Source organism: Peromyscus maniculatus, chromosome 17, assembly GCF_049852395.1.
Source record: "Peromyscus maniculatus bairdii isolate BWxNUB_F1_BW_parent chromosome 17, HU_Pman_BW_mat_3.1, whole genome shotgun sequence".
Taxonomy (NCBI): Eukaryota; Metazoa; Chordata; class Mammalia; order Rodentia; family Cricetidae; genus Peromyscus; species Peromyscus maniculatus.
The window spans coordinates 47,442,650-47,585,403 of NC_134868.1; the positions used below are offsets into that span (position 1 = coordinate 47,442,650).

General features: G+C 47.7%; 1 protein-coding gene across 10 annotated transcripts; it reads left to right on the plus strand.

Annotated features, from left to right (window-relative positions):
- Positions 1-8,632: 8,632 nt before the first annotated feature.
- Tacc1 (transforming acidic coiled-coil containing protein 1) lies at positions 8,633-116,091 on the plus strand. 10 transcript variants are annotated; one of them, XM_042262505.2, is made up of 14 exons: positions 8,633-8,851; positions 57,070-57,185; positions 79,444-80,506; positions 83,230-83,265; positions 84,569-84,629; positions 87,465-87,585; positions 90,951-91,003; positions 98,889-99,014; positions 100,266-100,342; positions 104,252-104,295; positions 106,537-106,697; positions 107,472-107,578; positions 109,455-109,575; positions 110,980-116,091. In XM_042262505.2, the coding sequence occupies exons 3-14, from the start codon at positions 79,767-79,769 to the stop codon at positions 111,046-111,048; spliced, it is 1,716 nt and encodes a 571-aa protein (XP_042118439.1). In that variant the 5' UTR covers positions 8,633-8,851; positions 57,070-57,185; positions 79,444-79,766; the 3' UTR covers positions 111,049-116,091. The 10 variants fall into 10 exon arrangements, with proteins under 10 accessions (XP_042118439.1, XP_042118442.1, XP_015857013.1 ...); XM_016001527.3 differs by lacking the exon at positions 8,633-8,851 and adding an exon at positions 19,917-20,024; XM_042262506.2 differs by lacking the exon at positions 8,633-8,851 and adding an exon at positions 20,090-20,275.
- The last annotated feature ends 26,663 nt before the right edge of the window (positions 116,092-142,754 follow it).

The following is a 142,754-nucleotide window of genomic DNA, read 5'->3' on the forward strand; positions in this document are numbered from 1 at the left end:
ATCATAGATGAGCCCTGAGCTTGTAATGCTAAATGAAGAAAGCCAGTCATAAAAAGAACATGTGTGATTTTGTTAATATGAAATGTCCACAATAGGCAAACCTGTAGAGACAGAAAGTATATTAGTGGTTGCTGGGTCTCTCTCTCTCTCTCTCTCTCTCTCTCTCTCTCTCTCTCTCTCTCTCTCTCTCTCTCTCTCTGTCTCTCTCTGTCTCTCTCTCTCTGTCTCTCTCTCTCTCTCTCTGTGTCTGTCTGTGTGTCTGTCTGTCTGTCTCTCTCTCTCTCTCTCTCTCTCTCTCTGTATGTGTTGAAGTTGGGGCTTTGGGAACTGATAAAGGATTTCTTTCAGAGAGATAAAAGCATTTCAAAATTGGTTGTGATCCTGATGGCTGACAATTGGTTTCTCAGGTGGGTACAGCTAGGGGTGGAGCAGTTGGCTGAAGGATACAAGTGTGTTTATTTCCCTGCCTGCTAGATTACAAACATCCCTTGGGCATTCCCTCATCCCCTGGTCCAGTGCTATGTGCACTGATATTCATAAATATTTATTAACTGGAATGAATGGATGGATGATATTTGCAATTCTAACACTGAACATCAGAGAGAGTTGCTGGACTAAACAGGTATCATGAATAACATGAATTTTAAAAAAGAAATGCCTTAGCCAGAGACAACAGGACTTATGTACATATGAATTCACAGGGACCGTGGCAGCATGCACAGGCTCAAGCCAGGTGGTCCCAGCGCTGAGAAGGGGGAGTGGACATAGGCTCCCACCCCCAACCAAAGAACTATCTGCAATTGAAACCTGCTGAAGCCGGGTGGTGGTGGCCCACGCCTTTAATCCCAGCACTCGGGAGGCAGAGCCAGGCGGATCTCTGTGAGTTCGAGGCCAGCCTGGTCTACCAAGTGAGTTCCAGGAAAGGCGCAAAGCTACACAGAGAAACCCTGTCTCGAAAAACCAAAAAAAAAAAAAAAAAAAAGAAAAGAAAAGAAACCTGCTGAAGAAAGGAAAATTAGTCTTTTCCAGTGGAATCTCACTGGGTATATTAGGCACACTTCAGGGTAAACCACATGCCCAGGAATAGCTGGCCAACACAAAATGATCTCAATGGTATTTCTGTAGTGTTGCTGGAGGGCTTCTCTCCAGGTTCCACCAAGCCCCGCAGTCCCACAATTCACGTATAAAATAATCACTCAGACGCTTATATTACTTATAAACTGTATGGCCGTGGCAGGCTTCTTGCTAACTGTTCTTATATCTTAAATTAACCCATTTGTATAAATCTGTACCTTGCCACGTGGCTGGTGGCTTACTGGCATCTTTACATGCTGCTTGTCCTGGCTGTGGCTGCAGTGTCTCTCCCTCCTTCTTCCTGTTTCCCCAATTCTCCTCTCTCCTTGTCCTGCCTATACTTCCTGTCTAGTCACTGGCCATCAGTGTTTTATTTATATAGAGTGGTATCCACAGCACTGTAGATTGTTTTTTGTCTCATTTTGCTTTGTCTGGGTGTCTTAATTTTATTGCTGTGAAGAGACATCAAGACCATGGCAACTCTTATAAAGGAAAACATTTAATTGAGGTGGCAGCTTACAGATTCAGAGGTTCAGTCCATTATCATCATGGCGGGGAGCATGGTGGCGTGCAGGCAGACGTGGTGCTGGAGAAGGAGCTGAGAGTCCTACATCTTTGCAGGCAACAGGAAGTCAACTGAGACATTGGGTGATATCCTGAGCATAGGAAACCTCAAAGCCCGCCCCACAGTGACACACTTCCTCCAACGAAGCCACACCCACTCCAACAAAGCCACACCCACTCCAACAAATCCACACCTCCTAATAGTGCCATTCCCTGTGAGATTATGGGAGCCAATTACATTCACACTACCACACTGAGTATATGTGTCTTACTGGTCTTTTGCTTGTATATTTTAGTTTTTGTTTTTGTGGGGGGAGGCTTTGTGTGTGTTTCTTGTTTTTTGTTTGTTTTTTAAAAGAGACAGAAAAAGGATATGGAGCCAGTGGGTGAAGAATGTGGGGAGGAGCTGGGGGAAAGGAAAAGTATGATCAGAATACATCGGTTGAAAATTTTTTTTCCAAAGGCCCTGCTCACTAGCAATCTTAACACCAACCAAGTATCATTGCAAAATGTACTCAGCCACAGTTCATTTTCTGTAGATTGAGAGTACTCTGCTTGGGGCTGGAGAGATGGCTCTGTGATTTGGAAGTGTGTCCTGCTTGTGTAAAGGACCAGAGTTCAGTTCCCAGCACCTCTAAGAGGGAGCTCAGAACTGTCTGTAATGCCAGCCCCAGGGGATCTATACACTCTTCTGGCTTCTGAGGCATTTGTACATAGATGCACATACACCCCCCCACACACACACGCATAATTAAAATAAAACTATACCTTAAAAAAAAAAAAGTAGTAATACTTGATACAACTGTGGTGCTGAAATTGTTTTCTGAGAAATTTTCAAACAGACCTGGCACACATAGTAGGTTGTCAGCCAAGGCTGAGTCATGGGCCGGAAGAGGGGGTTGAATCCCCCAAAACTGGAAGTACAGACAGTTGTGAGCATCCTGATGCAGGCGAGAGATCAAATTCTGGTCCTCAGCAAGAACAGCGGGTACTCTTAACTTCTGAGTCATCCCTCCAGCCCCACTGTTTTGTTTGTTTGTTTGTTTGTTTGGTTGGTTGGTTGGTTTTTCGAGACAGGGTTTCTCTGCATAGCCCTGGCTGTCCTGGAACTCGCTTTGTAGACCAGGCTGGCCTCAAACTCACAGAGATCTGCCTGCCTCTGCCTCCCTAGTGCTGGAACTAAAGCTGTGTGCTACCACCACCTGACTGAGTCCCATTGCTTTGTTTTGACACTTACTGTATACTCCAGGTTGGCCTCAAACTCGAGAGTCTGCTGTCTTAGTTTTCTGGGTTTCATTAACATGATGACCTCCAGTTCCATCCATTGTCCTGCAAATGACATAATTTCATTCTTTTTTTTATCATTGAATAAAGTTCTGTAGAATGTATATATGTTATTATATATGTATGTTATATATATGTATATATGTGTATATGTGTGTGTGTGTGTGTGTGTGTGTGTGTGTATCACACTCTGGATTCATTATGTTAGGCATTTAAGCTGTCCTGTGTCTTGCCTGTTGTGAAAAACGCAGCAATAAACATGAATGTTGAAGTATCTCTGTGGTGTGCTGACTCCAGTTCCTGTTAGTATACATCCACAGAGTTGGGTTGGGTTGCGGCTTTAACCCCAGCTCTCTTTGCAGGACTCTATTCTAATCTCCACAGTGGCCGCACCAGTTTACAATCCCGTCGTCGCTGAACGAGGGTTCCTCCCTGCACCCTCCATTCTCGTCCGCACTGGTTTTCTTTTCTAAAGGATTCAGTTTTTCTTAAGTGTGTGTGTGTGTGTGTGTGTGTGTGTGTGTGTGCGCGCGCGTGCGCGCGCTCGCGCTTACCTGCACACTTGCATGCAATTGCCTGAAATCCCAGCCCTGAGGGAGGTGGAGTGCCAAGAATGCCTATGGCTTGCTGGCCGGCCAGTCCAGCTGACTCAGTGGGGTTCAGGGAGAGACCCTGTCCCATAAAACAAACTGGAGAGAACCAGTGGACACGTGGGACCAGCCTCTGGTCTGCGCATTCACATGCAGGCTTGTGACACACACACACACACACACACACACACACACACACACACACACACACACCTAGTTTAACAACTGAACAGAAGTGGCCAGTCTAGCAATTCTTGCCCTCAGGATGGGCACTGGAAATACCGACTGCTCTAATTTAGCTTGCCATAGCCCTATGTCCTAATCCTAAAGGCTGTACCCACTGAGCTGAATATTTCTTTTATTCAACTTCTTAAAAAGTTTGTTTCTCCTGCATTGGTGTTCTGCCTGCATATATGTCTGAATGAGGGTGTCAGATTCCCCTAGAACTGGAGTTACAGACAGCTGTGATCTGCTGTAGAAGTAACAGTCTTATTAAATAATAATGCAAAGATGAAAGCCCAAGAGGTCAGAGCTAAGAGCCGTACCCTTCAATGCTGCAGCTGTCCTCTTCAGCCAAGAGACCTACTTCCTGTGTGTTTGTCTTTATATAGACTTTCTGTTCTGCCTTCTTATTGGTTGTAAACCCAACCACATGACCGCCTCGTCACTGTCTGTCTGTACAGACCTCCAGGTCTTCTATGGTTGGCATTGAGATTAAAGGCATGTGTCTCCATGCTGGCTGTATCCTTGAACACACAGAGATCCACCTAGCTCTGCCTCTCAAGGGCTGGGATTAAAGGCATGTGCCACCAACGCCCTGCTCTGCTATGGCTTGCTATTAGCTCTGCTCCCCAGGCAACTTTATTTATTAACATACAAATAAAATCACATTTCAGTACAAATAAAATACCACCATATTTCCCCTTTTCTATATTAATAAAAAGAAAAAAGGAAAAAGGTTATAACTAACATAAGGAAAACTATATACAAAAGTACAATAACTATATACAATATATACAAATAATAAATGCCTAAACAATGTCTAGTCCATTTGTATTTGACAAATTCAAAGAAAATAATTCCATTATCTATCCTATTTTGGTAAGTCCAAAATGTATCTAGCCAGGCAGTGGTGGCACACGCCTTTAATCCCAGCACTCGGGAGGCAGAGGCAGGTGGATCTCTATGAGTTGGAGGCCAGCCTGGGCTTCCAAGCAAATGAGTTCCAGGAAAGGTGCAAAGCTACACGGAGAAACCCTGTCTTGAAAAAACAAAAATCAAAATGTATCTAATTCACTTTCTATCCTAATTAATCTTCAGCTATAACTAACTAATCTTCAACTCCCTCAGAGACCCAAGAAGGAAATAATATTACCTAACAAAAATAAAAACAGGAAGTGCATGCAAGCAACTTCCAAAAAAAAATGTGAGTTGACAGAAACTGGATAGTTTCTGCCTGGATAGTCACCTGAGGTTTCTCTGCAGTGTTGGGGCATCATCTTCAGCCTATAGGCTTAGTGTATCTGACAGACTCATTTGTGAACTAGGATGTACACAAGGTCAACAGTTCAACCTCACATTTGGTGAGAGCAGTCCATGTACCAGAAACACTTGAATTCCACTAGTGTCCTGTCATGATTCAGGATTTTAAATTCTGGAAATTGTTGACGGTTTTTGAATTCAGCTGTCCATTCTTCTTGGCTGTGTATATATGGCTTCATCTCAGCATCCCCTTCTTCTCCACATCCCTCTATTAAATGCCAGTCTACTATCGAGAGGCATGAGCTTTCAGCTGCTGTTCCACTGCACATCAGAAGCCATCGGCCCACTGCCTGTTCAGGTGCCTTCGAATTGCGAAGGTCACTTCAGGGATAGTGCCATATTGTCCTGGCCCCAGAAGATGCCTTTTGATAAAGCCACAACCACACTTGTTTTGGCAAGAATCAGTAGTCCTTTGTTTCCTGTCCTGTCTGTCCATTTTGTCCTGTTGTCAGCAGTTGATTCGAGGATACTTTGTTGTCCAGTGGCTAACTTTTGCCACAATGAAAGTTAACTTCATATACAGTTTCTTCAATGCCCATATTCTCTCTGAAGTAGTTTGGTACTGCCAGGAGCCTACATGTCTCATAGTCATAACAAAAAGAAAAATTTTCTAAGTTATTAAAACATTTTAAATGCCATATCCTATAGATCTCTGAAGGGTTTGAAAATGACCTGTCTATCTAAAATATATCTGCTCAATCTTGAAAACATACCTAATATGACTACAAGTTCTATTGTAATGTCTAACTACTAACTTTCATTTCTTTTTATCCTAATAGTTGGTAATAATAACATTCAAGGATCAGAAAATTGCATTGCATTGTTAAATGAACAGTATAAGTACAATTAGAAATATACATATAGCATTTTCTAACAATATCAATTTCAATATATATAATTTGTATATAATATAAAACAATCCAATCCAATGTAAAGTATTTAAAACTAGTAAATTGTCTTTTTCTTTTTCTTTTCTTTTCTTTTTTTAACAAGAACCTTAAATCTAATCTCCTTTGCTTAGCCTTTTTCCTAACCCTTGACAATAACTTGTAACCAAGCCCCCTAAACAATGAAAATTATCCCAGACCCAAAACCCATTAAAAAGACCAAAAAACCACCTGCCCCACACCACCTCTTTGGGAATGTGGGCATCGTATTCTTAAAATTTCTTCCTGCTGGGTATGGGCGAAGGTATCTTTATCCTGAAAAGAAAAATTTTAGGTTAATTGTCAAATTCTAGGAAAGGTAACTATATCCTTCGTTATCCAGTCTGGGTATAATGCCAAAGTTCAGGGTTTATCTCAAGTCCTTATTCAAGTAGTCTTTGAGACTGGATCATCTCAGCTAGCCCTCTCAAAATTGCTCTGAGCACCTTGTAGTTCAAAGCTGATCTGTAGATGATGTTTCTCAGCTTAGTGATATTATTTTTGTCCACGTGGAATTGTTGTTGTTGTGGAGCCCCATCTTCTTCCTGGAGACTTCAGTTGATGTTAGGCCTGACCGTGATTTCCTGCAGAAAACTGATAAGAGACTCAAACACAAAGACATATATATGCAGCTAATTGAAGCCTTTTTTTTTCTATAATTAGTTAGCACTCTATATGACCATTCATATCTTTTTTTTTTTTTGTTTTTTGTTTTTTGTTTTTTGTTTTTTCGAGACAGGGTTTCTCTGTGTAGCTTTGCGCCTTTCCTGGAACTCGCTTTGGAGACCAGGCTGGCCTCGAACTCACAGAGATCCGCCTGGCTCTGCCTCCCGAGTGCTGGGATTAAAGGCGTGCGCCACCTAGATGATATAATAATAGGCCATTTTACTCTGTTTCCTGGGATGGATGATTTGTCCTTTTTCTTCAGTTGTCTCAGGATCCAGCACTCTTAACAGCCGAGCCAGCTCTCCAGTCCCAAGAGCTACATATTTTTAAGTCTATATAATTAGAATTTTGTCCTTAAATTGCGGCAGAAGCCATCTTCTTGTTTACTTATTTGTGTGTATGTGCTGGGGATTGGACTCGGGGTTGTGGATGTGCCAAGTTTACACCCTATCAGAGCTATACTCGGAAGCCATCTTTTTTTTTTTTTTTTTTTTTTGGTTTTTTCGAGACAGGGTTTCTCTGTGTAGCTTTGCGCCTTTCCTGGAGCTCACTTGGTAGCCCAGGCTGGCCTCGAACTCACAAAGATCCGCCTGGCTCTGCCTCCCGAGTGCTGGGATTAAAGGCGTGCGCCACCACGCCCGGCTCTCGGAAGCCATCTTTTAAATCTTGTCTTGTGTTTGGTATGGATGTTTTGCCTGCATGTATGTCTGTGCACCATGTGTAGGCAGAGCCCCCAGAGGCCAGAAGAGGGCATTATATCCTCTAGATAGATGATTGGAAGCCATCATGTGGAGGCTAGGAGCTAAAACCGGAGTCCTCTGGAAGAGCGGTGAGTGCTCTTAACTACTGAGCCATCTCTCCAGCCCCTAATAAAATATTTTTAATAATGGGTTTAATTTCATTACCGCATATTACAATTTTTTATGGCTTTATGTATCCACTAAAGCTGGGCAGTGGTGGCGCATGCCTTTAATCCCAGCATTCAGGAGGCAGAGGCAGGCAGATCTCTGTGAGTTCGAGGCCAGCCTGGACTACAGAGCGAGATCCAGGAAAGGCGCAAAGCTACACAGTAAAACCCTATCTCGAAAAACCAAAAAAAAAAAAAAAAAAAAAAAAGTATCCGCTAAAATACATTTAACAAAATTTTTTCCTAAAGAAAATCTCCGATGCGATGAAATTGTCAAAAATACCTTTCCTTACAGTCTTGTGTCCATCATTAGTTTATCACCTGCTTTCTGCTAACCCACAGAACAAACAAGATGTTCCATTTCCTGACTGCAAGTGCACCCCTCGTCAGCACTGTGCGAATGGCAGGTTTCCCTGCAGAGTCAAGTGTTGTAAATGTTTCCAGTTTGTGGCTCTGCGGGACCATTCACACAAAGGCTGAAGGTGTTTCCATTCACACAAAGGCTAAAGGTGTTCCCAACACCCGGATCTTCTGATGGGGCCCTCAGCCTGGTGCACCCCTGACCCCATCCCTGGGGACCAGGAGGAAATAGTAAATTGGGAAGGGTACCCAGTTTTGTCCCTAAAGACCCCCCCCAAGGCACCCCATCTCTTACTGCACTCCACTCAGGTATAGGGTGGTCCCACCAATAGGAGAAGGCTCAGCTGGAGGCCCAGAGTTAAAGAACTGTCTGCTACTAGATGGTGTTTTTCCACTGGAAAGAAGACTGGGACCAGTAAGAGGGATGTGGGCGTGCATTTTCTTGGAATCCAGAGGGTCAGGGGAAAAAAAAAAAATCTATCAAAAAATGTTCCCAGTACAAAGTTCAGAGGGAAAAAAAAAAAGCGCTGGATTTTTTTTTTTTCCAAACTAAATTTTGTAACATGAGAAAGTCTCTCACAAGGAGAGTGTTCTAGAGCCAAGTTTACCCAGAGGAAAATGTTTTCAGTACATGACCGAGAGGGACAGAGGGAAAGGAGGGGGGAGGGAGGGGAGAGGAAGAGGGGTGGAGAGGGGTTGGGAGGGGAGGGGAGGGGGGGGGAGAGGGAAATAACCAAATTTCCGAAGCGCTTCCAGGAAGACCCGCGATTGCTCCTTGAGCTCCGTGTCCCAGAGGACATTTCCTGTTCGGCCTCTGGAAGCTCCAGCCAAAAGTTACAAAACATCCTCTTCCCTGTGCCCAAGTGCCGGTGGAGGAGGGAGACCCTGCCAGCCGCCGGTCCTCGCAGCAGGTGGGGTGCAGCGGCTGCTGCGGACAGGTAGGATGGTGGGCATTTCAGTCCACCTTTGCCAAACCTGGTGTGGGACCTTCCGCTTCCCTCGGGATGTTTCTGTTGAAGAGGGTGGCCGGGAGGTCACCTGGGGGAAGGTGGCAACGCTTCAAAATGCTGTTTGAGTGGCAAGTGTGAACGGCCAAAGTCTAGGAAATTAGTTGTGTGAACCGAGATTTTCTTCTCTTGATTCCCGCCCCCCACCCTCTCCGACTTGGCCAACAGCATCGGTGAACAGGGTCAGCGGGAAGTAGATTCGGAGAAGTGACTGGCTAGAAAGGGACCTAATGAACCAGGGCTTGGCTGTTCCCCCAGGGCATGAACCTTAGAGGTTTCTGGCTCATTTTCCTCCCTCCCATGGTCCTGGATCAGCGTGCCCCCCCCCCAGGTGGTCCTTCCAGGAGTGGGGGTGTGGCACCAGGGCTGTGTTTGTGGATAGGTGCTGTGTGAAGTCTCTATGGTTCAATCAGAAGCTCATGTAGCCTTGGCCTTGGTAGTGACTGTCAGCAGGCTGTGGCTATCTATATACCTAGTCTTGGCCATAGCTGCTGACGCTGAACTGGCCCAGAGAACTCGGGGCGCCGTCCCCCAAAGCTGAGGAAGGCAGGAAGCAGGTGTGATGAGCCTTTACGATGCCCTCCTCTGGAGTCCGATGGCTTTTCCCTCTTTATGATACGCTTGCCCTTTAGCTGCATTTCAGCTGCCTTGTGCGCTGACTAAACTAAATGTGGAAGGGAACCAAACTAGACAGTCGGAACTTACCCGTTGGTTATCAGGAAGTACCAACTCACTCTTTTGGGGCATTTGCCGTATGCCAGGAGGTAGACGAAAGCTGGCAGGCACTGTCATCATTTCTGTTTGACAGATGACCATCAGGCTCATGGCTCAGTAAATGACAGAGGAAGGATGCGAGCCACCCGGGTCTCATGCCCAGGCTCCTGAGTTCGGAAGGCGGGGGTTTGAATCTGGGTTCCAACCAGGTTTTACCATCAACAGGCGAACACTGCGAATGTGCTCTTTCTGGGTGTTGCAGTACGCAGGGTTACTGTGGAGGGGGTCCAGCCATCACTCCCAGTGCTGAAGCCTGAGTTCCGTAGGAAGTGTCCCCAAGTGCACTGACCCCAGGTCACTTGCCTGGCAAGTTCACTTGCCCGCAGAGTAGGAATAGAGCTAGGCAATTTACCCCAGGCTCCGGGACAGGCTTCATACCTCATACGCAGTTGCGTCTCTTAGAAAATATCCTCTCTTCCGATGCAAGGACACCGTTCTTTGTAATGATGGGGTCCCCTTTGGGGAGGAGTTCAACCTGGAGGCCCAGGCATCTGGTGCCCCAGTCACCTCCTCTTTTTTTTTAAGTCCCAGCCCAGAAGTTGTGCCTCGATCTGGCTTGACGGTAAGGTTGTCAGTTGGAAGGGAGTTTTAACCGTTTGCAGAACTGTTGACCGGGGCACACGGTGCTCTGCCTGGACTACAAAAGGCTGCTCACCCGAGGCACTGGTTTGCAAAGCTGCAGTCACAGTCACTTCGGGTAGTCCTCATGGAAGCCCTGCGAGGCATGTGCTGCCTCTGCTGGTGAGGAGTCTGCAGGAAGGGTAGACCTTATCTAACTGGCCTAAGCGCACTCAGCACTCAGCCCATCTGGAGCCCCATCCTGCCTCGAGTCTGAGCTGCGAGGCCTTGAATGCTTTGGAAGGCCTGTTTGACAGGGGTAGGAAGGAGACCCTTTGTGTTTTGGTACAGGGTGATGCTGAGAAGCGGCTGGGCTGAGCCGGGCCAAGACAGAATGTTCTATGAAAGGAAGTGTGCTCTGTGCATGCATGGAGTTGGGGGTTTGTTTTGGTTTTGTTTGTTTGTTTTGAATTGTGATCCTGTATGGTAGTCTTTGCAGTGCTTAGAATTGCAGGGGCTAGCACTGCGCCGTTCTGAATGCTGCATCCTGGTAAATATTTATCTACAAATGGTACAGAGGGGCTCTCCCCCCTCCCCACCCGTGTGCATGTGCGTGTGCGTGTGTGTGTGTGTTGAGGATGGAACACAGGGCCTTACCCATGCTCAGTAAGTACTTAACCACTGAGCTCCATGCCCAACCCTAGACACTATTAAGGATATCAGGCTGAGTCTTGCAGTGGGATTTGCTGGTTCACATTTCAGCTCTGCCACACAGCACAGCACAGCACATAACCGGACAATGTGGGGGTTTGTTGTTGTTTTGTTCTGTGTATGTTTGTTTATTTGTTTTCTTTCCTCCCCCCCCCCCCCGGCCGTGAGTAAATGCCACTAGCAAAACCATTTGTATTTCTGGAAGAATGACTTTAGGATTTCAAGTTGAGATACAAAAATTCAAGAGCCATATTTTATTTTAAAATAGCTTATTTTAAAGAAATGAGGCAGCTTATGATTTAAAAAATAATTTTGTTTTTGTTTTTTCCCCCCCAAACCCCAAATTGATCAGCATCTCCTACTTCGGAATTAAGTTTAGAATGATCTTGAAACTAGTATGCCTTGCTTTACCAACTTCCCCGGAAATATAAGTCAATGAAGAAGAAATCTACAACCAGCGTTTGCTGAGTACTTTGTGTGAGCCAGGCCTGTGTGAGGTGCTTCTGTTACAGTCCCAGGGGACGGGTGGGAGGGTGTATATTTCCTCAGTTTGTTGATGAGGACAGCAAGGTTCTGAGAAGGAAATGAGGTACACAAAGACACACAGCATGTAGGTGCTGAAGTTGGGGTTCGAACTCTGTGCTAGTGTGTGGATGCTTCCGTTAGATGTCAGAGTTCTGCTAAGTTCCATCTGATGACCGACTTGAACCCATTTCCATCCATCTGAGGCATATTAGTCATGAAGGCTGAGGGAGAAGGTGCCAGGGGCCAGAGGGTGCCAAGGGCACCTCACAGGAGACTCATGGGGTCATTGCATCTGAACAAGAAAACTACCAGGCGCGCTGGTCGGGGTGTAACTGTGAGGTATGTGGCTGCAGCTGCTGCTACCACATCTGTTTTCTCCTCCTCCTCCTCCTCCTCCTCCTCCTCCTCCTCCTCCTCCTCCTCTTCTTCTTCTTCTTTTTCAAGACAGGGCTTCTCTGGATAGCCTTGGCTGTCCTGGAACTAGTTCTGTAGACCAGGCTGGCCTCAAACTCATAGAGATCCACCTGCCTCTGCCTCTGCCTCCTGAGTGCTGGAATTAAAGATGTATACCACCACCACATGTGGCCTTCTTAATTGTGTCTGTGAGTTCCCAGGGGTTCTCTATTTCCATGGCCTCCCCCTCCTTTTCCCCTCCAAGGATCCTGGTTCCTATATGTGGTGGTTTGAGTGTCCCTCATCGGCTCAGGCATTTGAATGGCTGGTCTCCAGTTGGTGGCATTTGGAGAGGCGATGGGGAGGCAGCCTTGCTGGAGAAAGGTTGTCACTAAGGGCAGATGTTTAGGGTTTAAAGCCTTGCCACACTTCTGGTTTGCCCTCTGCTTCGTGCTTGCTGGGGAAGATATCATCTCCCAGCTTCCCACTCCTGTCACCACGGCCGCTGCCTGCTGCCATGCCTCCCACCATGACGGGCTTTGTCCTTCTGAAAACAGAAGCCCAAACAAACACTTTCTTCTACAAGCTGCCTCGGTGGTGGTGTTCTGTCACAGCAGCAGAAAAGTAACTAATACATTGTGTCACAAAATAAAGAAGGCTCCAGCTGAGCCCTGCCCTATATCTTACACCCTCAGAATCCCAAATCTCAAATTAGTCCTCTTTCAGAACCCTCCTTTGGGGCTGGAGAGGTGGCTCAGAGGTAAGAGCACTGGCTGCTCTTCCAGAGGTTCTGAGTTCAATTCCCAGGAACCACATACATGGTGGCTCACAACCATCTGTAATGACATCTGGCGCCCTCTTCTGGTGGGCACGGATACATGCAGACAGAACACTGTATATATAACTGTAGCTAGAGTTTTCCGGCCTTGCCCACAGTCAGGACAAATCTTTGTCACCTGCCAGTCCCACAGCTGCTCAGATCCAACCAAGCAAACACAGAGACTTATATTGCTTACAAACTGTATGGCCGTGGCAGGCCTCTTGCTAACTGTTCTTATAGCTTAAATTAATCCATTTCCATAAATCTATACCTTGCCACGTGGCTCATGGCTTACCAGCATCTTCACATGCTGCTTGTCCTGGCGGTGGCTGGCAGTGACTCCTTCTGCCTTCCTGTTCTTTCTTTTCTCCTCTCTGTTAGTCCCACCTATACTTCCTGCCTAGCCACTGGCCAATCAGTGTTTTATTTATTGACCAATCAGAGCAATTTGACATACAGACCATCCCACAGCATATAATAAATAAATCTTAAAAAACAACAACAACAAAACCCTCCCTTTTCCTTCCTTCCCTCCCTCCCATGCCAGGGGGTGTTTATAACAAGAATTTTATTTTATTTGTATTTATTTATTTGTTTTTGCTAGAAACATGATGTCAATAGAATCGAGGAATGAGCAATACAGGAAAAGTTGTTGTTTGTTTTTAATCATTGTATTTTTTTGTTGTCGTCATTTTACAATGTTTTTACTTGTTTGTTTTTCTGTGTATGGGTGATTTGCCTGCACATAATTCCATGCACCACAGTCAAGAACGCCGGATCCCCTGGAGCTGGAGTTACAGATGGTTGTGAGCCTCCATGTGGGTGCTGGGAGCAGCCTGTGCTCTTAACCACTGAGCCACCTCTCCAGCCTGGGAAGAGCTTTTAAGAATTTGAGAAGATAGCTCTCTTCGGCGTCCCTCCCTCCTCCAAATCACACAGGATAAAGGAGTGCACATCTGGGACTCATCAGTAATTGGGGGAGGGCCTGGATTGAGGACTGAGAGTGCGTGGATGGAAGAGTGGAATTCTGCTGTTTATTCCAGTCTACTAGAGGTACACGAGATGGGAACTGAGGGGAGACACCACCTTTATGTTTCTTCGTCCTCAGCCCTGAAAATTCCAAGGAAGAGACTTTCTTCCTTAGCCTGGTCCTCTAGTCTTGGAGGCCCCAGAGAAACATAAGCAGACAGAAACAGTGGAAAACCAGTACCAAAGAGAATGTTGCAAGGCAGGAAGGGAACACTCAGTATGTTGTTTGCTGTCAGCAGAGGGCGCCTGGAATTTTCCATAGTTTGACTTTCTGGCTAACCATGACCATCTTCATAATTGCTGGCAGCTGACCCTTTGCTGAGCTGCTGGGCCTGCCAGCCACCTGCTCACCAGCCCGAGGACTGCACCAGCTGCTGCCAGATGCTGAGGCCTTCTCAGTCATCTTTAGGGACAAGTAAGCATGCTGGTTGTCTGCCCACCCAGCTGCCGGATGAATGGTCGTCTCATTCTGTTTCCGGGGCTTTTAGAATGAGCTCTCCAGAGCCTGCATAACTCACAGGAGCATGGCCTGCTCATGCCCTGGAATGGCTCAAGAGCTAGCCACTACTGCCCTGCTAGTGCAGAGGCCAGACATCTCAGGAAGAAAGGCCTGGGTATATTTAGCAAACAAGCAGCTGTCTGCTCTCAAGGCTCACAGGAAAAGGCCTGGAGTGGCTTCTGGAGTCACATGCTCCAGAGCTGAAAGGGGGTCTGAGGGCTGTTTTAAATTTTCCACTTCTCATGAGAGTTGGGAACTGAGCAGGAGGTCTGGAGAGGAAATTAACTGTTTAGGTCCACAGAGCAAGTTCCAGAGCCCCTCTGTGTCTACAAGCCACGCGGATATATGTGGGCTCTCTTGAGAAGAGCTTGACCCTACATCCTTCTGTGTGTCTTCATCTTCTCCCCCAATGTCCAGCCTCCCCCACTGTGTTCTGAACTCAGGATGCTGGCCTCCATGGCTGCCTTGCATCTACTATATGCTCAGACTCAGCTGACAAAGTAGATATAGGAAGCCAGAGAAAGGAAAGGGTGGTAGAAGGGACACATTCCCCTGGCTCTTCTGCTGGGATGCCATGGGACGGTCACGTTCCCTGGCTGATAGTTGTGTCAGGCTGGGCCTCTGTCTTAGTTATGGTCACTGTTGTTGTGACGAGAAACCATGACCATGGAAACTCTTTTTCTGGTTTTTCAAGATAGGGTAACAGCCCTGGCTGTCCTGGATCTCACTCTGCAGACCAGGCTGGCCTCGAACTCACTGAGATCCACCTGCCTGTGCCTCCCGAGTGCTGGGATTAAAGGAGTGCACTACCACTGCCCAGTGACCATGGAAACTCTTATAAAGGAAAGCATTTAGCTGGGGTTTGCTTACAGTTTCACAGGTTAGTCCATTATCATCATGGCAGGAAGCATGGCAGCATGCAGGCAGACATGGTGCTGGAGAAGCAGCTGAGAGTCCTACATCTGGATCTGCAGGCAGCAGGAAGAGAGAGACACTGGGCCTGGCTTGGGCTTTTGAAGCCTCAAAACCCACCCCCAGTGACACATGTCCTCCAACAAGGCCACACCTCCTGATCCTTCTCAAGTAGGATCTATTCCCTAATGACCAAGCATTCAACCACCTGAGCCCATGGGGGCCATTCCTATTCAAACCACCATAGCCTCTGTTGTGGTTTCAAAGAAAATGGCCCCCAGCAGGAGAGGCACTATTAGGAGGTGTGGCCTTGTTGGAGGAGGTGTGGTCTTGTTGGAGACGTGTGTCACTGTGGAGGCGGGCTTTGAGGTCTCATATATGCTCGAAGTCCATCTTCAGGTCAGTCACCCTGTGGGGTTGGTGTGTGTGTTGCTTCTGCAGACGCTTCCACAGATGTTATCAGTGACATCAACTTTGAGTGTCTCAGCCCCCCTGAGGCTTTTGGGTCATTAACCTTCCCATAGTATCGCTTTTTATCATCACTGTGACCAAAATACCTGATGCAAACAGCTTACCGCCCAGAGTTTCAGAAGAAGCGGTTCGCATCATGGCAAGGAGCAGGTTAGGAAGTGGGTGAGGATAAGCCCCCAAGAACCTGGCTCCGGTGAACTTCCATCAGCTAAGCCCGCCTTCTGGGTTCACAGTCTAGCCTCTCACAGTATAGTCACTGGATGGGAGGAAGCATTCAAAACACAGACCTGTGGGGAACGCGTCAACACTGATGGCTTGGGAGTTTTATAGATAGTTTCAGCTGGAGTTGGTGTCAAGTGTCTATAGTCCTTTATCTATGGAGCAGAGTGTAGTGGTTGCTGGCAGGGCTGTAAGGTAATAGTTATTCAAGGTCTTGGGGTTTTTTGGCTGTATAATAATGGAATACTTGTCACCAAATGAATGATCAATATCTTGAATGACTTGCCCAAATCTTACAGACATGCAAAATGACAACGGCTAAATTATATATATAAATTTAATATTTAATAATTATATATAAAGTATTATATATATATCTTTTTCTTTGCACATAAAGGATATTTTTTAGTGGGCAAGCTAGGGGGTTCGTGGTATCAGAGATTCTGGTTGCTTCCCCTCAGCACATGCTTCTACCCCAAGATTAAACATGGATGCTTGCATTCAGCTATTCCATTTTAAGCAGCAGGGGGAAAAAAGAAGAAGACACGATGCACTCATCTCCCTATTTTCATTATGATACAGCCAGGAAATTGAATTTGATACTTTCCTCCTACTTGATATTTTCATCCTACAGACTAAGATAAATGTTGCTAACAAGCCTGCAGAATACAATACACACAAAAATCCATTGTATCTTGCTAGCAACTATCATTTAGAATCTAAAATGATAAAATAACTCCATCTCTAATGGAACAAAATACTTAGGATAAATCTTCCAAATTATGTGCAAGACTTGGAGAGAGGCTCAGTAGTTAAGAGTGCTTGCTGGAGGCTGGAGAGGTGGCTCAGAGGTTAAGAGCACTGCTTGCTCTTCCAGAGGTCCTGAGTTCAGTTCCCAGCAACCACGTGGTGGCTCACAACCATCTGTAATGAGATCTGGTGCCCTCTTCTGGCCTGCAGGGATACATGCAGGCAGAACACTGTATATAAATAAATAAATAGATAGATAGATGATAGATAGATAGATAGATAGATAGATAGATAGATAGATAGATAGATAGATAGATAGATAAAATAAAGCCAGCAGTTAAGAATATTTAAAAAAAAAAGAGTGCTTGCTGCTCTTCCAGAGGACCAGAGTGTGGTTTTCAGTGCCCACATCAGGTGGCTCACAACTACCTATAACTCCAGTTCCAGGAGATCCAGCACCCTTTTTTTTGGCATCCATGGGTACTCATATGCACAATTTGCAGACAGACAGACAGACAGACAGACACACACACACACACACACACACACACACACACACACACACACACACACACACAAATAAAATAAACCCCATAGGCTGAGATTTTTAAAGCATGACAGAGTGCCAGGACATTAAAGAAGGCAGAGAAAATGATAGTGATACACTGTGTTCCCGCCTTGGTGCTTGCCACTGTCAGCCCTTGGAATAATCAACAGTTTAAAACAGTTGACAAGCTTATTTTAAATCTCATATGGGAAGAGCAAGCAACTTCAATAGACCCATTGTTTTGAATGGGGCATGACGGTATTGGAGCACTCACACTGCTTGATTTCAAGAATAATCTGTGGATCTAAAAATGTGAAGAAGTTTTATCCTTCACAAATTGACATGTGAGGGTCTGGAGCCACAGCTCAGCAGTTAAGAGCACTGGCTGCTCTTCTAGAGGACCCGGGCTGGATTCCTAGCACCCGCAGGGCGGCTCACAGCCACCTGTAACTTCAGTTCCAGGGATGCCCTCTTTGGGCCTCCTCTGGCACCAGGCATGAATATTATGCACAGGCATACACACAGGCAAAATATTCTACACATAAAATAATATAATTTTAAATATATATTTTTTAAAAATCAGCATGGAAATGATATCCAAACCAGGTGAAATGGCGCCTCTCTGAGATCACCATGTACTTCTCAAGGTGATTTCCTCTGAAAGCAGATACTCATTTGATGTAATTTCTGGGGCCAAAGACATGTCCTGTTGGAAGTAAGCTTTGTTGGAGAGACAGAGTTGGACTCCCACACTGTCTGCACTGGGGATGCTGATGTTGGGCTCCCACACTGTGTCTGCATTGGGGATGCCGATGTTGGGTTCCCACACTGTGTCTGCACTGGGGATGCTGATGTTTCTTAGTTTTGTTTTTAACTGGAGCATAAAAAGGAGAGGACTTTGAACAAAGGCCCATTAAACAGCGAGGTTGCAGATAATTCCACAGTGTGTTTCTGATCTGAAAATCCTTATCTATGTCTAAATTAGAAAGAAAAAAAAAAAGCCATGAGAACACAAATTACATATCTTGGAGGTTGAGGAGCGTCAGGGATCTCAGTCTGCCTTGGGCATGCCTCCTGATAAGTGTCCTTCCCAAGGACAAGATGAGGACAAGATGTCCCCTTCAGTATTGTCACTCCCGTGACTCTGGAGATCGACCCACAAGCCTTTCCTGTAACTGCCAGGGCAGCCAGACACACAACGGCAAGGCAGCATCATGGACGCCCAGCACCCCGGGAGGGACCTCAGTCTTTCACTTTGTTTTGTAGAGTTGTCTCAATGTCTGCAACACAACAGATTCCCTCTTGCTATTTGTCTGTCGTCATCCCGCTCCTCCTCCCCCCCCTCCTCCCTTCCCTCCTCCTCCCTCTCCAGTGCTGGGAATCAAGGACAGCTTCACCCACACTAGTCAAGTCTTCTAATACTGAGCTCCACTTCTTTCAGCGCCGTCTTTTCCTGTCAAACCGTTTCAGGGACGCTACCCCGTGCCTTTCTGCGCTGACAGAAACGGAAAACGTCCCACAGCCCACAGTCCCCCGTCTTATCTACCCAGAGAAGGAAGCTTTCTGGTGCCTGCCCTCTGCCGGTCCTAGCCCTCCCATTTCCCTGGGAAGACCATCCCAGGAGGAGGAGGAGGGGCTGAGCCTTCCTCCCTAGGCCCCAGACTCTGGGTAGGGCTTGTGTTATTAGTGGTGGTCCAGCTCCACCCCACTGCTCCAGACACCCGGGAAGAATCGGAACTTCTTGTAAGATGGGCTTCTGCCTGCAGAGCCCGCTTCTCTAGCTATTTGAAGTCCTTCCTACAGAAATCCCAGTTCCAGCGTCATTATGCTTTCCTTAATTAATTTTATCTTCCCGCTCCACGTCCTTAGATCAACAACAGGTCGTCAAAACTTTGACACACAAGAGAGACGTTGTAAATGTGAAGGATCGTGGCCATCCTATTCTTTGTAGAAAAATAAAAGCGTAGCCACGCACATCTTTATTTCCCTATAGCTTCCGGTCAAGAGAAAGTTACTGTGGGGCCCAGTTCTGTGCGCCCAGCAACTAACTCTTTTGTTCAACTAGTGCATATTCATTGCTGGTAAACCAGGAGACAAAACACTAAACTAGGAGACCGGGGTGTGAGAATCTTCTAGTCATTATGCAAGTTAGATTATAAACGTAGCATGGGCTACTGAAAATCTGAAGCCACGGTTCAAGACCAGCCTTTGCAATCTTTGCAAGACTTTTTCTGAGAGAGAGAGAGAGAGAGAGAGAGAGAGAGAGAGAGAGAGAGAGAGAGAGAGAGAGAGAGAGAGAGAGAGAGAGAGAGAGAGAGAAAGAGAATAGCTGGTACACACCTGCACTTGGAGAAGGAAGATTAGGATTTCAAGATCATTCAGGGCCGCAGGCTACAAGAAACAAACAGGGTCTCAGTATGTAGCCCTGGCTGTCCTGGAACTCACAGAGATCCACCTGCCTCTGTCTCCTGAGCTCTGGGATTTAATGGGGTGTGCCACTACGCCCCGTCTGTCTGCTTTTTTTTTTTTTCTTAAGAGTTTGGGAAAAGATTTCCTTCTTCGTTCGGCAGAGGCAACGTGCACATTTAGCGGTGAACACACTCCCTTGTTTTTAAGCAAGACTCAGAAAGGGTGCAATACCTTGTCCCAAGTCACCCAGCTGGTTGGGGGTGAACGTGGTGGTAGCAGGAGTAGGGTTCGCCCAGCTTCGCTTGCAGCCGGGGCGGGCGGGCAGGGCGGGAGGTGGCTGGCGGCCCCGCCCCGCGAGTGTCAGGCCCTTCCTCCCGGCGCCTCCCGCCGAGGTCACCCGTGGGCTGGCTGGGATGGGCGGCTCGCACTCCCAGGGTCGCGGCCCGGGGCCCGCGTGGGAGACGCCCCCGATAGCCGCGGACGCCGCGTGAGTCAGCGCAGGGCGCGGGGCGGGGGACCCCGGGGGCAGGGACGGACACCGGGCGGGCAGGGTGGGGGTGCTCGACGAGACCCGCGCGGGCCTGCGGGGTCCAGGGCTTGGGGAGGTGGCGCTTGTGGCTCCCAAGAATTCCCTCTTGTTTGCGGCGATGTGCACGGTGACCTCAGAGAAGGGCAGCATTGTAGCCGCAGCAGGCGAGCTTTGTTCCGGGACAGCGACAGCTGGGGACGCCAAGCACCGTAAGAGGGAACTCAGTGCCGGGGGACGTGGTGAAAGTTGGGGAGAATGTGGGGATTGCCGATAAAGACTTGAGAGACTGGTCGGAGCCGTCCAAACTGTGCTAGGGAGTTAGTTGTGTGTGCGCTGGAGGTGACTCTTCAGGGCGATAGACGCCGTGGCATGGCACAGCTTTTTTTTTTTTTTTTTTTTTTTTTTTTTTTTTTTTTCTTTCCTTTTTTTAAAAATAATCTTTTCAATGCAAAACAGCCTCCTGGTATCCAAACACTAAATACGTCATTTTTACCTCCTATTACTTAAAAAACTTTATTACTATTATTATTTGTTTGTTTATTTATTTGTGTCAGGGCACACGTACGGAGGCCAGCTCTTTTTCTTCTATCTGGGTCCCAGGAGTGGAACTCAAGGTTGTCAGGCTTGGTAATAAATACCTTTCTGTACCTGTTGAACCACATGTCACCAGCTCTGTACCTCCTAATATTTACATGTGATGGCAACATGATTATCTAAACGTAGTTTGAGCAACTTGTGAATAACAGGATAGCTGAGATTTACCGAGCGTGTGAGATTTGATTTAAAAAAAACAACTTAATAATTGCTTTGTGCAATTTAATCTCCAAGAACACTGAATTAGTTTCTTATATTTTCATTCTACCCGTAAATAAACCGAAGCACAGACCAATCAAGTTAGTTGTCTAAGGTCACCCAGCTACAAAGTATCGGACCCCAGGGTGTCTAACTTGAGAGTTTAAGTTGCAGCTGCCTCTCACCTAAGAAAAGTGGGAAGAACCATCAGATTTTGAGTTCACTTAACAGAATACACACCTCCTTTCCTTTCCTTTTCCTTGAATAAGGGAATCTGAATTGGCATTGCTTAATACAAAAATATAAAATGGTAGAGTTGACGTAACTTTTAAGAACCATTCGGGTCTGTGGAGGTGGCTCAGCAGTTAAGAGCACTTGCTCTTACCCAGGACCTGAGTTCAGTTCCCAACACCCACATGGTGGCTCAGAAACATCCCACAACTCCAGTTCCAGGGGATCTGGCATGCTCTTCCGACTTCTTTGAGCACCAGGCACACATGTGGCGCACATACATGCATGCTGGCAAAACAGTCATACACATAAAATAAAAATAATTAGCTGGGAGGTGGCGCATGCCTTTAATCCCAGCACTCGGGAGGCAGAGGCAGGTGGATCTCTGTGAGTTCCAGGCCAGCCTGATCCACAGAGGGAGTTCCAGGACAGCCAGTTCCACACAGAGAAATCCTGTCTTGAAAAACCAAAAAATAAAATAAAAGTCAGGGTTGTGTGGGAAGTTGGGGAATCTTTTATTTATTTCTTAACTTCTCTATATCTCCATTTCATCATGTTTTTAATGGTAGAAATGGTAGAAACAGCTTCATGGGTTGTTCTGAGGTCGATAGAAGGTTGTGTGCATGTGAATCACAACCACTTTATCTGTGAACACACACCATTGATTCTCTCGGCCAAGGATGAAAACTAACCGATCTTTGTGGATTGTGACTGTAAAGGTTTACTGCATAGTTTGAAGGTAGAGTGTAGATTATTCACTGGCAGCGTTTGGAAAAGTGAAGGTGCATGTGAGTTCAGTTGCTGGGGTTTTAAGTCATCAATTGTTCAATTGTCTGGTGTCTTGGTGTTTCTCTCTCTCTCTCTCTCTCTCTCTCTCTCTCTCTCTCTCTCTCTCTCTGTCTCTCTCTCTCTCTCTCTCATCCCCTCCCCTGGAGGTTCTTCATGTACCTTCTCTGTTTGGCAAAGCTTGCCCAAAATTAACCAATACAGACATCCTTGGTCTCTGCTTAGGTAAGCACATGGGTTGTCATTCAGTGGTGCAGTGCCTGCCTAGGCTCTAGGCTTGGTTCTCAGGACTGTGATTTTGATCTCATCAGGCTCTGCTCAGTGAGGCAGCCTTAGCAGACACACGGCATGCCAGTTAAAGACCTTAGGAAGCAGGGTGTGGTGGTGCGTGCCGTCAGCACCAGAGCTCAGAGGCAGGCGGATTTCTGAGTTGGAGGCCAGCCTGGTCTACAGAGCAAGTTCCAGAGCTACACACACAGAAAAACTCTCTCTCTCTCTCTCTCTCTCTCTCTCTCTCTCTCTCTCTCTCTCTCTCTCTCTCTCTGTGTGTGTGTGTGTGTGTGTGTGTGTGTGTGTGTGTGTGTAATGACTTTAGAAAGATGAAATTCCATTCCTGTAAAAGCAAAAAATTTGCTTTTTACCCAAGCGCTACTAATCGGAGGCACATACCACAAGTCTCCCCAGAGTCCAAGAGAGCAAGGACTCATTGTTCACATGGGTCCCTGCAGACTTCCTGTCAGACATGTGTCTGCCCTGGATAACGTTGACCTCAGGGAAGTGCCCCCTTGGACAGTGGCATTTTTGAAGTCTATTGTTCCTTTAAAAAAAAAAAAACATATGAAAGTCACATGACTAATGCACTCCCAGGCATTTTCTTTTGAGGGAGAAATTGTCTTTGAGAATGCTCACAGTCTGTATTTCAGAAGAACTTAACTAGTAGGTACTCAAAGGAGCCAGAGAAGGCCTTTATAAGAACTCCGCTGAGGAATACCAAGAGGCGTCCAAGTGCATGGAAATAAATGTGTGATTTCAGTCAAACTCATCAGTGTTTAAAAGTTTAGCCTTCTCTGAGCCCAAGGAAACAAATGGCTGATGGGTAAAAGCCGAAGTAGTTCATTCATTCATTCATTCATTTATTCGTTCGTTCATTCATTCATTCATTCCACGAGGCTTTGAGGATTAAGAAAGCGCGGCTGTGGGGGCAGGCAGACTTGGGTTAGAATTCCTGTTATGCTGCATCTCCCCTCCCCAGCCCCTCGCTTAGTTTAGGACAAAGTGGGAAATGGCCGCCCCACCACCCCCACCACCACCAGCCCACCCCCCCACCACCAGTGCTGGGATTACAGATGTTCCCTGCCATGCCCGGTTTTACACAGTGCTGGAGACTGAACACGGAGCCTGGCATTTACACTCTCTCAGCTGAGCTGTTTGGCCAGTCCAGCAACCTCTTCATTTTTTCTTCAGCTCATTTCCAAGTTTTTCAGGAAGGAACACTACCAAGAAGACAGGCCTGCGTTGGGTATGTGGTAGTCTGGCGCACTGTTTGAAATCACTGCTTCCCTGGTCGATTGCTTTTGGCGATACAACTGACCCACCCACTGACCTACCGTGGTAGCTTTTCTAGGAACATGGGTGATTTGGGGTGGGGTGGGGTTGGAGAATGAGATAAAGCAGAGCCCATGATTTATAAATAACCACCTCGTTCTTATTTAGCTTGTCTGTCTGAAATATATGCTATGCACAGGTTAAATTTCTGAACCAACCTTTGCATTCTGGATTTAGTGAATAATGGACTGGGTCAGTGGCCGTGTGTGTGTGTGTGTGTGTGTGTGTGTGTGTGTGTGTGTGTGTGTGTAGACAGTGCTCAGAGGTCTTGAGTGATTTTGCCTATATCTTTCTGATCATGTCAGCAAGATGCAGCAGGTTTAATATTCTCTTGACTGTAAAGTCTCCAACAATTAAGCTGAAGGGCCGTCTCCTCTTCCTCCTCTTCCCCTTCCTCCCCTTCCTTCTCCCCCTCCTTCCCCCTTCCTATCCTTCCCCCCTCCCCCTTCTCGTCCTCCTCTTTTTTTGTGGTGGCTCCGGGAATTAAATTTAGAGCCCTGTACATGACAGGCAAGCACTCTGACTGCGCCTCATCCCCTTGAATATGTGATCTTTCTGCTCCAACCTTCCAAGTACCTGGGATTTTAGGAGCGTGCTCAAGGCCAGTGCCTGAAGTGTCTCTTGATAGAAAAGTCATTGTGGAGCAGGTAGATGCTTCTGACAGGAAGAGGGGGTGTTGGCCTTGAACTTTTGAACTCAGAAGCTTGGTTCACAATGTGCACACTTATTCTGAATCCCACTGGTTTCAAACTCATAGTATTGACCATCATCTGCTCACTAGATAATTTGTATTGACATTAAAAACCTGCTGGTTCAGCCAGGCGTGGTGACGCACACCTTTGATCCCAGCACTCAGGAGGGAGAGGCCCGTGGATCTTTGTGAGGTCTAGGCCAGTCTGGCTTACATAGCAATTCCAGGCCAGCCGGAGCTATGTGATGGGATCCTGTCTCAAATAACAAACAAAAAAACAACTATAATTAAAAACATGTTAATTCCAAGCCAGGCATGTGTGCACACTATAATCCTAACACTTGGAAGGAAAGGCTGGGATTCAGAGTGAGGTCTTGTCTCAAAATAAATAAATAAATAAAAAGCCTCATCAGTTTTCATTTACTACAGAAGTTTTAAAAATGCCTATGTAAAGTGGTTTAGTGTAGAATTAAAGAGAGATTTAGAGAAGTTGTAGGAAAAGGCACAGAAAAATTAGCTACATAAAGACGAGTTAAAAGAATTATAGTGTCTAACTTGGAGAAATGGCCTGAGAAATGTAGAAATATATAGTTTTAGGAGATGTTGGCTTGTTCTATCTCTAGCAAAGCTCACTGTAAGGGAAATGGCCTGAAGTTCAGGACAAGGGAACTACTGGTATGTGTATGTGTGCATGCATGTGGTATAAGAGTGTGTGTGTGTGTGTGTGTGTGTGTGTGTGTGTGTGTGTGTAATGGGGATATCTCTTCTGTGTGAGTGTGTGGGTATGAAAGAGAGAGAGAGAGAGAGAGTGTGTGTGTGTGTGTGTGTGTGTGTGTGTGTAGTGGGGATATCTCTTCTGTGTGTGTGTGTGTGTGTGTGTGTGTGTGTGTGTGTGTAGTGGGGATATCTCTTGTGTGTGTGTGTGTGTGTGTGTGTGTGTGTGTGTGTGTGTGTAGTGGGGATATCTCTTCTGTGTGTGTGTGTGTGTAGTGGGGATATCTCTTCTGTGTGTGTGTGTGTGTAGTGGGGATATCTCTTCTGTGTGTGTGTGTGTGTGTGTGTGTGTGTAGTGGGGATATCTCTTCTGTGTGTGTGTGTGTGTGTGTGTAGTGGGGATATCTCTTCTGTGTGTGTGTGTGTGTGTGAGTGTGTGTATGTGTAGTGGGGATATCTCTTCTGTGTGTGAGGGACGGAAATAGTCCTATTCATAAGGAAGAAGGCGCTGTCTGCTAGTCTTTACAAGATAAGATGCACACTCTCAAGCCGGCTCCTGAGAAGGAGTGCGGGTCAGCTCAGTCCCGCTAACTCTTCCCCTTCGGGGCTGGTGGACAGCAGCACCCACCTTCCCCTCATCCCACGCCCTTTCCTAGCTGCCACGTGCTTCAAGATCAAACACCCAGAAACACCAGAAAGAAGATGATAATAAACAGGGCACAGCTGCCGGATTGTCCGAGCTGATGAGGTGCCGGAGTGGGCTGTGGGGTGAGAAAGTCATTAACGGAGGCTGGACACGAACTGGCACCATCCGTGTGGGTCTGCCTTGTGAGGAAGTTCCTTCTGGCTAGGCGGTGGGGTGTGCTTTTTTATTTTTTCTGGTTTTCACACTACGATCGGGATGGATACTAAAATTCACACTTTTAACCATCCGTGTGTATGTGTGTGGGTGTGTGGTGTACGTATGTGTGCATGCTGGTATGTACACATGGACACTTGTACTGCACTCATTGAGTGATGATTCCCCAGAGCAGTGACTGCTTCTGCTCAACTCAGTTTCTCCTTTTTCTTCAACCCAGGACCACCCCCATGGGTCACTCATCGCACTCAACCTAACCTAGATAATATCTCACAGACCTGCCCAGAGATTTGTTCCCGTGGTGCTTCTAAATGCCACCAAATTAATGATAATCAGGATTACCCATCACAGGGACCGGAGAGCTGGCTCAGCAGTTCAGAGCACGTGTTGCTCTTCCAGAGGACCTGGGTTCGGTTCCCAAGTACCAAATGATGGCTCACAACCATCATTCCAGTTCTAGAAGATCTCACACAATCACACACTCTCCTACCCCTGTGGGCACCAGATGTCATACATGCAAGTATAACACTCATACACATAAAACATAATTAAAATAAATCTAAAAAAGTATTACCGTGGGGGCTGGAGAGATGGCTCAAAGGTTAAGAGCACTGGCTGTTCCTCCAGAGGTCCTGAGTTCAGTTCCCAGCACCCATATGGTGGCTCACAACCATCTGTAATGAGAACTGGCGCCCTCTTCTGGCCTGCAGGCGTACATGCAACCAGAACACTGTATACATAATAAATAAATCTTTAAAAAAAAATTACCCTTCCTTCCCTCCCTCCCTCCCTCCCTCCCTCCCTCCCTCCCTCCCTCCCTCCCTCCCTTCCTTCCTTCCTTCCTTCCTTCCTTCCTTTAAAGACAGAATTTCTCTGTGTAACAGCTCTGGCTGTCCTGGAACTTGCTTTGTAGCCAGGCTGGCCTCGAACTCACAGAGATCCGCTTGGCTCTGGAATTAAAGGCACGTGCTGCCAGCTGCCCGGAGGGGAGATATTTCTTAAAGTATACTTTGTGTTACTTTACAGAAAAGTTGATATAGAGAGCTAGAGCTCCCTTGTGTACCACACGGCTTTCCCTGTTAGTAATGTACACATAATGTGTGTTTTAGTGTGGTCCATTTGTGACACTAATGAGTCAGTATTGATACATTGTAATTAACCAAAACTCATACTTTAGTCAGATTTCTGTAGTTTTTACTATCCAGAACACCACAATACAAATGCAGTAGTCATGATATTTATTTATTTATTTATTTATTTATTTATTTATTTATGAGGGCTGGAGAAGATGGCTCAGCGGTTAAGAGCACTGGCTGATCTTCCAGAAGACCCGGGTTCAATGCCCAGCACCTACATGGTGGCTCACACCTACCTGTCTGTAACTCTAGTTCCAGGGAATCTGACACCCTCACACAGACATACATGTAGGCAAAACACAAATGAACATAAAATAAAAATAAAATATTTATTTATTTATTCACCTATCTATTATATTAGACAGGGTCTCATTATGTAGCTGTTTATGGCCTGGAACTAGCTCTGTAGACCAAGCTCAGACTCACAGATATCTACTTCCTTCTGCCTAGAGAGGGCTGGGGTCAAAGGCGTCCACCACTTACAGCTATGATTATTACTTTTTTTAAAATGTGCATTGGTGTTTTGCCTGCATGTATGCCTGTGTGAGGGTGTTGGATCCTGGAGTTACAGACAGTTGTGAGCTGCCATGTGGGTGCTGGGAACTGAACCCAGGTCCTCTGGAAGAGCAGCCAGTGCTCCTAACTTCTGAGCCATCTCTCCAGGCCAGCAGTGATTATTTTCAATATAAATCAATCTGTGATGTGTTTTATAATTCTTTCTTCGGCTTTTCTGTTCTTTGCTATAGGATGAGATAGCTTGTTTTTCTTCTCATTGTTGTATGGCTCTTTCTTCCTCATAATGAACCATTTATTCTATCTGAGACTCCCGAGTCAATGGGAAATAAGACTCTAACAAATCCCCCCCGCTGCTGCCCCCAGATAGCTAATCAGGTCCAGTGTGGTGACTGCGATCCCAACCCTTGAGAAATGGAGGCAGGCACTGGGGGTAGTCTCACACACTGTTAATTCCAGGACTGGGAAGGCAGAGGCAGGCAGATCTCTGTGAATTCCAGGACAGTTAAAGCTACATAATGAGACCCTAGGTTGAAACCCTCCCCAACCCCCCTCCCAAAAAAAAAGGAAAAGAAAAAAATAATAGAATTAGGAGGATATCATGTAGCTAGCCTGGGCTTGATGAAATCATTTCTATGCGTCTAACAGAAAACAAATCCGTTTCTCTAGTATAGTATTGAGGTGGTTTGAAAGAAAATGGCCCCCTTAGGCCCATAGGGAGTGGCCCTGTTAGGAGGTGTGGCCTTGTTGGGGGAAGTGTGTCACTGGCAGTGAGCTTTGAGGTGTCAGATGCTCAAGCCAGGCCCAGTGTCTCTCTCTCTTCCTGCTGCCTGCGGATCCAGATGTAGAGCTCTCAGCTCCTTCTCCAGCACCATGTCTGCCTGCATGCTGCCATGCTTCCTGCCATGACAAAAATAAACTAAACCTCTCTGAACTGTAAGCCAGCCCCAGTTAAATCTTTCCTTTATAAGAGTTGCCGTGGTCGTGGTGTCTCTTCACAGCAATAGAAACCCTAAGAGAAGTATAGAGTGTTAAATGACCCTTTCTCTTCCCACTTTCCAGCCCACCTTTTTTTTTTTTTTGACAGTGTCTTGCTACACAACCTGGGTTAGTTTTGAACTCAGGATCCTCTTGCATCCATCTCCCACGTGCTGGCGATCACAGGTGTGTGCTACTGTACCAGCCTATAATACCACTATAAAGTTCATAGATAGACCCGTCTTTCCTTTTCTTTTTCCCTTTATGGCTTTCTCTTCCTTCCTCCTGCACTGAGGATGAGAACACATTTATTGTTTGGTCTTCAGTCCGCAAATGTTAATTGGCCACTCTCTTCTGGCCGAGCACTGTGCACATTACAATGTTCCTCGCGTGGGAATCCGCACGCACCCGGGGAAGCCTTTCTCAGTATACAGTCTGACTGTTCCTCTGTACTATCGAGGTGGGAGTGAGAACGGGGGAGGTGACCTTGAGGATGGGAGAGGACAGGGCACCTAAAAGAGTGGGACGTTCACCGTGGGAGCTTTCTTGTGGATACTACACCAACCCGATCCATCTTAAAGGATGTAGCTCCCTCTTCAGCAATGGCGCGGCTCCCGCTGCTCTCCGCTCACCCACGGGCTTTGTCGACCAGCACCTTTTCCATAGACTAGGCTTGCTTTTTCAGATACAAGGTGCAGCAGGTCCCCATAAGGAAAGGCAAACAGTAAATCGTCATGCGCTCTCCCTTCATCTTCTTCTCTTTTGCGCACAAGACTTGGTATCTACAGAGACGTCTACCAGTGAGAGTCCTCGCCCTTGACATTTACTCAGTGGTCTCGCTGGTAAGGGTCCCGTGAACATGATTTCTAAAGGTGTTTTTGGTTTATCTATAGTCCAGTTTCCCCTTGATCAGTCTTATGTTAGATCTGCTGTAAGTGCTACCAGTAACGATTATAGACAAAGACATGACATTTAGCTCGCTGAAACCTGGGAATTGTCTTAGTCTGTTTTCTGTCGCCATAACACGGCATCTGAGGCTGGCTAATTGCCGGGGCCCGGGGAAGGACGTATTCAGCTCACGGTTCTAAAGAGTGGGAAGTTCAAGATTAAGCTGTGCCCACTCAGGTCTTTCTTAGGCACTCTGCCAAGTCCCGGTGAGCACAGGAAAGCTGACATCACAGGGCACAAGGAGTGCGGACCAGAGACAGACCCAAACCAGCTCTGGTAATAGGCTCATTCCCAAGAAGACTCAGTAGCACATGGATCCAGGAATGGCTCTGTTCTCGTGACCCAATCCCACCATCCATCACCCCCACCGAGTGCTGCTTCACAGTAGAGATTAAACGCCAACGTGTGTTTTGCTGGGAGCAGTCAAACCATAGCAGGAGTGTTTTGGAGAAGCCATAGAGTCGTGTCTATTTTCTGAGTGCAGGATGGTCCTGTATCTGAAAAGACTGGTCCATCCATTCTCTACTGCACATTCCTGGAAAAGTCTGATAGTGCCTAGCACAGGTCAGGGTGAGAGTTCCCAGGACTCTGGCAAAGGCACTGTCGTTTACAATAGCTCTGAAGACTTATTTGGGTTAAACAGTTCTTTATGCTCCAATAACATTCTTACAGGCATTTCCACACGAAAATGTACATGCACATATACATATATAAAAGGGGTGTCAGAGGCCCAGAGACATTATCTCATGTAATCTTTTTGCAGTGAAGCAAATACAATTGTCTCCATTTTACACACAAAGAAACTGAGGCTTGGAGAAAGTTCATCACCTAGGTCACAGAGTCATCAGCGGGGAACCTGGGATTCAGGTGTGGAGAACCTGACTGAACCGGAGGCTGAACCAGACACAAATGACCAGGTGTCTGTAGTGGTGGCTCATTTAACCAACTGAGGTCCTGGGTATCTCCTAGGAAGATGTGTTTATGGCTTTCCCCCGACTGCTAATGTAGTGTCGGGAAAGGAAATCTTTGAGAAAATGTTGTCCAACCTGTTCTATAGATAAGCCCCAAATTGCATCACATTCACACAGCAGAGAGAATGCCTCTTGGGGGTTTCTTTGCAAAAAAAAAAAAAAAAATTGTTTGTGAGTCTTGCTTTTCTAACAAGTGCAAAACGTTACGTTTCTATGACTACGTGAAAATTGTTCTTAAACGGAGGTTTGAGGAAGCCAAGTGAGAGAGGTCTGGGCAAGATAGGAAAGTGAGAGGCGGTTGCCGTCTTTCTAAGTATAGATACGCTGCTATCCACTGACCGCAGAAGACTCGAGTCCTTCCAACTTCCATTTATTTTGAGACAGTCTGACTACATAACCCTGGCTCTCCTGAAACTTGCTCTGCAGACCAAGCTGGCTTCAAACTCACAGAGATCCACCTGCCTCTGCCTCCCAAAGTGCTGGGACTAAAGGTGTGCGCCACCATGACTGACAGTGAGCCCTTCTTTTTATCAGATTCAACCGTTTACTAAAACTGGTTGTGATGGTGCATTCCTTTAATCCCAGCACCTGGGAACCAGAGACAGGTGGGATCTCTGTGAGTTTGAGGCCAGCCTGGTCTACATAGCAAAGGCCAGCCAAGGGTAAATACACAGAGATATTTGGGGAGAGAGAGAGAGAAAGGGAGAGGGAGAGGGAGAGGGAGACTATTTCAGAACAACAATAACGGAGTAGATCCCCAACAACACACCATCACGAAAACCAAAACAAATACATATTTTTTTTCTCAAGTTGTGGTACTTCATGTATGCAAAGCCATGCATGTTGGCCTCTGTCACAATAATAAAATTACTTGAGACAATCCATTTATAAAGAGACAAGGCTTATTCTCACAGTTTGAGGTTCTAGCCCATAGCTTTGGGCTGGTAGAGAGGTATTGCATCATGGCGCCAGAGTGTAGCAGAACAGAAGAGTTTTGAAAAAGCTGGGATTTACATACCACAAATTCCCACCAAGCCCCACCCATTGAAGACTCCAGGACTTTCCAGGGGTGTCTTCTTGTTGGCCAAGTCCTGTAGCCCACTGACCTTTTAGGGGACAGTCAGCATCCAAGATTAGTAGTATAGGAACCTAAGAAATCTCCAGTGGCCCAGAGCAATAACACCAGGGAACACACGTTCTAATTATCAGGGGCCACATGGACAAGTTGATACCCGAAATGGAGGCTGGTGTGTTCGCTTGAGGACAAGATTAGAACTAGGAGATGTGCCCACATTTTGGGAACATATAGCAGTTAACAGGGAAGCGAGTGAGCATGTCTGCGTGTGGGCTGTGAGACCCTGTGCAGTCTGGAGTGGGTCCCTCATCCTGTCTACCTCCTGGCAGAGAAGGCGCTGTTCTCCAGTCCCGCCACCAGGGGGAGCCAGCCACCATTCACTTAGTGTTGGCCTGGGGTGAGCTGACTGGATGGCTATCTGCGTTGCTGGGTGAGATAAAAGGGAAACGCATTCAGACACCAAGATGTAGTCCACGAAAGACAAAAGAAAACAGGGCGAGGAACTGAAGGTTTTGATGCTTCCTTTCCTTCTGACCAGGATCCTGCATCTCTTTTGTTTAGCCCCAGATCTCACGGTTCAGAGAGATTTTGTTGTTGTTTCTGGGAGTCAGAACTCTTTCTTTGTGTTCCTCACGACTTGTGCAGTGCTATTCTGTTCATTCACTGCCCGAAGTGCGGTGTGAACACCTTTGTCGGAGGCAGAAGGGATTCGTGGAGGCTTGTGTGTATTTCTAGATGTGCAAGTTTAAAGACGTTCTAGTGGAAATTGGATTGACAGTATGACAGCAGTTTGGGGTGCCCCCTGTTCTCAGCGACTCCGTCTAGCCTGTGAAGGTTTCATTCACAGAGGTGGAGAGAGTGTTGCTTCCCCACCCGGGAGCATGCCGAGCCTTCACCAAGAAGGAGGAGTGTGTTCCCCACATCCCAGGTACCCCGGGTTGAAGAAGCAGGATAGCCTAGGGATTCAAGACCAGCACGGGCAACATACTAAGACCCCACCTAAAAGAAAGAGATTGTTGGTTTTCAGATCTGTGACATCCTCTTGGCTGGCTCATCCAACATTTTTAAAATACATTTTTTTTTAAGTTTATCCTTTTCTTTGTGTAGCCCTGGCTATCCTGGAACTCTCTCTGTAGACCACACTGACTTCGAACTCAGAGATCTGCCTGCCTCTCTGCCTCCTGAGTGCTGGTTAAAAGTGTGCGCCACGACCACTGCCCACCCAGCTCCTTGAGTTTTTCTTTTGGCCTGGTTTGTAGGTGTTTGTTTTCTTCTTTTAAGTAAATGTTATTTTCTTGCCCTTGGTAATTGTCTACTTTCAGTCCATGCTCCTCCGCCAGGTCCAGTGTGCTTGAGGAGTGTGTTTATGGTGTGTGTGTGTGTGTGTGTGTGTGTGTGTGTGTGTGTGTGTGTGTGGTACTTGGGGTGTTGGGGAGTGTCCTGTGTGTGACTTTGTGGGGATGTTTATTCGAATAAGAGATTGGAAAACATGTGACTCTATGGTGTGTGTGTGTGTGTGTGTATGACACTGAGTGGGAGAGATATGTGTATATGTGTGACTGTGTGTAATTGTGGTACGTGTAACTCTGTGGTGTTATGTGTACATGAGACTGTTCATGTAATTGTATGCAGTGCGTTTAAGGTATATTGTGTGTCTGTGATTCTGCGATACTATATGAGGAGGGTGTGTGTGTGTGTGTGTCCACATGCCCTGACTTTCTCATAAAGCCTCCAGAGAGCGGTGACAATTTCATAAGTAGAGTTGTCAGACCTGTCAAGCTGCAGAGCCCTGCTGGGTCTGTCTGGCTGCCGTGTGAATACTTGAGGTGACGGTATCCACGCGAGTACTTTACAGTCACAGAGGGATTTTTCTGAAGTCCCTCCCCAAGGGCAAAAGCTCCCCTGCCTTCTGAAGGTGGTAAGGATTTCAGCTCACATTTCTCCTGTTGCCGCCACGGGATCCCCCCTCTCCACCCCACCCCATCCCCGCCACCCCCTTCCTCCCCCCCTCCCCCCCAGCTAGGCTGTTCCTCTCACACACTGGCAACCCCCCTGTGGAAGCTGAATCATGGTGCTTCCTTTTTTGGTCATAGCCGAGTTCCTTCTACTTTTGGAGCCTTGAGTTATGTGAAATGAATCAGTCCGCTGTCTGAATGTCTGCCTCCCACGTCAGCTTCGGAACAAATAAGCAGCTCCCCCGGGGTGCCCTGTCCACCCTGAAAGCCGCTTGATGGGAGATTTTTGAATGGTTGACTTATTAATTATAAAGTGTGAGTGCAGATGATAAAATGATTCTGAATATCTTGCTCGGGGGGGATAAAAATCAGCATTTTAATGAGAGCAGAGAAAAACTCCAGCAAAGAGGAAAGAATGAGGAGACTTCTTTAAGTTTCGTCCCTTTTATTGACTGGTAGGGAGAGTTAATTCTGGGAACCACCGAGGCGGCATTTGGTCACACAGATGTACCAGGAGCTGTGGAATGAGGCTGAGGAATGGTTCACACCATCTGTGTGTGTATTTCTGGCACCCACCAGCCTGGGAAATGTCTTTACCGGTGGTTATTATAGAGGTTTAATTCAACATCTAAAATAAAGGGATTAAAGAAGCTCAGAGGCCAGGGACTGATGGAAACCCCATTTTGTTGGCTCATTCAGCACGGAGTCAGGTTTCTGCATATAAAGCCCCAAAGACTCAGCTCTTTCTGTGGGCTCCTTGCTGGGTAGGTACCCTGCCTCCATCTCAGCGAGGCCCCTTCTCCTATGAGGGTGCAGGTGGGCAGCTTTTAGCACATTTCCCACGCTGGGGATGCTGATTTGTTCTGGAATCCTGCCACAGGGCCCTGGATTGGATCTACTAAACATGGTTCAAATGTGGAAAGGCTGCTGAGGGGCCATGGTGGGTAGATTTTGGTCCCACATGCTTGCTGGGTCAAATACTGTTTGGGGGCATGGGAGAAAGAGATGGGGTGGGGAAGAATTGGGACTCAGGTCTGAATCACTTTCACACTGTGCTGGGGCTGGAGCTGGAGCTGGACCCGGGGCAGGCAAACCATAAGCCTCGGAGTTCCAGAGCCAACGTGGATGGTGGATGGAGGAAATGGTGTCATGGAGACAGAATCAGAGCTGCCTCTCATAGCTGTCCTCTGTCTGCTGAGCCTTTGGGGGTCTGTGATGCTGTGGCCTTGTGAGTTTTACTGAGGAGATAAAATGCTGGGGGTGAAAGGAAGTCTGTAAACACCAGGCTGAGCACAAAGTATTGAACTTGGCGCGATAAAAGCTTTCGACTGTGGTTTAGATGCAGGAGACACGTGTCCCGGAAAGAGAGTACAGCTTTTCAGATGGTGCCGGGGACAGGGAAACCACATGGAAAAGGAGGAAAGGAGATCCAGATCTCTCATCCCAAACAAAAATCAACTCTAAAGGTGTCAGAAGCCTTCATGTAAGTGAAAGGCTAAAACAGGAAACTGGAGGAAACTTGAAACTCTTTGGGATAGAGGCCTGAGCAAAGACTTTCTGAAAAGGAGACTTCAGCCCCCAGGAAATGATCCCAAGCATTGTCATGAATGTAGAGGCGTCTACACAGCAGTCATTGAGCAAATGACAAAATTGGAGGAAACTCTTTACTAATTACAGGCCTGATAGGAGATTAATAGGTAAAATCTATGAAGAACACCCTTCCCAAATTAAATACAAACCCCAGATCATCTAATCCATAAATAGCCAGTGAATTGAAGGCAGTTTTCAAAGGAAGAAGCACAAATGGCCAATCAATATTTGAAAAACTGTTCAGCGCCCTTAGCTTTCAGGGAGATGGGAATTAGACGACAGAGATTCTATCTCTATAAAATCAGAATGGCTGTCCTCATGAAAACAAATGTCACCAGGGCTGGCGAGGATGAAGGGGGAGGAAAGAGCTTATTCACTGCTGGAGTTGACTTGTGCAGCCACTGTGGAAATTAGTCGGTCCTCAAGAAAGAGACAGCAGAACTATTGTGTAACTTACCATCTGACTTGCCGCTGGGTATGTACCTGAAGGAGTCTAAGTCAGCATTCTGCAGAGATGCTTGCACACCTGTATTTGTTGCTGTACTGTTCACAATAGCCAAGAGATGGAGCCAGCCTGTCCATCCACAGAGGAATGGCTGAAAAAAAAAAGCACAGTATGTACATATGCACGACAGAACTTTATCCAGCGGTAAAGAACGAGATTATGAAAGGAAAGAAAGTGTATGTTATTACGTTAAGTGAAATAAGCTAGACTTGGGGGCTGGAGAGACGGCTCAGTGGTTAAGAGCACTGGCTGCCCTTCCAGAGGTCCTGAGTTCAATTCCCAGCAACCACATGGTGGCTCACAACCATCCATAATGAGATCGGGTGCCCTCTTCTGATCTGCAAGCATATATGTAGGCAGAACACTGTATACATAATAAATAAATTAATTAATTAAAGAAATAAGCTAGACTCAGACAAGTGTCATCTTCTCTGACATGTGGAATCTAGACCTAAATGTATATGTCGAAATACATATATATTTACATATGAAAGTGAAAAGGAAGCTGGGCTTAGTGGTACATTCCTGTAATCCTAGCACTCAAGAGACAGAGGCAGGAAGATGGTTGCAAGTTCCAGGACAGCCAGGGCGACACGATGAGACACCGTTTCAAAACAACAAGGAGTGGGGTGTAGCAAGGGAACTATGAGAAGGGAGAGAAACATCCAGAAGAGAGGGGGAGAGGAACAAGGGGGGCAGTGGAATGATCGGATCTGGAAAGCAGACGGGCGGGGGGGGCGGGGGGGACGACTGGTGTAGAAAGGGGACCAGGAAGTGGAGGCCAAGGAGGAAAGTTGGGGTATAAATAAAAGTGAAAGACATATAATGATACCGTGTATGAAAATGTCATGACAAAAGCCATTTTTTTGTATGCAGGGGTGGGATGGGGAATAAAATAAAAAAGAATGTCACTTGGCAGTTACCCAGAGAAAATATGGAATACTCATTTTCAAATGGGAGCATTTCTTCACCAGTGGCTCCAAACTACACCCAAAATGGAGAGAGGGAAGGAGGGAGGGAGGGAGGGGGGAGGGGGAGGGAGGGAGCGAAGGAATAACCTAACTGAGAAAAACCAAAGGTAGTTCTGAATAAGCAGGCCCTTCTCCGGAGGGCTTGTCCTAGCGCAGGTGGTGGGGCCACCCCAGGCTGACCCCTCTAGAGGGACATTTGCATTTCTAACGTCCTGGGGGCTGCTGATCCAGTGAGCACCACTTAGTACTACAGATTTAAGGCGAAGGAGTTAAACCCTCCATTTTCAAAAAGAAGAGAAAGTAGACAAGAAAGGGCAGGGGACAGGGGAAGGGTGTTAACTTTTGGAACAAAGAACATTATTTGTATACGAACACTTTTTTTTTTTTTTTGGTTTTTTGAGACAGGATTTCTCTGTATAGCTTTGCGCCTTTCCTCAAACTCGCTTTGTAGCCCAGGCTGGCCTAGAACTCACAGAGATCCTCCTGCCTCTGCCTCCCAGTGCTGGGATTAAAGGCGTGTGCCACCACCGCCCGGCTAAAGATTTATTTATTTATTTTATGCATATGAGCCCTCTATCTGCATATATAACTTTGTGTTAGAAGAGGGCATCAGATACCACTATAGATGGTTGTGAGCCACCATGTGGTTGCTGGGAACTGAACTCAGGACCTCTGTAAGAGCAGCCAGTGCTCTTACCTCTGAGTCATCTCTCCAGCCCACGAACACTTTTAATTGCAGCACTCAGACAGAGGCAGGCAGATGTCTTTGAGTTTGAGACCATCCTTGTCTACAGAGTGAGTTCCAGGACAGCCAGAACTACACAGAGAAACTCTGTCTCAAAAAAAAAAAAAAAAAAAAAAGAAGAAGAAGAAGAAGAAGAAAAAGAAAAAGAAAAGAGAAAAGAAAAGAAAAAATTCTTTGCTTTGTAAAATAAAAATCAGGTTGCTTTTTAGGATGAGGTAAATTTGGGGGGAAAAGTTGCTTCTTTGTTACATATGCTAAGCATCCTTTAGTGTTGGGGAGAAAGTCTCACGTGCATTCATTCACCCCTTCCCAAGAGTTATGAATCTTAGCTGTACAAGCTTTGGTGCCTAACTCAACAATTCTCTAATGTCCCTGGATGAATTGAGGCCGCGGAGCACAGTGATCTCTGACAAGCATCCCTTTCAGGTAAAAAGCCCCGTGGTCCTGTGAGATCAGGGGTGGATGCTTAATTGAGGAATGAGCAATTATGTTAATTCGTTTGAGCTGTCTTGATACTCTCAAGAACCAAGTATTGGGGGTGGAGAGATGGCTCAGAGGTTAAGAGCACTGGCTGCTCTTACAGAGGTTCTGAGTTCGATTCCCAGCAACCACATGGTGGCTCACAACCATCTGTAATGAGATCTGGTGCCCTCTTCTGGCCTGCAGGCAGAACACTATATATACATACATAATAAATAAATAAATCTTAAAAAAAATAAAATAAAAAAGAACCAGGTGTTTCTGGACAACAGAAAACATACTTGCCACCACTCAAGGCTGCTGTGCAAGGACAATGTGCTAACAGACTGGGGTTTGAACAGGCCCCCCTCTGGTTCAGAGAGCCTTCTTCCCATGGGCTCACCTGGCAGAGGAGCAGAGGGCTCCAGGGTCTCTCTTTGAGGACACTGCCCCCACCCCCCAGCTGAGTTTCCTAACCTAAGTACCCAAATCTGCCTCCTGGAGAGTAGCTTCCAGCATCTGAATTGAAGGCTGGGATATGTAAACACGCAGCATATAGTAAAGAAGAGCATTTGTTCAGAAAATAATTTAAAACGAGTCATTTCTAGATGGGGATGTGGCTCAGTGGCAGAGAGGTTGGTCAGCTCAGTCTCAGCGCGCACACTCACTCACTAACTCACAAACAAATGTTCTGCTCGGTGGCTGTCTCGGCTATGGTTACAGGGCATTAAAAGTGCCCATAGCCGGGTGGTGGTAGTGGTGGTGGCCACGGCAGCGCACGCCTTCAGTCCCTGCACTCGGGAGGCAGAGCCTGGCGGATCTTTGTGAGTTCGAGGCCAGCCTGGACTACAGAGTGAGATCCAGGAAAGGCGCAAAGCTACACAGAGAAACCCTGTCTCGAAAAACCAAAAAGAAAAAAAAAAGTGCCCATGATGTTCTTAGGCCATAAATGATAAGACAAATGAAAGGCCAGTGGGATGACCTTATTTATGGTATTTCATAAGAGAATACAGCAAAAACAACAACAAAGCAAACCCCAAAAACCAAAAAAACAAAACAAAAAAAAATTTAAGTTCTTAAGAAAACTGTTTGTAAGGAAGCCATAGAAGAGAGTCCTTAAAAACTGTTCTAAAGATGCTGAGGTGCGGCCTGTGACAGTTGATGGCTGCTGACGGGGGTGGGGGTGGGCGAGGACTCAGTTCTCCTGAAGGGGCTGGCCGCTGGGATCTTGACCATGCCCCAGTGGGTGTATGGGCAACTCAAACTGGACTTGGTGTTTTGTGTTTCTTGTTTTAGGGAGGGCACAAGGAGGGGAGGCTGGGCCTTTGGAAGTGGGGACTTGGATCAGAAGTTACGGAGCCTGCCTCCTGGCCTGCTCAGCTCTTCGGTCCTTGACAGCACAAAAAACCGAACAAGATGTTTTCGGTGCTGAAGGCTGGTATTTGCTACTAACATTAGCCAGTGTTGACTCCAAACAACAGCAATTGATTTATAGGATGTGGGTTAGTTATCTTTTATTCTTGGAATTGAGCAAGGGCATATTTATTATTTAGTATTGTTTAGACTTACAAAGTTATATTGTTTCAAGGGCATCTCCCCAAAGACATTAATATTGATTAATCAGCATCCAAATCCATTCTGTCTGTACATCTTGGCCTTTGATGGAGCCTAAATATTGACTCCTTGCCCTTCAGATCGGCACCTGGCCTCCAAAGTGGTCCTCACCTCCGTCATTTACAGCTGACCAAAGAAACAGCTCTCACCTCTAAGGAATAAAAGACCTGGCTTATTCTGGAGTATGTAGGAGTGGCCATGGCCAAGGGACACAGACTTAGGCTACCCCAAATTCCATGTTCTCATGTGGAAAGAGTCCCATGAAATTTTACAGTTTTACAGAACAAAGTGGTAAGTCTAAGCAAGTTTTACATACCTTGGTGTGTATATTAGAGAGGCAGATGCAGCCAAATGGGAAGGACCTTTTCCGTAGGTCCAAGATGCAGTCTCAGCTTTTGGGTTGGTGGAAACTAGTGGTCTGCTAAATTAATAAATCCCGAAAGGGCTTTTTTTTTTTTAATCTCTTTGTCACAAGATGTTAGTTCTGACACAGAGGTGGGCAAGGAATTTAGCCCCCGATAAGGTAAGTAGGGCCCTGGACCTCGACATTTCAATCTCTCTGTAGCACTGAAGTTCTTTCTGCTCAGTCCATCCGTCTTGTAGACACAGCCCCTTAGTATCAGTCAGGCTGTCTCTGCGGACACAGCTCCCACCCAGGAATTTTCCTTCATGCAGGAGAGGCAGAAGGGGGCCTCCCAGTCTTGTTTGGGGGTGGTCAGGGTCCAGGTGGCAGATTTGAGTCTCTTGATTGAGATGGGATCTTAGACACTGGCATGGCGCAGAGGAAGGGGGCTGTGCTGCTAGAACAGTCCCTGAGGGCCTCGGGCTGCTGTTTCAGGGAGTTGGCCTGGTTTGGGTTTTCACCTGTCTTGTTAGTCTCTCTCTACCTGCTGTCCTCCCACACACAGGTCTGCTCACCATCTGCAGAAGGCAGCTAGAGAGGAATTTCTTCCTTTCTTTTTTTATTTTTATTTTTATTTTTTTTGCGGGGGTGGGGGGGGGCAGTGTTTGCCTTGTTTTTCTTTTCTTTTTTTTGGCGGGGGGGGGGGGGGGGGGGATTTCGAGACAGGGTTTCTCTGTGTAGCTTTGCGCCTTTCCTGGATCTCACTCTGTAGACCAGGCTGGCCTCGAACTCACAAAGATCCGCCTGCCTCTGCCTCCCGAGTGCTGGGATTAAAGGCGTGTGCCACCACCGCCCGGCGCTTTGTTTTTCAAGATAGGGTTTCTCTGAAATTCACTCTGTAGACCAGGCTGGCTTCAAACTCAGAGATCCGCCTGCCTCTGCCTCCTGCGTGCTAGGATTAAAGGTGTGTACCACGACGCCCGGCAGAGAGATTTTCTTTTTTAAATGCTGTATGTATTAAGTTTCTGTTGCTGTGATTGTTGTACTCGTTTCTGGAAACCTCCAGAGACCACCAAGGAACCGGTTTCCGATGCAAGCACATAAGGATCCCTTTATTGTCATGTTCAACCTGGGCCACCACATGGCAGATGGAGGGAAACGTGGCATCAGCAAGCCCAGGTGTAGAGAGTTTTTATAGGGAAAAACCACAAGCTGGCAATTGGCAATTTGGGATTGGGTAGAAGAGATATGGGGCAAGGTGATTGTTTGAAACTATTGGTCTAGAGTTTGGGCGCGAAGCCACATTTGAAACCATTGGGTTAAACTTTTGGTGGGGAACCACAACCCGCTGAACAGGATTATCTGGGCTGCTCAGCAGGATTATCTAGATATCTTCAAGGGCCATAAACCACAGACAGGATGTCTACAGGAGGATACTGCTCTGTATCCATTGGAGTTGTCATGGGCACATTCCTGAGGTCCTTCCTGGAACTGAGTACAGCAGGTGGTCTAAGATGGTGGCCCTTCCCTAAGATGGGGTCTGTATTGCCTTCGCAGTGATAAGAGCCTCACTAAAACCAACTTGGAGAGAGTAAAAGGTTTATTTGGCTTACAGGTCACACACAGTCCATCACCGAGGGAAGTCAGGCCAGGAACTTTTTTTTTTTCTTGATACAACAGGGTTTATCCTTGACACATGAAGGTGAACAGAGTACTGAGACCCACAGAAGGAAGACTTTCCCTCCAAGCACAGACAGACTTCTTACACATTGACTCCTTAATTGAAAAATAAGGCCACTGGTCTCTAGAAAGTAGTCGGGTTAATTAGCCCACCACTTCTAAGAAGTGAACCTACTTCAGAAGGTTAGTTGCTACCTATTAGGTTGGGGGTACCCTGGGAAGGGCAGGTATTTCAGATCCTCAGTATTGCTTCTGGAAGGGGAGCATTTATAAAGAGCACCCCATTCTTTGAAAAGGTGGCTGTGTGCTCTGCCCATCCTGGAGGGAAAACCAGGGCGAATGGTCGTCTTTTCAGAGGCCTGTGCTTCATAAATGGAGGAAGGAGAATCGTGTACTTGTTGGGCATGTGATTCCTGTCCTTCACAGACTACCACAGTAGCCATCTCCACGCAGATATGGGTCGGCAGGCCAGGAGCTTAAAGCAGGATCCCGGGGGCAGGACTGGAGCAGAAGCCATGGAGGAATGCTGCTTACTGGCTTGCTCCCTATGGCTTGCTCAATTTGTTTTAATACACAACCCAGGCCCCCCTGCCATAGTGGGTTGGACCCTCCCACATCAGTCATCAGGCAAGAACATGTCCCAGAGACTTGTCTACAGGCCGATCTGATGGAAGCAGTTTCCAGTTGATGTCTTCCTTCCCGGATGCCTCTCGATTGTGTCAAGTTAACAAAATACCATCCAGTGCAGAGGCATGGTCCCGCTAGTCAGAGCTGAGTCACGGAAGGGCCCCACTCAGCTGCTGTGGAAAACTGTGTCCAAGCTGTACAGGGGTTATTCCTGAGGTGGGGGCTGAGGCATGGTGGTTTTCCGGAATCGCCAAGTGTAAACATGTTTAAGACACGCACGCTGGAGAAGCATTCTAGTCCTTCCCTTTTGTCATAATAATGAAAATTGTACGTGCATGTTTACAGTTGGGACAGGAGGAAGGGAGTCGGGGTTTGTGTCTCACGGTCTGTGTAGGAGATCGCTTTTGACAGTTTTATCGAGTTTCCAGAAGTTAACATTTTTCATTTCCTCTGAGAAGACGGAGGAGGTCAGCACCATCCCCTTCCCTCAGTAAATCAATATTTTCACTTACCGAGGCGAAGCCAGCTGGTCCCGCTCGGGAGCCGCAGGTATCTCTCCGTTTTACAAGATGAGTTGAATTTCCCGGGAAGCCAAACCATCTCAAGCTCCGGGCTCCTTGCTGGTGTGAGTCCCTTTCTAAGTTTCCGGTGGGGTCCTAGCACAGTGCCCATGGGTGTTTTTCTTTATCTCTGTTCTTTGAAGCAGTCTTGCCTATGCCGGCCTCTAATGAGGTATCTCTGCCCACTCCTCCTGGGGTTGAGATTACAGGCCTGCGCTAAGGGCCTCTCTCAAAAGAAGCTGGCGGTGGAAAAGTCCATTGAAAGAGAAAGCGCCCATTGAGAGCATGTGAAAATGGACCCTTTTGCATCTCCACATGAAGTGTGTCTCTTACATCCTGGCCTGAGTTTTTTTGTCTTTGAGGGCTAGCCTTTGCATCAGTGGAAGAGCCTGGGGGCAATCTTTTCATGGCATCTTAGGTCATGAGGCAAACGCCTCCTTGGAGTGAAGGTTCACAGCAGCCGCTTGATCACATCAGACCATCCTAGGCTGCCTCCTCCATTGACCCCAGAGGGCACCAGAGGAGTCCGGAGTGGTTCGTGAGCTCTGTAATGCCCACTCTTGCCTTTCCACCCTCTGCACGCCATCAAAGCTTGCTTTTCTTCTTTTTCAGGGCTACACCTCAGGTATGCTAGGCATGTGCTCTTCACTGAGATACACCTTCTTCCAGACTTGAAAACGAAACTCTGTCATGTTTACTTATTTACCAGGTTTCACACTGTAGCTCAGGCTGTCTTGGAATTCACTATGGAGCCCAGGCGGACCTTAAGCTTATGGGAATCCTCCAGCTTCAGCCTTCCAAGTGCTGGGATTACAGCTAGGAACCACCGGGCTTGGCTGAAAAATTAGACTTTAATCAGCCTAAGATACTATTCCTGGATTGGAGCTTGGCCGCATATGGAGCCGAGGAGAGAGAGAGACTGAGGCAAATATATACTTAACGTCTGGTTCTTTTGAAGTCTCTGCTCTGGGGGTTGAAAATGTAGCTGATTTAACTTGTCTCTCTGTTCTTTACCTTTTCTTTCACAAAAGCCATAATACTGCTTAAATATAACTGGAATACAGGAGCTCCTTGCTCCCGTTCAGTGCTGAAATGCCAGTAAGCAGAGATAGAAACTGATTTTTCAAAGATTTATTTTAGGTGGACGAATGATTTGCTTGCATATGTGTATGTGCACTGTGTGGGTGTCTGGTGCCCGTAAAAGCCAGAAGAATGTGCCAGATCCCCTAGGGACTGGAGTCACAGATGGTTGTGAGCTGCCATGTGGGTGCTGGAACCCGAACCCAGACCCTCTGCAAAGCAACAAGTGCTCTTAATCACTGAGCTGTCTCCAGCCCCAGAATCGGTTTTTAAAGCTGTACTGTATTCAGCAAGCCCGTATCTGAGAAGACAGTGGATTGACATCCTAAAGATCTGTCTTCCTGCTGGGTGGCGGTGGCACACGCCTTCAATCCCAGCACTGGAGAGGCAGAGTGAGGCAGATCTCTGTGAGTTCGAGGCCAGCCTGGTCTACAGAGCGAGATCTAGGACAGGTTCCAAAAGCTACACAGAGAAACCCTGTCTCGAAAAACCAAAAAAAAAAAAAAAAAAAGAAAAATCTGTCTTCCTCTCATCTCCAGGCAGATAGCCTATAAGGGGAAGTGGATGGCAGTCATTCAGGAACTCAGGCTCACCCCTCTGGTCCAGTTCTCAAGAACCTTTTGCCCCATTTTGTCTGTTTCTCGTCATCATCCCCTGCACCTTCCCTCATCCTGTGGATGTTTGCTCGGTCCCGTCAGTGTGTGCTGGTGCCAACCTTGTATTCTTCCTTCCTTCCTTCCTTCCTTCCTTCCTTCCTTCCTTCCTTCCTTCCTTCCTTCCTTCCTTCCTTCCTTTCTCTCTTTCTTTTTTCTATTATCAGCTTGATACAGTATAAATTCTTATCCTAATAGTGAAATGTTTCATTGAGGCTTGCCCAGTGATTGAGTAAAACCAAAACTTATTATAAGCCACAGTTATCCTAGGGTCCCCCCTGCTATGTAGCCTCCCTGGATCTGTGGGTTGCAGTCCGATTGTTCTTTGCTTTATATCTAGAATCCACTTATGAGTGAGTACATACCATGTTTGTCCTTCTGGGTTTGGGTTACCTCACTCAGGATGATATTTTCTAGTTCCATCCATTTGCCTGCAAATTTCATGCTGTCATTGTTTTTCTTTTTCTTTTTCTCTCTCTCTCTCTTTTTTTTTTTTTTTTTTTTTTTTTTGAGACAGGGTTTCTCTGTGTAGCTTTGCACCTTTCCTGGAACTCATTTGGTAGCCCAGACTGGCCTCGAACTCACAGAGATCCGCCTGCCTCTGCCTCCCGAGTGCTGGGATTAAAGGCTTGCGCCACCACCTCCCGGCGTCATTGTTGTTCTCTGCTGAGTAGTACTCCATTGCGTATATGCACCACCCAACCTTGTATGCTTGCAGGGGCATCTCGGCTGGGGGTTTAACTCAGCACAATGTGTACAAAGAGAGTAATAACATGTACATTCTGATTCCCTTTTCCAGTCTGGAGTACAAGTGTGTCTGTGTGATACAGAATAGGAAAGTTCCCCAATCATAAGGTTCTAGATTATATTCACTCTCTAGCACTCACTAGCCAGCCAACCTAAAAGACCCATATTAAGCACCCCCTATTACCCCCCCCCCCACTGTGGGATTCAAGGCAGGGACTGAATCTGAGAGCTCAGGTCAAGTACTTGGCAGTTGTGTGGTACCTAGAAAGCGTGACAATTGTTTGATTCGCTGTGACTGTCAGGTTCCCAGTTGAGATTTGTGTGAACTCCAGGTTTTCACAAGTTTATAAGGTAACAGGAACTTCCTTTGTGTCCCGTCTCCCCCCGCCCCAGCCCGCTGTTTGCCTTTTAATTTGAAGACGCACATTTACAAGCCTTCCTTTCCATATGTAGCCCAATAAATCTGGGATTTGATTTTGTGTGTGGTTTCATTAATTACTGCTGAGTTGGACTGGCATCCTTCTTACAGAGCATTGACAGATTCTGTTGTTTCTAGACTGCTTTCTCCCCATGGCTTGATTTTTAGTATTTAGCCATCGGATCCATCTGGAGTGTCTTTTGATATATACTCTGAGGTAAGAGTTTCTGCCCATCATTTTTTCCATTGTTAACCAATATTCTTCACACGTCTCTTAGGCAACCATCCTTTTTATTATGTTGTAATATCTTTATCATATGATAAATGCTTAATTCTGGCTCCTTTCCTGAGCTTTCTGCTGGTTTAAAGAATAGAGATCTTCCTGTTTTTGCATGAATGAATTGTGCTGGCTAATTTTGTGTCAACCTGACACAAACCTGAGTCATCAGAGGAGAGGGGGCCTCAGTTGAGAGGATGCTTCCCTAAGATCAGGCTGTAGGCAAGCCTGTAGGGCATTTTCTTAATTAGTGATTGATGGGGGAGGGCCCAGTTCACTGTGGGTGATGCCATCCCTGGGCTGGTGGTCCTGGGTTCTATAAGAAAGCAGGCTGAGCAAATCATGGGGAGCAATCCAGTAAGCAGCACCCCTCCATGGCCTCTGCATCAGTCAGCTCCTGCCTCCAGGTTCCTGTCCTGCTTGAGTTACTGCCCTGACTTTCTTTAATGATGAACAGTGATGTGGAAATGTAAGGGTAATTGCTCTGGGATGTCTTTCTGTATGCTGTGAATATGTGTTGCTTTGATTGGTTGATAAAGTCGCATTGGCCTCTGATGAGGCAGCTTAGAGGGAGGCAGGAAATCCAAGCAGATACATGGAGAGAAGAAAGGAGAGGCAGGGGAGACACCAGCTGCCTCCTAAGGAGCAGCAAGATGCCAGCAGACCGGTAATGCCATGGCCACGTGGCAACTTATAGATTAATAGAAATGGGTTAAGTTATAAGAGCTAGCTAGCAAGAAGCCTGCCATAGGCCATACAATTGGTAATTAATACAAGCCTCTGAATGATTATTTTTTAAGTGGCCACGGGACCGTGGGGCTGCGTCGGACCATACAGCTAATAAATATTTTCCTCCCCAAGTTGCTTTGGTCATGGTGTTTCATCACAGCAATAGTCACCCTAGGACATGCATCATAATCTCTCTCTCTCTCTGGTATATGTTCATGTGGAGGTGTGTGGGTGTGTGTGGATGCACCTGCGCATGCTTGCACGTCTGTGTGGAGGCCAGAGGCCCAGATCAGATATCTTCCTCCACCACCCTTTCCTTTTTGAGACAGAGTCTAACAGCATCTGGATCTCATCGATTTGGCAAGGCTGGCTGGCCAGTGAGCTCTAGGGATCCACCTAGCGACATTCCCAAGTCCTGGGGTTACAGACCCGAGTTACCATGTCAACCTCTTCATCCTGGGTGCTGGGGATCTGAGCTCAGGTGTTCATGCGTGTGCAGCAGGCACCTTATCCACTGAACCGTCTTTCTAGGTCCTGACATACTATCTGTGTGTATGTGTGTGTGTGTGTGTGTGTGTGTGTGTGTGTGTGTGTGTGTATGTGTGTGTGTGTTGCATGCTCATGTGTGTGTGTGTGTATATGCGGTGTGTGTGAGTGGTGTATGCTCATGTGTGTATGTGGTGTGTGAGTATATGGTGTGTGTGAGTGGTGTCTGCTTGTGTGTGAGTGTGTGGTGTGTGTGAGTGGTGCATGCTCATGTGTGTGTATGTGGTGTGTGTGAGTGGTGCCTGCTCATGTGTGTATGTGTAGGGGTACATGTACCCTCAGGCCTGAGGAGGACATCAAGGGTCTTTGTTCCATCACTTCTGCTTTATTTCTTTAAGACAGAGTCTCTCCCTGAACCTGGACCTGGCCTGGTGGTCAGCAAGCCCCACAACCTTCCTTCCTATCCCCGCCCTTCACAGGCTCCAGACTTGGCTCTTTATGCTGTGTTGGGGATTCGAACTCAGGTCATCATGCCTGTGCAGCACCTGTACTTACCTGCTGAACCGTCTCCTCCACTCCTGGTTAAAGTGTCGTCTAGAGCTGTTCCTTTCTTAACAATTGGCTGGTTTTGTTTTGTTTTGTTTTCAAGCATCTAAAACATGGAGCCGGAGAGATGGCCCGCTTTCTTAGTGTGGACTTTGTTTGAGGGGAAGCTGAGTTCCGGATGGGGACATAGCTCTGTGGTAGAGTTGTTTTTCTAGTGTGTTAGAAGCCCCATCACTGGAGGGAAGGAGAGAGGGAGGTGTGGGGGAGAGAGAAGAGAAGAGAAGAGAAGAGAAGAGAAGAGAAGAGAAGAGAAGAGAAGAGAAGAGAAGAGAAGAGAGGGAAAGAGAGAGGGGAAGGAGGAGGAGACGGGAAGAGGGGAGAGAGAAAGAGAGAAGAGGGGAAAAGGGGAGAGAGAGAAGGGAGGGGAGAAAGCGGGAGAGAGAAAAAAAGGGGAGAGAAGATGAGAGGGGGAGAGAGAAGAAAGGAAGGGAGGGAAGAGAGAGAGAGAGAGAGAGAGAGAGAGAGAGAGAGAGAGAGAGAGAGAGAGAGAGATATTAAACACAGGAGATAAGGTGCTTCCCCAGTACAGGTAATTATAATCAGTCTTGTGGGATAATGTCCCCTCTAGCAGGAGTGCTCTGGTTGGAAATGCAGCGAGGTCCCTGGGACAGACAAAGCCTATCTATCGGAGTAGGAGCTGTTTCTAAATCTGATGGTCATTTTCTGCAGTAAGTAGACCTTTGTGTTTGCTTTGGCTTTGCCTCTTTTAAAGTTAGGGTTTGTGGAAGACTTGGGGCTACCATTTGGGTTATTTCCCTCACTTGGAATAAACAGACTGACCTAGTTATGTTTATGTCTTTGATACTTAACAACTGCTCCGGGCAGTGGTGGCGCATGCCTTTAATTCCAGCACTCGGGAGGCAGAGCCAGGCGGATCTCTGTGAGTTCGAGGCCAGCCTGGGCTACCAAGTGAGTTTCAGGAAAGGCCCTAAAGCTACACAGAGAAACCCTGTCTCGAAACCCCGCCCCCCCCAAACCCCTCCCCCAAAAAAACAACTGCTCCTTGTATCCCAGGGTAGTGAACTAAAGTGAACTTTCTTTTTTTCTTAATCATTTCTTTTTATTTTATGGACATTGGTGTTTTGCCTGCATGTATGTCTGTATGGGAGTGTCAGAAGCCCAGGAACTGGAGTTACAGACAGGTGTGAAGTGCCATGTGGGTGTTGACCCGGGTCTCCTGGAAGAGCAGACGATGCTCTCAGGCGCCATCTCTCCAGCCCCCTAAAGTGAACTTCCTTATGGGGTCTATAAACAGAGCCAGGAAGTGTGACAGCGATGAATGAGAACAGCAAAGACCCCAACACACCTGGTTTGTTCATGACCCTGTTTATTGTAAACATCATAAAACAGGTGTGGTTGTCCCCAGAGTCTCTGAAAACTAACAGAGCACACACACAGACAATTCCAGCACTCGGAAGACAGAGGCAGGAGAGTACGTTAGTACCAACTAGGACCACATCGTGAGACCAGAAAAACAAACAGATTTAAGAAGGAGTTTCTCTGATGTAATTTTCAGGGTAGATGGGGAGTACACATTCCTTGATTTGGGTGTGGCTGGAGAGTGAAGAGAACATTGTCATCCCTTAGTGATGACAGTTTCGGGCTCTATGATAACACCCCTCTCCCAAGACTAAGACGTCAACCTAAGTCGCAACCCTCTCGATAAGACGATGTTAACATAGTTACAAGCTGTCCAATGCTCTAATGGACAGTGCTGAACTGGCATTAGCAGAAACTTCGTGCCGGGACTGTGGGAGGACCCAACAGCATGTGGGGTGACCACCGGCCTCCTGCCAGAAATGGCACTCACTCTGTAGACCAGGCTGGCCTTGAACACAGAGACCCGCCTGCCTCTGCCTCCCTTTGCCTCTCCCTCTGAGGGCTGGGATTAGAGGTGTGTGCCATCACCGCCTGGCACAGTGGTAGTTCTTTATAGCAGCAAGTCACAGTCTTCTTCCCAGCTGTGGCTTAGTAAGCTGTCCAGGGAAGGAGGGAGCAGGCAGAAGAACCGATGCTAAGATGGACTACAGTGGAGCTGGGAGGTGAGTCCGCTTCCGCCTAGGGTAGAGAGCAAGGAAGAGCAAGTTCTGAGAGCGGAGTTAGGGCAGCAGACGGGCACTTCCCTGCCCTGTCTGTGACTTCAGGCTGGCAGGTTGCCTTTTCTGCTTCCGTTACCTTATCCCCAAAAGAGAATAAATCTCGCCCAGCCCGTCTACCCGAGGGGAGGGATTGTGAGGACCGATGAAATCACTTGATTAGAAGAGCCTTATCGGTAGAAGACCCTACCTACCATTACACCCTAGGGACATTCTGGGCTTTGAGAAGGCAAGGAGGAAAAAGCCGGCAGCTGCGGGTGGTGAGCTTGGCCAGTGTGGGGAGAGCGGTCAGTAGTCAGGTTGTTGTAATGCCCACCAAGGAAATTCCTTCATCTCTTGGAAATCATTATCCTGTGGAGACTAGAGGTGCTCTACTAGGGTCCCACTGAGGCCCTACGTATCATTGCTAGCTGCTATTTCAATTTGCAGAGGCCTGTACCTTTCCTAAGGGGTTTGGAGAAGCCTAGCAATTTTGCTTGCATCATCAATCTGGAATTTATTTATTTATTTTATTTACTTGTTGCAGGACTGGGTGTTGAACTCAGGACCTTGAGCATACTGGACAAGTGCCCTACCACTGAGCCACATTCTCAGCTCTCATTCTGGCATTTAATCTTGGTTGAGTTAGGCACATATTTTGCTCATCAAAAAAAATTTTTTTAAAGATGTTTATTTTTACTTATCTGTATGTGCATGTGTCTGTGTGAATGTGTGCCACATGTATGAAAGTGCCCGGAGAGGACCAGAGAGGGCGTCAGATCCTCTGGAGCTGGAGTTACAAGAGGTTGCAGTTAGGGTTTTTATTTCTGCGATGAAACACTGTGATCAAAAAACAAGTTGGGGAAGGAAGGGTTTCTTTGGCTTACACTTGACATTGTAGTCCATCATTGAAGGAAGTCAGGACAGGAATTTAGGCAGGATCCTAGAGGCAGGAGCTGATGCAGAGGTGCTGCTTACTGGCTTGCTCAGCCTGCTTTCTTATAGAACCTAGGACCACTAGCGCAGGAATGGAACCATCCACCATAGGCTGAGACCTCCCCGATCAATCTCTAATTAAGCAAATGCCTTCCAGGCTTGCCTACAGCCGTAGCTTACGAAGGCCGGGTTTTCTCAATTGACTTTCCTCCTTTCAGATGACTGTAGGGTTAGAGTTAGGGTTAGGTTATGTCATGTTGACATAAGACTAGCCAGCACAGCTCCCAACATGGGTGGCTAGGAACCAGATTTACATCTTCTGGAAGAACAGAAAGTGCTCTTAACTGCTGAGCTGTCTTGCCAACCACTAATCAAATCCTTAAACTGTAGTTAGACATGGTGGTGTACTCCTATAGTCCCAACACTCTGGAGGCTGAGCCCGGAGGATTATCTTGAGTTCGGGTTTAACCAGATGAAAATTTCATTTGGATGTTAGACAATGGACATGAAGCTGGGGACGGTGGTACATGTCTTTAATCCTAGCACTCGAGAGACAGAGGAAGGAAGTGCTCTGGGAGTTCGAGGCCAGCCTGGTCTACATAGCAAGTTCCAGGCCAGTCAGGGTTAGGTAGTGAGACCCTCTCTCAATAAAGAAAGACAGAAAACAGGCACTTTCTTGGGATTCCCGAGTGCCACCGTGGCCCTGCCCTCTTTCCTCGCCTCTTCACATTCATATCGTAAATGCCGCCTTGTGTCCACGGGTGGTCAACAATAGTTTTTGTTTGTTTTTAAGGCAGCCTGGACTTTCTGTGCCTTCCGCTGTAATAGTGTTTCCCGAGTGCTGGGGTTACTTACATTCTCATAACTTACTGACCAAGTGGACTGAAAGAACTGAGCAACCCCTAATTTGAATCTTGCTTCTGTGAGAGGAGCTATTATCTGCGCAGTTTCCGGGCAGACAATATGCAATTTCTTGGGTCCTCTCAGTCCTGAGTCTTTTAATCCAGGCCTCCCAAAGTTGCTTCCAGAATGATCTACGGTCTTTCTAAATGGAGCCACGAGTTCCTTGCTTTAAAGCATGAATGCTCTCCTCTTTGCCTGTTCAGGTTCCATGGGCCTAGAAGGTGCACACGAGGTGACTTTGGCTGGTCCTTGAGCTGCACCCGATTTCAACGGTTTACATGAGCGAGAACAATTATGATATTAAAAGATATGGTATAACAGCCAAGATTTGGGTGTTGTATGGAAGATGGGTAACGGGGCCTGCCGGATCTCTCAGCTATGAGAGAGCTATGCCCGTTGATAAGCTGGGTGGGCTTTTGTGTTTGCTCCCCCTATTCCAGCAAGGTCTACACTCCTTAACAGGTCTGCTATGTAGAAAAATTGATCACAGTGAGGCCTCGCCTGACCTGCCTCTCTCATCCGACCCTGTCCTCACAGGTCTTCTCACAGTGGTTACGCTACGAAATAATGGCTTGCTTGTTAACGAGAAGTCTGTTGTGACTCTTGTTAAATATGGAAGACTTCATTTAAGGGACGACCCTGCTAGCGTTTTGTAAAATAGAGATCTGGTTTAAGCCCAAACACAAGGACAACTGAGTATCTATAGGCAGGGACCTGCATTGAGTGAGGTTGTATCACTGACTGAAAAATTACTAAGAGGAAGTTCTGGGGGGCCACGGGATGATTCCGGCTAAACCTACTTGACAAGATTCTTACCGAAGGCAGGCCCGTGGGAGAGAATGAGGGTGGAGATTTCCACCCAACCGAACCTGCAGGATTCCGGATAAAACTAGATTCTAGGAGAACAAAGATAGCTCAGGGTGGAGGCATGCTGAGGCTTAGGGGAGCCTGACAAGAATTTGGGCCAGCAGAGTGTTAGGCGGTCAGAGTTTGTTTACTCAGTTGATTTGTAGATTTATTTATGTGCATGTGTGCTTTGCCTGCATGTATGTACGTATACCACTTGTGCATGCCTGTTGCCCCCGAAAGCCAGAAGAGGATGTCAAGTACCTAGAACTAGAGTTAAGGATGGTTGTAAGTAGCCTTGTAGGTGGTGGGAACTGAACCTGGGTCCTGTGCAACAGCAATTAGTGCTTCCAACCACCGAGCCATCTCTCAGCCCCCCCCCTCGGTTTCTTTAACTTTTACTGAAGATACCCATTTTGCAGACCCCTCTGCAGCCTTGGTTGCTACATCATGCTTGACCTGGCCATCATTTATAGCATGCTTTGAAGGAGTTATTTTTGTGAGTGGGAATTGAACCCAGAGCCCCATGCATGCTAAGCACCTGGTGCTATACCACAGAGCTACATCTCCAGCCCCGGGGAATTGTATTTTAGACTTTCCTGTTATATTGTTCCATTGCTTCTGGGAAGGGCAAGAAGCCATGGAAAAGAATAAAAGGCCCTTTCTCAGCTTAAGGTCAATTCCAAAACAAGTAGGTTTCTTGGCTGCTCGGTTATGTATCTGCAGACATTCTGTTTAGTGAGGCTCAGAGTGGCAGCTAGGCCATGGTTCGCCTTTTCCAGAATTACAGGGAAACGAACGCGTCAGACTGACTCAACTTCCGTGAAGGCTACAGAGCGAGTTACTTGTTGCTCTTGACTCTGAGTCCTAGACGCGAACAAGACGGGCGTTTTGGAAACTTGGGTGTCTGCTTCTGTCATCTCAAGCTGCTGCTTTACAGAGCTGCCCTTGCCGGGCGGTGGTGGCACACGCCTTTAATCCCAGCACTCAGGAGGCAGAGGCCGGTGGAGCTCTGTGAGTTCGAGGCCAGCCTGGGCTATAGAGAGAGTTCCAGGACAGGCTCCAAAACTACACAGAGAAACCCTGTCTCAAAAAACCCAAACGAAACATGTAGCTTCCCTGGGAGCTTAGTCAAACTTGGAAAGACAAATGGAAACTAGTATGTTTGTTTATATAATTTATTGAACATCGATTGATTGTGTGCTCTTGTCCTTAGGTTTCTGGAGAGACAAAAATGTATCATAAGTATGACATGGTCTCTGGCCTTTGGAATTTTATGGTTCAAAAGTAGGAGGAGTATACGTAAATAAACATGTTGCATATGCTGTGCTAAGTGTAGGGTGACCTTGCATCCTGAGACAGGCGTGGCTTATGCTTGCTGTCCCCAGGTCACTACTAAGAATGCCCCTTTCCACTCTTTCAACTAAGGGCCACAGTCACGGTCTCCATGAATGTTCAGGTATAAGAAGGACACACAGCACAGAGTTGCTTTCCCACAGGAGGCCATTGAGCTGGGTGATGAGAGAAGTTTGCCTAGCCAAGGCCAGGGATCTTTTTTTTTGGGGGGGGGACTTGGGATTCAGGTGGGAGAAGAGGTGTATTTCAGGGATGCAGAAAGCTCCACAGGCCAAAACTGTTCTAGAAGTAAGTTCAGATATTGTTTGCCGATATCTTAAGCTAGATGTTGGCTTAAGTTAGATATCGTTTGCCAGGTTTACCCTCTGACAGTTCCTCAAGGACGTTATAATACACATACAACTGTCTATGCATCCTCACCCCCTCACCCCTTCCTTACGGCTAGGAATGGAATTCAGGTCCCTGTGCATGCTAGACAAGCCGCTCCCTCTGAGCTACATCCCAGTGTCAGTTTGTGCTTTTACGATCTCCGAGGTGTTCTTGGGCATATAAAGGTTAGATCTAGGTCCCCTCTGAGGGACCCAGGGAAGCAGGATCAGCTAGGCAGAGGAAAGCCAGCTAAGAGACTGACGTTCTAAGGGGTTAGGGAGTGCACAGGAACTATACCAAAGATGGAGAGAAGGGAAAAAGATTCTAGCACTATTGAGGAAGAATGATCAAGACCCGGGTACAGCCTTACATTATTTCCAGGCCACAGGATACTTATATCAAACGGAGAAACCTAAGGGATTTCTAAGCTAAAGATTTACTTGGTGACCAACAGTTGGATAGCGTTGGCATAGTTCTTGTAGACCTAAAACAAAATGACTTCTGCATACTTTGTTTTTTTTCCAAGTCTTACGACACTCTTGTTTATCTCTGGCAAGAAGCAGCAATGGATTCCAAAGCATCCTCCTGCCTTTTCATTATGGCAGGATACCTGCCAAGCCTTATCTCCCATGTTTGCTTTGTGACTGAGTGTGTAAGACCTTTGTGATTCATCAGCAGTCTACACAGTGCCAACTCCTCTCAGGGGAGATCCTCCGTGTCCTGCAAGTTTCGGCGTGACCTTGGCCTGGATTTTGGAGGCGCACTCTCTGGGGGAATTGTGGCCACATCTCAGATTCTCAGAGACTGAGAAACGACAGCAGCACAAGACACGCATTATTGTCGCACCAAGCATCTCAAGAATTGGAGACAGCGGGTTCACTTAGGAGAGAGGGCCTGGGGCAGTCCCTTCGCTGAATCCTTCAAAGATGAAGGAAAAAAAACAAAAACAAAAAACCAAACAAACTCTTCTCTTCGCCTCCAAAGATAAAACGATTTTATCCCACAGGCTGCGGTCACCAGGCCTGCTGGCTTTGTACTGAAGCGGCAAATGACATCAGTAACCAGAGCCCTAGAAATTATCTGGAAAAAAAAAAAAAAGCCTTCAAGTTATGAAAAGAAAGGACAACGGGAAACCGCTCAGGCTGTCTTGTCAGGGGGCAATTTTGTAGCCTCTATCCTAGGTCTGGCCACTCCAGAGCCCCTGTGAAGTGTGGTTTGGTCCAGGCAAGGCATCTTCAATTCTTGTCTTGGCTGGGGGAACCTTCCAAATGCTGCGAGTAATGGGGATGGAGATGTCAGGGAGCGGGTACAACAGTCTACCTAGGTTCCCTTTTTTGTGTGTGTGTGTGTGTTTGTTTTTAAATAAAGGGCTTAACTTCTGTGCGGTCCACCGTCCGCCACGCCATAAAGTCCTAACGGCAGGAAGGGCCGATGAAAGGGGAAGAGGAAAGGCGCAGCGGCGCGCGCACACGCTCGGAAACGGACGTCGGCGCCGCGCCGAGCAGCGCCGCGAGCAGCCAGGCGCGGGTCCCCGCGGGGAGGGCGAGCGCGGTCGGGTCGCCCCTGCCGGACCCAGGCCGGGCGCGACCAGCGCGGCGACGGGGGGTGGTGGTGGTAGTGGTGGTGGTGGTGGCGGCAGCGCGCTTCCGATCGGCAGCGGTCGCCCCCGCGCGCCGATCCAGTAGTTCGGTCCGAGGGGGCGGCTCCAGGGGCGCGGCTCCGCGGCGGCCGGGGCTGCTGGAGGCGGGAGGGGACCCCGGAGCCAAGCGGTGCAGAGAGAGAGGAGGAGGAGGAGAGAGGGGGAGATAGAGGGAGGGAGGGAAAGGAGAGGCGGGTGGGCGGGTGCGAGCGGGCGGCGCGGCGCGGCGCGGGGGCGAGCGGCGCTGCGGGCCGTGGGAGGAAGCGCTGCGCCCGGCCCGACGGCGCTCGTTGGAGCCACATCCGCGGGTCGCCGGCGACGCTGCCGGCGCCTGTCACGGGGGCCCCACCATCTTGAAGGAAGGAGGCCGCCGTTTCCCACCGCAGGGGCGGGCGGCCGCGCTCATGGCGTTCAGCCCCTGGCAGATCCTGTCGCCCGTGCAGTGGGCCAAGTGGACGTGGTCCGCGGTCCGCGGCGCGGGCGCCGGGGAGGAAGAAGCCGGGGGTCCCGAGGGCGACCCCGAGGAGGAGGAGGACTCGCAAGCCGAGACCAAATCCCTGAGTTTCAGGCAAGTACACCGCATCCCAGCCGAGATGCCGGCGCGCGCCGTCCTCCCCGACCCCGCGGGTCCTGCTGCTGTGTGCGCGCCACCGTGTGTGTGTGTGTGTGGGGGGGGGGGGTCCCCGGGTCCCCCCGCTGTGCCACCCGAAAGTTCGGGCGTGTTGCGTCTGCCCAGTGTGCTTTCCGTCCCCTGTCTTGGCTTGTGAGCTTTCTGAACCCAGCCCCGCATCCGCAGTCTCCGCACCCCGGTGCGCCGGGGTCGCTTTCCCTAAGCGTCGACACCCCGGCTCCCGACACTGTCACACCGGGTAGTGTCAGTGGATGAGGCCAGGTGGCATTTGTAGCTTTTTTTCCTCCCCCACGGTGGGCAGGAAATCGCTCCCCCGCCCTGCTCGGCCCCGCAGTGTCCTAAAATGCAGCCGTGGTAAAAAGAGGAATCGCATGATGACAGGCCCCTGGCAGCTGGTGAGAAATGGTGGTCTCTGCTGAGCTGCCTGTCACACGTGTGATTGTGGAAGGCAGGTGACGGCATTTGCAGCCTCGAGTGACTTTCAGACAGGTAGAGGCCTACCAAGGAGCAGGGCATGAAAGAATTGGCTTAGTTTGGGGTGGGTGGGTGGGGTGGTATTAATGTTTTAAGCCCCTGGAAAAGGGTCTATTAAAAGGAAAAGAGTCGATTGGAAAACCTGCCCCCCCCACCCCCCTTTCGAGTGTGAAAGGCAAAGATGACCTCAAAAATAAGTGGTCCCGGTGAGAAGCTCCAGAGGACGGAAGAGATTTCGGGGAGCGAGGATGCTGGCTGGGCATCCGCCGAAAAACTGCTGCAGCCTCTCTCAGCCGGGTTGAGGATTGATTGGTTGGTTGCAAAGTTAGACCGAGGTGCTGGACCCCGCACCTCTGTGAAAAAGTGCATTTTTAAAGGCAGTTGGAAATACCGTTGACTGTGGTAATGCCTCATTTTTCCCCCTTGGCAGCTCGGATTCTGAAGGTAATTTTGAGACTCCTGAAGCTGAAACGCCAATCAGATCGCCTCTCAAGGAGTCTTGTGATTCACCACTAGGATTGACAGAACCTGAGGCCAAAACCCAAGGTAATACAACTTTAAATTTCTACCTCTTTGGTTTTAACTTAAAAAAGAAAATGGGGTGGGGGCGGCATACAAAGGGGTGTGTGTGTACCTCGAGCACCACTTGAGAGAAGTTAGGTTGTCTCCTTGCTGATTTGGAAGGCCCTTGCCTTTTGTTTTGTGAAATAAACGCTTTGGTCATTTGATGATCCAAAGCTTTCTTCTCTGAAGAGAGATCGTGAATTTGGAGTATGAGATTATTGATACTCTCAACCAGTTAGAAATTCCTTCTCAATCCCGAATAAGTAAAGACTGAGTTGCAGCGGTAACTGGTCGGGTTATGTTTAGGTCTGGCTTCACAGATCCCACAGTCTAGTTGTTTTTCCTACAAGGGTGTGGCTAGACACAAAATTATAGATAAGAGTTGATTGTTGAGTTAGGAATCTTAAGCAGTTTCAAAATTCCTTGCCTTGCCTTTCCTTTACTGAAGACCGGTGGGGAGCCCTTCAGTCTAACCAAGAAAATCTGGTACACATAACTCTTTTCTGTCCCCCCCAGAGCCCAACCTCAGACATGGCCTTTAATTCTAGATGCTTCTGGCCCGCTAAATTAATGGCAATCTTTTTTTGTCGATTTTTTTTTTTTTTTTTTTTTTTTTGGATAGCTCAGGCTGGCCTTGAAGCTCACTGAGTAGTTGAATATAACCTTGGACTGGTCCTGCTGTCTTCAACTGCTGGAATGATAAGCCCGTACCACCCTGCTCGGTTTATTGTTACATAGTTTTGAACAAAATTTCACTTGTTCTAATAGGAATTAATTTGTTCCTTCAGTACATAGAGGCACTGTGATACAGAAGTTGAATTCCTGATCTCACTAAGCAACATTTTGGAGGGAGGTGAACCTTTTAAGGGTTAAAAGCAAGATACATCTGTCTGTTGGGGTGTGTTAAGTTCTGTGGAGAACAGGGGTGGGTGGGTAGGGGGCATGGCCTATGGGCATGGTCAGTAAATGCTGGACGTTAGTTTAGGGGAAATTGGTGGAGAAGGCAGCTTGAACAGACTCCTAAAAGGGGAGAATTGAGGGATCAAAACTTGTATATTTTTTGGGGGGGGGAGAAGAACCCTTTCTGCAGAGGAGGAGCCCATAAGCAGTGAGGCCCCAGGGTGTGGAGAATCATGCCTTCTGAAGGAGCAGCCACAGAGGCCAGTGTTGCCCAAGTGGAATGACTAGTCACTGGAGCTGAAGTCAGCAAGGTGAGAGGCAGGCCAAGCAATGTTAATGATGATCAGGTTTTCTGAGTGAGATAGAAAATGGCTTGGAGGTCATCTGAACAAAATACCATAGGCCGAGTGCCTCAACACAAGTTTATTCTCATAGTTCCCGGGAACTGATCAAAATGGGACTGGAGAAAAACTCCCTTCTTGTCTCTTCTAACTTCCTGCTGCTGGTCAACAGTCCTTGGGGTTGGGCTTGCAGCAACCTAATTCCTTTTGGCCTTATCACATGGTGGGTTTCCATGTAAGCCTGTCTTCACGTGGTCATGCCACGAGGACTCCAGTCATTCAATATACAGTGCTCTCTCCAATCTAGTGTGACCTCATTTTAACCTCGCTGCACCTCCAAAGGTGCTATTTCCAAGTTAGGGCACATTTCTGGTAGATTATGTCTTTAAGCATATCTTCTTGGGGACACAGTTCAACTCATTGTGACAAAGGCTTTGATTTCCTTTTCGTGAGACAGGGCCTCAGCTGTGTAGCCATGGCTAGCCTGGAACTTGCTGTGTAGACCAAGCTGGCTTTGAACTTAACAGAGATCCATTTGCCTCTGCATCCCCGGTACTGGGATTAAAGTTGTCAGCCACCGCTTCAGGCATATGATCCCCACCCCCCCACCCCCACCCCCCCAGAGCTGAGGACCGAACCCAGGGCCTTGCGCTTGCTAGGCAAGCGCTCTACCACTGAGCTAAATCCCCCCCAATCCCCATATTTCTTAATTTAAACAAATTTGTTTTTTTGCATTTATTATTTGGTGGTGGTAGGGGCATGTGCCACTGTAGTGTTTGGAGGACAACTCAGGAATTGGCTCTGTTCTTCCACCATGTTGGTTGTAGGGACTGAACTCAGGTCTCTGGTCAGGCGGAGCAGTAAACACTCCATCTTGCTGACCCAAGATGTCGTTTAGGAGATAAATAAAAGAGTCTCCCCGTGTAGCCCAGGCTGGCCTTGAACTCCGTGCCCCAGCCTCTCAAGTGCTGGGCCTGACTTCCTTTTGGCAAGGCTGTTGGGCTGCTTTATGGAGGAGGGGCTCTGGGATGGATGTCCTTTGGAGGTGGCTTCTCCATCCCACTGGATTTACCACCTGGTCACCATGCAGTGGGGGTGGGGAGTGGGGTGGGGGGGTGGGGGGCGATGGAGCAACTTTCAGTCCCCGATCTTGGAGTTGATCATGACTTCTTGGGCCCACAGGTGATGTAGCTTAGTGCTTCCTTCCTAGGCTGCCTGGGGAAGTCGAGTCACAGGACTTTGTAGAGGAGGTAGAGTTACTTACTGGTGTGTCGTCACCCTTTTTTTTTTTTTTTTGCAGTTTGGTTTTTTTTGACTAGAAATTGTGATCTCCGTGCTGTGTGTACCCCGCGGAGTCTCACACAGCACCTTGAGCCGGCTCTGGGCTGGTCAGGACCGCTCGTTCCCGTGGACTGATAGGGTGCCGAGGGGTGTGTGCAGTACTTCCTGTAAAGAAGATACTGCTGGCCTCCATAGCTTCCTTTCTCCTCTCAGAATTCTCGCAGGCAGATGGGGAGGGAGGACTGGACGCCTGAAAGGGCTGTTTTTGTGGGCCTTCTCTTCACATTTAAATAAAGCCCACAGGACGTATGTTAAGTAGCTGTTTGAAAGCCTCTTGGAATTGTCCTCGGCTTGGGCAGCCTTTCCTCTGCCAGTCTGCTGTTCTGAATAATCTGCCGGGTTCTTTAGTAAATGAATAGAGGCTGGGATGGGCCCCGGCCCTCTATTCCTCCTGTTCCAGCGGCTCTCACACGCTTTCATTCTGTGTAAATGTTTTCTTCTTAGAGAGTCTGGGATCAGCTTCTTCGGGGTGGTTCATGGCTTTGGAGTGTAACTGTAGGGGGTGGAGAGTGGTGGTGTGTAGTCTGGGATTCCACCCTGCCTGCTATAAAATCCCCCAGTTTAAGGTCTTCAGACAGTGGGGGCGACTCCTCAGACTGGCTAGTGTCTGGCCTCTTAAGGACCTCCTGGAGTCAGTCACTGGATTGTGACATGGAGTCAGTGTGGATTGCCTTGGCACACATACAAAGTCGTCCCGAGAATACAATGGAAGCATAGGTCTCGCTGAAGATGGTTTCACCGAGCAAAAGTTGTTCTTTTTTTTTTTTTTTTAATGATTTTTTAAAATTTTATGCGTGTTGGTGTTTTGCCTGCGTGTTTGTCTATGTGAGGGTATTGGATCCCCTGGAGTTACAGACAGCTGTGAGCTGCCATGTGGGTGCTGGGAATTGAACCTGGGTCCTCTGGAAGAGCAGTCAGTGCTCTTAACCGCCGGGCCATCTCTCCATCCCCAAATTATTTTTGTTTGTTTGTTTTTGTTTTTCGCGACAGGGTTTCTCTGTGTAGCTCTGGCTGTCCTGGAACTTGCTCTGTAGACCAGGCTGGCCTCGAACTCAGAGATCCACCTGCTTCTGCCTGAGCAAAACTTCTTAAGTCAGTTCATGGTGAAGTTTTAATTCCTTGGACTGGATGTTCCACTTTCATGTAAAATAGTTTTATTTGAATTTCTGTGGCTCCAAGACTTGGTTGGACAGCATATACAAACTGTGGTGGGGGATGGGGTGGGGTGGGGGTACGGGGCTGTCTTCTCAGGACTTGTGATGAGCCAGGCTTCCTGGTGTCCTGTCAATCTCACGTGTATAGATTAGTGCCATACTCCTGCTCCATCACCTGCTTCCTGATTCTTTACATTCCGAGAGAAAGACAGTTTTGCTTTTTATTGGAAACTGTTTTAAGAACGTATACAAATTTTGTAATGAGTCCTCTTAAGACTCATTTTATGCTAGCAAGTTTTATGCTAGCAATTAAATAGTAGGTCAGGTTGTGTTTTTTAAGACAGAAAAGAAGTTGGCTTCTGAATATGTAATAAACTCAAACTAACCGAAAGTATTTCTTGGAAATACCACACTGGCAGCCGTAAAGTTTCCACTGGTCGTTCTGTGTTTGCAGTTTGCTTTTCCCAACAAAAGGTGCTTGAGCTGGGTTCGCTTGCTTTGTTTGGAGACAGGGTCTCTTTAGATTAGCCTGAACTCCATAGGTAGCCATGCTTGACCTCAAACTTAGAGAGTCTTATGCTTCTGCCTAAATGTGTGTGCCGCCATACCTAGCCATTTTAGCTGCTTAAAAAAATTATCATTATCGAGGGGAGAGGCACACATGCCAAAGAGAGAGGGTGTGTGTGTGTGTGTGTGTGTGTGTGTGTGTGTGTGTGTATGCATGTGTAGACGACCATACGTGGGTTCTAGGGATTGAATTGAACTCAGATCCCCAGACTCATAGTTGAGCATCTCATTAACCAGTAAGCTACTTTAGTTCTTTATTGCTGGTGTTGATGTAAGAAATGCTTTTTTGTTTTTGTTTTTGTTTTTTGAGACAGGGTTACCTCTGTGTAGCCCTGGCTGATCTGGAATTCACTCTGTAGGCCAGGCTAGCCTTGAGCTCACAGAGATCCTCCTGCCTCTGCCTCCCAAGGGCTGGGTTTAAAGGCGTGCACCACCACCGCCCCAGTGAGAAATGCAAAATTATTCATTGACATAATTTTGGTATTTAGATCAGAAACACCAAGCCGTGCTCAAGGCCAAATTGGGTCACCTACCTTTTTTTTGGCCCTCCAGGGATAGAAAGGATTTAAAATTTTTAAATGATTGAGCTAGAAGTGGGGGAGCACACCTTTAATCCCAGCACTGGGAGGCAGAGGCAGGCAGATCTCTGAGTTCAAGTCCAGCCTGGTCCACAAAGTGAGTTCCAGGACAGAAAAAAGAAAATTCCTCTCAAAAATTAAATGTTTGAAAAAAGAATTGTAGTGATGCTGTTTGGGAATATAGCCATGCTCAAGTGGCTGGTTAGTGGTTGAGTACTTGGACCTGGTAACCTCTATCCATACTTCTGCTGGGTTCAGAGAAGTGACCGGGGTGATGCCATGAAGAATAAAGAAGGTGGCTGAACTCGAATAACAAGTGAACATTGTGTATCAATTTCCACCCGTGTGGGCCCATGGGGTCGGGAAAGGCTTCCTTACGGGAGGAAGGTTGCCTGATTCTGTCTCCTTTGGAGACAGTGCACTTGACTTGTCGCTAAAGGATTCAGAGAGTTAAAAAATAATAATATGTATTTGGAAAAGAAAATAAAGCATGAGAGAAATCATCTTGGAATCATCTAATAATACAAGTACCAACATAGACTTTTAAAAACAGATCTTATTTTAGTTTTTGATTATATGTCTGTGTGTGGGTTTGAGCATGCACGGCAATGGCCCATGGATGCCAGATCTTTGGAGCTGGAGTTACATGTGGTTGTGAGCCAAACACGGTTGGTTCTCTGTAAGAACATTACAGATTCTTTTTTCTTTTCTTTTTTTTTTTTTTTTTTTTTTTCGAGACAGAGTTTCTCTGTGTAGCTTTGGAGCCTGTCTTGGAACTCACTCTGTAGCCCAGGCTGGCCTCGAACTCACAGAGATCCGCCTGCCTCTGCCTCCCCAGTGCTGGGATTAAAGGCATGTGTTTAAGACCTAGAATACAGATCTTGCTAAAATCTGAGCCCTAGACTTTTTATTTAAAACTTTGAGCATATTTATAAGCAGATATTATGCAAATGTTTTTATTAGGTACATATTGAAATGGTCTGTTCAAATCTACAAGTATGTTTTCTTTAGGGTTTAGTTGAATACTTAAAAAAAAAAAGATTTATTTATTATGCATACAAGTATTCTACCTGCATGTATGCAGGCCAGAAGAGGGCACCAGATCTCATTACAGATGATTGTGAGCCACCATGTGGTTGCTGGGAATTGAACTCAGGACCTCTGGAAGAGCAGTCAGTGCTCTTAACCTCTGAGCCATCTCTCCAGCCCCAGTTGAATATTTCTTGAACCACATCAAGAGATTGCTTTATTAGAAAGTTCTAGAAATAATGAAACTAATAAGGACTTTAAACATGACCTAGTCTGACAGCTTAACATATGTGGCCTCATCTACCATGCCCCAGCTTAATGCTTTGATTTTTTTGGTATGATTGGCTCTTTCACAGCTTAATTTAGTTTTTTTTTCCTGTGATTGTAGCCTAAGATGTTTAACGCTTGAAGATGTTAGTGGCATCCTGCATTTCTGTTTTTCCCACTGGAGTGGGGAATGTTGGCTTCTTTGTTACAATGTAACGAGGTCGGGAGGAAGTATTTCCCCTCCGTATGGCACTCCACCCAAGACACTGTTTTGTGTTAGGAAAGCTGTTTTCTCGGAACACAGAACAGTGTCTGATATGATGGTAAAGAGCACCAGGGCAGAAGAACTATCATGCCTGCACGAAGTGAAGATTTTAGTGACTTTCAAATCACTTACTCTTTTTAGATGTAGCCAAGTCAAGGCCTTTGTTTGTTTCAGTTTTTTGTTTTTCAAGACAGGGTTTCTCTGTGTAGCCCTGACTGTCCTGAAACTCGCTACGAACTCACAGAGATCTGCCTGCCTCTGCCTCCCAAGTACTAGGACTAAAGGGGTGCACCACCCACGCCCAGCTACAAGGCCTTCTTAAGTATTCTAAGGATTAAACTCCTTCCTGAGTTGCATCCCTCCCTTATCAAACCCAGCATATTTACCCTGATACTCATTTTCTCTGATAATTTCTGTGGCAGAGGCATTTTCTACCTACGGAGTTGGGGGTAGTCCTAAATGCCCCTACGGGAACAATGGGTATGGTCTAAAGGCAAACTCCAGCGATGCCCAAAAGAGTTGGGGTAGTGGACATAAAGTTTAAATCAGGCATGGTGGTGAGCCAACAGTTCTCCCGGTACTTAGGAGCTGGAGGCAGGAGAGTCAGGAGTTCAAGGTCATCTTTGGCTGCACAGTAAGTTCAAGACCAGACTGGGTTATATGAAACACCTTTCTCAAAGAAAACCAGAAACCAATCAAGCAGTGATGGCGCATGCCTTTAATCCCAGCACTCAGGAGGCAGAGGTGGGAGGATCTCTGAGTTTGAGGCCAGCCTGGTCTACAGAGCGAGTTCCAGGACAGCCAGAGCTACACAGAGAAACCTTGTCTCAAAAGGCAGGAAAACAAAGAAAGCCAGAAAAGCCATTGTAATCTCTCCAAAGCAGCAGTCTTATTTATCTACAGGCAGTCTTGGGGTGTGACTGTCTTCGCATAATCTCCAGAACCCACTGTAGTGTGGGGGAGTCCGTCATTTGTCCATCGAACGACCTATCTTCCTGGAGCTTTGATAACCAAGGTTGCTAACTATGCCTGTGACTCTAAGGGTTGACTGTAGAAGGGCCCCATGCTTTTGAGTTGAAGATCTCGGCCGCCGCTTTGTAAGCACCAGCTCTAGGGTTTGCTCTTCTTCATTGGGGATTGCTGATAATGTGGGTCTCTTGCTGCTTCACAAGGGCAAGTGTGCCTGGCTGCCCCGAGGGGCAGGCGGATGGATAGTCCTGACATCTCAGCTACAGAACCGCATCCTTGGCCCCTACGATCTCTCCTCTTCATTCCGTTTGCTTTTGCAGCTGAGTCACCGTGGAGCCCAGGCTGGCCTCCAACTCCTGGTTCTCCCGCTCAGCCTCTTTTCTGGAGCACCGCTGGGAAAGGAATAGTGCGCATGCTTCCCAGTTCCCACTACGGGATGCTCACCTAACCTGCTTTCTTGTTCAGCCGCGTTTGCGTATTGGGTGTTTTAGATGCAAGTGTTTTTTGTCTAGAGTATTTCTGTTATAGCAGTGATGCTGAGGTTGGATATGATTTCTGTTTCAAAAAGTGAGACATCAGGACCAGAGGCTTGACTTGGGCTTAACTTCAGCTGTTAAGATGGGAAATCTGGGCCTGCTAGGGCGGGGTGGCTCAGTGGGTGGAGGTACTTGCCATCAAGCCTCATGGCTTGACTGATCCCTGGAGCCCACCTGGCAGAAGGAGAGAACCATCTCATGTGCCCCCGCCCACCACACACACACAGTAAATTGGTGTAAACTTTTTTTTTTTTTTTTTAGAAAAATTAAAATCCTGCTGGGCAGTGGTGGTGCATGCTTTTAATCCCAGCACTCGGGAGACAGAGGCAGGTGGATCTCTGTGAGTTCAAGGCCAGCCTGGTCTACAGAGCAAGATCCAGGACAGGCTCCAAAAGCTATGCAGAGAAACCCTGTCTCGAAAAACCAAAAGAGAAAAAAAGAAATATGTAAAATCCATTAATAGTCTAACTCTCAGGAGGTTGAGACAGGAGGGTCAGCACAACTTTGAGACCAACCTGACCTACATAGCGCTAGACCCTGAGTTCAGTCTCCATTCCTATAGGGCAGGGGGGCAGGGAGGGCTTGCATATCCAGAGCTCCGTGAAATGTGTTTCACAGTTTCCCCCTCCGGGGGAGTTTGTGGCTCCCCCTGTACGGTGTCTGGGAAGGCTAAGAGGAAAGGAAAGGCCTTCAAATGCTGCCAGAACAGGGTGTGTGCTGGGGAAAGCACCCTCCTGAGTGACAGCTAAAAAGTCTCCAGGAGATCGGTCTTCCTGTGCCTGTGAACTTGGCGTGCGTGCACGTCCATAGGTGTGTGGCTATACATTGTAGTTTGGGTTTCGAACAGCAGACGTTCGCTGCACAATTTAGACACAACCAGCAGGAGCAAAAGTCGTCTTTGGGTAAGCGCGACAGTTGTACAGGAAACATTGAATTTTCTGGATAATTAGCTTCAGCTCCTGTGTGGTGGTGGCGCACGCCTTTAGTCCCAGTGCTGGAGAGACAGAGGCAGGAGGATCTCTTGAGTTTGAGGCCAGCCTGGGCTACAGAGTGAGTGCCAGGGATACATAGAGAGGCCTCGTCTCTACACAAATAAGTAAAAATAACAACAGTATCAGCTCTTTGATGAGGAAAACGTAGGAAGGGCTTGGTTTCTCTTCTCCCTGAGTCTTGTCTGGTGAGGAAAGGGGGTATGGAAAGGCACACAGCCTCCTGGGACTCTGTGCCTATTCTGAGGTAGAGAGACCAGGGTTGTTTTGTTTGTTTGTTTGTTTGGTTTTTTAAATAATTTATTTAAATTTGTCTTATATGCATTGGTGTGGGATCCCCTGGAACCGGAGTTACAGACAGTTGTGAGCTGCCATGTGGGTGCTGGGAATTGAACCCAGGTCCTCTGGAAGAGCTGCCAGTGCTCTTAACCTCTGAGCCATCTCTCCAGCTTCGTTCTTACATCTTAAATTAACCCATTTCTATAAATCTATACCTTGCCACATGGCTCGTGGCTTACCAGTATCTTACATGTTGGTACTCATGGCAGCGGCTGGCAGCATCTCCTGACTCAGCCTTCCTGTTTCCAGAATTCTCTTCTCTGCTTGTCCCACCTATACTTCCTGCCTGGCTACTGGCCAATCTGCATTTTATTCACACAGAGCCGTATCCACAGCAGCAGCTGGCCTCAACTCCCCAGACTGACTGGGCCACTATCGAGCAAGGCAGAAGCCTCAGAAGTCACAGTTACTTCCACAGAACCCTTTTGTTGGCACAGGTTAGCCCAGGGGTATGCCAGGAGGTGAGGGCTCATTGGGCGCTCTGTGCTGGAGCTGGTCACCACAAGCTTCATAGGTGGCCAGTGGGTGTGATTCCCGGATCCACCAACTTCCCCCAGTTTCCTTCCCTTAAGGTCTCCTGTGCAGCTTTCCCGGGTCCAGACAGGGTGGCCGTCCTGCTCTGGGAGTGTCTCATGTGCTCACTGTCTGGGGAGGGAGGTCCTCTTGCTAAACATTCCTTTCTCTTTTTATCACGAGCCTCAGCTGCTTCCCAGCGGTGTGGGTGGTTACTGCTTTCCGAGAGAAGCAGTTGGTATTTTGAGTTCTGCAGTCATTATTTCTGAAGAGATTGTACATTATGGCTGTTTGGCAGCAATGGCTTGAAGTTGCACAATTTCGGGTCTCCTCACTGCAAACCCGTCCATTCGCACGTGTCTTCCTGCTGGGGTAGTGCAGCCCTGGGCCCAGGGCTTCCCGACTTCTGTCTGTGGTAGAGGATTTCTGCTCCGCTTGAAATGTGGCCTCAGATAGATCGAGATGGCTCCAGAACCGATGGGCCCCGCATTATTGAGAGGATCAGTTGTTGGTCTTGGCTTCTCTGGAGAAGGCTTTGGCTTGCTGGAAGACGGACGCTTCCTGGTTAGCCCTCTTCTTCGGTTCCTTAGAGTATGGCCTTCAGAGGGTAGAATTTGGATCTCTTGATTTGAGTGGATTGTACTGGGGGTGGAACCCAGGGACTCAATGCATACTAAATGATCTTCCACTGAATCCCATCCCATCCCCACCCCTACCCCCACACCTGTTCTCTTGGGTCTCTTTTTCAATGAAATAGCATAAAATGCTGTTTTGTAAACTTGAAATGAGTTCTTTAACATTGAAAATGGACCAGTTTTATTTTTTACTTGTAAAACTTTAGGCTGTGTGTGCACACTGAGGGGTGTGTGTGTGTGTGTGTGTGTGTGTGTATTTTGAAACAGGTTCTTTCTGTGTTGCCCAGGCTGTTCTCAGACTTGGGATCATCCCACCTGAGCCTCCTGGGTGCTGGGGTTCTCCTCAGCAGGTGCCACCATGCTGCCTCTGTTAGAATTTAAAAGTTACCTCAGAATGGCATGGTAGCGGGTGCCCTGTCTCCAAACGAAAATAAAACACCTAAGAGCTAAACTTGCCCTCCCTGAGCTCCGTGGTAATAAATATTTTTCAGTTTCAGAGGTGACAGGGAAGGGTTAGAACAGTCGGCCTGTTCTGGGTAGGTGAGTTAGTGTTGGTGTTCCGCCTTAGACATCGGCATGGTCTGGTGACCCTAAGGAGACCTTCTGCCTTGACGGACCAATCCCTCCCCATGCTTCCAGGTGGCCTGGGGCCCAAGGGTTGTCAGTGGAATGTGAGCTGCATAGTCCTCCACCCCCTGGAAGAGACCTTCGTGGTCATTCAGTCCCTGGACAATGCATGGCTTCTCGCTCTCCCTTTGAAGGCCCATGGCCTTGGCTTTTGTGATTTTTGTTTGTTTGTTTGTTTTTTGGTTTTTTGAGACAGGGTTTCTCCGTGTAGCTTTGCACCTTTCCTGGAACTCACTCTGTAGCCCAGGCTAGCCTTGAACTCATAGAGATCCACCTGCCTCTGCCTCCCAAGTGCTGGGATTAAAGGCGTGTGCCACCACTGCCTGGCTGTTTGTTTTTTTTAAATTTGACAAAAGCCACAGTTATTTTGGAAGAGGGGATGTCAATTGAGAACATACATAGAATAGATTGCAACTTAGAGAAATCAGAGCCCCTGGAAACCCAGACAGGAAGTTCGAGGTAACCCCCCCCCCCTCTCCAGTTTTGGACACTTGTCAGAAATGCTAATGTGGGCCTCGTTACCATTCTCCTCAGGTTAGACTACCGGAGCAGAAGAGGGTGCTGCCTCCTGGAGCCAGATTTTCTCCTGACACCCTCGATTTCTGCCACGGAGGGGAGGGCAGGATGCCAGGCTAGCGCAGAGTGGCGGGCCCTGTGGGGCCTCCAGAAGGAGAGGGGGCAAACGAAGATGAAATGTCAGTCCTGACACAGCTGTCAGTGTGCAGCTGAGCGGCCTCCCGGCCTGCTGTGTAAAAAATCCTCCTTTCTCCATATGAAAAAGATCCCCCGGCCGGGCGGGCAGTGGCCCTGGGCATCGGCTCCGCTGGAGCACTGGGTTCTCAGATGGGTAGGGTAAGGGGCTTTAGGGAGTGAAGGCCCCCGTGGAGGGCAGCAGTCTGAGGAGCCATTAGTTGGCTCATTTCCCAGACCTCTTGGCCTTGGCTCCTGTGTTGGTTAGGTTTGTGAACTTGACGTAAGCCGGCCACCTAGGAGGAGAGGACATGAGCTGAGGGAATGCCGCACCCCTCAGCCCAGCCTGTCGACAGGCATCTTCTTGATGGGTGATTGATGTGGGTGGCGCCATCTCCGGGCAGGTGGTTCTTCTTAGTATAAGAAAAGCAGGCTGAGCGAACGGGCCCTGAAGAGCAAACCAGAAAGCCATGTCCCCTCCCCCCTTTCTCTTAATTAAATGTATACTGACATATTTATTAAACTCCAACTCAGCTTTACAAAATGGAATTACAAACCGTAGCCCAAGTTAGGTGGCAGGATTGTGAGTTGGAGGCCAGTGTGGGCTGTGTAGTGTATATTATCCTATACATTATGTTCTGTATCGTCCCCAGAAAGCAAAGTAAAGCCCCTGGACCGATGGCTGCTGTTTCTAGGCTGTTTCACATGCATGGTTATTCCTGTTGGCGAGGGAAGGAGTGACGTCGTTTTCACGTCTCTGTAAATAGAACTCAACTAGCACATGTGGGCTTCCTCAAGAAGGACGTACAATCCAAAAGTGGCGGTGCGATCTGCCACCTCAAGTGTGGGTCCCCGCAAGCGACACACGAGAGATCGTTTAGGACATTCTCTGAGGCGTGAATCTGCTGCACAGTCCTCTCACCCTTCTCCCGTAGGACCGGAGCCATTTTAGTTTTGTTGCGTGCTTTCGATGGTGCCCGGAGTATGGCCCTGTCGGCAAAGCTCGTGTTAAGATCCGAGTTCGATCCCCAGACCACGCTGGGCGTGGGGGTGTGCCCTTCAGGGAGGGGTTCAGAGACTGAAGGCTTCCTCGATGGTCCCTCTATGGTCAGTCTAGCCTGACGCGAGCTCCAGGCCAATGAAAAAGCCTGTCTCAAAGGAAGGAGACGGCATTCCTGAGGGTGATACCCAAGGCTGCCCTCCAGCCTCTGCAGATAGATACACCTGAACATGTGCACACACATATGCAGACATTTTAAAAAAAGGTGTATGCAACTAAATGGTCTAAAAAAAGATTTCTTTTTATTTTATTAGGTTTTATTTGTTTGTTTGTTTTGTTGTAGAGGCAGGGTCTCACCCTAGCTGGCCTGGAACTCAGTATTTAAAGGAGCTGGCCTTGAACTCATAGAGATCCGCCTGCCTCTGCCTCCTGAGTGCTGGGGTTAAAGTCGGCTTTATTTTTAGTTTATGTGTACGAGTGTTGGCCTATGTGTACATATGTGCACGATGGGCATGCCTTACACCCTCGGAGGTCAGTAGAGGGTGTCAGATCCCCTGGAACTGGAGCTATAGACGAGTCTTCTGTAAGATCTCAACAGTTAAGAGTTCTAACCATTGAGTGCTCCCTCTGCCCCCTGCCATACCGCTTTCAAAGTTCAACAGCTGTCCTAGCAAATGCCAGATACTTCACTGCCTTGTAGGTGAGGCTGGCCTTGAACTCCTGAGTCTCCTGCCTCTGCCTCCCAAGGGCTGGGGTTACCTGCCTGAGCCACTGTGCCGGCTTTACTTCTGTGTTTTCTTTGGACAGTTTGAGCTCATCGGTTCAGGTCCGTGGTCTGTTTTCAGTTAACTTTGGTGTTTGGATGAGGAAGTGGTCCGGCCTCATGGTTTCACACAGGGCTGTTTCCTGAGGCCGTCTTTGTCCCCACGCAGACACAGGTGCTGCACCCTCGGGTCAGTGCCTCACTAGGTCTTTTTAGTCTCTGACTCTCTGTTTCTAGCTGCACCCAGGGCTGTGACTTCCTTTCATCTCTGAGCTGCTGAGCTTTGGTCCAGTCCCTGAAAGTCTTGGAGGCCACACCTCCTAAGGGAACCACGCCTCCTAAGGGAACGCCCACCTTTGTCCAGCTTGTTCCTCTTCGGCTTTTGTTTTTAATCATGGTTTGATTAAGCAAGAGCCTTACCACTGAACTACCCTGTGTCTGTGATATAAAGGACCTTTAAGATCCGCATGCACGTTCAGGCTGGCAGGATGGCTCAGTGCATAAAGTGACTAGAGTCCTAGCCCTGGAAACCAGCGACGTGCAGTGGTGTTTGCTTCCACTCAAACTAAATCAGTATGTGTGTGTGTGTGTGTGTGTTTGTGTGTGTTTAAAGAAATGTCTTTCAAACACAGATTTCTATAATGCCTCTAGATATGTCTTTGTTTCTGCTGGGTGTGAAAATTAAAAAAGGAAGTAGTTTATTCAGAAAAGGAAGTTGGTACTTCAGGAAGCCTAGCAGTCCAGTGAGGGTTGTGATTTTCTGTGTAAAAACACGAGGACTCTGAGCTGGTGGCCAGAAAAGGTGGTTGACATTTTCCTCACAGTTGCAAAGAACTTGGAGGTGGTTGTGTGTCCTCACCTGGATCATAGCCTTGGTTCTGTGCCTGTGTCGAGTAGACTGTGCTGTGGATTAGAGGGCTGTGTGGCGGGTGGGTGCACCATGTCAGGAACACATCCAGTAATTTGATTTTGCACTTTGAACTAGTAATAGAGTACTGGGCGGGATAATGAGAGTGGTGTTAGAGCTCCTTACCTGCAATGTAGGAGGCAGAGAGAGCTGACTGGACCTGGGGTGAGAACAAGGCCACACCTCCTAATCCTTCCCAAACAGTTCCACTAACTGGCAACCTAGCATTCAAATGTATAAGCCTATGGGGGCCCATTCTCCTTCAAACCACCATACTACCCTTGGCTTTGGGGTCATTGTAGAGTGAAGTAAAGGTTGCTTTGCTACAAAATAGCCTGTTAATTGAGATGGCTAGAGAGATCATACGGCTTTTATTAAAAAGGGTTGTCCCTCAGTTCCAGTACCGTAGGTGCTCACTCCTCTGTATAAAATGAAATGTGCTGCCTCTGCGCATCCTCCCACGTGCTTGTAAGCCACCTCCTGATTCCACATGGTACCTAACGCAGTGTAAATGTTATGTCAGAAGTTGTTATTGTTGGGGGATCATTTCAAGACAAAAAGTCTGGACAGATGTAATTTTTTCTGAATATTTTTGCTCTGTAGTTTATTAAATCCACAGCTGTGGAACTCACGAACATTTCTGGCTAGTTTATTGATGTTATTCTTAGTGTGTGGACTTACAAATTAGACTTTATCGTCACTATCTCTGTAGTGATGCCATCTGTACGAGGTTAGGTACTCGCAGTGGGGTCGGGAATGGACTCGGAGCTTTGGAGGATAAGGGAAGGGCAGGTGCACTAGTTTCTTATCACTGCTGTGGTAAAACCCTCACAAAAGCAGCTTAAGGGAAGAAGGACTTAGCCTGGCTCATAGTTCCGGGGGAGATAGCCTGGGGCGGCAGGAAGGCCGGGTAGCAGAGCGGGACCGTGGCTGGACACATTGCGTCCCAGGAAGCAGGGGGGGGGGCAGGAGCACACCGTTTCCTCAAGGTTTTACAACTATCCTAAGCAGTCTCACCAGCTGGGAGCCAGGGGTTCGAGCACATGCTCCTGAGGGGCGACACTTCACATTCAGACCACCACCGCATAATGTGTGTATAATATTGGGGGATGGTTGAATTCTTATCTGGGGTTATCGTACAGTAAAAGGCCTGAGAGTACCTCGTTCTAGAAGAAAGCACAAAATGGTGGCCTCAGTGTTCTGTAGACATTGGTTTTTCCAACAGCAAATAGAAGATACCTTGCATGCCAGTAATTACTTCAAGAAGTGTGTGTGTGTGTGTGTGTGTGTGTGTGTGTTGAGGTTTTTTTTTTTTTTTTTTTTTTTGAGACAGGGTCTCAGTATGTAGCTCATCTGGCCTCAGACTTGTAATCCTCCTGCCTCTGCCCTCTGAGTGCTGGGATTACAGGCCCCCTGGTACTCCTCTGGGCTCCGTATTGGGCTCTGAATCACTGACCTGCATTCGATGAGAAGTAAGCTGAGGGTAAACTTGCTCTTGTTTTTTTTCTGGGGCCCTGTGCATGAGAGGTCTGTAGTCTGTGAGCTTGCTGAGTTTTCCTTGTGAGGGTGACCCTCCCTGTCAGGCAGGAGCAGGCTGCTTTTTCTGTCACGTGGAAATAGCACCTTTCTTCCTGTTACTGATGGGTCACTTTGCTCCACTTACCCGAGGACAGCCAACAGTTTATGGGATGTGGTTTGCCACATCAGTCCTGCTCGTACACCAGCCACCTTCAGTTCATGGCTTAGCCCCAGGCCGTCACTTCCTCACAAGATCTCGGTCTCTGTGCTCCCCCAAACCTGGCTTGCCTGCAAATTTTAGGGTCCCCACAAGTGTGATGATTCGTTAGAACTGACCCTGGCACTCCCCATTCCCAGTGTCTACCCTGGAAGATCGTATGAGTGAGGGAATCATAGATAAAGGGAGTGAGGAGTGCTATCTGTTCGTGATGTTTGTTTCTCTTTTCCTCTGTGTGGCCCTGGCCATCCTGGAACTCGCTCTGTAGACCAGGCTGGCCTTGAACTCACAGAGATCCACCTGCCTCTGCCTCCCAAGGGCTGGGATTAAAGGCGTAGGCGCCCATGCCCAGCTCTGTTTTTGACTTCTAATCAAGGCCCTGTGTGTTTTTTCTGTGGTGGCCAAACCCCATCCTGTAGACACTGGGCGAGAGATGTTAAGGTCAGTCAGAGCCCGTGTGTATGCCTGAAATACAGGAGGCTCGTTTTCTCGGGGTAATATTAGATATTTAGAAGGGTCATCTGTCTGGAGCCAAGGAGAGGAAGTGGCGGATTGCGTGGATCTTCAGATCTGAGAGGAGCCCACGGGCGGCATTTCGCCTCAAAGCTCAGATCTGAGCTCCAGTGCCTTTGTGATCACGCCGGACACGGGGCGCTAGTTAGTATGCATGTGTGCCGTGTTCCGACGGCCTGCACACATTTTTCATTTGCATGTGCTTTTGTTTAATGTGTGCTTGTTAGTGCGGGGGTGTGCATTTGCAGGCGGAGGCCAGAGGTTGATGTGGCCGTCTCTCCTGGATCACCGTTCTCCTTATCTTTTGAGACAAGGCCTCAGACTGAGCCTCATTGATTCAGCTCGGCCAATGGCCTTCAGGGATCTGCCCCCCCTGCCCCCCATTCTAGGGTCACAGGGGTTCCACCATATACCTGGCTTTTGTCTGGGGCTGGTGATCTGAACCCGGGTCCTGGGTTTGTGTGACAAGAGTCGCCTCCGCGTCCCTTTCTAGATGAGGTGGTCCGTGTGAAAGCAGCCGACTCAGTAGTTCTCTGTTGAATTCCAAGCATGTCTTTGAGTTACAAAAACACTGGTGAGGCCAGTATGGTGGCTCATTCCTGTAATCCCAGCATTGTGAGGCTGAGGCAGGAGGAGGACCTGCCACGGGTTGGAGGCTATCCTGGGCTACAGAGTGAAACCTTTCTCCAAAAAACGAGTCAGGAGAGGTGGCGCTCCGTAAGGATGGTTTTTCCCGCCCAGCCTGACAGTCTGAGTTCAGTCCGCAGGACCTGCATGGATGGAGAAAACCCGGCTCCCTTGGATTGTCCTCTGGCTACGCAGGCAGGCTGAAGTCTGCACCCCCCCCAACCCCCCCCCACGTAATTAAAAACAAAACAAAAACAGGTTCAGGGGGTAAGGGAGTTTGTCTTGTAAGCCTGTTAACCAAGGCCCGTCCTGGGACCCACGTAAAAGTGGAAGGAGAGAATTCACCCCACAAAGTTGTCTTTAGACTTTCTCATGGGGTGTGTAGCACACATACCCACTCCTGCACACACATACATACACAATACAATTTTTTTTAAATAAAATGTTTTTTTGTGATGACATTTGCTTTTTTCTAAGGTTTTAAAAAGGCTTTTGTAAGCTTGTATTTTAACCCAGAATATTCTTAGCATACACTCTAGAATAGTACCTTAGTTACCTTAATCCTTAATATTCTGGCATTCCGTGCCCTTCCTTTGATTAATATTTTAAGGAGGGAGGGAGGAAGTCTCCCATAATAGTCTTTGTGTGGAGTCGGTGTCAAGAGCATCTAATGCTGAAAAGCGAGGGTTCGCAGCCCTCTTGTCCTGAAGGAGTTCTGTTAGCCGCAAATGTGGCAGGGTTGGCAGTCAGTCACCCTGGTTCTGGATTTCCTCTGTGCTTGCTTTGAATTCATCGCCTGACCCATTCCTAGCGACTGAGCTCTCCCAGCCTCTGGCAGAGCCCAGCTTGTCAGAATCAAGCTCATCACTCAGACTGGCTCTGGGGAAGGAGCCTCCGGCAAGGAAAGCTGGCTTTCTGTGTGAGCAGAAGGGAGATTAGCTGTTATGTAACGGCGCTTTCAGGGGAGAAACAAGGCCGGGTCTCGGGCTAAAACTGGCCTGAGATGGGATAGCAGATGTTTTATTCATCCCTCCTTGGGGTGTGGTGTTAGACTTGAAGTTTCTGTCCTAGGGCAGAGGTAGGTATGCTGGGCAGCTGCTCTTGGGACACTTGGTGGTATACGTGCAAATAAAACTTCAATAAATACTCCTTTTCAGCCGGGCAGTGGTGGCGCACACCTTTAATCCCAGCACTCGAGAGGCAGAGCCAGGCGGATCTCTGTGAGTTGGAGGCCAGCCTGGGCTACAGAGTGAGTTCTAGGACAGGCTCCAAAGCTACACAGAGAAACCTTGTCTCGAAAAACCAAAATAAAATAAAATAAATACTCCTTTTCTAAGAGAGGATAATTTTTTTATTTTTTATTTATTTAATTAATTAATTTATTATTAATTAATTTATTATTTATTTATTTATTTATTTATTCCAAGACAGGTTTCTCTGTGTAGCCCTGGCTGTCCTGGAACAAACTTTGTAGACCAGGCTGGCTTGGAACTCAGAGATCTGCCTGCCTCTGCACCAGAGTGCCAGGATGCTAATTTTTTAATGTTTGTTTTTACATTTGTACAGCTTCACAAACTGATTCATTGGAAATTAATGCTCTGACTACCCAGTCAGGATGTTTTTTTAGTGGTGCTGAGGTGTGCTGTTGACAGTGGGGTCCACGGTGCCTAGATGAAGGCATGGGTAGATTCTTGGCATATACCCTGAGGAGGTGGCTAAGGAAGGACCAGGGAGGAGAATGTCCCTTGGCAGGGTTCCTTCAGCAGGCTGGGGCTGGAGGCTGAGGCTGGATCAGGGTGCTCTGTCCTGATTTTTTCCTTTCCCCATCCCCTGCTCCGGTGGTACCCAGTCACCATCGTGACTGCTGATCTGGACACGGACGACAGTACAAAGCGGCTCGTGGGGTCAGCGGTCTCCCACCAAACCCTTTGGTCTCTTTCCATGTGTGGTCCCACAGTTTAGCTGTAGGATGAGGAAGGAGAGGAGGGAAGAGTGAAAAGTTACAAAGTCAGGTGACCTCTCTGAGATGAGGGATTGATAGCAGAGGCCTCTGGGTACCAAAGGAGAAAACTCCAGAAGTTGATAAAGAGTGTGGGAGTCACGGGCTAAAGGGGAAAGGGCCTCTCAGCTCCCGGCTCCTTCCTTCCTTCCCCGGTGACATTTTGTCCTAAACCACAAGTTTCCCCAGGCCTACAAAGGAGCTTGGAGGACTGGGGTGCCAGGGCCCGGTGCCCTGTAACGGAATGGAGATGGGGGAATGGCAGACAGCGTAGATTTCCAATTCCGTAACTAAAATAACAACAGAGACCGCTTCATTTTCTTTTTCCATTTCTGTTTCTTCCAGTCGTCATGCTGGAGATCGAACCCAGGGCCTTGTGAATTATAAATAAGTGTTCTGTGGATGAACTGCAGCCCTAACACCCCAGACTTGTAATTACCATTACCAGGGGCTGGAGAGACGGATCAGCTGTTAGGAGCACTGGCTGCCTTTCTGGAGGACTCGGGTTCAATTCCCAGCACCCACACGGCAGCTCCCAGCTGTCTGTAACCTCACCACACCCTCCCACAGAAATACGTGCCGTCAAAACACCAATGCATGTAAAATAAAAGGAAGTAAATCATTAAAAAATGGTGATCACCTTGTGAAACACACATGTTAGAGTGTGTGTTCTCCTCATCCATGTTAAACTCCATGCGCTCCCAACACCCATATCCACATTAAACGTGCTGAAGATTTTGCTCCATGCTCTCCCAACACCGTTTATTTATTTCTTATTTGTTGCTCAGGTATTTTTAAGATAAATTCTAGAGATCATTATTAATTCAGTATTGTTTTTTAAGATGTTTGGGCATTTTCCTGTGTGTCAAGTTTAGGTTTTAAATTGGGTTAACCTTTTTAGGTAAACTTTTAAAAAATGACATCTATTTTAACAATTTGGATTTAAATATGTTAGAGCTCAAGGTGAAAGTGTAGGATGGCGATCATTTGTACTTCAGTAGTAGTCAGTGTTTTTGTTTTTTTAATTAAAGAATAGCCACAACTCTAGCCATGGCTTCAGTTAACAAAATAGTTCCAGCCCCTTAATTCTTGAAGTTTGAGCCCATACAGCATCTCTTCCTCAGACTCCCCAAATAGCTATCCACCTCACTGGCTGTGATAGACAACCTCTTTCTTTGGTATTTCCCAGACTCACCCCGGAGCATGACCTTCCTTAACGACACAGGAGCCGCCTCTGATACCGCCCACCTCAGTTCATATCCGGCCCGCCACCAAGCCCCGCCAGCCCACCTCCTTATTTCTCCTAAGAGTCTCTTTCTGGTGATGAGCAGCACTCTCAGGAAAGGCCCGGAGTAACTCACAGTTTTGTTCATCTCAGCCCTTCCAGAGCATTCCCTCACCGCAGCGGGGTGAGCTGTTTAAGACACAGCCTGACCGCATCCCAAGGTAGAGCCAGACTCAGGGCTCGCAGGACTCTGCAGGAAGCAGCTTTTCTATCTTCTCAGCTGCCTTCCTCTCCCCACTCACTGAGTAGTTATTTAATCAGTATCTGCCCGGCTGCCCCATTGGAAGGACACCCCATCCAGAAGTCTGAAATGTGTTGTAAAGTTGAATTGCTGAAGATTTCGAGCAGTTCCGTCTACTTTTTAAAAAGCAACTATTTTTTTTTTTTTTTACTTTATGTATATGATATTTTTGCCTGCAACTATGTCTCTGTGAGGGTGTCAGATCCCCCTGGAACTGGAGTTGCAGACAGTTGTGAGCTGCCATGTGGGTGCTGGGAATTGAACCCTGGTCCTCTGCAAGAGCAGTCACTGCTCTTCATTGCTGAGACTTCACTCTATTTTTTTTTTTAATTTTCAAAATGTAAAATCTCAAAAGTGGTCATGAAGTGATTCCACACGAGTTTAAACCTTTTTGGTGAGAAGTACATTGAAATATTTAAAAGTATCGTTTAAAAACATCTCAGCTATTTTAGTGGCTAATGTTAGCATTTAGGCCTCTGGCCTGGCCTGCCCTCAGGGTCCTGACAGGATAGACCTCAGCTGCAGCCACCAAGAGCACCCCCTGTGCGCATTCGCTATGTTCCCTTACAAAAGGCGGGTCTCGCCCACCTCCCATCTCCTTTCTTCCCCTTCCTCGTCCCCAGGGACCCGTCCCTGCCCCCTTTTCTTTCCCCTTCTCTTCCTTTCCCTCGGTAGACCTCCTCCATGGGCCCTGTTGTATGGTGACTCCTTCCTCCGTTTTTAAAATACAGCAGCTGTGTCTGTTAAACATCCACTGTCCCAAGGCAAGTCTTTTTAGTCACTGTTCTCTTGCTGTGAAGAGACCCCGCGACCAAGGCAGCTCTCAGGAATGAATACATTTAGTGGGGGCTGGCTCACAGTTGTAGAGGCTGAGTCCATTCACCTCGGCCCTGGAGCAGCAGCTGAGACCCTTTAAATACTGAACCTTAGGCCGCGGGCAGAGAGAGAGAGAGGCTGGGCCTAGAGTGGGCTTTTGAAACCCCACCCCACCCCAGTGGCCCACCATCTTCCAGCAAGGCCACACCTCCTCATCCTTCCTAAGCAGTTCACACACTAGGGGCCAGACACTGAAAGATGTGAGCCTGGGAGGGCCGTTCTCATTCAGACCACCACGGTGTTTCTTATTTTGTGTAACCTCAGACTCTCTGACGTCACCTGAGTGTCTGTCCAGTGACTCAGGCCCGTCTGATGCTGTCTGTGGTTAGTATAGACTCTGTAAGGGAAGAGCTCTGCCTCCTGAGTGTGGGAATGAAAGGCGTGTACCACCACCACCGCCTGGCTAGGGTGTAGAGAAACTGCCGTCGTGGCTGAGCTAAGAGTAGCAGGAAGATCTTGCTGCTTGTTGAGGGAAAGTCTCACAGCACAGACTCTTTCCCAGTGGTAGAAAGAATTCTTTAATGGAGTTTTCTTCCTTCTTTTCTCCCCCCTAGAACCACAAGAAGCCGATGAACAGTCCGTAGCAGAAGTAACTGAAAAACGTCCATCCGATCCGTGTTCTAGATCTTCAGAAAATGAAGTGCCGCAGGCGCCCACTGATTCTCACTCAGTCAAGGATGTCAGAGGAGAAGCCCGCCATGACGTTAGTAAGATCTCCGTGGTGAGGCCATTTTCCATAGAAACCAGGAGTTCCGCAGAGGAGCCCGCGGCTCTTGGACCCAAAGCCTCCCACGGCTGTGCGCCTGCACCCACGGGCGAGGCTTTGCCCTCTGCTGCATCGGAAGCCGCTCAGGACAAGCCAGTGGCCGAGGGGGGGATGGGGGTCACCTCAGAGGCTTTCACAGAAGCCGGTCTGAAGACCGGAGAGCCCATGGCCAGCAGGAGCAAGCTAAGGAAGCCCAAGCCTGTCTCCCTGCGGAAGAAGACGGCCGGAGGCGACAGCTGGGGAGCCGAAACGATCGTGGAGGGTTCGCCTCTCCCGAGGGCTTCCCCCCTGACGGTTCCTGACGACTTCGATAAGAGCACGCATCCCGGGGTGCCGAGGGGTGCCAGGGCCCAGAAGTCTTCCCTTAACCTTAGAGAAGCTGCCGGCTCTCTCAGTCATGGCTCGGGGGATGAGCCGCAGGAGGAGTCCAGGGACTCGCCTCTCAAACTGGAGTGTGATTTTATAGAAGATGGGGAAAATGCCGAGACCAGGAATGCCCTTCCCAGGAAACCTGCTAACACACTGACGCCCGACGTGCGGAAAGATGGCACCGGTCAGCCAGTGGGTGTCGAGCAGCCTGCAGACCCAAGAGTCCAAGAGGCCGCCGTCTCCCAAACGTCTCCTAAGCCAGACCCGAGTAGACGGGGTCACCCCAACTTGAATTCCTCCGGGAGCTCCCCGCCCCTCGCCTGCAGAGGCGCCTACCACTTTGACCCAGATAACTTGGATGAGTCCTCGGATCCCTTTCAGCCGGCCGCAGCGTTGACAAGCAGCACCCCGTGTTCCGCCACTGGTAATCATGTTAATGAAATCTTAGACTCACCCAAGAAGGCAAAGTCGCGTTTAATAACGTGAGTGACCGCGGGCGCTGGGTGTGGTGCTCTGGTGTGTTCTCTGGGAGTTTGGCGGCTCCTTTTTGGTTTCTGTGAATGGCACTCAGGAGTGTTGAAGGTGCAGTGGGGGCACTTTCCTCCATAGCCTTCGCCTAGCTCTTCGGTGCGTTTGGAAGCCTCCGGAGTTCGCTTACTGATCTCTGCCTTATTTCTGGATCCTTGACTTGTTCAGGTCATTTCCCCCTACCCTGGATACTTTAAAAAAAAAAATGTTTAAAAGAAATCAAGTAAAGATTTGAGGTTTTCAGGAATCGCATTGCATATAGCATTCAAGTGTCAGTGTTAGCCACCGTCCTTACATTTCAGAATTACCCGTCTAAGGTCAGTGGTGTCGGAAATGACCCAGAACAGTCTTAGAGAACAGGAAGTTGTGACTTTGGTGGTGGTAGTGCTGAGATTTCTTGCCTCCTCGTGTGTCTCTAGTTCATTAGCAAATTTCCGCGATGAGAACTGAGAGTATTCTCAATGGCCAGTTAAATCCGGGTAAATTTGCTGTGTGTTCCTTCTGCTTTCCACTTCTCCTGGGAAACAGGAAGGAACTTTTATTTTGGGAGTTCCCAAAGTAAACCCCTCAGGCCATATTCCATGTCAGGTTTTTAATTTTGATACAGGATTACATTATCAGGAAACTCATGTTGAATGAAAGATAGTCTACCTGTTTATAACCCTGTGACATCTTGTGAAAAATTAGATGCCAGGGGCCAGTGACACGGAGGATAAAATGCTGAAAAGAAGTGTGTTTGTGGTGGTCGTTAGATTGGCTAGGGAAATGTGAGTGTTTTGCCTGCATGTGTGTCTATGTACATACAGCTTTCATGCCTGGTACCTGCAGAGGGCAGAGGAGGACATCAGGTCCCCTAGAACTGGAGTTACAGACCATTGTAAATCTCCATGTGGGTGCTGGGAACCAAACCAGGGTCCCCTGGAAGAGCAGCCAGTGCTCTTAACCGCTGAGCCATCTCTCCAGCCTCAGGAAATACTCTTCAGCATTACTATGCCTTAAAAACACCCGATTGCCAATTCCATTGGAAAGAAAACTATCCAGAGGGGTAAAGAGTAGAAATACTGATTTCAGGATCAAGAAAGTTGAGCCATACAGAGTCAGCTCTCCTGTTTAAGGGGACCAGAGGGACAGGCGCAGCTCTAAAGCTGCTCTTGGATGACCTCTGAGCAGCGAGATGGGCTTTGAAGACTGTCACTGGTGGCTTGTGCAGACCTCTCTGGACTTTATGGTTAGTCAGCTTTTCTGGACAGCGCTTGGTGCATCCTGGGCGTCCTGCTGCCTTGGCGCCCGTCTCCTAGATGCCTGCCAGAGTCGCAGTCCTTAAGTGCCTGCCCTCCAGCTGCAGACGGCCGGTGCGAAGTGCGTGCATTTCCCTAAGACGGGATCTGGGCTCAGGAAGGAGACCCTGACTCTGTCCCTTGTAGTTAGATCCAAGAAGTGCCCTCTACTGTTCCGTTTTTGTGGAATAAATTTATTGCTCTAATAGATCACACACATTTATTTATTTATTTATTTATTTATTTATTTATTTATTTATTTATTTATTTTGATTTTTTGAGACAGGGTTTCTCTGTGTAGCTTTGTGCCTTTCCTGGGACTCACTTGGTAGCCCAGGCTGGCCTCGAACTCACACAGATCCGCCTGCCTCTGCCTCCTGAGTGCTGGGATTAAAGGCGTGCGCCACCACCGCCTGGCCTAGATCACGCATTTTAATTAAAAAATCTGTGCCCAGTCAAAATTCTTTTCTTGCAAGAAAAGAGTGCTTGATCTCCTGTGCAGTGCTGGGACTTGCAGAGCAGAGTCCCCTCACTTTTGTGAAGACAGGGTGCAGTGGGGTTAACATCCACATGGATAGTTAGTTTTTGAAACATTCAAAAAGATGTGTTTAAACAGGGACAGTACGGGATGGTTAGGATTCTGCAGCGCACATAATATACATGATGTGAAGTCATTCTAAACTTCCTTGGAAGCAGAGTCTCCCTGTGTCCAATTCAGGCTAGCCTGTAACTTTTGACCTCCTGCCTTAGCCTGCTAAGTGCCGAATGACAGACCTGCTGCCCCGTGCCTGGCTGCTTTAAGTTTCTTAGTGACCCTGAGGGTGGAGTCAGCCGGGTGTCTTTCCAACTGCGTCTCTGTCCTGGTCCTGCACAGTTCCAGTGAGTGTGCTCAGTGCTGAAGCTCACTGTCTCTGTGTGCTGTACCTTCATACGCACCGAGGTCTTGACTTTCCACCTACAAATCTGAACATAAAACGTTTCTCGGTGTTTGTATCTCTCTCTCCTTCATTAAAGCTAAGGTCTTGTTACCATTCATTCGCCAGGGCTGACCTTCATGAATATGACTTTATATTTTAATATTTAGGTTTGTTTTTTTTTTTTTTGCATTTTGCATTTTGTTTGTTTTGAAGCAAGGTCTCCCTGGGGTAGCCCCTGGCCGGCTGGGAACTAACTGACTTTGTAGATCAGGTTGGATTTGAACTCCCAGAGAGCTGCCTGCCTAGTGCTTGGACTTAAAGGCATGCCCCACCATGCCAGGCTTGAATATGATGTTTTGAATTTGTAGCTCACATGATATCAAGAACTCTGCAACTTTTACATCTGGCAGACAAAATTAAATGTTCTAGTTTTCACATGGTTCTTCTCCATCTGTGTGTCTCTTCGTTTTGTTGATGCATCAGGACTACTGAGCAAGTGAAATTTCTCTGTTTTCTGTTGTAAGTACTTCTGCCGTCGGCTCTGTTTGTCCCGGGACTCCCGGCAGTCCCCTCTCCTTCTGCCCGACTCTCTCTCCTCCCCGCATGTCAGTTCCTGTTTGACCTTCTGAGAACGTTTCGCATTTCATCTGCCACATCTTAGTCGGCTTAGCCTTGCGATTGTCTGTACCTAAAGGAGCAGATACTGCTTTTTCCACCTTGGGGTGCAAAAAGCGTGCGCCCCCCGGCTTACTCAGCATGTGTCGTATGGCACTTTGGACCGAAAGCTGGCTTGGCCCCAGTCATAACGCAGTGATGTGATGGACTGCCCTGCTAGTCACTGTTGGGGATAATTCATTAGATGTCTGTTTTGGTAGGCTGAGGCTGCTGTCTTAGAGCAGGTAATAAATTTTACCAAGTAAACTTCAGTTTGGTGACACTTAGAACAGTAGGTAAAGAAGACCATGAACTGGTAACCTTGTGCACTCTGATAATTTATATGCTTGTCTATGTTTTCGCTTTTTTTTTTTTCCGTGAAAGGAAAACAAATTGGAAATACTTTTTTTTCCTTTTATTGGTCGGAATGGTGTGGTTTTTTTTTCCTGAATATTTTAAGTTTATTAAAACATAGGAGAATCTGTAATAGTCCCGTGATCACAAATTCTGTACTAGTCTTAAAAATAACAGGTGGCCACGTTTCCCTCAGTTCTGGGCATTGTACAGTACATGGTACTTTTTTTTTTTTTTTCCCTCCAATCTACTACTTAAGAATGGTAACAATTTGTTTAGGTTTTTTCCTTCCATGCTTTCTCTTGGCCATAGTTCCTTTCTGTAAGCACCCAAGTCTAGACTGGAGCTGTCTTTGGAGATTCCTGTGGTTTTTAGTGCAATAAAGAATTTTCAAAGAATCTGGTCCAGCGTGGTAATTTTTCTGGTGAACGTCAAAACCAAACCTGTAAAGATCATAACCAAATATGTCTAGCTGCTGAGGCTGTTTTTGGAGGGACTTAGAGTCTCGCTCGCTCGCTCGCTCGCTCGGAAAGGTTTTTGTTTTTTTGTGGTGTGTGATTAAACATGTGGGGTTCAGAGTCCTGGCGTCTGGCGCTCCGTAGAACCGAGTGAGGTGGTCTTGCCGGACGGAGCATGAGCCTGGCTGTGGGTCTCGAGGGTGTGCATCGTCTCCACAGCTCTGCCGTGCAAGCGTCTGGTCGTGTGGTGCTATGCGCTTTGGCTTCTGTCCTGCACCCTGTGCTCCGCTCCATCTCACTCCTGGGGAGTTGTCACTGGGATTCCAAACTGGCTTGTCTGTTCCTCTCATTTCTAGGAGTGGCTGCAAGGTGAAGAAATACGAAACTCAGGCTCTTGATTTGGATACGTGTTCTCAGGTAAGTCGGTGCCGGCCGCCGGACTGGCTCCTGTGGGGGTGTCTGAGGACTCGGACTTAAGGAAACCAATTATTAGAGCCTTATTATTAGTGTCCCAAACTCATCCAGGAAGGCCCTGAAGAGAAAGACAGCTCGGGGGGCTGTAGAGAGATGGCTCAGTGGTTAAGAACACTGGCTGCTCTTCCAGAGGACCCGGGTTCAATTCCCAGCACCCACATGGCAGCTCACAACTGTCTGTAACTCTAGTTCCAGGGGGATCTGATGCCCTCACACAGACATACATGCAAGTAAAACACCAATGCACATAAAATAAATCATTAAAAAAAAAAAAAAAGAAAGAAAAGAGAACTCTCACAATGTCCTTCAGTGGGGGAGGGGCATGTCTAAGATTTTCAGCGCAGTGCGCGACTCTCCAGGTCACCGGAGGTATTAGTATTGGTTCTATAAAAGGTGTTGACTCGTAACTGGATAGATTTTTAAAATATTTATTCATTCATTCATTCATTCATTCATTCATTCATTCATTTCCCTGGAGCTGAGGACCAAACCCAGGCCCTTGTGCTTGCTAGGCAAGCACTCTACCACTGAGCTAAATCCCCAACCCCAGATTTTTATTTTTATTAAGCCTCAGGTGGCTTTCCGATTTGTTACCTTCAACAAAATGGAGGACCCAAAATGGGCATCAGACTTGGAAAAGGGTTCAGAGAGTTAAGAGACGTGTCGAATACAAAACTTCCTCCTCTTCATCTTGTTAATAATCAGTAATAGGTCTTACCATGGCTTTGAATGTTTTTACTGGTTATAATTGTAAAGAATGAATCTAGAAATTAAGTTAATACTGATTCTTACTTCACCCTAGTGATTTATGATATACATATATGAATATATGGAGTAGTTAAGAAACAAAAACCCTAAAGCCAGAGTGCACAGGTCTGTGATGCCAGCTTTTAATTTTTTTAGACTTTACTCCAGTGTAACTATAATTGTAGAACACATGTGTTGGTCCATAGAATGCGGTTAAGTTTATTTTGTGCACTTTGTACCAACAACGTGATGACGTGTAAGATGCTTTCAAAAGAGTGAGGAGAGTTTGCAATTGGAATTCTTCTTCAACTGTTACAAATATATGGGGGAAAAAATCCATCCTCAAATTTTGCCAAAGCAGGCAACACAAACTGAAGTTTCTTTTCAGTTTTCTCAAAAGTAAAATCCAGCTAGGTATGGTGGCACCTGGCTTGAATCCTGGTGCCTGGGAGGCAGGGGCAGGTATATCTATGAGTTTGAGGCCAGCCTGGGCTACATAGTGAGTTCCAGGCTAGCCTGGGCTACATAGTGAGACCCTGTCTCAAAACAAAACAAAAGCCTTACGTATTGTATTGTAAAAGCTTTAGAGGTGAATTAGTTCAACAGAATCCGCTTTTGCGAGTAATTTTCAAAAACATTTTCATTACATTTATTTGCTTACTTAGTGTGCATGAGTAGAGCATGTGTGGAAGGAAGGCGGGGAGCGACTTGGCCGAGTGCTGGGAATTGAACTCGGATCAGCTTTGGTGGCAGGCTCCTTCACCTGCGGAGTTATCTCGTCATCTCCCGTCTTTGATAATTCTTACAACTCTTACAACATTTTAAGGATAATTTGTGCATCAGTAATTATAGCGATAAACTGACAGAAGAAAGCAATCTAACACTCAAGAGACTTATAGTGAAAGAGAAAGTGTTTTTTTTTTTTTTTTAAGCCGAGAAGATAGGGACCTTTAAAAAAAAAAGATTAAAGGAGCCGGGCGGTGGTGGTGGTGGCGGCGGCGGTGGTGGCGCGCGCCTTTAATCCCAGCACTCGGGAGGCAGAGGCAGGCGGATCTCTGTGAGTTCAAGGCCAGCCCGGGCTACAGAGCGAGTTCTAGGACAGGCACCAAAACTACACAGAGAAACCTTGTCTCGAAAAACCAAAAAAAAAAGAAGAAGAAGAAGAAGATTAAAGGGCCGGGCTCAGTTGGTAAACTGCTTGCTATTCATGCGTGAGGCCCTGAGTTCAGTTCCCAGCACCTCCGAGAAAAGCTAGGAGCAGCAGCCATCCTGGTGCTGGGGAGGAGCGGGAGGTGGGGACAGCCCTGGGGCCTGCTGGCCAGCCAGCCTTGCTGGGTGGGGGAGTTCCGGCAGATAACTGTTTTTAAAAAATCTTTTATCTCTTCTTGACAACGTCTATACATGCACACAGTGTATTTTGTTCTTATCATTCCTCCATGGGGTAAGTTCTTCACAGAAGTGGAGTAGAAACCCAGATTCAGAGGGAGAAAATACTGTAAACTGATGACTGTTAGCTTGGGTAGTTTTGAAATAGCTCCTAGGATACCGAATCATGAGAGTAACTTAAGTTACAATAAGTTCAGTATTCAGAATATGCCAGGTATTGATGATGTCATTTGTGAGTATTCCAGGATGGTCCCGAAAGATAACTGGTCATTATTATAAGTACTTGTTCTGAAAGTTTTTGGTTGTGACTAAGAACTTTATATTGCACAATGAGACCAGTGTACTTGAACTAAGGAGGGAATATATGCAAGGAAAATTGAACTCTTACCTCGGAGCTCTTGAAGCCCATCAGTTTTCATATTTGGGTTAGAAAATACATCTTTTAAAACTGCAGGCCCAAACCACAGAAATGAAGTTCTAGAAACAACATTTTAGGCTTGAAAGACCAGCTTCCTCCTAGTTTCGTAGCTGGACCTGTGACAAACCCCGAAATGCCCTCACACAGTCACAGCTACACGCTCCGTCCTAGAGATGCCACTGGTCGCCGTGACTCAAGGACAACATCTTCTTTGTTGCATGTCCCAGGATGAAGGAGCTGTGATCTCGCAGATCTCGGACATTTCTAATAGGGACGGCCACGCTACCGATGAGGAGAAACTGGCGTCCACATCCTGTGGTCAGAAGTCAGCCGGCGCAGAGGTGAAAGGTGAGCCAGGGGAAGACCTGGGGTACTGCCGTGGCTGTTCCGATGTCCCCATGTCTGTCATTTGCATTTTCATCCTCAGAAGCGGGCACAGAAGCATAGGCGCGCTGGAAGGCCCGTGGCAAGGGACAGTGAGGGCACAGATCTGTACTTGGTTCTTCTCTGTGAGAGACACAGAAGTGCTTAGCACAGTCCTGGGCACAGACACAGGGAGAAGTGTGGAGGGCGCCCAGGGGAAGGCAACTGAATCTCTCCCTTGGTTCGCATCTGTACGGTCAGTCCTAGAGTGGCCTGTAAATACGTCCTGCAGGTGGCATTTTGGGGTTGTCGCACGCGCGCATTGTTTGGGTCGTGGCGCTTGCCTGTGGCGGCCACACTTTAGCGCTCTGTTTGGGCTTGCTCTTCCTCTGCAGTTGGCTTCAGAGAGGCGCCGTTGCTAGGCACGTTGACCAGGTCACCTGACTGGCCCAGGAGAGCATCTTGGTCCTGTTGTGCAAGGTTGATCGCTGAGACCCGTGTAGCCAAAATGAGACCCCGAGAACAACACCAATTTATATCTGAGGGTCTTTTTTGATGGTTTCTGTCCCCGCGGTGCTGGGGATTGAACCCAGGGCTCTGTGTGTGTGCCGGGCACGCCCTCTGCCACCGAGCTGTATCACGGCCCTTGGTTTTGTTGAGTCGGACTTGCTGTGTAGCCCAGGCTGGCCCTTCAGTTCAGTACCCTCCTGCTTCTCAGTGGAGTGTTGGAATTACAGGGGTGTATCACCAGGCCCCCCGTTAAAGTAAGTTTTACAAAGTACAAGAAGAACCTTCTAAAACAAAATCCAAATACATGGAAAAGTACAGGGTTTGGTCTTGGTTCTTGTTTTCCCTTTTTTTGCACACCGACTGAAACTTACTCATTCATTCATTCATTCATTCATTCAGTTTTTGAGACAGGGTCTAGCTCTAGAGCCCTGGCTGGCCTTCGACACTTACGTGGATCAGACTGGCCTCACCTGTGGAGGGGTCCTCCACCCTGTGCTTCCCAAGGACTGGGGTGACAGGCTTACGCCACCATGCCGTGTCTTAGGTACTTTGCTGTTGCCGTGACAAAAACGCCACAACCAAGGCAACCGATGAAAGAAAGTGTTCAGTTTGGGGGCTCGTGGTTCCAGAGGGTTAGCGTCCGTGGCCGTCGTGGCAGCAGGCAGGCGTGGCGCTGGAGAAGTAGCCGAGAGCTCACGGGTTGAGACAGCAGCCACAAGGCAGGGGGGATGGGGGACTGACTGGGAATGGCTGGACTTTGGAAACCTCAAGGCCCACTCCCAGGGACACACTCCCTCCAACAAGGCCACGCCCACACAAACAGTTCCACCAGTTGGGAACCACGAGTTCACTGTAAGAGCCCGCGGGAGCCCTTATTTGGGCCTTCCACTTCCACTCCCGGCCCCATAGGCTTGCAGCTAGATTATTATGCAAAAATGTATTTCGTTCAACTTCAAGAAAGTCCCCCGTAGTCTCCCAGGCTCAAGGCTTTAAAGTCCAAAGTCTCGTCTGAGACTCCAGGCAGCCTCTTAATTGTAACCCCCTGTAAAATCAAAAAGCAGATTCCATACTTGAATATACAATGCACAGGATATACATTACCATTCCAAAAGGGAGGACTAGGGACCCAGCGAGGAAATGGCACACTTGAAATCCTGCACCTCTGTCCGATGCCAGAGGGTTTTGCTGGCCCTCCCCTGGCAGCATACTTCTCCTGGGCTGGTTCCACTCCCTGTCTGCAGCGCTCCTTGGCAGGGGGCCCGCGCCTGAGGCTTCTCCAGCATCTCGAAGTCTCCAGCACACCCAGGCTTCACTTTCACAGCTTCACAGAGGCCTCTCGGAGCCTCCAGGCAGGGACTGTCCTGCCTCAGAGCTGACCTCATGGCTCTCCTTAACCTCAGAGTTACGATTACACAACCCCCTTACTCATGACTCGAAAGCCAGAATCATGTGCCTGTTGATGCCAAATTCTGCTGCTTGCTTAGAACGGCACCTGCCCCCTCTTTGAATTACATCAGCATAAATAAGCATTTATTTATTGGTGCCTTTCAGGAACACGTAATTCCTTAGACCTTTTCTTTTCACAGATTGCAGGATTAGCTGGCTGGGGTCTCACCTTAAGGGCACTATTTCCTTTATCTCATTTCTCCTTCTCTGTTTGAGCATAGACCATAGCTCCAGCCTTAATTTTCCTGGTGCTAAAATGTGAAGTGACTCTTCTCACCTGATTAGGCTGCTGTGGTAGACTGAGATTGACCAGCACCTGTGAAATCCTTAATGGGCTCGTCAAGAACCGAGACTAGCCTGGCCCAGCGCCTCTCACCATAGATAGGACTCTTAATCACTCCGGAAGAAAGACCCTCCTTAACGTCCCATGTCACAGTGTGCTCTTCAACTGAAAGTTTAGAACTGTGGTCCGGACAACAGACATTATTAAAGTGTAATTTGTGAGACTGTATTTAGAGAGTTAAAGGTCATGACCTGTCACTAGCCCTGGAAAGCTGGTAGAAAGTAAAAACTGAACACACACACACACACACACACACACACACACACACACACACACACACACATACACACACACGCCACAGTTTGCGTTTGTGGTCATCTCTGTGCTGTGTCTGATGCCTGAGGTGGTCAGCTTGCAGAGAGGAGAGGTTGACATTAGATGTGACTTAAGTGTGAAACAGATGAGCCGAACTGTTGTGACACACTCACATCAGTGTTGTAAGTGTTGACTGAAACAGTGTGTAAACATTGCAACAAGGAGATTTTTAGCTTTGTGTTTTGTGTGCTTTTCTAAGTTGTAAATTTTCTTCAGGGATATAGGCCTGCCTGCCCAGCCCCTGTTCCCTGACCACGTCACCTGGTAGCGGAAAAACAGGCCTGGTGGACGACAAGGAGACCAGTTAAGATGGTCATGAACTAGGTCTTCAGGCTTGGATTTAAGGCCGTTTTATCTGCTACATGAGCTGACAGTGTCCTCCTGAGCCAGAATTTAAATGTGCTCAGATTGAGGAATAAAGTATAGGATTCAGGGTTTGTTTCCGCTTCCTGAACTTGGTAGTTTAGTACCGCTCTGCTCCATTTCCCGTGGCCACAAGGGGGCAGACGTCCCATTGCTTCTGTCTGAGGGGTGACCGCTGTGGCTGGCTCTGCACGCCTGTCTTGTGGAGGACTTTTGACACCAGAGTTCAAGAAAGAATGCGAGCGCACGTCTTAGAAACCCCGAAGTTCTGTGCTCTGTTGTTGTAAGCCTGCCCTGGAGTTGCCTCGCCTTCTCCAGGAACAAAGGGACCCGTTCCTTGGGATAAGTATAAAGATGACTTTCTCTATTCCAGGCATAGAGAAGGAGACATGCCAGAAGACGGAGAAAGAGGAGTCGACTGTGCGTGTAAGTTCCCAAACTCGGAGGGGTGGGAGTAGCCTTTGTTTCCTTCGGTGATTGTTTAGGAGCCCACGCTAACAGAAGTAAATTCCAGTTACCACTAGGTGATGAGGGCAAGACCTGGCTGCCTGGCTAGATGCCTTAGCAGGTAAAGGTGCGTGCTGCCCAAGCCTGACCGCCCACATAGAGGTGGTGGCAGGAGAGAATGGACTCCAGAGTTGCCCTTTGACCTCTGCACGCACGCCATGGTGCACATGCTCACACGCATACTCGCATACGCATTATATACAGTTTCCCCATCTGCAGAACTTACCTTTTGTGCATAATGTTCTTTACACCAACCATTCGCCCCATGTGACTGTGTGGACAACTTGAACTGTGAGTCTGAATGGAAATGCCTTGTATACTGTGCGATACAATCAGCCTTTGAAGACTGAGTACACGCAAAAGGGGAATAGTTAGTCAGTGTCGCAGTGACTCCTAATTAGGTAACAATTCGGATATGTTAAGTGTGCTATTAAATCAAAGCTGGGCTGAGGGAGGAAGATAGCCCCAAGTTCTAGACCAGCCTAGATTTGACAGCAAGTATATTGGTTACTTTTCCATCGCTGTGGTGGAACACCATGAACAAGGCACCTCGTGGAAGCAAAGGTTTCTTTGGGGCTTCCGGTTCTAGAGTCCATGATGGCAGAGCAGAGTGGAGGTAGCAGGAGGCAGGCAGCTGGAGCTCACAAGCTGGAAACAGCCCACGGGGGATGGCGGGAGACTCGTGAAGCCTCGGGCCCTCCCCCTGGGGACACACACACCCCTGCACCAAGGCTGTTCCTCCTAAGCTTTCCCAGACAGCCAAATGGAAACCTCATTGAGTTTTTAGCATTGCTCCACTAACCTCCTCCTTCTGGAATCAGCTCCAGCTGAGTTTAATCAATGATGGTTCCTCGGTCTTTATTTGTCTACAGAAGCCTTGATAGTTTTTTTTTTTTTTTTTTTTTTTTCATTTTGGGACAGGGTTTCTCTATGTAGCCCTGGCTGTCCTGGAGCTTGCTATGTAGACCAGGCTGGCCTTGAACTCACAGAGATCCTCCTGCCTGTCTTCCAGTGCTGGGGTTAAAGGTGTGTGCCATCCTGCTTGGCTGACCTCAACAGTTTTTGAGAATGATGTCCACTTACTTTTGTGTGTATATATGTGTGTTTACATGTGTGTGGGTGCAAATGCATGTGTGTGCATTACCTGCAGAGGCCTAAAGTTGATGTGAGGAATTTTCTTTTCTTCTATTTTTTTTTTTTTTTTTTTTTAGACAGGGTTTCTCTGTGTAGCTCTGGCTGTCCTGGAACTTGCGTTGTAGACCAAACTGGGCTTGAACTCAGAGCTCTGCCTGCCTTTGTCTCCCAAGTGCTGGGATTAAAGGTGTGCCCACCACTGCCTAGCTGATAGGAGTTTTCATCCATCATTTTACCACATTGTTCTTTTGAGACAGACTCCACCGATTAAACTTGGAACTCACAGATGTGGTTAGTCTGGCTAGCCAGCTTGCTCTGAGAATTCCCCGTTTCCACCTCCCAAGTCTAGAATCACAGTCCTGAGCTGCCCTGCCTGCCCACCTGGCTTTTCCTTGGGCTCTGGTCAGCCAGACTCCAGTCTTTACTTAGGTACCGACAAGCACTTGCCGGCTGAGCCCTTCCCCAGCCCCTGGCCGTTATTTATAGAACAGTTTTCAGTTTGCGTTCCTCTAATGTTTCTTCATGATTGAGTAAGTTCCTCTGCTTTTTGTACAGATAGAACAGAAGTGACAGTGTGTGTGTCCATGTGCCCCTTTCTTGGTGGAGTGTTGGTTTTTTGTTTTTTGTTTTTGTTTTTGTTTTTTTGTTTTTTTTGCTCTTTTGGGGGGCCCGCCACCCAGCTCCCAAATAAATCATACATGGAAACTTATTACTTGTAAATGGTCAACTTTAGCTTGGCTGGTTTCTTGCAGCTTTTCTTAAATTATCCCATCACCCTTTTGTCTCTGGGCTTTTCCCATTCTCTTACTTCTGTAAATCTGACTCCCTGGCTTGCTGTGCAGGTGGATGGCTGGCCCCTGGAGTCCTCCTCCTTCTCTGACTACTACTTTTTTCCCAGTTTTCTCCTTCTGTATATCCTCTCTGCCTGCCAGCTCTGCCTATCCTTTCTCCTGCCTTGCTATTGGCCGTTCAGCTCTTTATTAGACCATCAGGTGTTTTAGACAGGCACAGTAACACAGCTTCACAGAGTTAAACAAATGCAACATAAACAAAAATAACACACCCTAAAACAATATTCTACAACAGTGGAGTTAGTCGTGGCCACTTGGTTTAGATGGCATCTATCAGGTTTCTCCATTTGAGTAAGTGTTAGAGAAGGAAAGATTCTTGGCAGATGAGGTCATCTGCAATCCAGGTAGGACAGTTGGTTTGTGCAAAGGAAGAGTAATCTCATGCAGTTGCAGGATAGTATGCATGTGGCCAGCAAGGACTAGCCCGTCGTCGGGGCCATAGACACCCTGCTAGGAGGTTTGGAGTTCCTGGTAGGATTATGGAATCGAGTGGGGAGTAGCCTTCAGAGGATGGGAGAGGGGTGGAGAGAAATCACCCAGACAGAGTGGTGCTGTTTGGACTTGAGTGACAAGCACGGTGGCTGCAGTGTGGATTGTAACCAGAAGGACATTGGTGAGGTCAACTCCCAGTTCTGCAACTGTCAGAGCGACCAGGGGAGCCTCCTTACCAAGTGACGCCGCTGTCCACTGCGTTGTCTGAGCCTCGAACCTGTGTTGGTCCCTCCTCTCTCACAGGCAGGGTCACTGGTTTCTGTGTTCAGAAATCCAGGGAAAATTTACCTTCTCTTCTTGAGCCCGTAGCCCCTACCAGTCTTTTAAAAGATGACAGCAGATTTTTAACTAGTCTTCCAGTTTCTAGATTAGGTGATACATCATAGCTTTAAAGGTATGTAATAAAAATATAATACATATTTGTGCATGTGCATATCGCTATATGTGCTTTTAGAGACAAGGTCTCTCTAGGTAGCCCAGGCTAGCCTGAAACTAGCAATGCTGTGTCTTCGCCTGAATGTGTTGTTGCTGGGGTGCACATCACGCCTAGCTTTCAGGGTAATGGAGTTCTGTATTTTAAACCCCAAGCTGGCCTTGTTTCTCGTGGCTTTGAAGTGCCTTTCCTTCTCTTAGGATAGGTTCAGATTCACTGTGGTGGACAGGAAGGGTCCAGTTTCTTCCCTTCCTCGCACGTTGGGCGCTTGCCTGCCCGTGTGGAGTTTCTCTGATCTCTGTGAACCTGTCTTTGAATCATGTGTTTGTCTCCCTGCCTTCTCTGTAACACCATAAGGTTGGTGAAGGTAGGGACCATGGCTTTCCTGTGGGCTGCTGTACCCGTACTTATTCCTAGAACATTGTCGAATGGAGGGATTACTCAGGACCCAGGCAGAGGGAAGAGCGGAAGTGTGGGGTTTTTATAGATCTGTGGCTCCAAGGAACCCATCTCTCAATCCATGTGTCCTGTAGGCAGTTGTATCTAAGATGAGCTCATGTAAACTCTGGGTTAGGTTATGAGGGCCCTTAGGACACAGGTGGTGGTTGAGTAGGCAAAGTGTGAGCGAACTGCCATAGTTTAAAGTAGATGAAAGCACATGAGAGTAGTGGAAAGCATACCAGTATAGTATCCTTTCATCTACTTTAAACTTAACGTGTGAAACATGCCTGTAATCCCAGCACTCAGCCTGAAACAGGAAGATCAGGAGAATTAAAGTTGCTAGCCCAAGCAACTTAGTAAGACCCTGCCCCACATAGAGTTTAAAAGGACTCAGGATGTAGCTCAAAAGTAGAGGTCACTCTCCACACACGTGAGAGTGCAAAACCAAGCACAGGAACATGTCAAGTCTTGACTGATGTGCAATCTGGTGTAACGCGTGTGTTTGTGTATTCATAAAGCGATGCACAGTTGTCTGTCTTCATGTGGTTTCCCCCTGATAATTTCCTGGAGGTTTGTGTGTGTGTGTGTGTGTGCAGATTTTCTCAGTACTCAGGACTGAGCCACAGCCCACGGTATTTCCCTAGAGAACAGAGCTGCCTACCTCTTGCACTGCTGGAGGAAGAGCCTCTGCATGGCAGGAAGTGGGAAGGCAGAGCACAGGAGGAACGAGAAACGGCCTCTCTCAGGGCCTCACTCATTAGCGACTGGTTTCCAGACAGCAACCGTCTTTGCTTAGAAACTGATGGCGTCCTTGGCTTCCTGGTGTCTTGGGTCATCGAGCCCAAAGCAACCACAGCGGGGGCGGGGCTCAAGCCCCCGTTTCCCATTCCTGCTGTCCATACCTGTGAGAGGAAGACTCTTCAGTTACAGAACAGCTCAGTTGGAGAGCTTAGGAAACCAGTGCCTTTGAAAGTTTCCCCAGCACGACAGGAGCGCTTCTCAGGATCTTCAGTCTGCAGTTACCGGGTGGAGAGGCCTTCATCTGTCTGATGGAGTTGGGTGCCTCCCTCAGCCCTTGAAGTGACGGGTTGGGACTCCCAGCAGTGCCTGGCTGCCTCGGGAGAGTGGGGAGGGACAAAAGAAATGACAGTGTGGGGGGTCCCAGGGGATCAGGTGGTGTTCTGATAGGAAAGGGGGGAAAACGGATGGAGAGAAGCCCGCTGGGGAAGACTGGCCATTGGTCGTGACCTCTTGAAAGCAAGGCCGTATAAACGGAGTGTAGATGAGTCCCCATCCTTGTGATGTTAACCTTATGGGGAGAACTCTCGGTTGAAGACCGAGGGCGTAACTTAGAGGTAGAAGACTGCCTAGCCTGGGCAAAGCCTTGGGTCTGTCCCCAGCACTACAGAAAGGAAAGGAGTCATAAATGTGTGATCTGTGTATATCCATCCCTAAGCCTGCCTGTGTTGAGTGTCTGGTGTAGACCCCGGCCTGGTACCAAGTGGTGACCAAGGCCACCTGTTATTATGTTGTGAGGATTAAGTCTGTCACTCGGCAGCGTTTTCCACTTAGGACTCAGCTATTTATTTATGTATTTATTTATTCATTCATTTATTTGTTTGTCCATCCATCCATCCATCCATCCATCCATCCATCCATCCATCCATCCATCCATCCATCTATTTATTTATGGTTTTTTGAGACAGGGTTTCCCTGTGTAGCTTTGCACCTTTCCTGGATCTCACTCTGTAGACCAGGCTGGCCTCGAACTCACAGAGATTCACCTGCCTCTGCCTCTCGAGTGCTTGCTGGGATTAAAGGCGTGCGCCACCACCGCCCAGCTATTTATTTATTTTTTAAAGAAGTCTTAAATTGTTAAAAGTTGAATTCTTCGGGCTTTTCCAAGCAGATCTCTAGTAGAGCAGTGGCGGGGACTTGGGGACAAAAGGGACAAGCAGTCATCGTGGCACAGACCGGTTACTGCTGGTGCTTCCAGGCAAGGGCCTCCTCCCCCATGGCGGCCCTGCTGACTGCAGATTGTGATCAGGACCATAGATAGAGCTTTGTGCGCCTCAAGGTGTTGGAAAAAATCTAGTGCAGTTTAGGAAAGCTGGACCCTTTTTAGAAGGGTGTGATTGGTTGGTTGAGGTCTTTGGGCATGTGTCTTCATGTGTGTGGAGTTGTGTGCGTCTGTTTTGTGCATGTGCCTTCCTGTGTGTGGAGTTGTGTGTATCTGTTTTGTGCATGTGTCTTCCTGTGTGTGGAGTTGTGTGTGTCTGTTTTGTGCATGTGCCTTCCTGTGTGTGGAGTTGTGTGTATCTGTTTTGTGCATGTGTCTTCCTGTGTGTATCTGTTTTGTGCATGTGTCTTCCTGTGTATGTGGGATTCTATATCTATGTGGGTTCATGTGGAGGCCAGAAGAATACTGTATATGCCATTCATCAGGGGCTGGGCCACCTCGTTATTTGAGATGGGCTCTTTCTGTGGCCTGCTGCTTGCCGAATAAGCTCAGCTGCTTGGCCCGTGGGTCCCAGAGCTGCTCCTGCTTGGACAAGCGTGTACCACTACAACCAGCGCCCTTGGGTGGCTTCTGGGTCCTCATGTTGAGGAGGCAGACACTTGACTGACTGAACTGTCGTCTCTGGCTGGATTGGAGCATTGTATTAGACATGTACTGGGTTCTGGTGCCGTCCTGCAAGAGACTGGCCAGTCCTCTCCGAGGGAGGGCAGGTCTGAAGGCTTCTTTACACTGGCCGTTAATAACGAGGGCGAAGTGGTGTCAAACTCCAGTCCTAGAGGACAGGAAGGGGTAACCAGAATGGGCCACAGCGTGAATTCCTGCCCTGATCCCCTCAGGAGAATTGTATTTGAATAGCTACACTCACACGCACTTGGAGGTTGAGAGTGTTTCCAGGTCACTTGGGCTGCCATTTTGGTGGTTAGGTCACACATAGACAAAAACTTCACTTTCCTAGGTTTGAGGAAATTGCTTTGGAAAAAAAAAAAAAAAAGCTTTTGGGAACACCAACGCACCACCAAACATGGCTCTTTAGAACTGTAGCTGCCCCGGAAGTAAACTAGTGTACCAGAAGGCCAGAGGCCGCTGAGAAGGAACTCCGGACTTGGCTGCAAAACTGAGCTGCTCATTAACCCCTCTGTTCTCAGAATTCACCTAGGCACAGGTTTTGTGTTGTATCTGGCCCCTTGGTGCAGGGGTTAATGTGGGGGTGTGCTTGAGATCATCACCCAAGCTGAAGTCAGTCCTTAGCCATCCTGAGTCAGGCAAAGGTCAAAGGTCAGATAGATTCACCACGTCTGCCCGCCTAGGCATGGAAGTTGGTAATAGGTAGTGGGATATTTTAAGGTGTGTTACTTACGCTTATGTTGTGTTGCGTTTGTTTAACTCTGTGTTACTGTGCCTGCCTAAAACACCTGGTGGTCTGATAAAGAGCTGAGCAGCCAATAGCGAGGCAGGAGAAAGGATGGGCGGGGCTGGCAGGCAGAAAGGGTAAATATATAGAAGGGGAAATCTGGGAGAAGGGAGATCTGAGATCAAGCAGCCAGAGGAGGAGGAGGACATCAGGGGCCAGCCACCCAGCTACACATCCAGCAAGCCACGGAGTAAGAGTGAGATTTACAAAAGTTGGGGGCTGGAGAGATGGCTCAGCAGTTAAGAGCACTGGCTCCTCTCCCAGAGGACCCGGGTTCAATTCCCAGCACCCACATGGCAGCTCACAACTGTCTGTAGCTCCAGTTCCAGGAGATCTGACACCCTCACACCTATGCACATAAAGTTAAGTAAATTATTAAAAAAAAATTCACAGAAGTTAGAGAACAGGAAAAGCCCAGAGGCAAAAGGTAGATCGGATAATTTAAGATAAGGAAGGCTGGCGAGAAACTAAGCCAAGCTAAGGCTGGGCATTCATAAATAAGAATAAGCCTCCATGAGTGATTTATTTGGGAGCTGGGCAGTGGGCCCCCAAAAGAGCAAAAACCTCCAACAGCAGTAATACATGTTAAGAAACCTTGCCAAAAGGGTTAAACAGACATCCGAAGCATCCATATATGATTGGGAGGGTTCTCACTGTTGTTGAAAAATTATTTGCATAGACACATCCTCAGAAAACACCACAAAACTGAGATAATTGAGACGCGTTTCTTTTCTCTGGTCACTGACCACTTGGCATTTACACTCTTTTCCTTCTCATGAGAAGAAAGCTTTCTTAGGTTTTCCGTCCCTCCAATGTAAGCCAACCCCAGCAGTCATTAGAACCGCTTCCTTTAGTTAGTACTGTAACTAGATTGCTTGTTGAAAGCTACCATTTTCTCCTGGTTCTTCTGCAAGCACGTTTTTTAAAGAGTTTGATCTGTTTTGTGGTGAGGAAGTTGTTGAGGGATATTCAGGGTTAAGCTAGAGACTGACCATGTTCAAATGCAAGCCCTGTCCCCCCAGGGAGCGCTGGAGTCCTCTTCAGAAAAGGCCCCCGTGTCTGTGGCCTGCGGGAGCGAGAGCCCCCTGGATGGGATCTGCCTCAGCGAAGCCGACAAGACTGCTGTGCTCACGTTGATCAGAGAAGAGGTAAAGGTCTCTTTCTGTGTGCCGAGGGCCCCATCTCTGCCAACGCGCCTCACCTTAGCCGGCAGCTTCCTGTTCTCTGTAGCTCGGGTGGCTCCTCCCATAAAGGGGTTTCTGTAGACTCGGGTATCGGTGCTGGTGTTCCGCTGGCCGATGCATTGAGGTCTTGGCAAGACTGTGTACGCTGAGGTGACTGAGGGAAGGCTGTGTCTGGTCAGTGGAAGCACGCAGGGTAGCCTCTGCGTTCTTTTATTTTTATGTGTATGCCAAAGGAGCCCCCGATCCCTCAAGCTGGAGTTACAGGCAGCTGTGAGCTGCCATGTGGGTGCTGGGAACTGAACTCAGGTCCTCTGCAAGAGCAGCCAGTGGTCTTAACCTCTGAGCCATCCCTCTACTCCTCTCTCTCTCTCTGTCTATATATATATATATGTTCATTGGTGTTTTGGTTGCACATATGATGGTGTGAGGGTGTCATATCCCCTGGAACTAGAGTTACAGGTGGTTGTAAGCTGCCATGTATGTGCTGAGAATTGAACCTGGGACCTCTGGAAGAGCAGCCAGTGCTCCTAACCACTGAGCCGTCTCATCTCTTCAGCCCCCATCTCTGTGTTGTTCTTGAGACCCCCTCATATAGGCACAAAACCAGAAGATGTACCAATTAGGAAGAAGGGAGAGCCCGAGGCTTTTAGTGAGAGAGGGCTCTGGGCGCCCATCCATGCCCTGTGCAGGGCCAACAAACGGAATTGAGAATCAAGAATGTCTCAGATAGCAAATTGGGCTCTGGTCAGAATAGCAGGGTCTGCCTGTACTGATGGATGGATCACACAGTGGGATGCATCCTGAGCCCTTCATTCTGACTCCCTTCTTACCCAGTGCTGAGACACCACGACAGACAGGAATGTAGTAGTGCCTTATTTCAGCACTTGGGTGGCTGAGGCAGGAGGATCACAAGTTCAAAGCTGACATGGATGCACTCTCTCTTAAAATAAAGACAAAACAATTTCAGAAGAGTTGCAAGTACCATTTAAATGTGAGGGAGCTGTGCTGGTCACCTGACCTGGTGCGGCTGTGTCCCAGCCCCCTGTGTAGCCGAGAGTGTGCTTTCCCAGATGTTTATGAACATTATATATACCAACATTGCGGTGTACTGTATTCCTAAATGTTAATTGATCATCTTGTGTCAGACTCGGTCATGTGTTACATTTCAGTTCCCAATAGATTGATGAAGTAAAACGAAGCTTTCTTATACTCTAGATAATCACTAAAGAGATTGAAGCCAATGAATGGAAGAAGAAATATGAAGAGACCCGAGAAGAAGTCTTGGAGATGAGGTTAGCCTGGTGCCGGGGTGGAACGTGGATGCCTTTGTGCCCTGTGGGTTCAGTCAGCAATGTTGTCTTGTCACAAAATCAGTGGCTGACAATGTGAGGGCTTTGCTCTTTGCACCGTGCTCTGAGGTGCTGCGGGCCGCAGGAATCTATCCTAAGAACTCAGCTGGTTATGGCAAAGTCACTACCTGGAGAGATCAGGGAATTCCTCCAGAGGAAGCCAAATCCCAAGGAGTTTTTGGTGTTACTTGGCTTGTTATATATCAGCTGTATTCTGTTATGAAAATCATGTGTGCCTTCATAGTTTTCCCAATTGACTTTCCCCTAAGAAGGACTAACAATGTGGACTGATCACTCTTTGGACATAGACATTCCAGGCATTTGGAGAACAGCCTCAGGAAAGGCTTTCTCTGGAATCAGATTATCTCCCTTAGCCACTTTCAAGGACTAAAGGAGACATCACCCAGGCGGTCACCCAATTTCCGAGGACTAACAGTGATAACAACCCACAGGCGAGTCTCCTGACTTAAGGTAAATTCCACAAGGGGACACCGCCTAGGTCAGGCAGACATTAAGTAATAGCTTTACACAATTTAGCTCAGACCCCTCCTTTCTTACAGCCTTACTAACTTTATAGACCTCTAACTCTTTACCTAACCACTTCTAGGAATATTTAGATAACCTTCTGTGCTAACAGCTATGCTCAGCCAGAACTCCCAGTTCAAGACTCCCTGTAATTATCATCATTGGTAGCATCCGGCCAGGTGCATCCCCAGATGGAGGAAAGTACCTTATCAGAGATACCGCCATACTTTCTAAGAATAGACTTAAGCATCCAGCCTACCTGTTTGAGAAGGCCTGGCGGATGTGCCAATTAAGCTTAACTTCCTCCTTTCCCAAACCTTACCTCTAGTTCCAGATCTCCCTTTAACTATCACCAGAGGCATCTACCTGTACACAGGTTGCCTAGAGACTGAGTACACTTTCCCCCACCCTGAAGAAAAACGGCAGACAGCTTAGACAGATAGGAGCCACAGGAAAAAAGAAGACAGTTTTATTTTCTCCCATTGACCTAGCAACTTATAGATTTTTAACATCTTTTACCAAACACATTTAAGATTATAGTTGTGCGCATAAGATCCCTCTTCTTAGATATTACCAGTATTTAGCCTTTAGTTAAATCATTAGTCACTTCCCCTTTGGGTCGAAAATGGTAATTAACAACTAGTGCCCCTCTTTGTAATTCTTATCAACCCTCCATTTGATCCTGATAATGGACAATCACTGCCTGAGGAAGTTCAGGCTGAGTGTCCTGGGTGGAGGGGAGGATTGTGATTTTGGGGAGATATATAACTGTAAAGCAGAGGACAGAGAGGAGAGAAAAAAAGAGAATGGAAGAACTAGATGGGTAAGAACTTGAGAGAAACAAACTGAGATGGGGAAGAAGTAGATTGAAGGGCTACAGGAGAGTACTAGAGGAACGAGATGGAAGATGAGAAAGAGCCAGATGGGGAAGAACAAGATGAGGTAGAACGAGAAGAGGAGAGAGGAGACGGGAGAGGAGATGATGTGGGAAGGAACAAGATGGATGAGAACCTAGAAGGGGCAGAACTAGATGAAGGAATTAAGATAGAACCTAGAGGGGATTGCAGACAAGTGTAGAGAGAAATCAGGCTGAAGATGACCTAAATATGAGAACAGAATATAAGCTTATAACTGTCACAGAATAATAAAGTATGTGGACTAAGGAGTTTCGTGTACATAGATTCATTTCTTTTCATCAAAGATTAATTATCAGCTGGTTGTAGATTCTTCCCGGACCCTGGGAGGGGACTATCGAGGGGCTGGACCCCCATAGTCCTCGATCCTGAGGTAAAAAATATCTGTGCAGTCTGGGCATGGTGGCACACACCTTCAGTGCTGGTACTTTAGAGACTGAGGCAGAGGCAGGTGAATCTCTGAACTTGAGGCCAGTCTAGTTTACTTACCAAGGTCAGAGCTACATAGAGAGGTCCCATCTCCAAAAAGAAGGAAGTCAGAGCTGGTATGGACTAGTTATTTTTCAAATACCATAGCTTCTTTGGGTTATTTACAACATCATGTGCAAACAGAACTCATATAATTCTTAACTTTTTTTTTTTTTGGTTTTTTCGAGACAGGGTTTCTCTGTGTAGCTTTGCGCCTCTCCTGGAGCTCACTTGGTAGCCCAGGCTGGCCTCGAACTCACAGAGATCCGCCTGGCTCTGCCTCCCGAGTGCTGGGATTAAAGGCGTGCGCCACCAACGCCTGGCCAATTCTTAACTTTTTAAAGAATGGCAGAAGTCTATTTAAAAATATCCATTTGCAATAAAGAGTAATACAGTTTCCTGATACATTCGATGATGGAGGTGTTGAGATTAGTAAAAGCAAAATGGATGGGCTTTAAATAGAAATCTTTTAGCCATGATGGTGGTGGTGGTGTGGTTTCAATCCCAGCACTCTGGAGACTGGGGCAAGAGGACTACCACAGTTTGAGGTCAGCCTGGGCCCCACAACAAGTTCCAGACCAGTCAGGGCTACACATTTGTCTCAGAGATTTGTGCCCCTCCCTTAAAGAAACATTTTTGTCTTTTTCCTGTCCAGTCTAGAAATGTATATGAGTCAGTACGTTACTAAAGATAACCTCAGAGAAGAGGAGAATGCATAATCCTCACCAGCGAGCACCAGAGTACAGACGAGATATTTTAAACATGACTTCTGTGATTGGTGGCTCCTGTATTATGTGGTTTTGGAGGACTTCCTGGTTGGAGGCCTGGCGCTGGGCTTCGAACAGCCTTGCTGTTAATGAGCGTACAGTAGCCACCATAAGGACCTGGAGTGCAGAGTCCAGCTTGGTGGACGCACCAGGAAGGGGCAGGTGCAGGAAGGATCACCGAGCCCTGGGTCGTCAGAATAGCCACGCTTCACTGAGAGAAAGGCCAGCTTGGGGGCACGATCGTCAGAATCTCCAAAAAGTGAAATATTTGTGGGAGGAGGACACAAGATCAAACTTGTCACTGAACCAGAGGAGAACAGTGCTTGGAAAGGTGGGTGGGCCAGGAAAGACGGAAGTCAGAGTGGATCTCATAGGAGGGGCTCTGAAGAACGTCTTTAACTTAAAAAGGTTGTCTGACAGTATTTAAATAGAAAAAAGTGAAGACAGTTGTTTTTACAAAAGGCTTATGTTCTAGCTGGTCCTCTGTTGCTGTGAAAAACACCATGGCCCAAAGCAGCTTGGGAGAGCGAATGAAGGGTTTCGGCTTACACTCTCAGGTCTTGGCCATCATGAAGGGAAAGTCAGAGCAGGAACTAACGCAGGAACCGCGGAGGCATGCTCCTTACTGGCAGAGCCAGAGCGCCTGCTGAGGGACGCAGGGCTGCTCCGTGGGCTGGGCCCTCACACGTCAATCAAGAGAATCGCGGGAGGGCACCGGCCACTGTGATCACGACAGTTCTTCAGTTGAGGTTCTCCCTTCCCAGGAGACTCGAGGTTGTATCGAGTTGACAGTTGAAATCTAACCAGTATATTAAGCACAAGATTATCAAAAGTTTTTGGAGTTCAGGATGTAGACCAGGGATAGAGCGCATACTTAGCTTGTGGGAGCCTAGGGCTCCATTCCTAGCACCAAAGACATAAGCCTTCTTCATTTAATTTCCTTTCCTCCTTTTTAGCTTGTGCTAAGAACATTTAACCTTTCAGAACTTTATTAACCTTATGTGTATAGGAAAAACCAAAGAAGGGAAACAGAGTGAAGATGTGGTTATGTGCGTGTTATTATCTAGTCATGAATTTGTTTCAGACAATAGTCCTCTGACTTCATCTTCTTTTTTCTGATAACAGAACAAGTTTTAGTGTTAGGATTATATATAATACATTACTTTTTTTCTTTTTAGGAAAATTGTGGCTGAATATGAAAAGACCATTGCCCAAATGATTGGTAAGGAGAAAGATTTTTTGGTTTTTTGTTTTGTTTTGTGAGCATGAGCCATAGAACCTATCTGAGCCTGTTTGGATTGTCCTAACAATAGACAAACACTTGTTTTTACAGTTTTGGAATCTGTGGAGTCTAAGCTGAGGCTCTGGCAGATTCTGTGTCTGGAAGGGGCCCATCACCCTCGGTACCTTCCCACTTAATCATTACATCCTTCCTGGAGGAGATGGCTAGCTTTCTGAAGCCTTATTTTCTTTCTTTAGTTTTAAAGATATATTGACGTATTTGTACATGTGTGTGCGTGTGCGCACAAGTGTGCTGCACAAGTTTACGTGCACCAGGTGCCCGTGGAAACTGCAGGAGGATTCCAGATCATCCGGAACTGGAGTCACAGGTGGTTGTGAGCTGCCTAATGAGGGTACTAGGAACTGAACCCGGGTACTCGACAAAAACAGTACATGCCCTTAACTGCTCAGCCCCCTCTCCAGACCCTTTCTGGCCTTTTCAAAGTGACACGTAAAACTGTACATATTGTGGGGAACAGTGTGGTGCTTTGTACATGAATACAGTGGCCAGTGATTAAGCTGTTACAGCTAGCATTTCCACTTCCTTAGCCGTTTGTCATTTCAAGGCAGGTGAATAGCACCCCTGCACTCAGGAGGCAGAGGCAGGCAGATGTCTGTGAGTTCAAGGCCAGCCTGGGCTACACAGCAAGTTCTAGGCCAGCCAGGGCTACTAGAGAGACTAAAAAAAAAAAAAAAAAAAAAAAAAAAAGACACTTGTCATTTCTTTGGGAACATTCGAATTCCTGTGTACTTTCTAATTCTTTATAAAGTATATAACAACTTCTGGTAGGTGGAAGTCATCCTACTTTATTATAGGACACTCAAGCTTACTCTTCTGTCTTCTGATACTCATTCGCCAGCCATCCTCTGTCCGTCTCCCAGCCTACCGCTCCAAGCTCCCGGCCTACCTTTCCAGGCCTCTCGGGACCACCATTCTGCCCTCTACACCTATAGGATGAGCTCATTTAGCCTCTGGGAGCGTTTAGTGTTTGTCCTCCTGTGTCTGGCTTATTTAATACAGTGTTCTCTGGGCTGGGCTCTCCTTTCTGTAGGTTCTGATTCTGTCTGTTCTCATGACTTGTTTCCGTATGTTTTCTCACCACTCTGACCAAAATACATGATTATAAACGGAAGAGAAATGGCGTATTTTGGCTCACGGTTTCCGAGAGTCCATTCTAGAGTCACTGGGCCCCGTGTGCTTGGACAGAACATGGTGTTGGTGGGAGTATGTGACCAACCAGAGAGCGGAGAGGAGTAGGTAGGGCAAGATAATGCCCTCCAAAGACACCCTAGGGCAGCATTGAACTCACTGTCTAGTCCACGCTGGCTTTGAACTCAGCGTTTCTAGCTCCGTATCCCGAGTCCTGGCATGGCAGGTCTGTGCTCTGCACTTAGTGAGTCTTTTGTCTGGTGTGATGTGGTAGCTCACTGCAGGTGCTGATCTCCCTCCTTCAGACCCAGCGCAGAGCGCGTAGACAGTAACAGTGACCGGTTCTCAGTACCGAGCATCCAGCCTTGTTGAGTTGCCGCTCTGAGGCTTGGCTCTTCCATGACTCTATTCTGGCCTTGCAGCATTTAAGTACTGAAAAGATTTCCCCACTGTCCACTGATAGCGGATGATAAGAGATTACTGTATCATTTATTATCAAGCAGAATCCTTGTGCACAAACATCACAGGACAGATGGGGAATCTGAACCGAGTCGCCAGCCTCCACTTACATTCCCCTGTGTCTTGTTTCTGGCCACACAAACACCCCCCCCCCCACACACACACACACAAGCACATGCACACGCCTCCGCTCTGCCTTTTCTTTCCATCACTGTTCATCCCAATAAAAACCCTGCCTCTTGGACCAAAACGCTCCACTCATTTGGCTAGCCGGCCGGTGACAGAATTCCTGTAACAGTCCGCACCACCAGCCTTCCCAGCCTGGCCTTGGCCCTGGCTGTCTGCCCTGTGCGGCCCCCATCCCCAGTCCCTGCTGGGTACCTGCTCCAGCCTCTGCTCCGAGAGGCCACTCTGTGAACACCGGCTCTGTCCCCACCCCGGGCATCCTGCCTTCACTTGTCAGGGTGTGTATCCTCCCAGTAGACTATGCGGTCCAGAGAGTGGAGACACCCAGGCCACGCCCCCTTCTTCAGAGTCCCATTCACTTTGTCCCCTTTGACTTGTGGCTCCCAGAAGATGAGCAGAGGACGAGCATGACCTCTCAGAAGAGTTTCCAGCAGCTGACGATGGAGAAGGAGCAGGCCCTGGCTGACCTGAACTCGGTTGAAAGGTCCCTTTCTGATCTCTTCAGGAGATACGAAAACCTGAAAGGCGTGCTGGAAGGATTCAAGAAGGTAGGCTTGGAAGGCCTTCCGCCATGTCTCCCGGGTGGTGGGGCGGTTTCTTGCCATCAGGCAGTCACTCCTGTCAGAGGGACGGGCAGCCTTGTGTGTGGGGCTGAGGCTTGCCCGGCTCCTTCCTCTTGATGGTTCACCTTTTGATATTAGTAAAAGTAGAAGAGATCTTAGCTCACTGAACGGGGCCAGGCTGTGTACTACGGGAGAAGTGAGTGGGATCGCTCAGTTGTACTGTCAGAAAGAATCGTGGAATTCTTTTCTTGGTAGGTCTAACGCAGGGCCTTCTGTACGTGACGTGCTTTATGACTTCAGGCTTGTGGTCCTGACTAACATTCAGGAAGCTGAGACAGAAGGATTACAAAGCCAGAGCCAGGCAGGGTTGTAAAATGAGATCTGCCTTAGAACACCAAATGCTACAGATTAATTAATTAATTAATTAATTAGTTAGTTAGTTAATTAGTTAATTAATTAATTAATTAAAAAGATGGGGCTGGCCAGTCATCTAATATAGGGATTGAGAAAGAAGCTGCACTGGGAAGTTGAAGCCCTGGGTAGCAATGCGGATTAGGACATGGAGAAACTCCATAGGCTTTCTTTATGGAGGCTGCACAAGCCCTTTGAGGTTGCTGTGGACTTTGAATTAAACATATCTCCACTAAGTAGGCTTTCCCGTAAAACAAAACAAAACCCCCCAAAGCCACCCTTGGGGTACACTGTGCAAGAGAAACAAAAGAGACTACATGTTCGTTTTGAATTTTCACTTTGGAATAGAATGAAGAAGCCCTGAAGAAATGCGCTCAGGACTACTTAGCTAGAGTTAAGCAGGAAGAGCAGCGGTACCAGGCCCTGAAGGTTCACGCCGAGGAGAAACTGGACCGGTAAGAGCCAGTTTTAAATGTGCGCTGCACCTGCTTACTGTTGCAGGTGGAGGCGGACACTGTTTGGTCTGCAAAGTAACATGCTTGCAGCTTCAGGGCGCCTGCGTGCTCGTGTGGGTGCGTGGGTGCGTGTGTGTGTTTTATTTCTCTACATGGTTAAAACATTGGAGTATAAAAAGATGTGTATGTGCATACACAGCATCCCTCTGTGTCTCACCTCTTTAGCTCTTTCGTGTTGCTCTTCTGTGTTTTTCCTCAGACACACATGCTAACCCTCTTGGGTTCTCTTTCCCAAGGCTGCTCTCAAACTCCTAGAGATCCAGCTGCCTTGGCTGGCAGTAAGGGGCATGTGCCACCATGGTCCGCTCCCACCCTCTTTTTTTTTTTTTAAAGCTACAAAGCAATACCTTTTGTGTGTTTTGTAAAAATGGGAGATTCTCTCCTTCCCACTCCTTTCTGGCTTCTCATCAAGGATTTACTGCGTGTCCTTGGGTTGTCCTTGTGCTTTTAGAAACTGCCCCAGATGGTTTAGTGTCCTTTTGTCGTTGTAGCTTTGAGATCTATATCAAAACGGCCCGCAGATTCCCCTTCTTACTCACTAGCATATTAGCGCCACTTTCCAAGTCAGAACTCATAGCTCAGTCTGGTCCCTTTATTAGAGGGCAGGCTCTTTTTTAAAAGCTTCACCTACGTTTATTGTTTGTGTGTGAGTGTTTTGCCTGCATGCAAGTCTGTGCATCAGCATCACTTTCGTGCCTGATGACGCCCGTGGAGACCAGAAGAGAGTGTTGGGTCCCTTGGAACTGAAGTGACTGCTGGTTGTGAACCACCATGTGGTGCTGGGGATGGAACCCAGGTCCTCTGCCAGAGCAGCCGGTGCTATCGACCACTGGGCCATCTCTCCAGCACCTTAGCGTTTCTTCACTGATGGACGTTTGCAATGGTTCACTCTCCCTGTTGAAAACGGCTACATTAGCAGAGTCGTTCTGGGAAGTGAGCTAAAAATGGACCTGCTGTGGCCTAAGGCATGTGTGTTTGTTTTCTTCATCCCCACACGATGGCCTCCATCTTTCCCACGGCACGTGATCCTGTCTTTTTTGCATTCTTAGGACAAGACCATAAATTGCACTGTTTGACCGTGAATAGGTCAGTGATAGAAACACCCACTTACCATGCAGAAGATTCTGGCTTCAGTCCCCTACACCTGCCACATAAAAAGCTTATTTTAATTTGTATGTCTTTTATTGCAGGTGAAGTTTTAGCATCTTTTTACCAATTAACGGGATGGTTACTAAGTGACATGCTATTTCCTCTTGCCTCTCATTGATCAAGACACTCCCGAGGGCTGTAACTCACAGACACCAGTATCTCTACTCTGTGTTTAGGGCAACAGTGTTGACAGTGGAAAAAACTGGAACTATTACCTAGGAGAGCCTGTCAGCAAGGCAGTGTTGAACCCTGCAGTCTAAGAAAAACATTAGGGCTGGCATGGAGGCTTTGATGTGGAATTGCCTTTATACACCGTTTCAGTGGGGAGGACGTTTGTTGAGTGACTCCAGTACGATATGATGGTGTGCAGAATAACCCGGCCACCGTTGTACCAGACCCTTTAAAGTTAGGCTTGTCATAAAAAATTCAGTCATGTCATTTTCCCATGAAATACAAACTTTGTAGGACATTGCCGTCCTTGAGTTTGATCCTGCTGTCGGGATGTGCCATGGAAATTTGTAAGACTTTGTTCCCGGGCTTTCCTCTCGGTTCTTTGGAGTCTGGGGTTTTGTGGAAGTCAGTAGTGAGTGTGCCCTGAGTCTCTTTGTTCCCCGTGGCTGACCATGCGCTTCTTCTTCTGCAAACAAACCCAACCCTCCCATCCCAGAGCCAACGAAGAGATTGCTCAGGTTCGCTCCAAGGCCAAGGCGGAGAGCGCGGCTCTCCATGCTGGACTCCGGAAAGAGCAGATGAGGGTGGAGTCTCTGGAACGGGCCCTTCAGCAGAAGGTAGGCGAGGGTTCTGTCATGGAGGGGTTCTTCTGGTTGACACAGAGACGTCGGCTGCTCTCCTCCTCTGTGGCTCACTCCGCTTGTCATGGACCTGGAGGAAAGTGGCCTTGCCCTTTTTACACGGACACTCCAGGCCAGCTCCTTTATGAGCCGATTCGGGGGACACTCGTCACGTTGTTAACCAAGGCTAAGGGGAGCCATCAGCCATAGGCAGGATTCCAGGGGGAAGGTTGTGTTTTAGCTGGAGTTCAGGGGCTTGGACGCTTAGTCACAAGCTTGCCTTTCATCCCCTCTGGTTTTGTACAGTACGCGAATCAGCTTCTCTTCCGTTGCTACAAGTCATCAGTTTTCAGAGCCGACGTGCCCTCCAGGGACACAAGGCCATGTCTAGAGACTAATATGACTGTTGTGACTGGGAGATGCTAGTAGCCCCGAAGTGGGTAGAGGCCAGAAATGCTGCCAGGCATCCTATAATGGACAGGATAGCCCATCGCATCAAATCCCGGCCCAACATAATGGATGCTGAAAAATGGCGGCAGAGAAATTGAAAGCAGAGATAATGTCACCAGGCTCGGGACTGGCTGCTTGCCATTGGTCATGCCAGTGATGGCAGAGAGACGAGGTGTTGAGGTAACCTCGGAGGGCGCGCACCCAAGTTGAGTTGGGAGTGCTTTATGGAGGCAGGTGTTGGGTACCAGTCTGAAGCCCGCCTTGGCTCCCACCCGCCTGACTGGGCTTGGTGGTGCATACTTGATCCTGTTCCTAATCCCCCTTCTCAGGATGCTCTTCCCTTCTACATACCACCACTTCCTCGGGGCATCTGTGTGTCCACGCGTGCCCCCCTTGGAGTTACATATACATCCCGGGTGGGTTGGAAGGGCAACTGCTCCGGGGCCTCTTCTGATCCCTCACTACCGTGGGAGAAGCCCTCCTTAATGCCCAGTCTCCACGACACCAGTTGGATTTCTCGCTGCTCGGCGGGGTTCGGCCTTTCTCCTCCTCCAACGTTTGACTCGCTGTGTTTGAACGCATGGGCGTTCATGCACTGATGCCCTTTGGCTCGTGGCTCGTGTCTGGTGGCCCGGACTCAGGCTCTGGAATCCCAGGCCCTGAAGCTGTTGGTAGACGGAAGTGAAATCCATGACCGTGCGTGTTAGTAAGTGAGCCGCTCAGCAAGAGAACCCAGATGCTGAGGTTTATGGGCTGCAGGCTCCCCTCTCCCTCAGCTCAGTGCCGTGAGCACACGTTGATGGATGGAACGCATTTGGTCTTCTGCCTCTGAGGACTGTGGTGCAGGGGGGGCAGGGGTGGGGGACGGGACACACCTAGGAATGGCCCAGCCACTGACTTTTCTCTCGGAACACAAGGCGGCCTGCAACAGTCATCTCCTCTGTCTTTCAGAACCAAGAGATTGAAGAACTGACGAAAATCTGTGACGAGCTGATCGCAAAGCTGGGGAAGACGGACTGAGGTCCCCCCGACCCCCGCTCCTGCGGGCCGTGTCAGATCGGAGTCTGGCTGCTTGTGTCGTGACCACAGTTATCTTGCCTTATCCAGAAGTAACCCCTCCTTTGCAGAGAAAGACAACTTTTTACAAAGCACACGCCTGCTGCTGCTTCTCCCGCTTCGCCGCCCCTGGAGCGTGGCTGCCGGGGAAGGAGCGACGGGACGGGACGGGACGGGGACGCAGAGGCCCGCACGTCCAGGCTGTTGCTTCCGTGAGAACGGGCTGCTGGGTCCGGCGTGTGCTGCTCCATCGCCAGTTCGTCTTCACCTTTCCCGAGTTTGTGAAATTTCTAATTTTGTGGCGACTGTGTGCGATTACCTTCCCAGCACACATTTGATATTTTTATGACCTGGTTATTAATCTTTTAAAATTTCAGTATCCGCAGTTTTATTGAAGGAGACAGTTTGGCCTATTGCTACTAACAGTGAGACTCTGAGTTCCCTTTTATTTCCAGACTTTTACTCATGCACGTACCTCTCTACATGCCGCTGCTTTTCCCCTGAGGCGTATTCAGATAAGAATTTCTAGGGAGGAGCCTAGTCACAAAAATAAATACAGATCCTTCTTTCGAAGCAGAACCCTAGGTCTAAAAGCCAGCTTCAGACTCTGTAGGAGCTGACCACATGGCCCTGTGGCTAGAATGCTTCCTGTACACAAAGGCCCCGGGTTTGATCCCCAGAACTACAAAAACTGGATATTGTAGTGCATGCCTGTTATCCTAACACTCCAGAAGTAGAGGCAGGAGGATCAGAAGTTCAAGGTCATCCTCAACTACATAGCTGCTTGGAGGCCAGCCTGGGCTATATGAGACCATGTTTAAAAAGGGGTGAATGGAAGCATGGGGACATCTTAGCTTTTGGGAGACTAGGGCAGGCACATCACTCGAACCTGGGATTTAAGGACAGCACCGCACTAGGCAATGTAGACCTTTTCTCAGAAATCAAACACCCAAACCAACACTTGAGTCAGGGTGGGGAGATTGGGGATATGAAGGTCAGGGACATGGGTTTCATGTCCAAGGAAGACTCCGCTGTGCCGTTTGCTGCCCAGTACTGGACACCCCCAGACCCCAGATGGCCCTCTGTGCTCACAATGAAAGTAGCCTCTCACGTCCACCAACAGCTCAGAGCTGGCATTTGATGGATGTGTCCACCTGGGGGCAGTCTCTAATAAGACAAAATCAGCCGTGGTTATCTATTTGAAATACACACAAAAGGGACTTGGGAAAGGGTCAGCTGGTCTTGTTCACAGATAAGGGCATCCCTAAGGACCAGTTAGAGGGTGAAGGACTGTGTTTATAAGCATGGCACACTTCCGAGACTTCAAAACAGCAGCAAGTGTTTTCATACTTGAGGTGGACTTTTAAATAAGACAGGCAGTAAAAAGTCATGTGACTCATGCCCCAAATCAGTGGACTGCTGGGGAGGGCAATACAGGAGAAGGTCCACACAGACAGAATGAAGTTCTGTTAACTCATACCGGGGGACATTAACCCCCAAATAGAGACCTCCCACATGGATGCCCGTGAGTTCCTTTCCATTTGATAGGCAAAAACCAAATCCATTCAAGTTGTCATGAATTTTTTGCCTTAACCTTCTCCCCTGGGTTGTGGTGGTAAAAATGCACTATTCAGTACACAGATATTTTCCTCCTTGTAAAACTGTTGCATGAGCCAACTCCAGAAATGAGCTGTGCCTCGTGGAGAACCTCTGTAGATCTTAGAAACAGTATCCCTTTAGCAGTGTGTTACCATGTGGGCGCAAGCTTTTTAGCTCTAGGGAGTGAGTAATGTCTTCTCCAGCTAGAAATCACATTTTGTCAATATGCATTTATTATAATTGGTGCTTAGGTTAGGCTGCATTTGGAGGCCTACTGTCTTAACATTTTTGTACAAAAACACCAACACAAGTTCTCTGTGGTTGGAGAAACGGCTTGACAATCAGCGGGACCCTGAATTTGGTCACAGTGGCCTAATGGGAAGGCTGTCGCTGTAGACATACTGCCGGGTTCAAGTGTCTTCGAGGGGCCTGACCAGCATCCGCTTAGCTCTCTTCCGCAAGAGTAGTTCATTTTGCATTTCGAGAAACCCCGCAGAAGTCTCTGCTGCAGTGTTACGGTGGTGTCTATGTGTGTGTGTATGTGTTTTTTTTTTTTGTAATGGCTTTTTTTTTTTTTCAGTCTGAATGGCCTAGAGTGGTCTCCATCATAAATCTATAGTCCTTGTTTCCTGATTTATTTTATTTTATTTTTATTTTTATTTTTTCGTAGTACTGGGAATTGTACCCAGGGTCTTGAACGTGCTAGGCAAGTACTTTACTGTGGAGCGCTACATCTCTGGCCCCGGCCCTCTTTTTAAGCTGGTTCCTCTGCTGTATGTTACAGAGCCTAGGAGAGGCGTGGTGCCCGCCGTTCCCTGCCACGCTGGCGGAAGAGACTCCTTGAAAAACAGGCCCTGCTAAATGAAGTTGCTGTACAGGGGACATAAAATAGTCCTGTAAGCAATATTTGCCAGTGGCCTCTTAGTCATCACCATTACCAGGAAATGCCCACAACTTCTGGCTTATGGATACTCTCCAACAAGCATAAAAATGTAGCTCTTGCCCAGCTGGCAAATTAAGAAAATATACTAGGCAGAGTAAAGTATATTTATTTTTCTTTTAATTAAATGAGCCCTAAAAAGGCTCTTAGCGCTCTAGAGAGTAAAAAAAAAATATAAAGCTTCCTTCAACACATGCTGGGGGCCACATACTTGTTTGTTAGGCAATTAAAAGTGGGGATCAGGCATGGTGGCACACTCCTATAATCCTAGCATTCTGGAGGCACAGGCGGGGACCAGAAGTTGAGGCCTGCCTGGGCTTTACAATGAGACCCTGTCTACAAAGACTTAAGAGCTGAGGGTGTGACTCAGTGGCTGCCTTTGCTCACTGTGCCCAAGGCGGTGGTGTCAACCCCAGCTTTGTAAAAATAAATAACAAAAAACTTCAAACACGAGGGTCGTGGATGCTGCTGGCTCAGAAAGTGGTGTGGGACCATTAGGTGGTCTTGTTGAGACTCTCGGCATAGACCTAAAATGAGTTCTACTTCGCCAAAGTGTAGACGGCTTTGACCTGTCAGTGTCACAGCTTACCGTGCGGTTACTCTGTTTGGAGACTGGTCACTTCCCTAAATTTTCTATGGCGTGTGCTTGGCGCGCCAGTGTGGAGTCAGGCATCTTCAGAACCAGACCAAATTAGGAAGCGCAGAAGCCCGCCGTGTGGAGCTCTGCCCCGGCAGGGGATTCCTGTCGTGGAGGATTATAGTTCAAGCTCAACTTTCTTTCCAGCCAGGGCCCCCTTCCTTCCTCCCTGGGCAGACTTGCCACTGCCCCTGCACAAATGCTCACTCACTGGGCAGCCCTGGATTGACCACAGTAGACCAGGGCCCCTCCGCAGCTCCCAGGCATCGGCAAAGTTCAGGGCGCAAAGTTCAGGGCGCACCGGATTGAAAGTGACGCGGACCTTCTGCCTTCCCTCCCCTAGTTCTTAGTCTCGTGTCGGTTGTGATCTGTGAATCAGTCGTTCCTGCTGTCTGTCTGTCGGTCTGTGACCCTCTGAGCTTGCTCTCAGGTTTCTTTTCTTCTTGGGAAGAGAGAATGTAGGTGTTGAAAGAGTAAATGATTCAGGCAAGGAATTTAAGGATGTATATATTGTGGAGACTTTTAACGATAGGAGATTACTATTTACTGACTGAAGAACAGATAAAGTCTGGGAATCCCAGGACACCAAGCCAAAGGTCTAAGAAGTCATCTTTCAAAGAGTTGTCATAATGAAGTTATTTAAAGGAAACTGATGTTCACAAAGGTTTGGCTGGCCTCCAGATTCCAGTTACTTTTAAAAACCCATTTCCCAGGGCTGGGGATGTAGTTCAGTTGGTGGCACAGTTGTCCGGCGCGCTCGAGTCCCCGGATTCTATCCCCAGTGCTGGGGAGGGGCAAGCACTTACCACTAAATTCTTCGGGGTCCCATATGGATAGTAAAGGGAAATAAATGTATAGAAACAGCATTTCTCCTTCTCAGTTCCCTTCTGAAACACAGTCCAGAGCACAGGCAAGCACTTGGCATTGCAGAGACTAAAGATTGCACCTTCTAGTAGTTTCTACCTGAATGCATCCCCTCTCTGTGCCTGCCAGCATGCAGTTAGATCTGGACAAATAAGATTCCCGAGGAATGACTTTCTTAACTATTCTATGGTTTCAGCTTTATGTAAACACATATATTCTGGTTCTAGTTCCACGATGAAGATGCTGCTGTAATGCTGGCCTTAGGTAGTCTGTATGATGCTTTAACTGCTCAGAGGAGGCCAGGCATGGGACTGAGGTGTGGCCTGAACCTTCCCTGTATGGAGTCTTCAATACCGACTGTCCAGATACCACTTTTGTCCCTCTGCCTTTTGGTGGTATCTGAACATGCTCAACAAAAGTTCTTCCTCCTCTTCATGTAAGTCACTGACTCTATTTGTGAATCATTTCCAAACAGACACATAGAAATTTGAACTCTGAAAGCCACATCTGATCCAGATACAGGGCAGCGTCTAGGTCACACCTGCAGCCTCAGCTTGGTCCTTTGCCACCCTGGGGACAGGACTCGGGCATTCTGATAAGTCCCCCAGGCGGCAGGCAGCTTTCCAGCATCGCTGTTAGCAAGTCAGTGTTTGCCAGTAGATATTCACTGTGCTAACGTGCCAAGTGTTTATTGCACATCTGCTTCCACTGTGTTCTCCAGTGCCCTGAAGTGTGCGAGGAGCCCTTCACCGGGTCGGGGGGACACGCCGCATTGACTCCTGTTGTCGGGGCTGTGTTGTGTGGAATAATCATCCTCATAGATTTTATACACATAGTAATTTCCCTTTTTATATGTCAGGTAAATATTTGTAAAAGTTATACTCACACAAAAGAATTATTATGATAATTACTAATATATTTTTTCCATGTTTCATTGCCTGAATAAAAACTGTTTACCACTGTTAAATCTCTGGGGTATGTTTTTCTGCTCGTCAGATGTTTTAATCCTTGAGTATTTATGGTAGGGTAGCCTCTCATGAGTTCCATATTTCTGTCTGAAAATAGAAAACATGACATTTTCCTACACTCGTTTTTCTGGGGCTTCATGCATTTCATTGGGCATGTAATTGAAAACAAAACAAACTCCGGAATTCAGACCTCACCATGCAAACCACCATGACGGCATCTGTGCAAACAGAATTCCTGCTGAGTGTTCCTCGGTGTCACTTAGAGACTAGTCCACCCTGGCATTTCAAGTCCTCAGAAGCCAAGTTACTCCGAGCTTTCCTCCTTGCCGGAGGACCTGGAGTGAGCTGGATCTGTGTAGAAAATGGCTGATGGGCTGTGTGTTTTCTGGATTAGTACCAGGAAAACTTTAAATGTTGGTCGGACCAGCTCTCCATCTAGGGTGGGCCTGGGTAAAGCTGGAAGAGAGGAGTGGAGAGTCACGACGTCGTTTTACAGTTTAGCTGAGGTATGAAGAAATCAGGATACTTACTTGCTTATCATGAGACTCTGTGCCTGCAATGGTCCTGGTTTGGGGGACAGAGTACTTCATACCATTATGTGCAGAGGGCACCCCACAACAGATCGCATTTCCTTAGCATTATTGGGGAAATAAGATGAAAATTTATCTCCTTAGATAAAACTATCCAAGATAAGATTGTCTTGATTACAATCAACAACAGGAGCCAGGCAGTGGTGGTGCATGTCTTTGATGCCGGCACTCAGAGTCAGAGGCAGGTGGATCTCTGTGAGTTCAAAGGCCAGCCTGGTCTACATACAAAGTTTCAGGACTGCTGGGGCTGCATAGAGAAACTGTCTCAAACAAAGACAGCTATACTATAAAGCATTGCCTAGTATAAAGCTTTGGCATGGAAGGTTGAGGTGAAAATTGTAGCTTTGCCCTCATTTAGATGGAGAATACTAGAAGGGAGCTGAAGTGTGACTTCACACATTTTCCTAATAGAAGCACACTGCCTGTGAGGCAGGATAGTCCTCCTATTTCTTGAGGATGGCCTGGAACCTGTGACCTTCTACCTCTGCCTCCTGAGTGATGGATTACAGGCTCCGGTTTATTTGAAAGTGGTCACAAAACCTGCTTGAGATGTGTATACTGAAGCAGGTGTCTGGAACCAGTGATTCCACATTGCCTTTGACTTACACAATTAGGTGATATTGCGAGCTAGCCCATGCCACAGTGAAGGGAGAATCTGGCCTTCGATCCCAAACCCACATCCAAGTCTAGGCTAGATGTCCTGCTTTGCTTTCTTAAAATTTTTTACTTCTATGTGTGGGTGTGTGGTGGCTTCAATAAGGATGGCCCCCACAGGCTCATATATTTGAATGCTTACTCACCAGAGAGTGACACTATTTGAAAGGATTAGAAGGATTAAGAGCTGTGGCCTTGGAGGAAGTGTGTCACTTGGGGGGGGGGGCATTGAGGTTTCAAAAGCCCCTGCCAAGACCAGAGTGTCTCTCTCCGCCTACAGATCAGGATGGAGCTCTCAGTTACTTCTCCGGTACCTGTCTACCTGCTGCCATACTTGATAATGGACTAAACCTCGAAACTGTAAGCCAGTCTCCAATTAAATACCTCCTCTTATAATAGTTACCTTGGTCATAGTGTCAGTAATAGAACAGTGACTAAGAAAGGGTGTGTTGTCTCCATGTATATCTGTCCATCATATGTGTGCCTGGTGCCCCCTGGAAGCCAGAGAGTGCTGGATCACCTCAGACTGGAGTTACAGGTGGCTTGTGGGTCATTGTGTAGGTGCTGGGAATTGAACCTAGGTTCTCTGGTCTTCACCACTGAACATTCTCTCCAGCCCCAGGTGGCTTTACTTTGGACCTTCCTTGGTTTTGTGCCCAAGTGATGAAGAAACTAGGGTTGTATTCTCAGTTCTCTCCCAAGGAGACGGTGTTATTCCAACCAACACTGCTGTAATTCCAACAGACACTGACTGTCTCCCTGAGATATGCCCCTGAGCAGGCCAAGCTACATTTCCCACATCCCAGATGTATTCAGTTCTGAAGACAGAAGTGCATCACAGATACTTAGCAGTAAGACTGTGTAGAATTAGGCATTTTTGTTCAGGACATCAGAAACGACAGGTCATTTGGTTCTTGTGGGTGCAATTAGCTAATGTGATGCATACAGGCAGAGACATGATATTTTGATGAATTAACATGCAAACAGCCTCCTGCTGTGATGTTCAATATGGAATGTGCCTTTTGTTGAAAAGGGCTGGCCTTTCCATTTGTCTTGCATGAAATTTAGAATTTTCCCAGGCACTTTGTTGTTGTTGTTGTTGTTTTAAATTGATGTGGATGAGGCAGGGCATGACATTGGGCATGTTTGGAAGCTAAAGGACACCTTCAGGAGTCTTCCACCATGTGTGTCCTGGCATCGAACTGAAATCCTTCGGCTTGGGAGCAAGCACCTTCACCTGCAGAGCCAGCCTTCCAGTTCGTTTTTCCAAAGTAACCTTTTTTTTAAAATTTTCTGAGACAGGGATTCTCTGTTTAACAGCCCTGGTTGTCCTGAAACTCACTTTGTACACCAGACTGGCCTCAAACTTACAGACTGCTGCCTCTGCCTTCGCCTTCCGAGTGCTGGGATTAAAGGTGTGCGTCACCATGCCCAGCCTTAAGGTATTCTATTTTCAACCAAAGCTGTGTGGAATGTTTCACATTCACTGATGATCTTCAGTGCAGACATGATGATGGCCACTGGGTGGCTTCACTCTCAAAGTTTTCAAACTGCTGCTCAAAACCTGATTTTGAGGCCACGAATGAAAAGCAAACAGAAGGGCAGCAGTGAATACTTGGTGTGCAGGCACACAGGGAGGGTAAGTACTGTCCACAGCTGGTACTGCATTACATGAAAAGGTTTTGTAGATCTGTTTATGCATGTGTTTTATCTGCCCCATCCGTGTGTGTGTGTGTGTGTGTGTGTGTGTGTGTGTGTGTGTGTGTGTGTGTGTGTGTACCGTGTACATGCCTAGTGCCCGTGGAAGTCAGAAGATGGCATTGGATCCTTGGGATTTAGAGCTGTTGACAGTTGTGAGCCACCGTGTGGGATCTGGGAACCAAACACAGGTCCTCTGAAAGAGGAAAATTCCCCTTAACCACTGAGCCAACCCTCCAGCTTAAGGATTGTAATCATGAATGTCCTGAGCCGGAGGCCCCGGGAAGTTTAAACCCATTTTTAAAATGTTAAAAGCCCATAGTAAAACAAAGCAAGGCTCTTTCCTCCTTTATCCTAGCATACCAACCTCTTCCCCTTCCGGGCCAGCAGAGGGCAGCATGCTCAGGCTCAGCTCCCTGTTTCTGTTCAGGGGCCGTGCCTAAAAGAAACTTGACTCATGGCTGAAAGAATGCTGACTCTGGATCGAGTGCAGCTCTGGATAGAGTGCGTGACTCGCTGGGGTGAAGTCTGTGCTCCGTGCACAGCGCTGCAAAGAATTAAAAACGAAACCTTTCTTAGAAGTAAGAATTCGCCTCGATTCCAGGTCCTCACAACGTTCTCCACACAGTTCAACTGTGAATTACAAGTATCTATATAAGCGTTAAGCCATCTTTTACATAATCTTAACTTGATCTGAGTAATTTCTTTTTTCTACCTGCCAATCTTCCTGGGCCTGTGTTACTTAAATGACTAAATGACCGAGGCATGAGTTTGCCCCATAAGCACAGAAATGTGAAAAAATTGAAAGTTGAGTCCTCGGAGGACGCAAACTCAGGTCACGGCAGGTTCATGCAACACAGTCTCACACAGCTAGAAAAGAAAGGTTGGTGAAATCATGAGTCCACTAGAATATTTGCTGAAATAGCCGTTAACTTCTCTGGACATCTTAAACTTTTATATACCATTTTATACTTAGAGAAGAGCCGTAAGGGTTCTCCAAGCTTCTGTAATCAGCTCTGGACTTTCACCCCCTACTGACCTTGCTGGTGTGGGGTCCTTCCTGTCCCCTGCTGGTGTGGGGTCCTCCCTGTCTCCTGATGGTGTGGGGTCCTCCCTGTCCCCTGCTGGTGTGGGGTCCTCCCTGTCCCCTGCTGGTGTGGGGTCCTTCCTGTCCCATGCTGGTGTGGGGTCCTTCCTGTCCCCTGCTGGTGTGGGGTCCTTCCTGTCCCCTGCTGGTGTGGGGTCCTTCCTGTCCCATGCTGGCGTGAGGTCCTCCCTGTCCCCTGCTGGTGTGGGGTCCTCCCTGTCCCCTGCTGCTGTGGGGTCCTCCCTGTCCCCTGCTAGTGTGGGGTCCTCCCTGTCCCCTGCTAGTGTGGGGTCCTCCCTGTCCCCTGCTGGTGTGGAGCCCTGCACAGCCTCCAGGGCCAGCTGTCCTGTGGAGATGCCGATTTTCTCTCTTTTTTTTTCTCTCCTCTTTCCTGCATTTGCCTCTTCCTCTTTCTCCCCCTTCCCCTCCCCTCCCTGCTCCCCCACTGCTCATTCCCCCCTCTGTTTTCTTCTGCCACAGCGGGGCTGTCTCTGCCCCCAGGGGCCTCTCTCTTACTCCCCTGCCACTCTAAAAATAAAGCCCTGCTCCTCTTCTCGGACACTTGTCCCGGGATGGACAAGGACCCTGGGTCTTTCTGCTCGGTCTCAGGCATTACTGCAGTTAGAGCAAGGGGGGGGGGGGGGCGGTATCAGGAGCGGTCTCTTTCCCAACAGCTGTGTCTAATGACTTGGTAGAAACTAGAAAAGGACAGATCCATACGCAGTCATGTGCACCAAATGAAGAAAGGTCTCTTTCGGTTGCATCTCTGCCTGCTGCCGCTGTGTAGTCCTGAGCCTGGTTCAGGGGACTGGGGTGAAGTCCCTCTCCTCACCATGACACCTAGAGACACCAGAGATGAGTCTAGTTCTGGAATCTTGTTCTGTGTGGAACTACATATGTTAGGTCTATGTGTGTGGATCTATGTGTGTGAAACTACATATGTTAGAATCTATATGTATGGAACTACATATGTTAGGGTCTATGTGTGTAGAACTACATATATTAGGTCTATGTGTGTGGAACTGCATATGTTAGGGTCTATGTGTGTGGAACTGCATATATTATGTTTTTGTGAGTGGAACTACGTATATTGGAATCTATGTGTGTGAAACTACATATGTTAGAATCTATGTGTATGGAAACTGCATATATTAGAATCTATGTGTGTGGAACTGCATATGTTAGAATCTATGTGTGGAACTACATATATTAGAATCAATGTGTGTGGAACTACATGTTAGGGTCTATATGTGTAGAACTACATATGTTAGAATCTATGTGTATGGAACTGCATATGTTGGAATCTATGTGTGTGGAACTGCATATGTTAGAATCTATGTGTATGGAACTGCATATGTTAGAATCTATGTGTATGGAACTGCATATGTTAGAATCTGTGTGTGTGGAACTGCATATGTTAGAATCTGTGTGTGTGGAACCGTATATGTTAGAATCTATGTGTGTGGAACCGTATATGTTAGAATCTATGTGTGTGGAACTGCATATGTTAGAATCTATGTGTGTGGAACTGCATATGTTAGAATCTATGTGTGTGGAACTGTATATGTTAGAATCTATGTGTGTGGAACTGCATATGTTAGAATCTATGTGTGGAACCCCATGTTAGACTCTCCTGTAAAACCTGAGCTCTTTTCCGGGTTGTTGGCGTTGAGTCCTCGAGGTGTGATACCCCTCCTTCTTCCCGCCATACTCTCTGTTCCATCCGTCAGGTCTTGACATTTCATTTCCTGTTCTTTCTGTTTTCAGGGTGGAGGTCAAGCCCAGGGTCTAGTTCGCACCAGGCCAGCCCTCAGTCTAGCCATGTCTCTAGCTCTTCTTTCCTGTAAAGAGCAATCAGATTGCTCCATTTTCAGCCCGAGTTTTTACCCTGGGCGGTGGCGGTGGCGGGGGGTGGGATATTTTATTGTTTCTCACATTTTAAAAGTTTAATTGAAACATCACATCATTCCCTGCTTTTCCTCCCCTGTGGCCCCTCCCATGTCACACCCCAACCCTTTCAAACCTGTGGCTTTAATGAGTACTTTCACATATATTCATATAAACACATAAATGAAATCAGCCGCATCTGGTTGGTGTTGCTAGTATATTTTTTTGGGCTGACCACTCGGGATTGGGTAGCCATGAGGGAGTTCATCTCTGTGGAAGACTAATTCTCCCTCTTTCAGCAGTTTTTATTTATTTATTTATTTTTAACTAATTAATTAATTAATTTTCTTTCAGCAGTTTTTAATTGCCTGTAACTCTTCATCTAAGAGTGGGGTCCTGTCTTAGTTATGGTTTCTGTTGCTGTGATGAAACACCATGACCTAACAACTAGTTGGGGAGGAAAGGGTTTATTTGACTTGTACTTCCACATTGCTGTCCCTCATTGGAGGAAGTCAGGACAGGAACTCAAGCAGGGCAGGAACCTGGAGGCAGGAACTGATGCAGAGGCCATGGAGGGGTGCTGCTTACTGGTTTGCTCCCTGTGGCTTGCTCAGCCTGCTTTCTTATAGAACCCAGGACCACCAGCCCAGGGATGGCACCACCCACAATGGACGGGGCCTTCCTCCATCAATCACTAATTAAGAAAATGCCCCACAGGCTTGCCTACAGCCTCATCTTATAAAAGCATTTTCCTTTCTTTTCTTTCCTCTTTTTTCTTTTTCTTTTTCTTTTTTAATTTCAAGACAGGGTTTCTCTGTGCAGCCCTGGCTGTCCTAGAACTCACTCTGTATACCAGGCTGTCCTAGAACTCACTCTGTAGACCAGGCTGTCCTAGAACTCACAGAGATCCGCCTACCTCTGCCTTCCAAGTGCTGGGATTAAAGGTGTGCATTTTCTTAATTAAGGTTCCCTCCTCTCAGAAGACTTTAGCACGTGTCAAGTTGACATAAAACTGTCCAGCACAGACCCCATGAGATTTTCCCCATCCATGCTGGCATGTAATTGGTAGCATCATTCAGGTCTCCTTTAAGCAGCCATGTTGTTGAGATTTTATGGATATAACTTCCTTGTCATATCTAGAAGATACTCTTACAGCAGACTTCCTGGGCCTCTCACTTTTAGAGTCTTTTGTCCCTAAAACAATTCTTGGACTAGGGAGATGGCTCAGCAGGTAAAGGTGATCGGCTGCATAAACGCGATGAGGAGTCTGATGTGGAAGTTCAATCCCAAGAACCCATGTAAAAAGCCAGATGCAGCTACATGAATCTGCAGTTCTGGCAAAATAGGAGGTGTGGATAGAATCTTCCAGAAGCTTGCTGCCAGCTCACCTGGAGTGCACCGTGCAGAAGCAGAAACAAAGAGACTCTACCTCAACAAAAGGTGAGAACCAACTCCTGAGACTTGCCTTCCCCCTTGTTCGCTCAAGGTGGCCTTGAACTTGAAGACCTCTGCCTCTGTCTCCCAGGTGCTGGGATTATAGACACGTCCCACCTCCATGCTTGGTACCCAGAGGACTTTAAGAAAGATTTTTGATACTGAAAAGTGACTTTGAGTCCACTGTAACTGATTTTAGTGCAACTGTTTCAAACCCAGGCAACGTAAATATTCACAGTAAATCACTTGCCACATACCAGTGAGTGAGGTGGAGGCAGGCTGGGGGTTCTGGTTTGTGCCTACGTTAGATTGTAAGTTTGTCTCAATGTCCCAGAGAATTGTCTGTGCCCTCATCTTACCACTGGAACAACAAAGGCTTTTTAAATGTATCAGGCTCACCCTGCACCTTTCTGGGGCTTGGAATCAGATAAAAGGAGAGATTAGAGGTACCATCGTCCACAGCATCGGTTCATGACCTCTGCCAGAAGACCTGAGCCAACTTGTGGTTTGCCACGGAACTAAACCCCAGGGAGTCCTCATTGGACCCCACATCCAACAGCCCAGGGTGGAATTCTTCACTTCCTAAATCTCTGCAGTCTTTTGGTTACTTTTCATGTATCTTTTGTTCTATTTATAAAAGTGAGATTCTGGACTGCAGGATGGTTCGGCAGGGGGTTGCCACCAAGCCTGGCACCCTGAGTTTAGTCCCAAGGATGCATATGGAAAGAGTGAATCCACTCCCCTCCTATAGATTGTTCTCTGACCTCCGTGTGCACACCCTGGTGCATGTACACACGCATATTTGTTCGTGTGGGTGAGCACATAGTCACAATAAATGTCATGAAAGAGGCTGGGCAAGTGCTAAGCATCTGTGGTTTCCCAGCACCCACGTGGTTTGATTCCTCGAACTCACATCCTGGCTCACAATCATCCGTAACTCCAGTTGCAGGGGATTTGACACTCTCTTCCGAACATTGTGGATACCCAGCACACATGTGATACACCTATATAATGCAAGCAAAACACACATACACATAAAAATATAAATTAAAAAAGATTTTGAGACAGGGTCTAGTTGGCCTGGTACTGACTATATAGACCAGGTTGGCCTCAAAGTCACAGAGATCCTCCTGTCTCTGACTCCTAAGTGCTGGGATTAAAGATGTGTGCCACCACAACCAGCCCAAAAATGTTTTTAATGCAATTAAAGAAAACCTAAGAGCCAGCAATGGCTCAGTGGGTAAAGGTGCTTGCCACCAAGACTGATGATCTGAGTTCGAGCCCCAGGACCCACCTGGTGGGAAGAAAGGGTCAGCTCTCAAAGGTTGTCCTGGCTTCCACATGCACAATATGGCATGTACACAGACACACACATAATTTGAAAACGTAAAATTCTTTGGATTAAAAAAAAAGTGACCCCTAAATTTGTCCCAGCTGCATGACTCTGAATGACCGCCATAGTCAATTCCTATCAGTGACTCAGTCACTAATGATGCAGAAATACCCAAGCCTGGCTTGGAAATTGGAGGGAGAGACTTTGGGGATTCATGTCTGAGTGGGCAATTTGTGCTCATGATCTGGCCCTGCTGACGAGGGTGACTGGCCTCAGGGTCATTTTTAATTGAAGTTTTATTTTGTAGCTTCCCATGAGACTACGCCAGGACAGAGCAGAAGGAGCAGGCAGCTGAGTGTGTCTCAGAGAAGGTCAAGAAGCCCAAAAGAAAGCAGAAGAGAACGCAATAGCCTTACTGCCTAGGCTTTTCTCTTAGAGGTGCCAGTTCAGTGGTTCTCAACCTGAGGGTCTCGACCCCCACAGGGATTGCATGTCAGATATTTACATCATGATTCTTAACAGTAGCAAAATGACAGTTATGAAGTAGCAATGAAATAATGTTATGGGGGGGGGCGTCACCATGAGATGAGGAACTTTATTAAAGGGTCACAGCCTTAGGAAGGTTAAGAACCACTGGTTTAGTTAGTGATGTTGCTTTTTCTAGTTCCAGTCACACTATCTAGTTTGAGGTGAACCGCGTTCTCATAACCCTAACTTGCAAATACTATTTTTTTAATTTCCATATGAAAGGTGACTAACACATGCCATAACAAAATCCCCGATAGAAACAACTTTTTTTTTTTAAAGGTAGTGTGGGAAAGATGGCTCAGTGAGCAAAGGGACCTGTCTGTCACCAAGCCTAGTGACCTCAGTGGGATCCCTAAGATCCATGGGGTGGGAGGAGAGGAGAGAACCAGCTCCCTCAGGTTGTCTTCTGACTTTCTTTCAATAAGTATTCAATAAGTACTCAATAAGTAAAGTCATAAAAAAAAATTTAAAGGCAGGGAAGGTTTGCTTTGATCCTGGTTTTAGTGGATCCATTCTGACAGAAGCAGGGGCATGGCGGGGCAGCTCGGCTCACACACCTTGGCCCACCAGGAAGAAGACAGTTGTGGTAGTGTGAATGTGATTGGCCCCCATAAGCACATAGGGAGGGGCACTATTGGGAGGTGTGGTCTTGTTGGAGGAAGTGTGTCACTGCAGGGCCGGACTTTGAGGTTTCTTTTGTTTTAGCTTCCCTCAGTCTGATAGTTCACTTCCTGTTGCCTTCTGATCAAGACGGAGCCAGCACCATGTCTGCCTGCATGCCGCCATGATAATGGGCTGAACCTCTGAAACTGTAAGCTGCCACCTCAATTAAATATGTTCTTCATAAGAGTTGCCGTGGTCATGGTGTCTCTACCCAGCAATAGAAACCCTAGCTGAGACAGAAGTTGTACCAGGGGCTAGGGTATTGCTGTGATAGGCCTGACCATGTATCTGGAGGAATTTGGACTTTGGTACTTTGCCTTAGGAAACACCAGCCTGTGACAAAGCAGAACTCTATGATCATCCTGTGGCCCGGGTCTCACTTCTGGCAGATTCTGAAAACTACACCAAAACAGAGGCTAATATTTTATTTTTGTTTTTATTTATATATTTTATTTTATTTTTGGTTTTTCGAGACAGAGTTTCTCTGTGTAGCTTTGGAGCCTGTCCTGGAACTCACTCTGTGGCCCAGGCTGGCCTTGAACTCACAGAGATCCGCCTGCCTCTGCCTCCCGAGTACTGGGATTAAAGGCGTGCGCCACCACTGCCCGACCATATTTTATTTTTTATAGCAACTGATGGGAATCGAGGAACACACTATAGTGATAGGAACCCAATTAGGAATATTGTACAGCTAGAATGAGGAACTAATGTAGCCTGGCTTCAGTTTATAAAATAGTGATACAGGAGTAATTAAAGTCAGAATTTTAAATGTGGGTCTTTTATGAGCTGAATTGTATTTCAGAGTAACCCTGAAATAGTTTCAATGACTGACAACAAAGAAGGATTGACATAATCTGTATTCTTTGGACTTCAAAATCTGTTATGTGGCATCAGGGGTGTAGCTCAGCAGTAGAGGCTGGCCCAGCATTCACAAGAGTGTCTGTGAGAATCTGGCTTCTGTCTCCAGCACTGTAAAGAACCCCCAAATCATCTGGAGGGTGGTGGTGGTGGCGGCGGCGGCGGTGGAGGTGCACGCCTTTAATCCCAGCACTCAGGAGGCAGAGGCAGATGGATCTCTGTGAGTTCGAGGCCAGCCTGGTCTACAGAGCGAGTTCCAGGACAGCCAGGGCTATACAAAGAAAACACCAAACAAAACAAAAATCTGTGTTGCAAGGAGAGAAGTCCAAACAGGGCTGTGCATGCAGTGGGGCAGAGGGCTCCTGGACACACCGCCCTGCCGGAACGGACCGTGAGCGTGTTGACTCTTCAAGACCAGGGAGTGCAAAGAGGCCATTCTGACCTTCCCCTTTCTTGAAACTCAGCGATGAGACTCATGGGAAAGATGAGTTCCTCTACTGTCATCTGAGGCTGAGACGTCTCTGCAAACTCACCTTCGAGTTTCCATTCCTCCTCTTACCGCTCTGTCCCATTTAGCATCACCTCTAAGTCTCTTCTAGAGCAGTGGCCCTCAACTTTCCTAACACTGCGACCCTTTAATACAGTCCCTCATGTTGTGGTGACCCCAACCATAAAGTTAGTTCTGTTGCTGCTTCATACCTGTAAGTTTGCTACTGTTATGAATCGTAATGTAAATATCTGATATGGAAGCCCCGTGAAAGGGTTGTTTGACCCCCCCAAAGGGGTCGTGGTCCACAGGTTGAGAACCACTGTTCTAGGGTCTTCAGCTTTCTTGTGAAGGCTCTTATAACATGTAAATAAAGTCTGTTTGGTTTTCCTTTGTTAATATGTCTTCTATCAGTTCCTGCTGGGTGCTGCAGGAGAAGGGAAGAAAATTTACCTCCTCTGCAGTGCTTTTTAATTCCTATTTTTAAAAAACTGCATTAAATACATGTATGTATGCTGTCCTGGTTAGATTTTGGTTGACAAGCTAGGGTCATCTGGGAGAAAGGAACTTCAGCTGAGAAAAGGCCTCCATCAGATTGGCCTATGAGCAAGTCTGTGGGAGTATTTTCTTGATTGACGGTTGATGTGGGAGGTCCCAGCCCACTGTGGGTGGTAGCATTCCCTGGGCTGGTGGTCCTGGGAGATAGAAGACAGTTAGCTGAATGAGAGCCTGGAGAGCGAGCCGAGCAAGCTGGTAAGCTGCTGCCTCTCGGTAGTCTCTGCTACAGTTCCTGTCTTGACTTCCTTCAGTGACGAACACAGAAGTATAAGCCAAGTCAACTCTTTGCTCCCCTGAGTTGGTGAGTTGGTTTAGGCCAGTATTTTTACGACAGCAACAGAATACAAACTAAGACATGTGCATTTATTTGTTCATTTTGAGCCAAGGTTTTACTATGCAGTCCCCTGGTTGGCCTCACACTGGTGATTCTCCTGCCTCTGTTTTCATTCCTTATCTTTTAATACTAAAAGCAACTCCTGAGGGCCTGAGAGATGGTTCAGTGGGTCAACCGTGTGCCACATAAGCCTTGTGGAATCCTGGGAACCCGCATCAAGGTGGAAAGAGAGAACCAATTCCATAAAGTTGGACTCTTACCTCCACACTCAGGCCACAGCACATGCATCCACACACATCATACACATAATGAACAGTGCCTGAGTTCTAGGATTCTAGGCATGTGACACATGCGCATATAATTATTTTAAATGAGAATATAAAAACCAAACCCCCAATGTGGTAGTGTATGCCTAGAATTCTAGGATTTGGGAGGCTTCAGCAGGGGGACTGTGTTGAGTTCAAGACCAGTCAAGGCTATATAGCAAGACACTATCTAAAACAATTAAAAGAAGGGGGCTGGAGAGATGGCTCAGAGGTTAAGAGCACTGGCTATTCTCCCAGAGGTTCTGAGTTCAGTTCCCAGCAACCACATGGTGGCTCCCAACCATCTGTAATGAGATCTGGTGCCCTCTTCTGGCCTGCAGGCAGAACACTGTATACATAATATAAATAAATCTTTAAAAAATTAAAAGAAAAAGAGAAGGGGAGGGCTGGCAACAAGACAGCTCAGTCACATGCATTCTCTCTAAGTAAATAAAAAAGAAAAAATTACACATATAAAACAGTAATTTGATGTTCTGAGCCGTATAGACATTGTGCAACATAAATCAGATTGACCGTATCTGCTGTTCCTCAGATACATATTTTTCTGTTCCTCAGATACGTATTTTTCATGTTAAAATACCCAACACTATCAATAGAAGAAATGACCAGTCAACTCCCTTATTATGTAATTTATTGATCAAAGAACTATTTCTTTATCCTGAGCACAAAATATTACTACCAAAGGACAGACCCTGAGAGACCAGACTCTGACAGAGGTGGCGGTGGCACACGCCTTTAATCCCAGCACTTGGGAGGCAGAGCCAGGTGGATCTCTGTGAGTTCAAGGCCAGCCTGGTCTACAGAGCGAGAGCCAGGACAGGCACCAAAACTACACAGAGAAACCCTGTCTCAAACAAAACAAAACAAAAGATGGTGAGAAGACTGTAGTTGGCACTTTTCTATATCCCACCTGGTCCGTGGTCAGGACAAATCTCTGTCACCTGCCAGTCTCTGCAGCCACCTGGACCCAAGTAAACACACAGAGGCTTATATTAATTAAAACTGTATGGCCTGATGGTTCAGGCTTCTTGCTAGCTAGATCTTACATCTTAAATTAACCCATTTCTATACATCTATACCTTGCCACGTGGCTTGTGCCTTACCGGTATCTTTACATCTTGCTTCTCTTGGTGGCAGTGGCAGCTGGCAGCGTCTCCTGACTCAGCCTTCCACTTCCCAGAATTCTCCTCTCTGCTTATCCCGCCTATACTATACTTCCTGCCTGGCTACTGGCCAATCAGCGCTTTATTTGTCAATCAATCAGAGCAACACATTCACAGCATACAGAAAGATATCCCTAGCAGAAGACAGACCTGGAGAGACCAGATCCTGGAAGAGCCAACCCTCAGGGGAAAGACCCTGAGGGAACAGACCGTGAGAGATCTCCAAGCTTTACCCTTTTATTTATTTATTTTAATTTTATTTATTTTATTTTACAATACCATTCAGTTCTACATATCAGCCACGGGTTCCCCTATTCTCCCCCCTCCCACCCCCTCCCCTTAACCCCATCCTACCCCCCATTCCCACCTCCTCCAGGACAAGTCCTCCCCCGAGGACTGCGATCAACCTGGTAGACTCAGTCCAGGCAGGTCCAGTCCCTTCCTCCCAGACTGAGCCAAGTGTCCCTGCATAAGCTCCAGGTTTCAAACAGCCAACTCATGCAATGAGCACAGGACTTGGTCCCACTGCCTAGTTGCCTCCCAAACTGAACAAGCCAATCAACTGTCTCACCTATTCAGAGGGCCTGATCCAGCTGGGGGCCCCTCAGCCTTTGGTTCATAGTTCATGTGTTTCCATTCATTTGGCTATTTTTTTTTTTCAATCATTGAGTAAAACTGAAATTTATTATAAGCCACAGTCGTCCTAGGGACCTCCATGCTATATATATAGCCTCCATGGTTCTATGGGTTGTGGTCTGATTGTTCTTTATTTTATATCTAGAATCTACTTATGAGTGAGTACATACCATGACTGTCTTTCTGGGTTTGGGTTACCTCACTCAGGATGATTTTTTCTAGTTCCATCCATTTGCCTGCAAATTTCATGCTTTCATTGTTTTTCTCTGCTGAGTAGTACTCCATTGTGTATATGTACCACATTTTTTTCCATCCATTCTTCCGTTGATGGGCATCTAGGTTGTTTCCAGGTTCTGGCTATTACAAATAGTGCTGCTATGAACATAGCTGAGCATGTATCTTTATGGTATGAATCAGCATTCCTTGGGACCCTTTTATTTTACAGGTTTACATCAATAGCACGCACACTGAGCATACATATTAAATGTGGCACAGGAATAGGATCATTCATTACTCCGGCCCTCTTTCCATCGATCTGCTTTCACTTTCTGAGTGCACAGGAGGAACCTAAGGGTGTCTTTGAACTTTAAAAGTAAGTAAGCAGCGGCTGTAACTGAGATGGAGAGAGTTTGCCTGGGACTCAGTCCCCAGCACCAAGGTGGAAAATCTAGAAGGAGAAGTACATCATTGTTTTGATAGCTGTGCTGAATTCCTGTGAATGGTGTCCCTTGGAGTTGTGCTGTGCCCACCAACATGGCTGTCTCTGGTAGCCCAGATGCTTAGATGTGTTTTAAAACTGAATAGCCGTCTGCAAAAGGAAACTCATGCAAAGTGTGCAGCAAGGTCCCTTGGGCACAGGGATGCAGGGCTCCAATAACAATGAAGAGGGTGAAGTGGGAAGATCACTTTCAATAGAAACATTGATAGGGATGAAAAGACTTGAGAGGAGGTTCCCCTTGGGGGTCCATTGTATTCATTTCCCTACCTTCTCTTCGGTGACCTCTAGGCTCCTTTCAGGCACACGTGAGAAGGGCTCCTTTGACGGGTCATTGCTGTGCTCTGAGCCTACCCTTGAAGAATGCGTGCACCTTTCCTGCCTCTTGCTGAGGCCTTCTCCATCTCAGGAGGCCTGGCTTTGTATGTAGCCCAGGGAAGGTAACCATGAGAAGAGGGGATTTCAGAAATTAGGGGTCATGTTTAGATGAATAATAGAGCGCTGGGTGGCTGGTGGGGAGAGTACTTCCCTAGCATGCGCAAGGCCTGGGGTTCAGTCCACAGCTCGGTGTGGGGTAACAACAAACAGAAGAGTCACTTGGCCTTGAGTTGCTGAGAAATGGGGAAGCAGGATGAGCAGGAATCAAGCGGGGATTTTAGCAAAGGGAACGGGCTAGGAATCAGTGTGACTGGAACCTTGTAAGAAGTTTCCTTAAAATGTGAGAATAATTTTGCAGGGGGGGATGTTTATATAAAAACAAATCTAAGGAGAAACTAACTTAGGCCCAGGAATGGAAATGTCACTGGGTTCCCAGCAGGAATGAGCTCACAAGTTAAAGGGGGCAGGGTGCTCTCCAACTCCGAAATGTATTTTTAAAGGCCCCTTTGGGTTTAAATTGGCTCCAGGCAGAAGCCAGGCCCCTCCCCCAGGGGAGGTACCATTGCAGATGTGAATAGAAGAAGAGCCTAGAAGCACTCTGTGTCCAATGGGGTAGCAGGTGTACAAGGCAAAGGGACGACCAGAAAGGTTTTGTTCATGGCGGTCTCGGTGACAAATTCTGCCAAATTTTGAGATCAAATGTTTGGAATTTGAGAAACTCCCTTTAGGCCTCTCGTTATCCTGTTTTCCCAAACACTAAGTCCACATGACTGATGTCACCAGCAGAGCTCACAAAAGCATGCCCACGTTTTTTTGACTGGCAACCTTGGGAACCAAAACCAGCATGGTGTGTGGGTTTGCTGCCTAAGGAGCTGAAGATATTGCCTGCTTCAAGCAGCAGGCGGGGCACTTCAGGGCAAGGGGATTAGCTTCTGGAGACCCAGTGTAATGCTTTGTTTTTTTTGTTTTTTTGTTTTGTTTTGTTTTGTTTTGTTTTTCGAGACAGGGTTTCTCTGTGTTGTTTTGGTGCCTGTCCTGGATCTCCTTCTGTAGACCAGGCTGGCCTCAAACTCACAGAGATCTGCCTGGCTCTGCCTCACGAGTGCTGGGTGGTGTGCCACCACCGCCCGGCCAGGATGATGTTTTTATCATAAACGCAAATCATAAATCAACTTGCAAGTATACAACTAGCTTCAGATATAGAGTTGGTGTGGTAGCCCTGCCTACAGTCCCAGTATTCTGGAGCTGGAAAAAGGAGGACAGTGAGTTTGAGGCCAGCCTGGACTACGTGATGATGAGTTTGAGGTTATCCTGGACTCCATGGTAAGACTCTGTCTCAAGAGAAGAAGAAAAAAAAAAAAAAAAAAAAAAAAAAGGAGGAGGCCAATGACAACCAGGATGTACCTTGGTGGTAGAACATTTGATTAGCATGTGCGAGGCTCTGGTTTTGGGGTTCACTTCCAGCACTGCCGTGTGTGTGTGTGTGTGTGTGTGTGTGTGTGTGTGTGTGTGTGTGAGAGAGAGAGAGAGAGAGATACTGAGCACAGGAAGACCAACTTCCCCAGGCACCACACAAGCTCTAAGCCTCAAAATAAGCCTCAAAACAGTCTAAACAATCTGTCACCTGTCAAGACTATCAAATGCAAAGAAACCCACAAAGATGTTGCCTCCCCCACCCCCCACCCCCAGATAGGACCTCAAGGGCCTTGGGAACCCTGGACACTGGAGTCAAGGGACTGATAGGGAACATCTCTTACAGGTGTTGTAATTTCAAGAAACTCTTAACTTCCCTTCTGCAGAACCCACAGCTTCCTCTCCCTTGCAAGTCTGTTCCTGAAGCTTCTATTTGCTCTGGGCTGCCTTTGGTCACTGAGCTTTAGGAAAACAGCTAGACATGATGTACCTTGGGAGGTGGAGATGGGAAAATCAGGAGGTCAAGGGCACCCTCAGCTACATAAGTTTAGAACAGCTTGGACCTTATCCCAGCACTCGGGAGGCAGAGGCAGGTGGATCTCTGTGAGTTCAAGGCCAGCCTGGTCTACAGAGTGAGTTCCAGGACAGGCTCCAAAGCTACACAGAGAAACCCTGTCTCAAAAAACAAACAAGAGGAGGAGGAGGAGCTTGGACCACATGAGATTTCACACACATTCCCCCACAGAAGTCCAGAGTATTCGTTGCAAGCACATGGTGAAGTTCAGCTTGTACGGACAGCCTCTGGTTGAGTCTTCAGTGGCTTCTTGTTCTCAGACCTTCAAAGTCCTTCTGCCCTCCCATTCCTGGGATGGCAAGTCTCGCTCCCCCGTAAGCTGCTGGGGACAGTCAGAGTCAAGCCACTCGGGACCACAAGTCTGGGAATTGGAACCGAGTGCCTGTGAAGGACCCGGAACAAGGGCTGCCCTCCCCCCCCCCCCCCCCCCCCCCCGAGGTCTCCTGCAATAGGTTCGCAGTAGGATGCACGGAAGAGAACATCCAGGCAAGGCACCCTAAAGCTGGGGGGATAGTGTGGAGGAGCAAGGGGAAGGCCATGTGCAGGGAGTTAGGGGGAAGCATCAGACCTGGTCTGGAACTGACAATGTAGACTAGGCTAGCCTTGAGCTCACAGAGATGGACTTGTCTCTGCTGGCATGGAAGTCGTGTGGCGCCATGGGCAGCCATAGGTCCATTTCTGAACACTTGTATTCTTGCCCACATAAAGTGCCAGGTAAGGGGACCCGGGATTCATTCTCATTCTCCCTCCGTCCCTCTGTCCCTCCGTCCCTCCATCCCTCCTTCTCTCCCTCTCTCACCAATACAATTTAACTTTCATTATTTCCTACAGTTCTAAGTATCATGGGAAAAAAAACCCAACATTTTAAAAGTGTGAAGCATTGGAGTCCCTCAGTGCTGTTACTCTTCGAATGAACACTGTCCTTTGCCGAGATAAGCAAAAGAACGCTGGATCCCTCTAAGCCACCCTGCAGCTGTGGTTCTCAAGATGCACCCGGCCTGGCAGAGGCAGCTGCCTGGAAACTGCAGAAATGCCTATTGGATGTCTGCTTATTTCTACTTCGGGCAGTCATCTCATGAGCACATCTGCAGAAGATAATAGGTTTGACTGAGGCATTCCCGGACATCACGTGACCTGAACTCAACGGTATCCACGGCTCCCTTCCGTCTTTTTCCTCCCATCCCTAGAAACACACACTCTTGAAACCCACGCTTGTGAACTGGGTCAGAACCTGGTGTCGGAACAGGTTGCAGTTCTGAGACAAGTGATTTCAGAGCCGCTTCCCTAATGTGTCACATGCTCCAAGAAGTGGCATGTGGAATGAATGGGTCACTGGGCTCAGAGGATGGCTTGGGGATAATTTTGTTTGTTTGTTTCTTACACACACACACACACACACACACACACACACACACACACACACTCTTTCCCTTTGGGTGTGCTCAGAGGATGGCTTGGGGATATTTTTGTTTGTTTGTTTCTTACACACACACACACACACACACACACACACACACACATACACATACACACACGCTTTCCCTTTGGGTGTTCTGAGGCAAGATCTATGAAACCCAGGCTGGTCTAGGAGTCTTGTTTCTCCTGTATTCAGCCCCCAAGTGCTGGGATTACAGGAAGGTACCACCACGACCTGCCTTGTTTTTGAGAGAGAGAGAGAGAGAGAGAGAGAGAGAGAGAGAGAGAGAGAGAGAGAGAGAGATAGCCTAGTCAATGTTGCCACCAAGCAACTTAGACTTGAAACTATTATCACTAAAAAATGAAAACCCAGCAAATGTTGTCAGCGGTGGAGCATGTACTCTGTGTGTCCCCTGAGTGGGGAGAGGGAGGCCAGCAGCAGTCTGTGGTGAGAGCTGTTGCCTGAGGCATCACGACCATCATCGTGAAAGGCTGTTTGTAATAAACTAATTATCAATAGTTGCCTGTAAGGATCTATGACCTCACAAATATATACAGTTACTCTGTGTCCATTGAAAACAAAAATGGTACATGACCATATGCCCAATAACTGAGGAGGCCGAGGCAGGAGGATAAAGTGCTAGAGGCTAGACCAAGCTACCTGTCTCATAACACCACCTTCAAGCAGACAGCAGTGGTGTTCACACAGAGAATCCACAGAACCCACTGTAGGGCTCATTTTGTATGTCATAAAGCTTCTGGCCGCAAGTGACTTATTGTCTGGTTTAGTCAAGACTTGAGCAGAGGACAATCACAGTCATCCAGTGTGACAGCATCAGAGGTGACATCTTGATCAGGGTAAGGGGGCCTTGTAGACGCTAGAGTTTTCCTTCAGGACCAGGGGTAGCAGGAGAGCGAGACAGAGACAAGGTGTGTGTGTGTGTGTGTGTGTGTGTGTGTGTGTGTGTGTGTGTGTGTGTATGAGAGACAAAGACAAAGAGACAGAGAGATGTGACAGAGACAGACAGACCAACGACAGAGTTACTGCGTCTCTCTGGAGCTTTGCTCTCCCTCATTCAAGGCCCAGAGTTTTCCTCTCCTATTAACGGCACTTATGGTTAATGGATATATAATGGATATGGTTAATGGTCACCTACTTCACTCCCATTTCCTTTCTCTCCTACCCTAACAATTTCCCAGCCTGTTTTTCGGAGACCCCCCAAAGGGACGATCAAGTCTATCAGACCCAAAGAAAGCCAAAGATTCCGAGTAGAGACTCCCATGACCGACATGCCTCACCCCCATTGGACTGCAGGTCACCAGGAAGGCAGGAGCGTGTATGGCCGCCCTCTGAGGTCACTGAGGACTTCATACTGTGGAGTGGTCTCTCAGAATGTGGCTCTCCTGGGTTTGTCCCACGTGGCTGGGCATCCGGAGCTCCAAGCCCCTCATCTATCTCACAAGGAGATCTTGAGATGATGGTAACCTCCGCGTGAGCACGCGACACTGAGAGAAAGAGAAGGCCTGTGCTATAAACACAGTCACCGTCCTTCTCGCTCCTCAGCCCCCCAGACCATCGGTGCCAGCAGCCGCTGGTCAAGGCTTAGCACAGACACCAGGTCAACCGTAGATACTGTCCCAGCCATACATACTCCTGGAGAGCTTTAGTCATAGATGAGGAAGCAGGAGGCGGCAGAAAAGATGGGGGTGGGGTGGGAAGAAAGCTGGAAGCCAGCTAGGGTTCAATCATCCACCGTGGAATATTTTACTTATTTTTTCTTTAAACCTATTTTCCTCTCGAAATGAAAAAAACATGGGATGAATGAAGAGAGGAGGGTATAAGGACATCTCTCTCTCTCTCTCTCTCTCTCTCTCTCTCTCTCTCTCTCTCTCTCTCTCTTTCTCTCTCTCTCTCTCTCTCACACACACACACACACACACACACACAAACAAAAAACAAACCACCTCTTTTTTCAAAGGAGGTGGTGGTGTTAGCCTGATCCTTTGGATACAGATCACTCTCCAGTTCTCAGCTCAAACAAGGCAAGAGCCAGCACCACCAGCTCTCTTGAATCTGTTGTCTTAGACACCCTGTCACCTCTCAGGTGAGGGGAAGGGACATCAGGGCTCCTACATCCACACTGCCAGGAAATGGCCTAGTCGCTGGCATCCTTGCAAACGTGGACCAATAAAGCCACGAGGTTGACTTGTTGGACAGGCCGGGTCTGTGGGGTGCGGGGGTCTTGGGGAGCCCTCCTGTTGGGCTTGCACACTTTGGGCAGCTGCAGGCTGCTGAAAACAAAGGGAGCTGTGCTGGAGACATGAAAAGCTCCGCGTGGGAGCGAGTTGCCTACCAGCACTGTACCTAAATAAAGAAGGCCACCGTGTGCCGATGACTGTGCCACCAAGCTGAGAGTCTGTCTTTTCACCAGACAGAGGGAGGACAGGGGTGGAGAGACTCTACTGTCGCACCAGGGACAACTTCCAGAAGTGCTTGGATGAATCATCCGGTCCACAGGCACACTGGAAACAGTTTAAATATGGGTGCTGGGAGTGGTCAGATGTCAGCTCACAAAAGCCGGAACGTTTGGTACAGAGTTATTGGACCCCATGCATCTAATTCTGTCCTCTACTGTGGATTTTAAAATTTTATTTTTGCTTATGTATGTGTGTATGGTGTATGGTGTATGGTGTATGGTGTATGGTGTGTGTGGGTGTGTGTGTGTGTGTGTGTGTGTGAAGGCACACATAAAGGTCAGAGGACGACTTGGGGTATCAGCTCTTATCTTCCATCCTGCTTTGAGGCAGGGTCTCTCTTGTTCTCTACTGTGCTGTGTCCTCCAGGCTAGCTGGCTTGTGAGCTTCCTGGGGATGCGCCTTATCCACACCTCCCATCTTGCCTCAGGAGCGGTGGGACAGATGCATGCTATCACATCCACTTTCACCTGGGGTCCAGGCATCAGAACTCAGGTCTCCAGGCTTGTGGGACAAGAGTTTCCCAGCTAAGCCATCTCCTCGGCTCCTTAATATAGATTCCTTCTTCTGTGAGACTTCCAGTGACTTACCTAAAATGAGCTATTACTAATTATAAAAGAAGGCAACAAAAATAAACAAAATCCCATATTATTTGAGGGGTGTGGTAATGAAAAAACAGACCACTTAATTGGATATGGCCACGGATGTAATTAACATCAGATCTGCCATAGTTTGGAATTTGAATGTCCTCTGCATGTCCAAATATTGAATATGTGGTCCAGCTGTAGCACTACTTGGAAGTGGTAGAGCCTTTAGGAGGTGGAGGCCTCGTGGAGGGGAGTTAGGTCATGAGGGTGCACCTTTGAAGGGAACACTGGGATCCCAGCCCCTTCCTCTTTCTCTCTGGTTCCTGACTGCCGTGGGATGAGCAGACTGCTCGGTCACACACCCCAGCAGGATGAGCAGTGCCGCTACAGGCCCCAGAACAATGGGGCCAACTGACCACAGCCTGGAAGTCCGGAAACTGTGAGCAGACAGGCCTTTCTTCTTGTTAAGTCAGGGATTCTGCAAGAGTTACAGCAAGCCAGTTAACAAGAGCTTATCGACAGCTGTTTTGCTTTTTTTTTTTTTTTTTAATTTTTTTTAAAGATTTATTTATTATGTATACAGCATGTATGTCTGCAGGCCAGAAGAGGGCACCAGATCTCATTACAGATGGTGTGAGCCACCATGTGGTTGCTGGGAATTGAACTCAGGACCTTGGGAAGAGCAAGCAGTGCTCTTAACCTCTGAGCCATCTCTCCAGCCCCTGTTTTGCTTTTTAAAACCAGGCTTTTGGCTCTGGGTTGCAGGATGAACGGGTGTCTAGAGCTGACATTCAGAGCAAAGATTTGGAGCCCGGCCCTCCCACTGCCTGCTCCTCGTTTGGCACCCGTTTTGCAGGCAGGGTATGGCAGTAGGAGGACAATTGACTTGACAGTCCATGCCACTTCTTGCACGCAGGCACAGAGAACTGTGTGGAACACTCAGAAGGCCCTGAGGAGTTGGGTTCCCAGCACCGAAGCAGACAACAAGGACATCTGTCACACGGAACTGAGCCACAGGGGCAAGGCTACAGACCCGATTCTCCTCAGCCTTTGGAGATGCAGAGTCCAGCCTTTCAGGAAAGAGCAGGCAAGTGGGGATGGAAGAAAGCCACCCTGCCTTCAATGACTTCAGGTCCATGGCTATCTCCACATCGCTGTAAGGGCTGATCGATCATGTGAGGCTGGAGCTGTGGGGGTCTGGACTCCATGTGATGTGGTGTCTAATCCATATAAAGCATCTTGCTGAGATATAAAAAGCCAAACCATCAGTTAATCAAGCCACAGATGTTTTGTACAATTTTGCTATCACCAAAAAGTTCTGTTCTGAAGATAAGGCTTGTGTGTGTGTGTGTGTGTGTGTGTGTGTGTGTGTGTGTGTGTTGAGTTGGGTAAGTTAAGAAATAAATATATAGATGTGAGCTTAATGACTCAGACCTATAATCTTGGCTACTGGGGAGGCTGAGGCAGGAGGATTGCAAATTCAAGGCTAACACAGATGCTACCAAGGGCTAGAGGTACAGCTCAGTGGTGGACAGGGCCTGCTTAGCTTGTGTGATAGGCAATCAGGAACTACCCCAGCCCGCCCAGCAGCCCAGCAGAAAGACACAATAGTTCTGCTCTCTAAAGTGTGCTCCATGATTTAGCAAACACCAGGTGCCTCTCTGGTTCTCCAGGTCAGATTCCTCCACTCATTTCTGACCAGCCACTGAACAGGCAGAGTGAGCAAGCACCCCACACTCATCTCAAACAGAACTCTGAGCACCTGGAAATCATTTTCAGACTGTCTTAAGTACATCTTCATTTGTGGCCCCAGCCTGAGATAAGCAGACACAGCATTGACCTTCAGTATCCGCATTGGAAGACTTCGGAAGAAGTCCACAATGCTTTGCTGCCCGATACTTATTACAGATCACCTGATTATTTACCTACTGATTTCTTTTTGCCTGATTACAGACGCTTGGCTTATCCTCTTGTGATGTCTTACACATCGAAGTGCCAGCGGATGAATTAATTTCTTCTGTGAGCTATTTCTCAGATATTAGTAACATAACTATTTTCTTCTCTTCCTTCTAGAAACTCACCATAGTCCTGATATTGGCTATCATGTGCTTTTTAAAAATTTTTTATTTATTATTTATTTATTAAAATTTTTTAAATTTAACTTTATTTTATATGCATTGGTGTGTTGCCATGGTCATCTGGTCCCCTGGAACTGGAGTCACAGACAGTTGTGAGCTGCCATGTAGGTGCTGAGAAATGAACCCAGGTCCTCTGGAAGAGCAGCTGGTGCTCTTGACTGCTGAGCCATCTTCTCCAGCCCCCCGCCCCCCGTGCTTTTTTTTTTTTTTTTTTTTTTTTTTTTTTGGTTTTTCGAGACAGGGTTTCTCTGTGTAGCTTTGCGCCTTTCCTGGAGCTCACTTGGTAGCCCAGGCTGGCCTCGAACTCACAGAGATCCACCTGGCTCTGCCTCCCGAGTGCTGGGATTAAAGGCGTGCGCCACCAACGCCCGGCCCCCCGTGCTTTTTTAAAACATTGATAAAATAATTACACATGCTTATGAGGGTCAGTGAGAAATTCTGATGCTTGTACGCATGCATAACGAACGGTAAGTCAGGGTCATCAGCATTTATACTACCGCTTCATTTAATTTTTTTTCTTTTGTTTTTTCAAGGCAGAGTTTCTCTGTATAGCCCTGGCTATTCTGGAACTTGCTCTGTAGACCAGGCTGGCCCAGACTCAGAGATCCACCTGCCTTTGCTGGGATGAAAGGCGTGCGCCACCACTGTCCAGCAGCATTGCGCTTCTTTGAACACTCACCGTGTCTGCGGTGCGCTGCAGCCTCCCTCTGTGCCTCGGAACAATTGCTTCCTGCTTTTTTTTTTTTTTTTTTTTTTTGGTTTTTCGAGACAGGGTTTCTCTGTGTAGCTTTGCGCCTTTCCTGACACTCACTTGGTAGTCCAGGCTGGCCTCGAACTCACAGAGATCCGCCTACCTCTGCCTCCCAAGTGCTGGGATTAAAGGCGTGCGCCACCACCGCCCGGCCTGCTTCCTGCTTTTTCCCACCTTTGTTCCACAGCGCTGAGCACTGAGCAGCAGGAGGCTGTGGCGGGTCGTGGGCAGACTCCAGCAGTCCTGCGTGAGGCAGCTGGCGGATCCTTGGCACCACCCGTTCCTGGGTGAGCTCCCTGCCCCGTGGGGACATGTGGTGGCGGGGACATGTCAGGGCCAGGCGAGATTGGCTGGGAAGTGACAGCTCCTGCCCCATGTATACCGCCACCCACTTGCCTCCTTTCCCAGTTCCATCTGTGACTGTGGGGGAGACTGGTGATGGTGGTGCCAGCAGCCCAAGGCCAGGGAGGTCTGCCCTGTGTATCATCTGACGCGTTACAGTCTTCACCACAAGCACCAGAGCCTTGCTACTTTACAAGAACCACCCCACTCAGTGTAGTCTTAACATGCGAACCGGGGCAGACATCTCTCTGCTGCGCCGATCTCCGTGCCAAGTGGAAGGGAGTACGTATAAGGGGGAGGGTCCTGCGTGCGCCGCCAAGCTGCTGTCTGGGGGATGAGGGGCGATGTGGGAGTTCTGCCCGCTGTACAGTGTACAGGGAAAATGCCAGGAGGGGGTGGTCCTCCCAGGCATCAGAAAAGACTCCCTGCTTTTGGCATTTGACCTTTCTGTCTTGGAAGAGGAAAGGCTTGGGTTTGGTGACCAGGAAGAATGCCTATGCCTAGAAAGGTGTATCACCGGAGAAGTCTTGGTGGAATACGCTGGGCTACCTGGAAGCCACGCAGAGAAAACAGTGGAAGCATGAGGGTGAGGATCTTTGGATCAGGCAAAGTAATCCCATGGTTTCTGTAGGCAAATGGCTTCAGCTGGGAGTTTTTAAACCCCAGAGACCCAGCATTAGGTTGTTGATGTAGGAAAATCAGGCTCATGGCCACACAGCAGAATGGCGGGGGTAGGAAAAAGTCCAGGGAGATGCACCATTCTCTGTAAAACCTTCCAAGAGCTTAAAGGGGAAATCAGAGGCCAGGGGGTGCAGACCAGAGGTAGAGCACTTGCCTAGCATGCCTCAGTTCCTGATTTCCATCCTTGGGGCCACAGAACCAGGAAACATATCAGAAGAGAACCCAGATTTCCCCTTGTTTCTCATCAATGCTTTCTCTACGCTCTTATGAGTCGCCTTCCCTGGGGGGGCAGTGTTCTGGCCCCGAGACCTTTGTCAGTCTTTCAAAGGCCGCTAGCCCCAGGACCTTTGCACTGACTGCTGCTCTGGGTTGCAGCTTACCCTTGGGTGTTTAGCTCTGACTTTTCTTCTCAAGTAGTTACCCCGGCTCAGCTCTAACCTCACCTTCTCAGGATGACAACCAAGTCCTTCATGTCACCTTCGGACACTCTAACTGAGAGGTTCTTTCACTATTCCCCTCCCCCCAAGTGCGATTCATAGGTGGGAGGTCATCTGTTATCTTATTCCTCAGTATGTCCTGAAGTTCTAGGGTGTGGGGATGTGGGGACAATAAGATCCTGAAATAAGAGGGGTAGGTGGGAGAAGGGGAGAGACACACAGCAGGGAGAATCTGTGGTGCGTGGTGTGTGGTGAGGTGTGGGTGGTGAGAGAGGAGGAGGCGCTGGGGTCTCTTGCGTGGGCATCTGGCTGTGTCTGTACTGAATAAGGAACGTGGGAGAGCTGGGTGTATGGGGTCTAGCCAGGGATGTTAGTATCAGGTATCTTAAGCTGGGAACGTCCCAAAGTGGGAGACATGAGGCGGTGTGCTGAATAGTTTTCTGTCGACTTGACACAAGCTAAAGTCATCTTGAGAGGAGGGAGCCTCAATTGAGAAAATGCCTCCATAAGATTCAGGTG

Excerpts from the sequence above, each read along its gene's own strand:
- Tacc1 (XM_016001526.3), top strand. The coding sequence starts at position 55,939 with ATGGCGTTCAGCCCCTGGCAGATCCTGTCGCCCGTGCAGTGGGCCAAG. Across the intron at positions 80,507-83,229 it reads GCAAAGTCGCGTTTAATAAC|GACTACTGAGCAAGTGAAAT; the intron begins GTGAGTGACCGC and ends TTGATGCATCAG. Across the intron at positions 104,296-106,536 it reads GACCATTGCCCAAATGATTG|AAGATGAGCAGAGGACGAGC; the intron begins GTAAGGAGAAAG and ends TGTGGCTCCCAG.